At 41.5% G+C, this 144,179-nt stretch overlaps 3 protein-coding genes across 4 annotated transcripts; 1 reads left to right on the top strand and 2 right to left on the bottom strand.

The window, feature by feature from the left end:
• The first annotated feature begins 27,445 nt into the window (after nucleotides 1-27,445).
• On the top strand, nucleotides 27,446-90,322 carry PODXL (podocalyxin like). The gene is made up of 8 exons (XM_072147474.1): nucleotides 27,446-27,761; nucleotides 68,150-68,560; nucleotides 69,741-70,057; nucleotides 79,639-79,704; nucleotides 82,373-82,532; nucleotides 84,226-84,269; nucleotides 85,490-85,651; nucleotides 86,929-90,322. The coding sequence occupies exons 1-8, from the start codon at nucleotides 27,719-27,721 to the stop codon at nucleotides 87,118-87,120; spliced, it is 1,395 nt and encodes a 464-aa protein (XP_072003575.1). The 5' UTR covers nucleotides 27,446-27,718; the 3' UTR covers nucleotides 87,121-90,322.
• Nucleotides 90,323-99,566: 9,244 nt separating this feature from the next.
• On the bottom strand, nucleotides 99,567-142,510 carry MKLN1 (muskelin 1). The gene is made up of 18 exons (XM_072147471.1): nucleotides 142,381-142,510; nucleotides 124,302-124,371; nucleotides 123,590-123,732; nucleotides 122,131-122,219; nucleotides 121,707-121,816; nucleotides 119,465-119,657; nucleotides 118,715-118,792; nucleotides 117,692-117,757; nucleotides 115,724-115,836; nucleotides 108,725-108,937; nucleotides 108,416-108,637; nucleotides 108,207-108,336; nucleotides 106,981-107,128; nucleotides 105,303-105,417; nucleotides 103,933-104,072; nucleotides 103,322-103,424; nucleotides 100,843-100,897; nucleotides 99,567-100,176 (listed from the first exon to the last, which is right to left on the bottom strand). The coding sequence occupies exons 1-18, from the start codon at nucleotides 142,452-142,454 to the stop codon at nucleotides 100,055-100,057; spliced, it is 2,184 nt and encodes a 727-aa protein (XP_072003572.1). The 5' UTR covers nucleotides 142,455-142,510; the 3' UTR covers nucleotides 99,567-100,054.
• On the bottom strand, nucleotides 108,948-114,443 carry LOC140127139 (uncharacterized). 2 transcript variants are annotated; one of them, XM_072147472.1, is made up of 2 exons: nucleotides 113,910-114,443; nucleotides 108,948-113,810 (listed from the first exon to the last, which is right to left on the bottom strand). In XM_072147472.1, exon 2 carries the CDS (start codon nucleotides 111,631-111,633, stop codon nucleotides 109,765-109,767), a length of 1,869 nt encoding a protein of 622 aa, XP_072003573.1. In that variant the 5' UTR covers nucleotides 111,634-113,810; nucleotides 113,910-114,443; the 3' UTR covers nucleotides 108,948-109,764. The 2 variants fall into 2 exon arrangements, with proteins under 2 accessions (XP_072003573.1, XP_072003574.1); XM_072147473.1 differs by having other exon boundaries at nucleotides 111,633-113,810.
• Nucleotides 142,511-144,179: the final 1,669 nt, after the last annotated feature.

The following is a 144,179-nucleotide window of genomic DNA, read 5'->3' as shown; positions in this document are numbered from 1 at the left end:
TATACTGGGGGGCAGGTGTTGGCTATATACTATGGGGCAGGGTCAGGCAGGCTATATCCTGGGGAGGCTGTGACCATTGCATTTCCCACCCTCGGGTTATACTTGAGTCAATAGGTTTTCCCAGGTTTTTGTGGTAAAATTAGAGGCCTCGGCTTATACTTCGGTCGGTTTATACTCAAGTATATACAGTAATATTTCTGCTTTTTGTCGCATACAGTAGTTTTTTGAGCATTTTGTATTCAAAGTCATTAGTGCTAAATCAGAAGAGAGAGACATCCTGTGCTAGCCTTTAAGAATGCTAGGAATGACTCCCACAATCTTCACAAGGAGCAGGGACAAACCCATACGCAGATATCCGGGCATTGCTAAGCTGACAGAAAAAAAGAACTAAGAAGCATCAATTTACATGTTCGGAGAATACAATGGAAAATGAATAGCTTTCTGGATACTAACCAGATACAGATCTATGTAAAAGAAGTGGATTTTTTTCTTTAAAAAAGTTATTAAACATAAGTATATTGTCTTGTGTTTCTCTTGTGTTTTATTTCTTCTTACTTCTTACTGTGGGGAGCTCAGCTTTTAGTTTATCACAGCAGTTTATAAAATTAAAGATATAGTCTGATTGGTCGCCATCAGCAACTACAACAGTTTTGCTCTTACAAGCTGGGCCCACATTTAAAGATTTTAGCGTCATGAGATGGACATCCCAATAATTATGATCATCACATCAAGTGTTCATTATTTTACTAGGATAGATAAATGAGCTTCCACTGCAGCGGATTAAGTGTAATGATGATGCAATCGGTGCTAAGACTATGCCACAAACAGGGAACGGATGGACAATAGATCATGTAGCATGGTTTAACTTGCTTTGATAATGTGGATGATGCAGTAAACCCGTCACAATTGATTATGTTAGCAGCTTGTAATGTTGCAATGAAGTAATCACCTGGTAAAAGATGTGGAGAAAAATAAAAAATAAATGTTATATTAAATTTCTTAAACATGTTGTTTACCAGTCTTTACGTGCTGATACTGACATAAGTGTATATATAACCACAGAGATTAATATGGCAGGTGTATAGACTGGAGGAAATTGCATGTACTATTTTTCACAAGGAAAATTGTTTGTTTAATGTGATATATTATTCTTCTAGCTTCTCCATAACATATGTGTAACAATTAAAGGGAACCTTCTATCAGAAATGGTCTTAATAAAGCACTACCAGCATGTTGTCAAGCAGCTGAGCAGCTTCTAAATCACACAGATTCTGCTGCACTATACAATGCTTGTCAAATCAGTCCCTGTCCCAATCGGGGCTCACAACCTAATCAACCTACCAGTATGTTTTGGAGTGTGGGAGGAAACCGGTCAACACCCACTCAGACACGGAGAGAACATACAAACTCTCTGCAGATGTTGACCTGGTTGGGAATTGAACCCAGGACCCCAGTGTTGCAAGGCTGTAGTGTTAACCATTGAGCCACCATGAAGGTGTGTGAGGCAAAACAGGACTTGATATGCAGGGGAGGTGAAAGAGCAAGACTGATGTAATATATACGAGGCAACATTTTAGAAGGCTAGTGGAACAAAAGGAATATACTGATGAATGGAAAGTATTCAGACCCCTTTACATTTTTCACTCTTTGTTTCAATGCAGCCAATTGCTAAGAACAAAAAAGTTCCTTTTTTACTCATTAATGTACACTCTGCACCTCATCTTGACAGAAGAAATCAGAAATGTTTTGCAAAATTATTAAACAAGAAAAACTGAAATATCACATGGTCATAAGTATTCAGACCTTTAGCTGTGACACTCATATTTAACTCACATGCTGTCCATTTCCTTCCGATCCCCCTTTGAGATGCTTCCACTCCTTCATTGGAGTCCAGCTGTGTTTAATTTAAACTTATTGGACTTTATTAGGAAAGACACACATCTGTCTATATTAGACTCCACAGTCCACAGTGCATGTCAGAGCACTCATGAAGTCTAAGGAACTGCCCAAGGAGCTCAGAGACAGAAATGTTACAAAAGAATTTCTGCAGCACTCAAGGTTCCTAAGTGCACAGTGACCTCCATAATTCCCCAAAAGTTTGGAATGACCACAATCAGGGCAAATTCTAGCATATTTGCTGCCTGAGCCAAAAACTAAAATGCTGCCCCCCTCCCTCAGTAGCCACTCCTGCTCCATTATCCACACCAGGTATAGAAAATGATGAAAACTTTACTAACACTTGTTAACATCAACACAGACACTGTGACTGACTCAAGATTCTGAGAGTCATTAGTGGCATCTAGTACCTTATAGATAAGAAGCTTTTACATCAGGAGGAGTACTTTATTACGGGTTCTCCCTTTCATGACGTATCACAGCTGATTTTACAGCCAGATGACTTCAGCTCCATGCAGCACATCTCTACCCGGTGTCCCTAAAAATACCACAGTCACTTTCAGTATAAAGTCTCCTGGATAAGAAAACTGTGCTCCTAAACGATATATACCCCTCACAACACAACTGATGTTTAATGTGATATATTATTCTTCTAGCTTCTCCATAACATATGTGTAACAATTAAAGGGAACCTTCTATCAGAAATGGTCTTAATAAAGCACTACCAGCATGTTGTCAAGCAGCTGAGCAGCTTCTAAATCACACAGATTCTGCTGCACTATACAATGCTTGTCAAATCAGTCCCTGTCCCAATCGGGGCTCACAACCTAATCAACCTACCAGTATGTTTTGGAGTGTGGGAGGAAACCGGTCAACACCCACTCAGACACGGAGAGAACATACAAACTCTCTGCAGATGTTGACCTGGTTGGGAATTGAACCCAGGACCCCAGTGTTGCAAGGCTGTAGTGTTAACCATTGAGCCACCATGAAGGTGTGTGAGGCAAAACAGGACTTGATATGCAGGGGAGGTGAAAGAGCAAGACTGATGTAATATATACGAGGCAACATTTTAGAAGGCTAGTGGAACAAAAGGAATATACTGATGAATGGAAAGTATTCAGACCCCTTTACATTTTTCACTCTTTGTTTCAATGCAGCCAATTGCTAAGAACAAAAAAGTTCCTTTTTTACTCATTAATGTACACTCTGCACCTCATCTTGACAGAAGAAATCAGAAATGTTTTGCAAAATTATTAAACAAGAAAAACTGAAATATCACATGGTCATAAGTATTCAGACCTTTAGCTGTGACACTCATATTTAACTCACATGCTGTCCATTTCCTTCCGATCCCCCTTTGAGATGCTTCCACTCCTTCATTGGAGTCCAGCTGTGTTTAATTTAAACTTATTGGACTTTATTAGGAAAGACACACATCTGTCTATATTAGACTCCACAGTCCACAGTGCATGTCAGAGCACTCATGAAGTCTAAGGAACTGCCCAAGGAGCTCAGAGACAGAAATGTTACAAAAGAATTTCTGCAGCACTCAAGGTTCCTAAGTGCACAGTGACCTCCATAATTCCCCAAAAGTTTGGAATGACCACAATCAGGGCAAATTCTAGCATATTTGCTGCCTGAGCCAAAAACTAAAATGCTGCCCCCCTCCCTCAGTAGCCACTCCTGCTCCATTATCCACACCAGGTATAGAAAATGATGAAAACTTTACTAACACTTGTTAACATCAACACAGACACTGTGACTGACTCAAGATTCTGAGAGTCATTAGTGGCATCTAGTACCTTATAGATAAGAAGCTTTTACATCAGGAGGAGTACTTTATTACGGGTTCTCCCTTTCATGACGTATCACAGCTGATTTTACAGCCAGATGACTTCAGCTCCATGCAGCACATCTCTACCCGGTGTCCCTAAAAATACCACAGTCACTTTCAGTATAAAGTCTCCTGGATAAGAAAACTGTGCTCCTAAACGATATATACCCCTCACAACACAACTGACTATACTCTCCCTCACATATAAAACATCCTTTCACAATACATATCTACTGGAATTATACCATAAACAGCACCCCCTTTAATTTATTTAAAGGCCTTAAATATACCCCCCAATCTCCTCCTTAAATAAAATCTGGCTCCACATATAGAGCCCTACCAGCTTATTTATATTCTTTATCCTATTAACAGCCACCCCAGTTTAATTAAAATCCAGCCACATATACAGAACTGTTATAAATAGTTTCCCATATAGTCCACCACCCCAGGTGAATTAGCATTTGACCTTAATATATAGTGGCCCAACCCCTCTAGTTTAATTATATGCCACCTCCCATATAGTAACCCCCAGTTTAATTAATATGTTGCCATATTTGGATCTCCCTCAGTTTTACCATATACAGCCTGCTATCTAGTCCCCCGAGATTAATGATTAACTTGCGTCATATATAAATTTCCCCACCCCAGTTTTATTATATTCAGAAGCCCCCTCACAGTTAATATATATATATATACACACATCTTACATATAGCCACCCACGAGTTTATTTATATTATGTAGAACAATATATACCTATAAATACCCCATCAAGTCTAATTATATACAGAGTGTGATAAATGTGACCAGGGGGAGGGGGGCCTTTTCCTACCCCATTTTCACCCAGCCTCAGCTGTAATTGGCCTAATTGAGCTTGGTTGCTTACGATCACACTGCAGGTGTCCTGTTTTAAAAGACCTCTGCAGTCAAATCGTCTCCAGGAATCCCCCCTCCCCCCGCTCCCCACTCACAAAGAGACAAAGGGCCATAAAAACTCTTAAACCACTAGGTTGAATAGGGACAGTTATGCAGTTATGGTCCATCTCCCCAGAACAACAAATACATTTTTGGATTAGTTATTTTCAAAAGACCACGTTAGTCCAATTTCTGGGGCTCTAGCACACTTGGGTCCAGAGATATCAGTATCTCTTGATAGGTTTGGTAGCAAAGGGGTCAGGTGGGCAGGGGTGTGACTCCACCTGATAAATCAGGCACTTTAAGCTGCATTGTCTTTGTCTGGGAACCATTGTAACATCAAGAGCAGAGAAAGATCTTAAGGTGTGGACTATCTGGTTCCAATATGCCCACCACACACAAGGTAACAAACTTACTGAACTGCTGTTACTTGTAGTGCTACCTTGTATTTTGGTTCCTCACCCTACATAATTCCGTTATGGATCGGGCTTATATTAAAGAAGAACTGGTGGCAGCTTCTCAAGGTTGATACGATTCTGTCTCACTGAGGCTAGTGAGAGGGATCTTATAGCCATTCAGGGCTGTGATTTATTGTTGTGCCATATCCGAAAGTTGTGTGGACAATTTTAAACCACTTCCTGCGCCTCTCAGAACCTGTGCATTCTGTGAGTGTCTATAAAAAGATAACCAAGTAACCTTGCACACCCTTCAGGGGTCCAGAACATCGTGATTTTCTTCACACTGAGTATAAAGAGTATTTGACCCCATATAAATATATATAGATCCCCAGTCCCCCTTCCCCAGTTTAATACATACTTTGCCTATAAAAATAATAAACTTATACTTACCTGCAGGCAGTGTGTTTCCACACTGTACGTCTCCCTTCTTCTTGGCTCTTGTCAGCCATTGTCCCATGCAGAGACACAGACGGTGTGATCTCATCACACACCGCCAGTGTCCCTACCGGAAAGGCGCTGCATCTCTTAAAAAGACAGGTGCGATTGATTTGTTTGGTGGGCGATTAGGGTGCTAAAGGGTGACCACCATTGGATTGGATTGTTGCCGCTCCCCAAAGGGCTCTGCTTTCTTTTGTCTGAGGCAAGATTTTCATCTCATCTCATGACACATGCGGCTCTGGGTGCAAATAAAATGCACAATAAATAGTGCACAGTAAAAAATATACATTATGTATTGTGCCCAGCTCCTGCCACGGGAGACAAACATCCCAAAAACGCTGCCATCTTTTTTTCGATCGCCACGCCCCCGAACGTCATCGGGGGGCGGCGATCGGTTGCCATGATAGCCTCGTGTCTTCTTTTGACACGAGGCTATCTGGCAGCTGCAGATTCGTTACAATGAGCCAGTGGCTCATTGTAATGAATGTGCTGCAAAAATGCCATATATTGCAATACAGAAGTATTGCAGTATATGGTAGCAGCGATCTAACCATCTAGGGTTAATGTACCCTAGATGGGCTAAAAGATAGTGAAAAAAAAAAAGAAAAAAAAAAGTTTAAAAAATAAAAAAAATTAATAAAATATTAAAAGTTCAAATCACCCCCCTTTCCCTAGAACGGATATAAAACATAATAAACAGTAAAAATCACAAACATATTAGGTATCGCCGCGTCCCAAAATGCCCGATCTATCAAAATATAAAAACGGTTACAGGCGGCGGTGACCTCCGAGGCGGGAAATGGCGCCCAAATGTCCGAAATGCGACTTTTACACCTTTATACATAACATAAAAAATGAAATAAAAAATTATCAAAATGTCGCACAGACCTCAAAATGGTAGCAATGAAAACGTCGCCTCATTTCGCAAACAATGACCCCTCACACATCTCCGTGCGCCAAAGTATGAAAAAGATATTAGCGTCAAAAGATGGCAAAAATTTTTTTTTCGTTTTTGTACACATTCGTTTAATTTTTGAAAATGTATTAAAACACAATAAAACCTATATAAATTTGGTATCACCGCGATCGCACCGAACCAAAGAATAAAGTAAGCGTGTTATTTGAAGCAAAGAGTGAAAGTCGTAAAAACTGAGCCCACAAGAACGTGACGCACGTGCGGTTTTTTTTCAATTTTTCCACATTTGGAATTTTTTTTCAGCTTCGCAGTAAACGGCATGTTAAAATAAATAACATTATGGGAAAGTAAAATTTGTTACGCACAAAATAAGCCCTCACACAGGTCTGTACACGGAAAAATGAAAAAGTTATGGATTTTTGAAGTTGGAGTGCGAGAAATGAGCCGAAAAACCCTCCGTCCTTAAGGGGTTAACATCTTAGGCCACTTTCACTCTTGCACTTTCACTCTGATCATGTCAGAGTCTGATCAGGGTGTGGTCAGTGAAAAGTTTGTTTAGTGTCTCAGTTTTTCATGTGCGTTTTCAATGCATTTTCAATGCAATTTCAATGTGTTTTTCACATGTAGATAATGCGCGTAAAATAGGACTCAGGACTGAGCTCTATCTTTTCTGTGGCAATTGATGCGTGAAAAACGCATTGCATTTGCATTGGACTTGCATGTGTCCCAGAGTGTGATGTGTTTTTGATGCATCTCCATAGACTTGCATGGTGCGTTTTTCACACGCGTGACTTGCAAAAGTAGAGCATGCTGAGATTTAAACGCACGTTAAAAAAACATATGTGTGTGCGTGAAAAAAAAAGTCTGAAAAAGCCTGTTGATTACAGTGGGTAACAGTGCAATGAAAGTTCTGCACGCCAAAAGCATGCGTGTGAAAAATGCAAGTGTGAAAGGGGCCTTTAAAGGGGTATTCCCATGAAGACAAGTTTATTAAATATACACAGGATAACAAAATAACACATTGGGGCACATTTACTAAGGGTCCGAATCGCGTTTTTTCTGCTGGGTTTCACGAATTTTTCTGATTAGTGCCAAATTGCCCCAGGATTTTGGCGCACGCAATCGGTTTGTGGCGCATCGGCGCCGGCTTTCACGCGACATAAATCGGGGGCGTGGCCGTCGGTAAACCCGGGAGATTCGGAAAAACCTCTGAATTTTAATTTAAAATTTGCGTCGCAAAAATAGCACTCACATACACAGAGACGGAGGAGGTGAATTCAGCGCAGCAGCGACACCTTGTCGGGCGCACTGCCTTAGTGAATCCCGGCAGAACCCAAATCAGCGTCGGAGACCGCGCCGCTGGATCGCGACTGGACCTGGTAAGTAAATCTGCCCCGTTCTGTAATTCATCATTATTAACCCTTTATTGATGCAGCCTGAAAAGGGTCTAGTGACCGGGACATTTTGAAGGGCCATAAATTTTTTATATAATATGTATAGTCTAGGGCAAACGGGGCGACTATGGCAATGTTTTTTGTAGTGTAGTGATATTTTTTAAATTAAGACAAGCTAGTGTTCGTCCATGCGGGCTATAGAAACCTCCAAGGCCTTTTTCCTCCACTCTCCCTCCAATATGGGCCACATACCGCTTCACCTCCTCCACTACCTTTTTATACAAGTCCCCTAGACATCTTTTAAGGCCCTCTAGGTCCAGGTGGGTTGAAGTGGCCCACAGGGGTTCTTTCCAGTCCCAATTTTCATCCATCACTTTCATCAGCCACCAATGGCGCTGGGGAGGCCGGCAGAAGGACTGGGCTCTAACTGATGGGAGGAGAGGCTGGCGCAGTTGGCCTCACCATCTTAGTCCTAGGGACTGCAATGGAATCTGCTTGGGAGCTGCACAGAAACCTTTTAATGCTGGCAGAGTCCGGTGCCCATTGTCACTGCTTCCTAGAGCAGGGTCTCAGAGGCACGGAGAGATAAGCGGAGCAGTGTTAGCAGCGCTTTGTGTGCGTCCTACTCCTGTGTTTTTACTTTCTATGTCCCTCCCATTTTTTGTGTGTGTACTTTATATGTCCCTCACTTTGTGTGTGTGTTTTTACTTTCTATGTCCCCATGTTCCTGGCTAAAAAACTGCAGCAACGTCATATATATATATATATATATTTTTTTTTTTCCATATAGATTCCATTGCAGTCCCTAGGACCAAGATGGTGAGGCCACCTGCGCCAGCCTCTCCTCCCATCAGTTAGAGCCCAGTCCTTATGCCGGCCTCCCCAGCGCCATCGGTGGCCGATGAAAGTGACGGATGAAAACCCTGTACCCTGATCAAAGCACATTGTCAGCACACAGCATCTCACACAGCATCATGAAGTGTCTGCTTAGAGAGTCTACGCCCACACTCTGGAATCTTACACTGACCATAAGTGACTTATAGGAGCTAATACAGCAATAAATTGTCATTTTTGTGTAAACATGACTAGGGGATTCAAATTTGAGAACTTTTTTTCTTTTAACTAAGCTCCGCCCACTACGTCATGTCTGTGGGTCTTCCTCTTCCTCCCTGCTTGTCAGCTGTTTTCTTCTCACATACACTGCATTGTAGTGATGGGAAGTCTGCCTCTTTATAGTGAGATGGATCATTAGGCTCTGCTCTTTGCTAAGAGATGGCTTTTCTGGCTCCTGAACATCTCCCTATGTAATTACATAGAATGATGTTTCAGGCAGCCAACCACACAACCCTGCTCCACTTCTAACCCAAAAGCTGCAGCTTCTTTTGTCAGGCAGCATTTTCTGCAGTTTTGTCACTCTGAAACTTATAGTGGTGGAGGCCCCCGCTTCTCCCATAATCTGGCCCCGGACACCACTGTTGACATTTATGTACACCCTGCACGCAGACATGGCCTCTCTACAATAGACACACCACATATGCTAGGCCTTTCTACTACATTCAACCTGCACCTGCATGGCCTTTCTACTATATACAATCAGCACATCTATACATACACATACATGCAGACATACATGCATATATTCTGCACATACATGTCTCAACTCCTATACAATTTACACATGCTGTACAAGTACAAACGTGTTCGCATCTAACCTGCATACATGGCACATATACCACTCACTGACTACATAAAGTGGACACAACCTTGCATTGGGACTTAGATAACAAAACTGGTCACAGGTTATGAGGTGTATGAAACATATGTGTTGATAGTGCTCCCTCTTCCCCTGCTACTGAATGGTAATATTTGGTTTTCTCTCACTTTAAATTGTATGGGCTGTGGCATAAAAATCAGTGTGATGAGACATACTTTGGTCATCATAGTGGGACTGATGTAATGTACAGTTATATTAGGTGACATAAACATGTAGTTTATAAGTTGCAATGTGGTAACAGAGCTGGACAGTCTGTTAGATCATCACCTAAGTATGAGAAGGAGGAGCTGCAAATTAATTATAGATGATTCCCCCTTTTAAAACAAACAGAACAATGCCCATAATGTGCTACATACCCTTTTCTTTCCAAAGCTATGTCGTTTTCTGTTCTGAAAGTGTTTGACAAAAAGCGGTGGAAAGTGGGTGGAAACTAATGTCTGTCAGTCTAAGCCCTCAGGCTGAGGCCAGTTAGCTTGCCCAGAGATCTCATGATGCCTTGTGTTCTCTCTCAAAGTATTTAGCAATTAATCAATTTAGTTTCCCACAAGTAAGTCCACTGAACACTGCATAGTGGACATACAGGATGTATATGTTGACTAGCCTGGCAGCTTCCATCACATGGAGGAGCATGGAACATGTAATAAGTGGTAGACATCATAAGTAAACCAGTTACATAAAGTCTATAGCGTGTGCTGTGTGAGCACTAAGGGTTAATAGCTTATATGCACAATACACAAAGGTGGGGAATGGGAGCAGCATGAGGTGCAGAGAGAGAAATAGAGAAAGTTCTGTAGAATCCCAGACTGGGATGGAGGGACTGATAGGGAACAGGGGAGATCTTGTAACAATTCTGTGCAGGAGACATCTATATTGACAATCTTGGAACACGTCCAGCTGTGCTATATACACAGAGAGAGCTCTGTCACATGACCTCATACCTGTGAGCAGGGAGCCCTAGCACCTCCCCTTCCAGGAGTCTGTAGATTTGTTGACAATATTTGTTGAGGAAGCAGCCATTGCAGCACTCAGATAATTAGAGGGGGATAGGAAAGAAACTGCTGGATTAAGGTAGCAAATATAATAGGCAAAGTTGTTTTATATTCCAATATTCCATGGTCATGTCCTAATTCCTAAGACTGTTTAGTGAGTTCTTTACGTTTCAAAATCACATATTTCAATCGTTTTACAGGACACCTTTTTTCTAATTTCTATAAAACATCCATATTTTAGAGCCAGCCAGCTAAAAGACCTATAGAACAATATAATGTTAAAGGCACAAATATTTCTGTGTAGTGGGAATCCAGAGATATTATTAATTGTGGCTAGTAGAAGGTACAATTCCATTTTAGACCTGTGAGGATAATGTGAAAATGCTTACACGACTTTCTCATTTGTTTCTGCTTCATTAACAGCAGAGCCATGTCTGCAGCCTGGAATTAGGACAAAGTGATTTCCATATTAGTATTCCTGGTCACAGAAAATGAAGCAATGGGGAAAACACTCAAAGAATTCTTCAAATATCTTTGTTTACAGTGGAATTTACACCTCCCTAACCAGTGGGTTATTCTGCTACCTATAATATATTATATAGTAAATTGAGGGGTCAGTGTATTTATTATATAGGGTACATCTTGTCAGTGTGAAGTATATTTTGGTTACAAAGTTGCCATTCAGAGAACACTTAAGTGACTGTGGTATGAAGGTAGTTGGGAGAAGTTGACATGATGATCTGTACCCAGTGGGGAACACACCCCTCCTTTGTGTATTTTTATTTAAAAACTTCAGATTAGTGAAGCCCCATAATCTCTATACAGTTATAACGTACAAAAAAAGATGCCAGACGTCCAATAACACTTTGATCAAAACATATTTGATACATTTCTAATGGAGGGACACACAGAAAGCATCAGGGTGACACCATAGGAAAAAGACACATACAATACGACTACATAATTCATGTATACACAAAATCGCAAACCTGTCTTAAAAACTGGTTTAGGGGAAATTAACAAGGTTGATATTCCAAACTGTAACACATCTAATAACAACCTTCATAATCAACATATATAGTATATTATCTCTATATCTAAAGCCGCCAGCATCTACTCGGATGACTGACGCATATTTCAGCATGCTGCCTTAGTGTATGGGTGGTGTCATACAGGTAGATAGCCGAGTAAAAAAGAGAAACCAATGGTAAATGTTTGCACACATCTTTTATAGGTATAATGAGGTGATGACTTACTATAAAGTGCATGTGACTGGGGTAGGCATTACAGTATTGGGCCCATGGCAGCTTTAATCGGCCACTGTGTGCACCAGTTATAAAAGGGGTTTCCCCCTCCAATCAGTGTGCCCACTCTGTTCTGGTAGTTGCAGTATCCATTCAATTCAAGGGCCTGCTGCAGCCAATCCCTAGCCTCAAAGGAGGCCTCTATAAAATTAACATTTCACTAACTTACCTCATCAGTCACCTTTACTCAATTGCAGCAAATCTTACAAAATGGACCATTCTCTGAGAACACAAATGTGTGTGCAGCCTCTTTACTTTCTTTTTTAATTGCTGGAGACAACCATGTTTTCATAGTAATTTCCAACTAAACTAAATATGTGGAAATGTATGATGTAGTCTATGCAACGTAAAGCAAACTGAACAATGCATAAGGAATATAAAGAAAAAAGAAAGAAAAAACAGAGATAGATTTTTTTTTCTAATCAATGGAATATAGAGTGCTGTCACTGTTCATTTTTATCCAAAAGTTATTTCAAGTGACTGCTAGTAAAAGAAAACAGATGTATAAGTGTCAAAGACCTGACATGCATCTGCCATGTGCACACTTCAGGCCTTATTACAACAGTGCTATTTCACCAGTCACAAACAGGCTACGTCTGGCTACAAACATGTGCAATCTTGGGCCACAAACAATGGACCTATGGTGCCCATGTCATTGGTGTGTGAATCCCCTTCTGATGCAGATAACAGTAGTAAAGACTTCCCCAGAGCAAATTCGGGCAGGATTGAGACCTGCTCTATACTTTGTGAGTCTGAGGTGAATGCTTGGGCTGCAAACAGGGCCGTGAAAGCTATATAATTATTTGTCAGTGTACTATCTGGTGAATCAATACCCACAAGACAAATTTACGTTTGTGTGCATGTAACCACAGAAGATTGGCAAATGATTCATGGGTATAAATGGCATCTCAAAGAGTGGCATGCTTAGACCTTTACTAATATATATATATATATATATATATATATATATATACTCTTTCAAAAACAGGCAGCACTCCAAAGTAGTGGTAAAAACGATGGGGGTGTCTTTATTCCATGTGCAACGTTTCAGCTCTCACAGAGCCTTTATCAAGCATAGTATACATGGCCAGTGTGCAAACTTATAAGGGCCAGTCTTACATCTCATTGGTCCGTGTGCGGACTCTAGCAATCATTAACAAACTTTCACAAAATATGATAGTGCTTATTACAAGTGGTACATATGAAATATCAAAGTGCAGTAATATATTGTGTACATTGAAATTACATCGTTAAATAGGTGAACAATGCAAGTGTAGGTGTAAGTGAAGGGAGTAGTGCCCTCCCATCGGTTGTAGGACCGCCCCTAGTCTCGCCTTTCCATTCATCAAATCGTAAACAGGAGGGGCAGGACACCGGAAGTGTCGGTGATGTTCAAGTCGCGTCACCGGAAGTCGTCATAGTCTTGGCGCATGTGCACTTGCTCTTGCGATGTCGGGCGCCATTTTGGGTAAGGGAAAAGAGGAAAAAAGAGGGAAAAAAAAGGAAGAAGAAACACACAGACATAGTCGGGTCCCATATTAGGTTACGTGCAATGCTGTGACACTCCATAACCAGGGGCCTGGGAGTGACAGTAAGTAGTGAAACCACCACTCGTGTCACCAAGCTCAGATCGTTGGGGTTAAACACGGTATCCTGTATATGGACCACCGTTGTTCTGTCCCGACGTCTTACCTGGTATTGCTGGAGTGATAGTCACAATCTGAGGTGAAAACCTCTGGCGTTATCCCTGCTGGTTACGACTAATGCTTTTCTGTGTCTGTCGAGTAGAAAACTGAATAAATAAATTATCATAGCACACGGCATGAAGAGGTAGACAATGTGACTACTCCGGTGATACGGATGTGATTTGTTAGAAGTGGAAGGCACGAGACTTTCGGGGGTTTGTGATCCATCCGATGAGGGTTAAGTATTCCAAATGTGTCTAGGAAAATGGATAAATAAATGAATAAGTAACTAAAGTAGATTATCATATTGCAGTATTATCAATATTCAGACCACAAAGGTCTGATTCATTACTGGCGGGGATATTTTCCCCATACTATACATTAACCTACACAGAAGAACACCAGGAGGGCTACACAATGTGTCGAAGGACGACCCATCCCTCAGAGCACCATTATTGCTGTCAACAACAAGGGAATATGTAATTAAACAAGCCCACTCAAGTTGTACTCAACATTTAGACCATGGGGTTGTAAGGTCCCTAGTCTCTGTATCCATCTTAATTCACATCTCCTGAGTATAGCTTCTCGGTTGCCACCTCTTCTCAGTGTAGGAATGTGATCTATAATCATGCATTTCAAGTCACTCTCCTTGTGCCCTGCCTCGGTGAAGTGTCGGCTGACCGGTAAGTCTTTCTTCTTTTTGCGAATTGTATACCTGTGTTGCGTAAATCGCGTCTTGAAGTCAAGTGTGGTCTCTCCCACGTATTTCAAGTCACATGGGCAACTGAGTAAGTATATAACGAAGTCGCTATTGCAATCTAGATAATGGTGTATCTTAAACCGTGTTCCTTTGTGGGTAAACGTGTCACCTTTAATGACATGGGAACAATTAATACATGTGCGACATGGGTAGCACCCTTTTTGAATAGGGCCTAGTATGCCTCTTTGTACTGATGTCTTGGATGGACCTATATCAGTCTTAACTACTCGATCCCTGATGTTTCTAGCTCTTCTATATGAGAGTATTGGGGGATTCTGTAATGCTGGCACTCCTGTGGGGTCACTTTGTAGTAGCCTCCAGTGTTTCCTCACTATGGATGCTACTTGTGTACTTGTGTCACAATAGGTGGAGATGAAGGGAATCCTTTCACCTTTGTTTTCCGATTGTGTGGGTGATAGTAGTTCATTCCTACTTTTGCGTTCCAACCTGTGTTTGTTGTCGAGAAGTACCCTATTGGGGTATCCTCGTTGTTTGAATTTTGATAACATCAGTTTAGTGTTTCTCTGCAATTTCTCATCATCACTAGCTATTCGTTTAACTCTGTAGAGTTGGCTGAGGGGTAGAGAATTAACCATAGGTCGTGGGTGATTACTGTCAAAACGTAAAATAGTGTTTCTATCTGTAGGTTTATAGAAAACATCTGTTGTGAGACCTTGTTGCGTATTCTCAATGAGTACGTCTAAAAATTGTAGGCTCTCCTTTGATTGTACCATAGTGAATTTAATGTCACTGTCCACTGTATTAAGGTATTCATGAAAGTCCGTCAGTTGTTGTGTGTCACCAGTCCACAGGAGGAAGACATCGTCTATGTATCGCCACCACCCCATGACGTGTTGGAAGTGGTGGGACCCATAGACGAAGTCCTCCTCCAATGTGAGTCAATTGTCTGTATTAGAAAAAGGTTTAAGTTTCTGTCCATGTACTAACACTGATTGGTTTCAATTAGATGTTGACTTACATAGATTGTACCGCAGTATATGTCTTAAACACTGGTTTCACAATAATCCAGCTACCCCTAAGGTTCATACCAATCTTGACCCAAGACAATTTGGTTTATCGAGTAAAAGTAACTTTTTCCCTAATGTAGAGATCCCAGCCATTATAGCGTTTAAGGACGCAGTGCAGCATGATATAAATCTATTACAACAGACCAGAAGTGACAAGTTAACACACACCAACCTCAATTCTGAGGAAATCTTGGCATTGGGACAACTTGCTCGTGACAATGACATCACGATCCGCCCCGCCGACAAGGGTGGAGCGGTAGTGGTCATTGACACGTCAATGTACAACGCTGAGATCCGTTGACAATTGGATGACACAACAGTGTATAAACGGGTCTCAATTGACCCTAAATTTGAATTGGGACGACGTATCTCACAGATCTTGGACACAGCTGTGAACACAGGGATCATCAGTGAGAACATGCACAAATTTCTAACTGTCATGCATCCACGTACCCCCATTATATATACCCTCCCCAAGATACATAAAAATCTTGAACATCCCCCAGGGAGACCAATAGTGTCCGGGAGGGGGTCTATTACATCGAATATAGCCATCTTCTTAGATCAGGCACTGAGGGAACTATCTACCAGGGAACAATCACATATACGTGACACCACTGACTTTTTGTGCAAACTGAAACAGATACAACCATGTGACCCGAAAAGACTTACGCTTGTTTCCTTTGATGTAGTATCGTTGTATACTTCTATCAACCATGAAATGGGTCTTAACTGTGTGGAGAAACAACAACAGAGATCTAGCTTCAAGCAATCTGAAATTCTTTTCATTCTGGATCTTTTAAGATTGATATTATTTAACAATTATTTTCTATTTGGCAGTGACTTTTTTGTGCAACTTAAGGGTGTGGCTATGGGGGCCAATATGGCCCCCACATATGCTAATATCGTCATGACCACGCTGGAGGAGGACTTCGTCTATGGGTCCCACCACTTCCAACACGTCATGGGGTGGTGGCGATACATAGACGATGTCTTCCTCCTGTGGACTGGTGACACACAACAACTGACGGACTTTCATGAATACCTTAATACAGTGGACAGTGACATTAAATTCACTATGGTACAATCAAAGGAGAGCCTACAATTTTTAGACGTACTCATTGAGAATACGCAACAAGGTCTCACAACAGATGTTTTCTATAAACCTACAGATAGAAACACTATTTTACGTTTTGACAGTAATCACCCACGACCTATGGTTAATTCTCTACCCCTCAGCCAACTCTACAGAGTTAAACGAATAGCTAGTGATGATGAGAAATTGCAGAGAAACACTAAACTGATGTTATCAAAATTCAAACAACGAGGATACCCCAATAGGGTACTTCTCGACAACAAACACAGGTTGGAACGCAAAAGTAGGAATGAACTACTATCACCCACACAATCGGAAAACAAAGGTGAAAGGATTCCCTTCATCTCCACCTATTGTGACACAAGTACACAAGTAGCATCCATAGTGAGGAAACACTGGAGGCTACTACAAAGTGACCCCACAGGAGTGCCAGCATTACAGAATCCCCCAATACTCTCATATAGAAGAGCTAGAAACATCAGGGATCGAGTAGTTAAGACTGATATAGGTCCATCCAAGACATCAGTACAAAGAGGCATACTAGGCCCTATTCAAAAAGGGTGCTACCCATGTCGCACATGTATTAATTGTTCCCATGTCATTAAAGGTGACACGTTTACCCACAAAGGAACACGGTTTAAGATACACCATTATCTAGATTGCAATAGCGACTTCGTTATATACTTACTCAGTTGCCCATGTGACTTGAAATACGTGGGAGAGACCACACTTGACTTCAAGACGCGATTTACGCAACACAGGTATACAATTCGCAAAAAGAAGAAAGACTTACCGGTCAGCCGACACTTCACCGAGGCAGGGCACAAGGAGAGTGACTTGAAATGCATGATTATAGATCACATTCCTACACTGAGAAGAGGTGGCAACCGAGAAGCTATACTCAGGAGATGTGAATTAAGATGGATACAGAGACTAGGGACCTTACAACCCCATGGTCTAAATGTTGAGTACAACTTGAGTGGGCTTGTTTAATTACATATTCCCTTGTTGTTGACAGCAATAATGGTGCTCTGAGGGATGGGTCGTCCTTCGACACATTGTGTAGCCCTCCTGGTGTTCTTCTGTGTAGGTTAATGTATAGTATGGGGAAAATATCCCCGCCAGTAATGAATCAGACCTTTGTGGTCTGAATATTGATAATACTGCAATATGATAATCTACTTTAGTTACTTATTCATTTATTTATCCATTTTCCTAGACACATTTGGAATACTTAACCCTCATCGGATGGATCACAAACCCCCGAAAGTCTCGTGCCTTCCACTTCTAACAAATCACATCCGTATCACCGGAGTAGTCACATTGTCTACCTCTTCATGCCGTGTGCTATGATAATTTATTTATTCAGTTTTCTACTCGACAGACACAGAAAAGCATTAGTCGTAACCAGCAGGGATAACGCCAGAGGTTTTCACCTCAGATTGTGACTATCACTCCAGCAATACCAGGTAAGACGTCGGGACAGAACAACGGTGGTCCATATACAGGATACCGTGTTTAACCCCAACGATCTGAGCTTGGTGACACGAGTGGTGGTTTCACTACTTACTGTCACTCCCAGGCCCCTGGTTATGGAGTGTCACAGCATTGCACGTAACCTAATATGGGACCCGACTATGTCTGTGTGTTTCTTCTTCCTTTTTTTTCCCTCTTTTTTCCTCTTTTCCCTTACCCAAAATAGCGCCCGACATCGCAAGAGCAAGTGCACATGCGCCAAGATCACGTGGACGGAGCCCGCCCACGTGACTATGACGACTTCCGGTGACGCGACTTGAACATCACCGACACTTCCGGTGTCCTGCCCCTCCTGTTTACGATTTGATGAATGGAAAGGCGAGACTAGGGGCGGTCCTACAACCGATGGGAGGGCACTACTCCCTTCACTAACACCTACACTTGCATTGTTCACCTATTTAACGATGTAATTTCAATGTACACAATATATTACTGCAGTTTGATATTTCATATGTACCACTTGTAATAAGCACTATCATATTTTGTGAAAGTTTGTTAATGATTGCTAGAGTCCGCACACGGACCAATGAGATGTAAGACTGGCCCTTATAAGTTTGCACACTGGCCATGTATACTATGCTTGATAAAGGCTCTGTGAGAGCTGAAACGTTGCACATGGAATAAAGACACCCCCATCGTTTTTACCACTACTTTGGAGTGCTGCCTGTTTTTGAAAGAGTATATTTGAAGACGCTCTAGCCAGAGGGTCAAGGACTTTGCACCCACCAGGTTGCTGTGCTGCTCTGAACTTTCCATTGTTTATATATATATATATATATATATATATATATATATATATATATATATATATATTACACTCACCGGCCACTTTATTAGGTACACCTGTCCAACTGCTCGTTAACACTTAATTTCTAATCAGCCAATCACATGGCGGCAACTCAGTGCATTTAGGCATGTAGACATGTTCAAGACAATCTCCTGCAGTTCAAACCAAGCATCAGTATGGGGAAGAAAGGAGATTTGAGTGCCTTTGAACGTGGCATGGTTGTTGGTGCCAGAAGGGCTGGTCTGAGTATTTCAGAAACTGCTGATCTACCGGGATTTTCACGCACAACCATCTCTAGGGTTTACAGAGAATGGTCCGAAAAAGAAAAAACATCCAGTGAGCGGCAGTTCTGTGGGCGGAAATGCCTTGTTGATGCCAAAGGTCAGAGGAGAATGGGCAGACTGGTTCGAGCTGATAAAAAGGCAATCGCCACCCGTTACAACCAAGGTAGGCAGAAGAGCATCTCTGAACGCACAGTACGTCGAACTTTGAGGCAGATGGGCTACAGCAGCAGAAGACCACACCGGGTGCCACTCCTTTCAGCTAAGAGCAGGAAACTGAGGCTAAAATTTGCACAAGCTCATCGAAATTGGACAGTAGAAGATTGGAAAAGCGTTGCCTGGTCTGATGAGTCTCGATTTCTGCTGCGACATTCGGATGGTAGGGTCAGAATTTGGCAACATGAAAGCATGGATCCATCCTGCCTTGTATCAACGGTTCAGGCTGGTGGTGGTGGTGTCATGGTGTGGGGAATATTTTCTTGGCACTCTTTGGGCCCCTTGGTACCAATTGAGCATCGTTGCAACGCCACAGCCTACCTGAGTATTGTTGCTGACCATGTCCATCCCTTTATGACCACAATGTACCCAACATCTGATGGCTACTTTCAGCAGGATAATGCGCCATGTCATAAAGCTGGAATCATCTCAGACTGGTTTCTTGAACATGACAATGAGTTCACTGTACTCAAATGGCCTCCACAGTCACCAGATCTCAATCCAATAGAGCATCTTTGGGATGTGGTGGAACGGGAGATTCGCATCATGGATGTGCAGCCACCAAATCTGCGGCAACTGTGTGATGCCATCATGTCAATATGGACCAAAATCTCTGAGGAATGCTTCCAGCACCTTGTTGAATCTATGCCACGAAGAATTGATGCAGTTCTGAAGGCAAAAGGGGGTCCAACCCGTTACTAGCATGGTGTACCTAAAAAAGTGGCCGGTGAGTGTATATTCCTTCTGGTTGGTGCCAACCAGATAAGCAACTTTGATGTTCCATTCAAATTAGTTGAGAGTTCAGCCCTGAAGTCAAGCTCTCCCTGCCTTAGAAAAGCTCCTTCTGCTTTGTGTTTGACATCCCTGTGTTCAGCGATATCACTGGTGAAGGATGAAAGGACGTCAATAATAGCAGCAGGGTGATTTATGGCTTTATTCAGCTGATCTCCATATCACATCAAGGTAATTCTAGAAGATGCTACCATGCTTGGCCATAAAAGTATCCTGATCTGGAATAGATTGCTTTATGAAGTTTATAAGGTACTGCTAATGGTTTATTTTATTTTGTTCTGCTGCAAGGTTCCCTTTAAATTGTACTAAATTCCAATATCGTCATTTAGATTTCATATATGACAGCATTCCTTTAAATTCACAGCTGACCTGATTTTTGGCACTTTATGGGTAAAGTAAGAACATGGTATTAGTGACCCCTCCATTGTATATGATGGCTTCAATAAAAAAAAGCAATAAAATGTATACTTTCTTACTATTGAAGAGCAAAGCAGAGCAATGCATTCTGTCATGGAGCAGCATGGCAATTAATAGAGAGTGAAATTGGAGAAGAATGTCTGGACGTTTACAGCTTTTATCCTTAAAACAAATAGAGAATTCCTCAGGATTTCTGCAGGAATTATACAATTAAACAATGATCCACTTGGGGAGGATTTAAACTGTTGCCATGGCAATGGGAAAGACGTTCTAGACAAGTTCTGGATGGGCTGGAGGCTGGATTCAAGAGGGCAAGTGTCCTTTGTCTTCAATCATTTGCATTCGCTGGGATTATTTTCAAATCAAGCTCTTAGTATACCAACAAGATGGCAAAATACACCCTGAAAGGTATTAAAGAGGGCGTCCAAGAGCCTGAACAGAGGAGGAAAACAACAAAGCATTGATAGTGTTGTATGTTGACATTTACAGTTATGATTTGCATAGGCTTCGGGATTGCTATTTTTGTTTAACAGTTTTGTTAATTGGAGAAAAGCATTTTGTATGCTTTATGTACTGGCACAGAGCCAAACAATTTCTAGGTCATGTGGCATTTAAGTCAAGCTGCAGTCCATTTTTGTTGCAATAAAAAAAACGGATCAAAATGAAATTAAAGATATACAAATATAACATATAAATATAAGATAAATATATAAAAAATGTTTGATTTTGTTATTTTCACAAAAAATTAACAATGAATTAAATGACTTCAAGTAGCGATCTTTTAACCGGTTAAGGACCAGGCCCTTTCCTGTTTTTCATTTCCATTTTTCCCTCCCCACCTTCAAAAATCTATAACTTTTTTATTTTTACACGTAAAGAGCTGTGTGATGGCTTGTTTTCCACGTAACAAATTGCACTTTATAGTGATGGTAATGAATATTCAATGCCATGTACTGGGAAGCGGGAAAAAAATGCAGGGAAAAAACGCATTTGCGCCATTTTCTTGTGGGCTTGGATTTTACGGCTTTCACTGTGTGCCCCAAATGACATGTCTACTTTATTCTTTGGGTTAGTACGTTTACGGGGATACCAAATTTGTATAGGTTTTATAATGTTTTCATACATTTACAAAAATTAAAACCTCCTATACAAAAATGTTTTTTTTTATTTTGCCATATTCTGGCACTAATAATTTTTTTTATACTTTGTTGTATGGAGCTGTGGGTGGTGTAATTTTTTGCGACATTTGATAATATTTTCAATTACATCATTTTTAGGACAGGACGACCTTTTGATCACTTTTTATAGATTTTTTTTATATTTTTCAAAATGGCAAAAAAGTGCCATTTTTACTTTGGTGCCATTTTTACTTTGGGCGCTATTTTCCGTTACAGGATTAAACGCATTGAAAAACCGTTAATATATTTTGATAGAACGGGCATTTTCGGACGCGTCGATACCTAATGTGTTTATTATTTTTACTGCTTATTTATATTTATGTCAGTTCTAGGGAAAGGGGGTTGATTTGAATTTTTAGGTTTTTTTATTAGAATTATTTTTTTAACTTTTTTTTATTTTTATTTTTACTATTTTTCAGACTCCCTAGGGTACTTTAACCCTAGGTTGTCTGATCGATCCTATCATATACTGCCATACGGGGATGATGTCATGGGGAGCGAGGGTCCTAGGCAAGATGGCGGTGCCCATTTACCGCCATCTTTTTGAGGCTGCCGGCAGCGATCGATGTGATCGATGTGCAATATGCAGCAAAGACTTACCGGCTATGGAGAAGGCTCAGCCCGTGAGCCCTCTCCATGCAGCGGGACCCGACCGCCACCGTGAATACATGGCGGGCGTGAACCAGTTAAACTATAAGGAATTGATACAGAAACTATATTAATGCAAAATGACACACAACTTCTTAATACGGAAAGAATAACATTTATTTGCTGAAACCAGAACAATTCTAAGGCCTCATGGACCCGACTGTCTTTGGGTGGCGTGAGCTAGCCGATTAGTCTATGGGGCAGGGTCACGGTACTTTCAGGAACAGTGCATGCGCCGCATCTCACCACATAGTGAACATGCTGAACTGTCCCACCACAAAGTATTAAGCAGGTCTTACTCCTGCCCAGATTGCCACGTGACCGCTCAGTTACGATGGACATGGACTTTCCCACTTATACATACTCACAAATGCAAGTTACAATCACACATATATACACTTATGCGCACACATATAGTGTCATATACAAACATACAGCATACATACACACATACAGCATGGTACTGTAGTTAGCACTGAATCTACGCCCCTGCCTTTATTGCGCACACAGTCGGGTACACACTAAAATCACTGATGGCTAATCTACTAGACAAAATCTGCTAGCTCAAAAGCAAATCTGGACACACACTTAGTACACCATGTAAGTTTTTATAGATAGAAATTCTTTACTATAATACTGGTCATTATATTTCATGTAATCAAGTGACACTGACGCACTTTGGAGGACATTTATCAGGGCTTCTACGCAAGTTTTCTGGGATAGAAACACTGAAATAATCAACATGAGGAGAGAAAAAAAACTGGACCGCACATCCACACATCACACAATGATCTACTGCCGCTAGGCTACATTATATAACGAACTCGAGGTTCTTAGTTACATTTTGATCAAATTGTACAAGCCCACTAACCACTTCAAGGTGACCTCTTTTTGGTGGGTCCCTACGCTATTGTGTGCAGTATCACATGGCGTCCAACACCGCTGCAGCACAGCGCCGGCAGGGACCAAGACCTGGTTGCCCCCCAGCACCCCGTACTGGCAGGCATAGCCCCATGGCTTCAGGCCCGTGTCCCCACCAGCACCGCACAACAGAAGCAGCGAACACCATGCAACACCGCACCATGTGAACAGGAAAAAGGCTCACCATGTGTGAACAGGTGTTGAATATTCACTGTTCCATGTAGTCTCAGGCACTAGCTGAGAAGAAGCAGGCGGCCCCTATATGCAGTCTCCTGCTAATTTAAAAGCACCTGGGTCGAATGGGGTGGAGTGCTGGTACCAGGCAAAAAACACAATAAATGAAGGGATAGAATATACTAAACCAACATGAGGAGAGAAAAAGAACTGGACCGCACATCCACACATCACACAATGATCTACTGCCGCTAGGCTACATTATATAACGAACTTGAGGTTCTTAGTTACATTTTGATCAAATTGTAAAACCCACCAACCACTTCAAGGTGACCTCTTTTTGGTGGGTCCCTACGCTATTGTGTGCAGCATCACATGGCGTCCACCACCGCTGCAGCACAGCGCCGGCAGGGACCAAGACCTGGTTGCCCCCCAGCACCCGTACTGGCAGCCATAGCCCCCATGGCTCCAGGCCCGGGTCCCCACCAGCACTGCACAATTGTGAAATAATCACAATTTATTGAGCGCGGCAAGAAATTGTTGTGCAAGAAATTTATTCTGCACTGTGCGGTGATTATAATTGCGCCTACGCCACGCCATAAGGACGTGGAGGGGCACGGTCCTGGCAGAGTGGGCAGGCACAGAGCATCCCTGCCCCCTTGTTCACAGGTTTTTACCCAAAACTGGATCAGATATGGCGTATTTTGCCATATTTTGGCGTGGCCACCCAACGGATAGATCAAGAGGCCTAGGGCGCTTGATGTACCTGCTGCGAGAGGGGAGGGTGTGGCCTTTATCGTACGCCTGTGCACAAGCTCCAGCATGTGATAATATGATAAATTCCTCCCTTTGTCTACATGGTTCTTAGAAAATTTTGTTTGAAACTGTCCAAGTTAAAAAAAAAATCAAATGCCATCATTTCCACTGTTCACGCTGTATCAGGCAGCTTTCAGCACTGGACATAGAGCCACAAGCAGAATATATATACAATATATATACAATATAGCATCCTAGAAGGGTACTGCAATTCGACTCAACAGCATCCGCTAGTAGTCCATGCAACATATGGTGTGGCATAAATGATAGTAATCCATTTGGCTACAGAGGCTATGCCTTTGCTGCTAAATCCTACTCATGCCCTAACCATTTGTAATTATTTTTTAAGCCAGAAAAACAATGCCAGCAATAATCATAAATTCTTCAGACTTGAGCAATGACTACAATTGTATCCAGGCTATGCTATCAAGCTAAATACCGCAGTAGCAGCTGTTCAAATCTTTCAGATATGTTTGTTTCAATGTATCAGTCTGGTGTCCAGGCTTTTTAGCTTAGTGTCTTGGCTAGATTGGATGCAACGGTATCACCTCCTATCTGTGAGCAGGGCAGGGCTGTTTTCCCGCTTTGCATGTTAAAGGGGTTATTTAACTTCTAGAAAATATAAAAACAGCTACAAATATTAAACAGCAATAAAACACTATCTTGGTTTATGTCAGTCCTCCTGCTATTTTTTTCCACCAAGCCCTCATATAACTTCCCATGCCATTGGTCACATTCCATACTATCAGTGGCGTAACTACCGCCGTAGCAGCCGTAGCGGTTGCTACGGGGCCCGTGAGGTTCAGGGGCCCGGGGATGCACGTTCCCACTCCCTGCAGACTAGTGCTTTGCCACGGCAGGGGAGGCTGCACTGCCGGGTGCCTGCCGTATCGTGCCCCCGGGCCCCTCCCACTGTGTCCCGGCCACCACCCACATCTCTCCTGGTCAACCAACTCTTTCCTGGATCTCCTGCCTCTCATCTCCCTGACACGCCCGCTGATCTTACTAACCCGCCCGCTCATCTCAATGACCCGCCCGCTACCTCTCTGACCCGCCCGCTACCTCTCTCCTCGCGCTCAACCCCCTCCCCCCCCCCCCCGCTCGTTTTGGCCCCCCCACTCGCACTCGCCCCCCCCCCCGCCCCCCCCCTTCTCCCCGCTCGCGCCCCCCCCCCTTGCCGTCTGAATGACACCGGACACCCACCTGACGCCAATACAGCCCCCAAACTTCTTGAAAGGTCAGTATATAAAGATGTATTTATCTGTGTGTATATATGTACTTATATGCATAAACTGTGTGTGTATATATGTATCTACTGTATATATACTTTGTATATATGCATAAACAGTATATATGTTTATATATTCTGTGTGTATTTATGTATATACTGTATATATACTGTGTATATATATGTATATACTGTGTATATGTGTATATACTGTTTATATATGCATATTCTGTGTGTATATGTGTATATACTGTTTATATATGCATATTCTGTGTGTATTTATGTATATACTGTATATATATATACTGTGTATATCTGTATATACTGTTTATAAATGCATATTCTGTGTGTATTTATGTATATACTTTATATATACTGTGTATATGTGTATATTCTGTGTATATTTATGTATATACTGTGTATATGTTTTAATACTATATATATGTGTATATATGCATCTACGGTGTATTTATGTATATATATGTATATACTGTGTATAAATGCATAGAAGCAGATACTGTATTTATATAAGCATATATATGTGCACATTTAAATATATATATATGATGTATGTGTGTTTTTGTATATGCTGTGTATATGATAAGTATGTATGCTGTATATACTGAATGTGTGTTAATTTGCTGTATGTGTGTATATTCTGTATGTATATGCAGCATGTGTGTATATGATGTTTTTACTGTATGTGTGTATATATATATATATATATATATATATATATATATATATATATTATATATATATGTATATTGTATATGTATATAATGTGTATACTGTATGTGGGTATATACTGAATGAGTTTGTATATACTCTGTGTATAAACATGTCTGTATAAGGGTACATTCACAAGAAAATATGGGGGGCGTATATCTGGCTGCAAATTTGCTGCCGGATATACTTCCCCCATAGGCTTCTATACGCCGGGGCTCGGTACTGTGAGCACAACGAGTACTCACTGTTTCGAGCAAAAGAGATAGAGCGTGCTCTATCTATGGCCGTAAGAACGACCATGCGGCTCTATTCTCTATGGAGAGGGGAGTGGTGAACCGCGACCACCTCTTCTCCTCTCCAGTGCGCCAGATGTGTGCCTGTCATATTTATATATACATATATGGAAGGGGGGCCCCATGCAGAAATCTGCTATGGGGCCCAGCCTATCCTAGTTACGCCCCTGCATACTATAGTCAGCATGGCTCAGTAATGATGCCAGCGGAGGATGTTATGTGACCACTGTTCTCACTGAAATCCTTTAGCAGTTATATTGTGCCCAATTGTATACAAACACCAGGAGAGCTACTTAGCTGCTGTGGAAAGGAGACATGTGCTCTTGTGTTTTATCATATTTATAGTTCTCTTTAAATTTTTGTAGAAGTTGGAAGGTCCCTTTAATTACATTTTTCCATACAGTCAGCAAATTGCTAATTATAATGATAAATATTTATACAGCGCCATCATAATCCCTATGAGTCGTAGGGTATATCTACAAACAAAATAAGATACCGCAGAGTAATAAGATAAAACAATATGGGCTCTGCTCACAAGAGCTTACAATCTATGAGGAAGAAGGGATAGGGTGCTGGTATAGAGGTCCAGTCTTACTTATGACAATATAAATACAAAACATATAGGGGTACTGTATACCCCTTTATGTTATGTGTATATGACGGTACCAGACCATCAGTATAGTATAGTGCAGCCCATTTTCTGCTGTGTTTTTGTACTGCACTAGAGGAATTAGCAGACAAATGGGCTAATCCCTGCGCCTATGACTAGGAGGATCCAGCTGTCTGGTGCAGATTATGAGGGGTAGCCATCCCTCATAGAGGCCATGGTAACAGGGGCAGAGAAGGCTCCTTATTGTTCTCCACCCTGAACTCTTAGCAGGCAGATTGTTTTAGCACAGGACTTCCTCAGCCATTCCTTTCATAGAGTCACTTCCATTGAACTGGCATCCTGCATGTATATTTGGTGTACTCTGCTGAAGGAGGAGTTTCCTATGTTATTGTTTTTTGGGGCAGGTCCACCCAACTTTCCTATTGGAGAGAGCACAGAGGATTTGTACTTGTCAGCCCCCCTCATACCTCCTCAGTCAGTCAGTGGGGGGTTAGTGCAGGAGCAGCAAGTGCCTGAGCATCATCACTGGAGATAGAGGGAATCCCAGCCCGGGACACACAGCCAGCAGCTAGCAGGGTGACACAAGATAAGAAGGACAACAGACATGAGGGGCCTCGGCTATCTGCTGCTATTCCTCTGTGCTGCGGGTAAGTCACTTATGTCCCTTGAATTCCTGCAAACTTCCCGCTTGGATGGAGGCTTCCCCTCCCCTCATGATGAGGCAGATCAGTCACACGGTCCTGGGAGGCAGAGGCTGACTGACAATAAGCCCTGGGTGTGGGGAGGGGGCTGCACACACTTGTATGAGGACATAGTATACAATATATAGAATATATACACATATATAGGTATATATACACACCCTGAAGCTCTTGTATCAAGAATAGAGAGCCCTACACTCTTTTAATGTCACTTTAGCTTTGTTCACACTTGCGTTCAGAGTCTCAGTCACCGGTTTTGCACCTGTATTTTTGCTGTTATAGTGATACAAAATCTCTCCTGGATACATATTCAGTGACATTTCCACTTCCATAGAACATTGTCTCAGGTAACAGTCTTATAGCATAGATATTCATTATATCTAACACATTTACACCAGTAGTAAGTGGCTGTGTGTATCTGAAGGAAATTCATGAAGTAACTCCATTCATTCATCCAGTGTTTTTCTGTACTTTTACACACAGGAGGTAAATTGTCATATGCTGTCCATAGGTACACTGAGTAGTAGCATCTTCTGTGTACCACCGCTGTTTCATAAGTTTATACTTGTGATGCTGGAACTTGTGGTTCTGTACATGTTAAAAAGATGTATTGCTGCAGAGATATATGATAATATTACACCATGTTTGTGGAGTTGTTCCTTCTAATTTGGAAATGTTTGAGAATCGGTCATTGCTGTAAAGGAGATGAGTGTCCTAGAGGTTAAAATCCCAACGGATGGCATCTTCTAGCCCAATTCTTAGGCTATGTTGACATATATACTGGGGTTTCTGTTGTTTTGCTCCCTTTAAGAAGTTGAAAAAATAAACAGTTGAAAAAATAGAACCCCTCATGAATCTCATAAAAAACCCCAAAAAGATCAGTTAGTACAATGATGTTAGCTGGGCTCCTGTAACAGTGTTTATTGATTTACACAATAAAAAAGTACTATCATCTGATCTCCAGAGCAGATGTGAACTCACTTTACAGGGCTACAGAGAAGATGATGACAAGGTAACATCGCTGCTAAGAGCTGGCAAGGGGAGAAGCCACCCCAAAACAAAGTTCTGCTGTCCTGCAGCATAAGTATAAGAGAACTGGTGCAAGGACATGTTGAGGACATACTTTATCTGCTTACTTAAAGCTGCAGATTCTGTATAGGGTTTTTTTGGTTAACTCAGAATCCCCACATTCGATATTTGGAAAAGAGATTGTTTTACCAAACCACATTGAAATGATCTGCCCTATGCTACACACATAGATTCACTGGTCTTTGTCCTGAAGAAGGGCTCGGCTCAGACTTGCTCCCTATTTGGTACTTAAGGGGTTGTTTGGTATTGTCAATTTTTGTATTGTTAGCCCCAGTTAGTCTAACAAAAACAAAGATGTAACACCATGGTCGTTTTGTCTGGTCCAGGAGGGGGCCTGCCTTCACTGTCAGTCTCTGTGGGTACACAAAGGTTGACCAGTGACATTGCCTCAACAGTGCGGACCCTCTACAACCTAATGCAGGACGTAGCCTGTGGGTGTAGCGGGAGCTTGCCCTGATGCATGCCAATAGAGCCTCCGCTCAGGACCATGGACTGGATGAATATAGAGCTCTATGAAAATGCTGCTAGGATGCTGTGCGAAATTACTTGAATCAATAAAGGCAATGTAGGACTGAACTTTGGGATGAATAGGAAAAATTGTGATGTCAGATGAATATATTATGCAGAATTGTTTAGAATGGTCGATAACAGTGAAGGCTAACCTTTTGGAGCCTGAGTGCCCAAACTTCAACCAAAAGCCACCTATTTATTGCCAAGTGTCAGCACAGCAATATAAGCAGTAATTTATTTCTCCTTGTTCTTTGACAACTTTCAGGAAGATTTTACAGGAGGATTCTTTGAGTCCTGTCTGGTGAACTTCATGCTGGGGTGATGGCCTGGGCTCCAAGTGCCACCTCCACTGGTCTATAATAACAGGTCATCCCTGTGAACTGTGCTTGTAATAATAACTGAACCTTTATAAAGGTTTTTATAGCCTGATAACAGTTTACAGGATATTGTTTTAGTACCACGTATGTAAGAATTATTGTTATCTATCCTCATTTACCTTCATGGACACCTTAAGAGCTGATTACATGTATGGATTGTGTCACAATCTAAAGATTGCCGAAAACTTTAGCTCCTTTTAGCTACAGACTTCTGAATGTCACTTCAAAGAAATGTTTGAGGAGGGTGTGAGAGTTGGAGACGAGAGCCTCTGCTTGGAAAAGATGATGTGAAAGCTGTACTTGTTACACTGTTTCAATAATAATAATATTTATTTATATAGTGCTATCATATTCCGTAGCGCTTTACAAATCATGTATGCAAATAAAAGTAGCATTAGAATGACAGAGAAAACATATTTAGTTTCATAAGGTCTCCAGTTAAAATTTGTTGGGTCCTTTACCCAAAATTACGGAACAATAAAATAGGAATGGGGCGCTTAGAAGACCTTACAATTAATGATGAGCAGACCCAAACCACATTGCAATGTTCGGGTCTGTGTTGAGCATTTCGGGTTTGGGTCAAAAACTCAGACTTCAGCGAGAAGTTAAGATTCGGTGTTTGGCTCACCCTTCCTGCGGAAAACATCCACAAAGTGAAGTGGCATACGGCGCGGTCAGTGCCAGTATGCTGACACCGCAAGGGAAGAGGAGGAGGTCAGTGCACGTCGGGGGAATGAGGGGAGGTGAGTATAACGTAATTATTTTACCTAGGGCTGTATATATTTATTATAGGGGGTATATATATTTATCACAGTGGGCAGTATATAGTTATTATAGGGGGCTGGATATAGTTATCTCAGTGGGCAGTATAAAGTTATTGCTGGGGGGAGTATATAGTTACTATAGGGAAGCTGGATATATTTGTCGCAGTGGGCTGTATATATATTTATTACTGGGGGACATATATATATATATATACACTCACCGGCCACTTTATTAGGTACACCATGCTAGTAACGGGTTGGACCCCCTTTTGCCTTCAGAACTGCCTCAATTCTTCGTGGCATAGATTCAACAAGGTGCTGGAAGCATTCCTCAGAGATTTTGGTCCATATTGACATGATGGCATCACACAGTTGCCACAGATTTGTCGGCTGCACATCCATGATGCGAATCTCCCGTTCCACCACATCCCAAAGATGCTCTATTGGATTGAGATCTGGTGACTGTGGAGGCCATTTGAGTACAGTGAACTCATTGTCATGTTCAAGAAACCAGTCTGAGATGATTCCAGCTTTATGACATGGCGCATTATCCTGCTGAAAGTAGCCATCAGATGTTGGGTACATTGTGGTCATAAAGGGATGGACATGGTCAGCAACAATACTCAGGTAGGCTGTGGCGTTGCAACGATGCTTAATTGGTACCAAGGGGCCCAAAGAGTGCCAAGAAAATATTCCCCACACCATGACACCACCACCACCAGCCTGAACCGTTGATACAAGGCAGGATGGATCCATGCTTTCATGTTGTTGACGCCAAATTCTGACCCTACCATCCGAATGTCGCAGCAGAAATCGAGACTCATCAGACCAGGCAGCGTTTTTCCAATCTTCTACTGTCCAATTTCGATGAGCTTGAGCAAATTGTAGCCTCAGTTTCCTGTTCTTAGCTGAAAGGAGTGGCACCCGGTGTGGTCTTCTGCTACTGTAGCCCATCTGCCTCAAAGTTCGACGTACTGTGCATTCAGAGATGCTCTTCTGCCTACCTTGGTTGTAACGGGTGGCGATTTTGAGTCACTGTTGCCTTTCTATCAGCTCGAACCAGTCTGCCCATTCTCCTCTGACCTCTGGCATCAACAAGGCATTTCCGCCCACAGAACTGCCGCTCACTGGATGTTTTTTCTTTTTCGGACCATTCTCTGTAAACTCTAGAGATGGTTGTGCGTGAAAATCCCAGTAGATCAGCAGTTTCTGAAATACTCAGACCAGCCCTTCTGGCACCACCAACCATGCCACGTTCAAAGGCACTCAAATCACCTTTCTTCCCCATACTGATGCTCGGCTTGAACTGAAGGAGATTGTCTTGACCATGTCTACATGCCTAAATGCACTGAGTTGCCGCCATGTGATTGGCTGATTAGAAATAAAGTGTTAACGAGCAGTTGGACAGGTGTACCTAATAAAGTGGCCGGTGAGTGTATATATATATATATATATATATATATATATATATATTTATATATTACTAGTGCAGCTGTATATATTTATTACTAGCAACATTTACTTTAATTAAAACAATTGTGGGGAAGGCCCCCACCACTTTGCGCCCAGGGGCCTAAATCATCCTTAATCCGTGGGGGAGAGTCTGGACTGAACTTTCACAGAAAGCTCATCCCTCCTTATAATCTATGAACAGTATGTAGCCACTAACAACCATTTCAGGGCTGTTTCCAGCTCTGAAAACATGACAAGACATTTTGTTAATTCAACATGACCCCATGACTGAGTGATATCAGTAGGTGGCAGATTTTTGAATAGCTTTATATATGATTTCTATCATATTTTCTGCCTTGGAATCAGCATGAAAAAAATGACTGTTTTCTTTGTAGACAAATCTTCACTTGTTTCAGGGATTGTGTTTTGGTTATTATTGTTAAATTAACATGTAACATTAAAAACTAAATGATAAAACATCCTTCATAATATTGTTAACTTTAAAGAGGACCTTTACCACCTTTAGAGCCAATTCTATGCATCCTTTAATAACACTGCTTCACTGCTCTTACTGACAGTCACCAAGTAATCCATATTATTATCCATTATTTTGAGGGCCTATTTAGCACAGTTTCCATGTCCTGTATACTAGTTATGATTTATACTGTGATGGGTGATCCTGTGCTGGAGAAGACTGGGGGCCACCCATCTGACAGTACAGATCTTTAAAAAATGTAACCCTTTCACAACTGCCAAACAGCTATATACGTCCTAAGGACCTTTCACATGAACTTGTGATTTCTCCAGTCCTGTATTTCTATGCAATATGAATCCGTATATATGTCATGTTTTTAATACATATATGCACATGTATGAAACATGTATTTTAAAAGTTCCCATATACTTCTATTGAATGTACGGAATGTAAATACTGAAGAAAACAGGACATGCTCTATGTTTTTTAAGTCTCGATCGTGGACGGTACGTTACGATGGACAATAAGCCATTTAAATGGATGTCCACATTGCCCATTGAAATGAATGTGACCGTATGCTACCCGTATGAAAATGATACGGTACATACCCCTAGCACAGTGATGGCCAACCTATGACACGAGTGTCAGTGCTGACACGCATAGCCATTTTCAGTGACACGCGGCCGCCGGAGAGTTAAGTTTCATCCTCGGCTCCTACACAGCCAGGTGCAGTAGCCGGGAGGCTGAGAGATTGTCCAGCACATTGTAATAAATAGATGTAGTATGGCAGTACATGGTAGGATCAATCACACAACCTAGGATTAAAGTACCCTAGAAGTTAAATAATTATACATATTTGTTATTTAAACTATAAATATACAAAATTATGTTTTTTTTGTCAAGGTGACACACCACCCGAGTTATGCTCGGTTTTTGGGCGAATTTTGACACACCAAGCTCATAAGGTTGCCCATCACTGCCCTAGCAGATAGTACTTGTATAGATGTTATAAAAGTGGCACACTTCAAACAGCTATATCTTCTGAACAGTGGCTCCCACAGAGTAGTCTACATGACAACCTCTCATTGTGTTATATGTGATTCCTAAAAATGTCCTTTTATCTTTACTAATTTCTTTATCTTAACTAATATCTTGTACATCTTTTTTCTTGTCTTGTACCATGTAGTCTCTGCAGCAACAAACCTCATAATTTGTGAATGTTTTCAGGTCAATGTGTAAAAAAGACCAGTGATTCTTAGTATCTGTGAAAATAACTGCTTACACTGTGCATGTTCTTTTATTAATTGTACTTATATAATGGTTAGCATTTTAGATCTTGTCAATGTCTTATTGCTATTCTTGTTTAATGTCCTACCATGATGCCGTTACCTACAGTTTGAGCTCCAGTGTTTGACGGTGACGTGGACCTTGTGTGACAAGCCCCTTGTGCATTCCATATTTAGCTACATTTTACCGTCTATAATTGAGGATAGCGGTAGAGAATTAGTACAGTTTCAGCAATTATGTAAAGTTTTAGACAACATCAAAGAATGTATGAGTGAATGAGGTCTAAATGCTTTTCATTGTGAAGTGTCTGGTGTAGGAAGATTTTTTATGGTACTAGTGTTGCCATATTATGTCTGTGTGTGAGAAATATGAATGCACCCTTTTACATAAATGTCACATGCTTTCCCTTTTACAATTTAATATATTTCTGTGTGTACCCTACTTATTCTATACTGCTGTATCTATGAAGTGACAGCCCCACTAAAGGCATGAGAGATTGGTGACACATTTTACATCCATCTTTTGGAAGATGTTTGACTTGAGAGGCTAACTTTTACTTAAAGTGAGCATACACTTTGCCAATTGTTGTATTCTTTCACCTGCTCTGTGTACGTGTTCCTATTTCCCATGTGTGTTATAAAAAATGAAGGGCAGGGATTTCCTTTCCCATTGTCTTGTGCTATGTTTGTCATAATGACTGTGCCACAAAGGTTTTCTCTATATAATAGCCATTATTACACTATACATGTTGTTACTGGATTTGTCCAGCTGCAAGCATTTCATAAACAGATATGTTGAACATTAGAATTGTTTCTAGAAGAGGATACGGAAATATTTATTGAAAGCAAGAATGGAAGTAGAGTCATTTCACTGGAGAAAGCAATGAGTAGTCAAAGGAGTTGTCTTATAATGACAACCCCTGTTCATGTACCCTTTACAGAGGTTATCTGTAAGAGCATTCCCTGCTATAGATATCTATATGATAAGACCTATAAGACCTATAGTTGGCAATTTAGTTATTTTCATTGGAAGTGAAATATATGATATAGCACAACCTGTACCCCAGTGAACAATAAGCTTCTTTTTAAAAAGGGTTGCTATGAAACAAGCTTTAACCCATAAAGGAGTTGGCAATTTTTTAATTTGTTTTCTTCAACATAGTCACCGAAGTTCACAGAAAGTGCATTGTCCGACTATAATGCACCGCGTGGAGTTTCACTAAGATCATGCGCCCAATATCATGAATGTGTCACTTCCCCGACCATCAGTTCACCATCATTTTAGTGGTGCATCTAAGTTCTAGGGCTTGTGACACAATTTGAAAGTTAAATCCCGCACTCAGTCTGAATCAGTTGGACTGTCCGTCGGCGCTGCCCCTAATTGGTGTCTCACGGAAGCCAGCGCAGCTGCGCCACAAAAAGGGTCGCGTGTGCCACAATTCCAGCGCACAAACTTGTTATATGCCTATGCAAGCAGTTGTAGCCCCGAAAACGGTGCACAGTCTGACAAAAGTGCGTGCGTGACCCTTAGTAAATAAGCCCCAGTGTTCGGAAGTCCGTCACTTTACATTTTTTTTTTCCCACAATGTCACTGGTTGAGGGCATGCATTTTGAGATGATATTACTGATAATGGTTGCTGCTTTTTCATTTGTAGAGTCAGACAGTTTGTTCCTCCACAATGTCTGTGTGCTGCTGGCGACTGCAACAATTTGTTTATTGTCTCATTTATTTTTTACATAGTTGCTTCTTTACCTCTTCATGCCCTATGCAGAACCATGCTTCTGGTGTAATTTTAAAGATGTTCTTGGATGTGCTGAGTTGTTTAGGGATGAACAGTTTGTTAAGAGGCATAGACTCTTAAGTACAATGGTGGGGATTTCCCAAGATGAGCCCAGGCTTAGGAAATACCAACCACTGATCATACTATTTGGTGTTGCCCACTTAAGCTGTGTATAAGATATCATTGGAATTGTATTGGAATTGTACTGTATTGTAACTGTTTTTGGAGAAGGCAAATGAATGGATAGCCTTATTGTTATTATTATTGAAGTTGTAACTTTTTTTATTTTTTCTGTCATAAATAAGACATTCTAGCATTAGTGCTTTTAGTGATTTTTTTTTTTTGTTTTATGCTCCATGTAACAAATTTTATATAAAAAAACTACAGAATCCATTCACTTGTGTTTGAGTAGGGATCTCTGGTAAAGAAAATATTTTTATGGCACTTTCCTTTAAAACATGTTGCTATAAGGTTGTCAAAACCACTTTGCAACTTACTTTTTTATTGGTTCAACAAATCTAAAATAATTAGTTAATTTAAATTGATCAACACTATTTATATATCTACGGTTTCTATGGCGAAGTACCCAGTATACCCACATGTATTGTTCAGCATCAGCTCCTCCTGAATATTGCCTCAGTGCACTGATAAGTATCAGTTACTGTAGCCCCATATGTCTCACATACAGTTCTCATAAAGAGACTACTACTCTTGAAAGAGTGTTTTGTATTATGGTTTGATAATTTTAAAGGGGTTATCCGGGTTTTAAAAATTACTAGGGTCGGGCTGGGGAGGGCTAGTTAAACATAATAAACATGTACTTACCTCGTCCGGTCCGCGATGTGGCCGGCTCCTCCCATCCGTCCCTATCTCTCAGCGTTGTAAGCGCTGGGAGATGGTGTCGCATGGGAGCATCCGGCCGGCCGGAAGCTCCCTGTGAGCCCTTGTAATGAAACCGGCGCACAGAGAAGACCGGCCGCGGCGCGGGACATCGGCAGCACCGGAGGAGGTAAGTACATGTTTATTGTGTATAAATAGCCCTCCCCAGCCCGGCCATAAGACATTTTTTTACCCCGGATAACCCCTTTAATGCTTTTGTGAACTACATAAAAATGCCATCCAAAAACAATTGTCTGCAGCACTGCTTAGGTGCAGTATAGGAGCCATCCTAAGATCAAATGGAGCTTTTCATCTTGACAGGATGCCTGGGCTTAGAAATACGGATATCACCTCATCGCTTTGTAACACAATGGGGAAAAAAGGATATGGACCCGTTCAGCTAAATTTAGAGGAGTCTTGTTATGGCTACAGTGTGCAGCCACATGTATAACATCACAATTATAATCAATCACAATCAAACCTGATGACATTTAAATAATATTAAAGATTTTGAATAACTACTAAACCCAAATTAGAGACCCCGCAGGTCTTCTCTTCTTCCATCAGTAGTGTCAGCCGCCGCTGACATCATAGTGTGCGCCAGCTACCGGGGGCAGGTGCTGGCTATATAAGGGGGCAGGAGGAAGGCTATATACGGGGGACAGGTGCCGGCTATATAAGGGGGCTGGCTGGTTATATACAGGAGCTGGTGCTGGCTGGATGGCTATAAACTAGGGGGATGGCTAGCTATTTCCTGGGGGGTATGGGGCTGGCTATAAACTAGGGGCTTGTTTGTTGAGGGAATGGCCTGGCTATATACTGGGGGCACTGGCTGGCTATATACAAGGGGGCTGCTGGCTATATACTGGAGGTATGGTTAGGCAATATACTAGGGGGCATGGGCTGGCTGTATACTAGGAGCAGGAGGCAGGCTATATACTGGGGGGCTGGAAGCTGGCTAGCTATATAGTGGAGGCTTGGGCTGGCACCAATGCATTTCCCACTCTGGGCTTATACTCGAATCAATAGGTTTTCCCAGTTTTTGTGGTAAAATTAGTGGTAAAATACTTATACTCCAGTATATACAGTAGTTTTTTCCCCAGTGTCACGATAACATGGAATATGAAATGCTGTCAGTACTAAGTACAATTTGTCACACAAAAAACAAGCCCTCCTACAGAGCTCTGTAAATAGAAAAATAAAAAAGGATCTTGAAATATGTGGAGTGAGAAAATGAAAATGGCCTGGTCCTTAAGGGGTTAATATGCATTGCTTTTTTTGTGAGGAATGATAAGGGTCAATATGTAAACAAATGACACTGGCACATACTAAGCATTTTGCTCTGGATAATCCCCATAGCCTTTTGAACTAAAGCACTTTGGAAATAGAGACTGGAAAATGTAGCTCATTATCTTGGAATAATGGTGGGAAAAATAATAAAAAAACATGCCTGTGCTATCACAGATATGTCTGGTGCACTGTCAGGCACAGATATGTCCAGTTTGATAAATGAAATTATTCTGAAAATAAAGAAAAGATGAAATCAAATTTTATGAGAAACTTCACAGGTTGTTATGAGCATTAAGCCAATGTTCTCAAGTAATAAATAGCCATGTCTTTCCTGGTACGGACTGACACCAGGAAAATATGTTGGCTCAGATTTCTGTGTAAAATGTGTGCTACGAGGAATGTTTCTTGCGTTGTCTAGCAGCGAATAGAAAGCAAACAAGGACACAGCTACATACTAACTAAAACCGCCTATAGAATCCAATAGATCAATAAAAACTAGACATTAGTTTCAGGTAGTGAAAGTAAAAAAAAATTCTTCACCTATCAATATGTTTCTGAAAAAAAGGAGGAAAAAGGAGTACATACAAGATGAAACCCAGAAAGATAGTGGGGAATATACACTCACCGGCCACTTTATTAGGTACACCATGCTAGTAACGGGTTGGACCCCTTTTGCCTTCAGAACTGCCTCAATTCTTTGTGGCATAGAAGGTGCTGGAAGCATTCCTCAGAGATTTTGGTCCATATTGACATGATGGCATCACACAGTTGCCGCAGATTTGTCGGCTGCACATCCATGATGCGAATCTCCCCTTCCACCACATCCCAAAGATGCTCTATTGGATTGAGATCTGGTGACTGTGGAGGCCATTTGAGTACAGTGAACTCATTGTCATGTTCAAGAAACCAGTCTGAGATGATTCCAGCTTTATGACATGGCACATTATCCTGCAGAAAGTAGCCATCAGATGTTGGGTACATTGTGGTCATAAAGGGATGGACATGGTCAGCAACAATACTCAGGTAGGCTGTGGCGTTGCAACGATGCTCAATTGGTACCAAGGGGCCCAAAGAGTGCCAAGAAAATATTCCCCACACCATGACACCACCACCACCAGCCTGAACCGTTGATACAAGGCAGGATGGATCCATGCTTTCATGTTGTTGACGCCAAATTCTGACCCTACCATCCGAATGTCGCAGCAGAAATCGAGACTCATCAGACCAGGCAGCGTTTTTCCAATCTTCTACTGTCCAATTTCGATGAGCTTGTGCAAATTGTAGCCTCAGTTTCCTGTTCTTAGCTGAAAGGAGTGGCACCCGGTGTGGTCTTCTGCTGCTGTAGCCCATCTGCCTCAAAGTTCGACGTACTGTGCGTTCAGAGATGCTCTTCTGCCTACCTTGGTTGTAACGGGTGGCGATTTGAGTCACTGTTGCCTTTCTATCAGCTCGAACCAGTCTGCCCATTCTCCTCTGACCTCTGGCATCAACATGGCATTTTCGCCCACAGAACTGTCGCTCACTGGATGTTTTTTCTTTTTCGGACCATTCTCTGTAAGCCCTAGAGATGGTTGTGCGTGAAAATCCCAGTAGATCAGCAGTTTCTGAAATACTCAGACCAGCCCTTCTGGCACCAACAACCATGCCACGTTCAAAGGCACTCAAGTCACCTTTCTTCCCTATACTGATGCTCGGTTTGAACTGCAGGAGATTGTCTTGACCATGTCTACATGCCTAAATGCACTGAGTTGCCGCCATGTGATTGGCTGTTTAGAAATTAAGTGTTAACGAGCAGTTGGAAAGGTGTACCTAATAAAGTGGCCGGTGAGTGTACAATCTCCATGCAAAGCTACATTGTACAGTTAATATATTGATTAAATCTACATAAAAGGGTGAATAACATTGCATATACATTTTAATACGTATAGATCACATTTGCACTTTGGAGACCTTACCAAATTGACTCACAGCTTAGATGTGTCTGCATTCCATATAATACTGTGTTGAGAACAACCCAAGAAATTTAAAGGGGTTGTGTCACCATAGCTAATGGCTGTAATTGGGTCCAATGCATTGTGACAAGTACTTTCACCATTTACACTTATTACAAAATATGCAGCCTTACTGAGATAACTCCTTTTGTCCTGGTTGCTGGCGCCCCCTGCTGGTAGCTGTGTCCCGTCCTGAGCTACAGCTGATCTGGCCGAGTCTGCGCACATGGAGTCAGCAGCTGCTCTGCACTACAGATCACTCCAGGGGCTCACAGCTCCTCTCCACACTGAGAGATCACCTGACACACTGCAGCCAATAGGAAGTGAGAGAGGAGAAGGGGCAGGGATTGTTCTGTGATGGCCACTGCTTACCAGCGTCACAGGAGCCTACAGCAGCAGATACAAGGTAACTGCTGCCAGACATGACTATCTGCTGCACAGAGGAAACCTCCCCCAAGGCTACATTCACACTGCCGTGAGCCTGCCGCACCGTAGCACGGCGGGCACACGGCAGCACGGGGAGAGGAGGTGAGCGCCGCTCACCCCCGCCCCTCTCCATAGCAAGTTATGGCGCACGTTGCCGTAATACGGGAAAAGATAGGACATGTCCTATCTTTTCCCGGGCTACGGAGCGGTACGGTGCCGCACGTGTGCGGCACCGTAGCGCTCCCGTACAGGGCCGTGAGCCCATAGAAGTGTATGGGGGACGTATATCGGCCATATATACGTCGGCCGTATATACGTTCCCCATACATGTGTGTGAATGTAGCCTTACATGGATCATGGCAATGTAGCAGCCCTCTGCTCCCTCCACCATTAGGCATGTCACACAGGAGCCTACAGCAGCAGATACAAGGTAACTGCAGCCAGACATGACTATCTGCTGCACAGAGGAGTCCTCCCCTAACATGGATCATAGCAATATGGCAGCCCTCTCCTCCCTCCACCATTAGTCAGCTCACACAGGAGGCTGCAGAGATAACACAAGTAACAGGCTGAGCTCTGACCTCTCCTGATGCAGTCCTCCTCCTGTACTCTCTACCATTCACTCTCCCTCCATGCTGTCCTGCAAAGGGGCCCCTGTCCCTGACTAGCAGGGAAGTAGCTAAAGATCAGTAACATGTGAGAAGCTGTCACCTATTTATCTATCCAAGTCCTATTATCTATCATCTGTCATCTATCTATCTAGCTATCTCATATATATCTATCCATCCATCCATCTCATATCTATCTATCAATCACATATCTATCTATCTATCTATCTATCACCTGTCATCTATCTATCTATCTCCTATCTATCTATCTATCTATCTATCTATCCATCACCTGTCATCTATCTATCACCTGTCATCTATCTATCTATCTATCTATATATCTATCTATCTATCTATCTATCTATCTATCTCCTATCTATCTATCTATCTATCTATCTATCTATCACCTGTCACCTGTCATCTATCTATCACCTGTTATCTATCTATCTATCTCTCATATCTATCTATCTCACATCTATCCATCCATCCATCTATCTCTATCTATCTATCTATCTATCTATCTATCTATCTATCTATCTATCTAGTGAATTAGTTGCAATTCCTTACAAAATACACAGAGATGCAATTAACGGCCCCAAAGTAACATACAAAAATCAAAAGTTTATTAGTAAAAGTCATAAAAACAACTAAAAAGATCCATGTTAATGCACCTAATTTTGTACAATCAATGCATACAAGTAGAGCAAAACAATGTATTCTCACAGCATCATGGTCGTCAGGCGGACAGTAAAGTGTAAATATGTCGGAGGTCTAGAAAAATGCAGGGACGGCAAATTCCATGCGTATCCTCACTTCGAAGTCACTTTGGAGTGACGATACATGTGGGGTTTGCCTCCCCTGCACCCACCTAGACTTCTGCCATGCATGTCAGCCTGACCGACCATGATGCTGTGAGAATACATTGTTTTGCTCTACTTGTATGCATTGATTGTACAAAATTGTACAAATTAGTATGTGCAGTGTCCTGTGTAGGATTTTTGGCGCACGTTCTTCATGAATCTGGTGCCCACTGCACTGCCCCGACAGAGTGCACCAACTTTTTGTTGCACTTTTAACATGGGGCGTGTGACACATTTCTATTGGACTTTGCATGTTAAATCTGACGCACGGTCAGACTGAGCACCGGAACGCCCCCTAATTTGTCATGTATATATTGTCATGTATATATATTCAAGTATATATTGACAATGATTAAAAGGAGAGGAAGCAGTGTCAGGGCTTTGGTAGGTGACACACAGCACCAATAGCAGGTTCCTGCTGTGCTGGGGTTCAGTAAATGCAGGGACTATTTGAGCACAGCAGGTGGAAGGAGACTCTGAAGGCTGATTGCTAGGCCCCTCCCACATCTGCTTCTGTGTGGAGCAGAATAGAGGCTGAACAAGCATCATAATAACAAATAGAAAGGAATCTTTAATTCCAGGTAACCATTACAAATAGATTTTTGAAATATTTTAACCTCTTTGACAGCTTTTTGTAGTAAATAGTTTTGTGGCATAACCCCTTTAAGGCTGTAACCTGTAGCTGATGAAGCTAGTCACCAGGCATGCCCCCTCACCTACAATCTTTTTCACAGCTTTTTTTTTCTTAACAGCTGTATACAGGCGGTCCCCTACTTAAGAACACTCAACTTACATACGACCCCTAGTTACAAACGGACCTCTGGATATTGGTAATTTATTGTGCTTTAGTCCTAGGCTACAATGATCAGCTGTAACAGTTATCAAAGGTGTCTGTAATGAAGCTTTAGTGTTAATCCTTATGGCAACCCAACATTTTTAAAATCCAATTGTCACAGAGACCAAAGAAGTTCTGGCTGGGATTACAATGATAAAATATACAGTTCCGACTTATATACAAATTCAACTTAAGAACAAACCTCCAGACCCTATCTTGTATGTAACCCGGGGACTGCCTGTACTTTATTGCTAAGAAATCTTTGTCCACTTTTATAATTCAGCCAAAAACCAGAACATGTGGGGGATGGCCCGGTCATGCTGTTGTGTGGACGAATTGGAGTCAGAGCTCCGCTATTTCTGCTGCCCAAAGAGTGGATCCCTAGGCATACATGGAAAAGTCGGGCATTAGGAAGGTGACCAAGAGTGCGAAGAAGACCCTGCCAACTGAGACCCTATTTCTAATTACTCCATCCTATATTACAATATTTGCATTGTATAGGACTTTTTACTATTCTGCTTGCTGTGCTTCCAACCCCACCCCCCACCCCTCACAGTGTTTTGAGCAAATTGTTCTTTTCTTCTAGTATATTGTGTATAGTTTCTTTCCTGACACTTCTTGAGTTCCCTCCTTTCCTTTTTCTTTGTTTGTACCTCCCTCTTCCTTCCCCAGCCCACTAGTGCATTATCTCCGCCTGCTCGAGCAGACCAAAATGGCAATGTTGACAATTGTTACCAAGGGTCTTAACTTCCCCTTAAAGCACTCCCAAATACTGTGATCTTTACAGGCAGAGGGCACATGTGATTTGTATTTAGAAGATCCACTTCTATTCCTCTAGTTTTGCAGGTTTCAAGAATAGGTATTTTCCTCATCATTTTCACGCTCCTAATCCTGAAGATAAAACTAAAGGTGTATCGATTCTGGTGCACAAATTCATCCCGTTTAAGACTCTAGACATTATGGTAGATGCCCTTGCTATGTATATTTTTATTAACTGCAAAATGCAAGGTAAGATACTGTTTTCTGCTAACCTTTGTGCTCCCAGCTCTGAGCAAACTGACTTCCTCCTTAGAACGCTTGATTTGTTGAATTCTTAAACAAAAAAGATCAAAGGCCGGCAACTGTCCCTCACATATCAATGGACAGTAGGCATCAGGTGGTAAAACTTAGGAATCTATTCTGACGGATTTCCTCTATTGTGAAGTGATTCGGGGTGCACAACGTTATTGAGAAATAGCAGTTTATAAGTACATGCAAAGAAGAAAGAAAACGGGCACTCACTGATAAAATATCACTTCTTTATTCGGGTTGAAGCAGGCTTAACAAGAGGTGCCGGACACGCCAAGATATTGCCTCCTCCTTCATTGCTGGATTATCTTGTTTTCTCTGTTTTTACTTTGTTTCGTATTTTCCCTGACACCTGAGTGTCGGGGTGTCTCAATACGTGGCTGCTACACAATGCCCTATGTGCTGCCGAGCTCAGGAGTTTTGTGTCCACATTTTTTGTGGATCATGTTTTTGATGTCTTGTCCGCAATTGGTCACTGGGAACTCCTTACGGGGTGTCCTCATGAAACATGGTTCCTGGTTGAAAAGGAAAAAAGGAAACCGGATCAATATTCTCTTCTCTCGTATGCAGCAACTGGAGTCTCAGCATAAGCCTGGGACCCTCTGACCTCCATTCCACATGGATAATTTGGTGGTAAATTCCACTGGTAAATGTTATTTCACTGGTATAGATAGTGACTATTGTATTTGGATCCAAAATTGATGTTAGACTGTATTCAAAGAATAGTCATATTTTTTTCTTGTCTGTTTTATAACATCATACAATAATGGTTACTTATTGATCAGTAAACCTGAAATGCAGTGTGAATGGGAAGGGCAGCTCTTATGAGCTGAGCATGAAATCATTTAACGTGCATTGTCTGATTAATATGATTGCGGTGTCTGTGATAATATCATGTAGATTGTATCTCAATAGCAAATGTCTATATTTTCTTCATTGTTGTCTCACTACCCATCCACTCCCCTTCCTGGCTCTTTCCTGACTTACCCGGCTGTAAAGTATGTCTGCTCTGTGTTCTAGTGTGTAGATGTAGTTTACAACTCTGAAATCAAGGCTTTTGGAGAGAATTTGTGCTCTACACATAAGTTCCAGTGACTTTATTTGCTTCTTTTGTGTTTCTACATTCCACTAGTAATGGGATGGTGGAGTATGCTGTGCTCCATATTTTGCCTTTCACAGGTTATCTATTTCTTTAGTAAGGAGTAGGCGGATTGTCCCTGGAGATTGCTGGACTCTAGTGAATTCCACTGTACATTCCAGTTACTCCTGTGCCTTTATTCACCTTTTGCCCCTTCCCTTTTTAAAAGATTATTTTTACAACACATTCAGGAAATGAATTCAGTGAGTTACCTCCCTTTGGCAAACTCTCTTCAATTGTACAAAGATTCATGATAGCACCTACCTACCATAAAGAAATATATCCCTCTGTCCTGGAGAGCACCTTTTAACATCATTTGTCTACAAAAAGAAGTGCAATTTCAACATCATTTACAATTTATGGAAAAATGAACAGTTTTTTATTAAAAAATAGGACATGCTAACTCTTTTAAAGGGACAGACTTTTCTTGTTATATAATGTTATTGCTCATAGTATTGGTTATGTTTAAATGTGCATAAATCATGTGAACTATTTCCAACTTTTTAATGTTATTTTGACATTACCTTTTAACTTTTCATTTATCAGATATATTTGTCTAAAATGCTCAATTGATAAGCCCAAAATGTTTGGAGTAGAGAAATAGCTTTTGTGCTGCTAATGCCCAGTGGAATTCCCTTCCTCTCTGCCCTCTGAGTCAGGAAGCAGTTTGTGACTTCAGGGAGTTCACTTCTATGGGACATGTTACCTTTTTTAGTTAAACAATATCCTTTCAGATAATACACACCCAGCTGAGTTATAGATGTTTCTGTCCTGACATCACTAACCATCCAGCATGGAAATCTAACCTTTCCTGTGAACAATGGGGCACTGATAAAATGCTCTATATTTATAGTACAGAACATCTATACAGATGGTTTTAGTACATGTTCAGGAAAGACTAAAATGTGCTGATGTTCAAAGCTCTATAAAGCCCTGTATATGCGATGCCCCACACATTGCATTCATATTTTTAGATAATTTTTTTTGCAGATCTATTGTTCTTGAAAGAAACAGCATAATTATACAAATCGAGGTAGTAACAGCAGATTTGATCAGAAGCTCCTACATAGCAGTATACATCACAGTCAGCATGTGTCTAAAAACTTAAATTGTAGAACAAACTCATTGCTACGTTACAACTTAGGTGCCATCCACACTCACGTTGCAGATCACGTCAGAGTCTGATCAGGGTGCGATCAGGGTTTGGTCAGTGAAAAACTGACATTTTCCATTAGAGTGCAATCAGTTTTCAGTCAGAGTTTGTTCAGTGTCTCAGTTTTTCACACGCATTTTCAATGCAATTTCAAAGCAACTTCAATGCTGAGGTCTATCTTTTCTATGGCAATTCATGCGTGAAAAACACATTGCACTTGCATTGGACTTGTATATGTTTCAGAGTGCAATGTGTTTTTGATGCATCTCCATAGACTTGTATGGTGACTTGCAAAAGTAGAGCATGCTGAGATTTAAACGTGCGTTAAAAAAAATGCGTGTGTGTGCGTGACAAAAAAATGCAAGTCTGAAAAGACCCATTGATCACAATGGGTCAGAGTGCAATGCAAGCGCAGAACACGCGCGCGAAAAGCGCAAGTGTGGAAGGGGCCCCTTACATTTGGACTTTGCTTTGCTTAGGATTGCACGATTTGTAGTGTTGTTATTGTTATTGAAGTCAACACACCAGCCCTGACATATACTACTCTGAACCGTTTCCCCCACTTATTTCCTATAAATTCCTCAGCTAAGACACTATAGCATGTCATCCTCATCTGTAAACTAAGAACAGGACATTGGGCTGGATGATCCCTACAAAGTTTTGTGATAACAAGGTAGCTGCGTAGTAGTAGTTGTGTTTTTAACCCCTTAAGGACGCAGCCATTTTGTAGCTTAAGGCTCAGCCCGATTTTTTGGATTCGGACTTGCTTCGCTTTATATGGTTATAACTTTTGAACACTGTTACTTATCAAAACGATTCTGAGATTGTTTTTTCCCCACAAGTTGTACTTCATTTTAGTGGTAAATTTTGGCAGATAATTTTTGCGTTTATTTACAAAAAAAAAGAAAATATTATAAATTTTTTGAAAAATTTGCCATTTTCGAAATTCTAAATCATTGCGTTTTCAGGCAGATCGATTTACCACCTAAATAAGTTGCTGAATAACATTTCCCATTTGTCTACTTTACATTTTCATAATTTCTGAAATGTCTGGATAATTTATTTTGATGTCACGCGGCTAACAAATAGAATATCGCTTTTCCGGATTTTCAGAATTGACTATTTTGGGGATAAATACAGTTTTGAATGAAATTTTACATATTTAGCATCAAAACCCCCTATATAACCAACCCATTTTCAAATCTGCACCCCTCAAGCTATCAGAAACAGCTTTTACGAAGATTGTTAACCCCTTGAGATCTTCATAGTAATTGAATCAAAATGGAGGTGAAATTTAGAATGGTCATATTGTTCCCTTATACGTTCATTTAGCCCTAAAATTTACACATTTCCAAAATATAAAAAGAGAAAACCCACCATACAATTTGTTCTGCAATTTCTCCTGAGTACAAAGACCCCCCACATGTGGCCGTTACTTGTTTTATGGGCGCACAGCGAGGTGCAGAAGGGAAGGAGGGCGCTGCAGCTGCCAGGATTTTAGTTTCCTCATTGGCCCCTTTTGAAGGCTATAAAATTTTCGCTTTTTCGTTATTGGGGCCATGTGATGGCATTTTTTTGCGGGATGAGATGCTTTTTCCATTGTTACCATTTTGGGGTTGGTATCACCTATTGTTGAAAATTTAGGAACTTTTTTTGAGGGCAGAAGTAGAAAAGCATCAATTCTGTACTGGATTTTTTACTTTTTTTTTTTTTGGTGTTCACTGTATAGACTAATAATCATGTTATCTTTATTCTATGGGTTGATACGATTACGGGGATACCAGACATGAATATATTTTCTTACGTTTTACTAAATTTGTCAAACAAAACCCTAATGTGGGGAAAAATCTATCATTTATGTATTGCCGTCTTCCAAGTGGCATAACATTGTTACTTTTTTGGCTACGGAGCTGGTTGATGGCTTGTTTTTTGCGGGACATGTTGTACTTTGCACCAGTATCATGTCTGAGTACACATGGTTTTTTGATCGCATTTTATAGCATTTTTTGTGGGATTGAAAAGGTAAAAATCATAATTTTTGGAGGGTTTATAACAGTTTTTTTTTACGGCGTTTATCGTGGGGGTTCAATAATGATTTACTTTTATTCTACGGGTTGTTACGGACGCGGTGATACTATATATGTGGGGTTTGTGTTATGATTTAGACTTTTTTTGAGTTATATGTCTCTTTATATGTTTTGGGAGTTTGGGGCATTTTTAGTGATTTATGACTTTATTTTTTTTATTGAATAACTTTTTTTTTTTTACTTTTTCACTTTTATACCATGGGACATGAAGAAGCAATCTTCTGATTGCTTCTTCATGATAATATTCTGCAATACTGATGTATTGCAGAGTATTATCAGTGTCAGCCTATACACTTGCATAGGCTGGCACTGTGCCAGTAAGATGACGTCACAGACGCCATCTTACCGGCAATTCTTGCAAGTAACTCTGGGGTCCAGATCAGAGTTGCTATAGCAACGATCGGCGCCCCCCGAAAACGGTTCGGGGGGGGGGCGATCGTGGGGGAAAGACCCCCCAGATGCAGGTTAGATGCCGCGGTCGCGCTGACCGCGGCATTTAACGGGTTAAGCACCCGCGATCGGAGACAACTCCGATCGCGGGTGTTACACTGGGGTGCCGGCTATTAGTTACAGCCGGAACCCCGTGTTTCCCGATGCCGGTTCGGCTCTGATCCAGAGCCGAGCCGGCATAGGCGCCGTGGCGGATATATCCGCCACTGAGCGCTAAGTCACTGCGCTCCGTGGCGGATATATCCACCACAGAGCGTGAAGGGGTTAAATGAATACAAAATCCCTATTTATGTTTATTGAGGCGCTTTTAGTTTTCTGTTCATTGTACCAGTGCAGAAGTCACAATGGCTTTGTGAGAGATTAATTCTGAGTCAAATGGAGAATGAAAGGATTTAGCGTCTAGTACCATTTCTGGGTAAGGGGATTTTTTTCTTCTTTAGGATTTAGGAAGCTCTGTGTATATACTGCCTAAAGGGGACAAGACTGAATCATCACAAAGCTTATTAGGCACCATGGAAATATAACAATAAATGCTTTACTTTTTAAGAGTGTTAAGCAGCAAGCTAGGTAGATGGATAGCAAAATACAACAATAAAACCAAAGTATCAAAAGAACGGTAATTCTATAGATATAAAATTGCCATATACATTAGATGGATGTAGCAGCCAATTTCAGAAGAAGCAGACAATTGTCTAATGTGTGTATGGGGTTGTAATGACTATTTTCCCATACAACAAGAAAATGTCAAAAGACAATGCCAAAGCATGCTAGAATTCAACCTACTTACTGTGGTCTAATAGGAAATTAGCGACAATCAGACACCACTGGCCAGATTTCATGGACCAACTTCAATGCTGGGTCGGGACTCCTTGCATCAAAGTGAAATCATGAGTACGGACTCCACACTATGATGTATGAAGGTCTACCCTTGGCACAGGTTGGTCCATGAAATCCAACTTGTGCATGATCCACTTTTCATGGACCAAGCATGGTCATGTGCCACCAGGCTTACTCTCCGGACCTTATTAATAATCACCTACCACAAACTCCAATCTTCACTGTTAACTCTAAAACTGCTGACCATCAATCAATTTATTGTACAAATGATTAATAATGTTCAGGACTGATTTATTATTAAAAGACAATGGCACATCTATCTATTACAAGGGTGCCCAACTTTTGGAAAAGCTAAATTCATTTTTTTTCATATTTTTTGCATTGACATTTCAATCACCCGTCATCACTAAGCAAATGTTTAAAGTCACCAAACATTGCTACGTACTTGTTCACATTTTTCCTACACAAATATTTAATATGTCTCAGGAAAATAAAAATGTTTTACATATTCATCATAATTTTCCATGTTGCTAGACTACAGCAGGAAATGATATACTTTTATTCACATGGACCTCCATTGTCTTTTCTGGCAGAAACAAAATGTATCAATCATTAGCTTAGTCACAAAGAAGTAACTGACTGTATCACCACATTTATCTCTATTTCAAGGGGGAAAAAAATCTGCACAAAAGAAATCAGATATAAAATTTGTATACATTAGATGGATGTAGCAGATACCAGAATTGGTATACAAATGTCCCCTAAAGGGTACAGGTATGGGGAAATCACACAAATGGTACTCTACAATCCCTGGCACATCTTGATCTTAGCCTATCTTTTATAATGTGTTGTGATTTTTTAAGTTGTGTGTATTATTTTCTAAAGGGGTTGTCCAGTTTCAGCAAATAATTGATATTGTTTGTGCAAGGAAAAAGTAAACATTTTTCCAATATACTTTCTATATCAATTCCTCATTGTTTTCTAGATCTCTGCTTGCTGTCCATCTATGGAAATCTGCATTGTTTACTCCGAGTGGATAGAAATCTGTTCATGGTCATGTGATGGACACAAAGGTGCATGAGCCGTTAGTATCAAATGGTTCTGATTTCTCTCAGTGATAGTAACAGATTTCTATCCACTGGGTGTGAACGTAGAAGCTTCTTATAGAATGACAGCAAGCAGAGATCTAGAAAACCATGAAAAATTAATACAGAAAGCATATTTAAAAATTGTATAACTGTTCCTTACTTTAACCATACCAATTATTTGCTAAACGTGAACAACCCCTTTAACCCCTTACCAACTCACGCCGTACTAGTGCATGTAGAGGGCTTACGGAACGAGCCCTCTCCATAGCTGGTAAGTCTTTGCTGCATATTGTTTTCACGTCGATCTTCAAAAAGATGGCAGCGCCCATGCGGATCGTCGCTCCCTGATGACGTCACGGGGAGCGGTGATCCATTGCCATGACAGCTTCGGGTCTCACGAAGGCCCGAAGCTGTCTTGTTTTAACCCATTCATTACAATTCATTACAGTAAAATCCCCATTTACTGCCACTGCCGAGATCAAGATGAAGAGGATGACAGGTGAGTATATGTAGTTTTTTTTACAACTTTTATCGAGTGGTAGATTTCCTTTAAAGGAAACCTACCACTGCTCATATGATGAAATTATACAAGCACACCACCCTGTAGGCTATTTAATACTGATGCCGGCTGATACTTTGGTTAGGCACAGCGATCTTTAGTTTTGCTAAAAAAAACAATTAACTCACATATGTAAATTAGCCCTCCGGTGCTACCCCTACGTCATCAGCCCTCTGTCTACGCCTTCCAATTGTTAATTATTCACGCCTCCGTCTTTCTACCTGCCCTCCTTCAAGTGCCGAGAGCCGTGAAAGACGGAGGCATGAATAAATAACAATAGGAAGGCGTAGACAGACGGCTGATGATGTAGGGGTAGCACCGGAGGGCTAATTTACATATGTGAGTTAATTGTTTTTTTAGCTAAACTAAAAATCGCTGTGCCTAACCAAAGTATCTGCCGGCATCAGTATTAAATAGGTTACAGGGTGGTGTGCTTGTATGATTTCATCATGTGAGCGGTGGTAGGTTTCCTTTAAGAAAGAAAAAGCATTTACAGCAATTTCTTCATTCAAAATAGATTAAGGCTGACAGAAAGGCTAATTTTTTTGTCAAGAAAACTAAACGGATGACAGCTGTTCAAACTGAACATTGAGTGTTATAAGTGATCCATTTTTATTTGGTTTTCTTGTCCTCTGACGGAAGAGAAAAACTGAAAGTACACCAGAGTTGTGAACGCCTTAGTTCTACTTCCTTTATTTCTACATCAAGATTAAACTTCTGCACAAGTGAACAATGACAAGTCAACTTTTTTCTTGTTGACCCGGAGGAGTTGAAGGTAGCGAAACCATCAACATGGAACCTGTGAATGTCTTGTATAAATATTTGGAGTCGCGGTCACAATACATTTTTCTTGAGACCTGGACTTTGTCCAGTTTCTCTAGAGGGATGCGGATATCCTCACTTAGAGAAACATCTGGAACAGTAATGAAATATGTTTTTAAAGCGATCCCTACCATGCATTACCACAGTAAGGCTGCATTCACACTACTGTATGGGGGACGTATATACGGCCGCAAGCTTGCGACTGTACAAACATCCCCCGTAGACGACAATGGCCGTACTGAGTGGAAAAGATAGGACATGTCCTATCTTTCCCTGTGTTACCACTGGTAATCAATGCATTTCTTCTGGAGATGGGAGAGGGTCATCCCTCCTTCTCTCGATGGCACCTGATGTATGCCCATGCCGACATACATTCTTGTAAATGCAGCCTTATGAACATATGAAAACGGCTGTATGCTACCTGCACCGTACCTTTCCATACAGATAGCATGCAGCCACATTCATTTTAATGGGCAATACGGTCATCCATTTGCAATAATATGTGTTGCATGCGTGCTGCATATTGTTGTGCACCGTATGCTGCTGTCTATATGTGCAGTATCCAGGAAGACCAGAACCAGTGGAAAGGTGCATTCTGTCAGCCAGTCAATAGTCAGCCATCCATCAGACAGCTTTCTAAACATTATTTCAAAAGTTTGTGGTCACAAAAGTATATTTCTTTTGCTATTACTTAAGTGGGAAGTTCTATTAGAATACCTTTCACCACAAGGGCACAAGTTTAATACAGTGCAAATATATACAATTATACTTATATATATTTAATATTAACCATGCAATCCCCTACTATTAAAGTAAGAAATCTAAATAAAAAATAGATAACAATTAAAAAAATATGTATTTTTTTTTTTAAATATGGATATTCTTTTCCCCCCATAACAGCATGCTTTTTTTAAATTATATTTATTCCTTAGGGACAATCTAGATCCAGTTATTTATTTGTAAGACATCTTGAGCCTGACAAATTTCATTTAAGAAGTATAAAGCTGGCCAAACAAATTAGATGTTTCTGGATATGTCCTGTAAAGGTGGATTTGATGAATATATAGAACTATACAAGGGGAGCACATGTCTGGTCTATCACATGGCACCAATATGCCTCACTAGCCCTAGTTTTTACAGAGAGAGAGAGCTTCTGAGTCCTAGTTAACACCTCAGCGGCACATTCATACATTTCCCTCCAGAAAGATAAAGTGGCATATGGTAAATTACTTCATATGCCAGTTATAGATTTATGGGCCACCCCAGCCAGATACGTTTCTGGGATCAGGTAGGGGGTGAAGAGATAATATGACCCTATTGAGAGTTCTATGTAAGAGGGTCATGTTAGATGGGTCTGATGGCACCGAAACCATAATCCTATGACCTTCCATTGAGAAGTTAGAACTTATCCTTGGTTTCAGGAGCTGATACAGGCAGGGGGTGTTACCACATCCTACTAGTAGAAGGGGGGTGTATACATAACCCTTAAAAAGCACATGGATGCCTTTTGCCCATTGTTCTTTTCCTGGGAATTATTACAACACCAAATCACAACATCAAAAGGCAGGAAGAATCTTCAGGTTCTAGTCATCCATCCCCATTGGTTAAAAACAAGGTAATTAACTTTCATTGGATTGCTTAAAATTTTTGTACATATATCCCCTTGTATGCATTGTGTTCTCTAGTTTACCCTTAAAGGGGTATTCCCATCTGGGCATTTACATTTAATTTATTTCATTTGCCACATGAAAACATTTCTTCAATTGGATGTTATTAAAAAATGTTCCTGTGGGAAGATATGTATATATATATATATATATATATATACAGTGCCTACAAGTAGTATTCAACCCCCTGCAGATTTAGCAGGTTTGATAAGAAGCAAATAAGTTAGAGACTTCAAACAAGAGCAGGATTTATTAACAGATGCATAAATCTTACAAACCAAAACGTTATGTTGCTTAGTTATATTTTAATAAATTTTAAACATAAAAGTGTGGGTCAATTATTATTCAACCCCTAGGTTTAATATTTTGTGGAATAACCCTTATTTGCAATTACAGCTAATAATCGTCTTTTATAAGAGCTGATCAGGTCGGCACAGGTCTCTGGAGTTATCTTGGCCCACTCCTCCAGGCCCCTTGGCTGAGAAGCAGCCCCACAGCATGATGCTGCCACCACCATGCTTGACTGTAGGGATGGTATTCTTGGGGTCGTATGCAGTGCCATCCAGTCTCCAAACGTCATATGTGTGGTTGGCACCAAAGATCTTGATCTTGGTTTCATCAGACCAGAGAACCTTGAACCAGTCTGTCTCAGAGTCCTCCAAGTGATCATGAGCAAACTGTAAACAAGCCTTGACATGACGCTTTGAAAGTAAAGGTACCTTACGTGCTCGTCTGGAACGGAGACCATTGCGGTGGAGTACGTAACTTATGGTATTGACTGGAACCAATGTCCCCACTGCAATGAGATCTTCCCGGAGCTCCTTCCTTGTTGTCCTTGGGTTAGCCTTGACTCTTCGGACAAGCCTGGCCTCGGCACGGGAGGAAACTTTCAAAGGCTGTCCAGGCCCGTGGAAGGCTAACAGTAGTTCCATAAGACTTCCACTTCCGGATGATGCTCCCAACAGTGGAGACAGGTAGTCCCAACTCTTTGGAAAGGGTTTTGTACCCCTTGCCAGCCTTGTGACCCTCCACGATCTTGTCTCTAATGGCCTTGGAATGCTCCTTTGTCTTTCCCATGTTGACCATGTATTAGTGCTGTTCACAAGTTTGTGGAGGGTCTTAAATAGTCAGAAAAGGCTGGAAAAACAGATAATTAATCCAAACATGTGAAGCTCATTGTTCTTTGTGCCTGAACTATTTCTTAATACTTTAGGGGAACCAAACTGAATTCTGGTGGTTTGAGGGGTTGACCCACACTTTTATGTTTAAAATTTATTAAAATATAACTAAGCAATATAACTTTTTGGTTTGTAAGACTTATGCATCTGTTAATAAATCCTGCTGTTGTTTGAAGTTTGAAGGCTCTAACTTATTTGCTTCTTATCAAACCTGCTAAATCTGCAGGGGGGTGAATACTACTTGTAGGCACTGTATATATATATATATATATATATATATATATGTCAGATTAATCAAACTGAATGTTAATGCCCAGACGAAAATACCCCTTTAAGCAAACTTAATAAATATAACATATATAAAATAACCTTCGTTGCTCTTTTATCTCAATCCACGAATCCCCAGGTCCGTGTCTCAATTATATATACACTACTTAGGTTGGCTTGTGGCTTGATATAATCCTGTTACAGGCTGGTCTTATATCTAAGGATAGCTTGTGGCAGACACCCATGAGGCTATTGAAAGGGGACAGTCAGCCATTCAGGATTGTGGGTGAGATTTGTGTCATACAGGAGGTTGTGTGGGCAACTCTGTCTCACTTCTTCTGCCTCCCGCAACCTGTATCTTCAGATAGTGTTTATGAAAAACAATAACTAATTGGCCTTATGTACCCATAAGAGGTCTGGAACGTCACAGTGGACATCACCTTTAACATCAAACCTGGTACACAAGTACATGAATCTAGTCAGACCAAAAATAGATATCTACATGGTAATCTGATTACAATATACATATAGAGTTAAGATCTTATTGGACAAGGACCTATCACCAGGAGAAGGGGACATCCTTTATGCCTAGTGGAGAGATGGTTTCACCATTGTCACAGACCGAGCAGGGAGACTATGGAACTCGATGTCACAGGATGTTGTGATGATACACTGTACAAGTGCAAGAGTGCCCTGGGTTCTTTACAGTAAAAATATTGCATTTATTTCATGACCAATAAAAGGAAATCTACTACCCGGATGTAGGATGGTAAACCAAGCACATCAACATACTGATGTGTGCCCCCTCTGTCAGGATCCACTTTTCTTTAAGCTTCTTATGCCCTGGTTTTTAAGAATAAAAGGCTTTAAAAACTATGCAAATGAGCCTGAGGGGCTCCAGTCTACATTTAAACATATGGAGCATGGAGCCCCTCTGGCTTATTTGCATAATTATAAAAACCTTAACCCCTTCCCAACGTGCGTTGTCATAGTCGTAATGGAGAAGGCACAAGGGCTGAGCCCTCTCCATAGCCATAGGTAACACCCGCAATCGGTGCTAGAAAAGCTGTCGGTGGCTTCATAAAGATGGCGGCGCATGGGCTCGTTGCGATTTGCACATTGTAATGAATGAGGTGGAAAATCCCCATATACTGCCATATTGTAGTATGGCAGTATATAGTAGGATTAATCAGACAACCTAGGGTTAATGTACCCTAGGGTGTCTGAAAAATAGTAAAAATAAAAAAAGTTAAAAAAAATTATAATAAAAAAACCTATAAATTCAAATCACCCCCCTTTCCCTAGAACTGATATAAATATAAATAAACAGTAAAAATCATGAACACATTTGGTATCCCCGCGTTTGAAAATGCCCGGTCTGTCAAAATATAATAAAGGTTTTTCACTGCGTTTATCCCCGTAATGGAAAATAGCACCCAAAGTCGAAAATGGCACTTTTTTTTGCCATTTTGAAAAATATAAAAAACTCTATGAAAAGTGATCAAAAGGTTGTACAGTCCTAAAGATGGTAGCATTGAAAACATCATCAAAAGTCGCACAAAATTACACCACCCACCGTACACCGAAGTTATTGGTGAAGATGGCAAAATAAAAATAAAATTGTACAGGAGGTTTTAATTTTTGTAAATGTATGAAAACATTATAAAACCTATACAAATTTGGTATCCCTGTGATCCCACCAACCCAAAGAATAAAGTAGACATGTCATTTGATCACTTTTTATTAATTTTTTTAATGTCATGTAAAAAAAGGTGTAAAAGTCGCATTTCGGATATTTGGGCTCCATTTCCCATTTTGGAGGTCACCATCGGCAATAACCGTTTTTATATTTTGATAGAGTGGCCATTTTGGGTCGCGGCGATACCTAATGTGTCTGTGATTTTTACTGTTTATTATGTTTTATATCAGTTCTGGGGGAAAACTTTTTTTTCTTTTTTTTTCTTAGACCCTCTAGGGTACATTAACCCTAGATGGTCAGATCGCTTCTACCATATACTGCAATACTACTGTAGAGTATATGGCATTTTTCTGACGATGACCCTAAGCTGTCATGGCAACCAATAGCCACCCCCGATGATGTTCGGGGGAGCGAGTATCTGAAGAAACATAGCGGCACGTTTTAAGAAAAGTCCCTGAGTCCTCTTCGTATACCCTCCATAGCTCTGCGGTGGATATATCCATCACAGAGCATGAAGGGGTTAAGCACTCTAGTCACACCCCAGGGAGATGAGGCTGCGGTCACACGTTGCATTTTTATTGCGTTTTGAAACAGCGTTTATAACAGCTGAGGAGAAGTATTTTGTCTAATTACATTACTGTTAACATTTTCATTTCCAAATCTATAGTTTTGTAAACACAAATGTTAACAGTAATGTAATTAGGCAAACATTTAAAGCATGTGAAATAATTTCAATTTACATGTTAAAATAGAGTCCATGAAAAAAATCCTTCCTTTGCACCTGCCTGAAAAATCGCAAAAATAAGCAAAAAAAAGTGATACATAAGTGAAAAGTCGCACGGAACATCTGGAAAACAATAATGCATAAGGCACACTGCACTGCAGATTAAAAATGTTGGATTGTCATCAGAACCATGGTTAACAATAACCCTAACCTCTGACACAAAAACCCTTGATGATATAAATAAATGAAAACAACAATACTCAATGTCATTAGTCACAAAACGGAGCTTAAATAGTTTGATTTTATGATTCACAAAATGTATGGCCTCTCTAAAGTAGGTGTAGTTATCACCAAGATGGCCGCCACTGGAAAATACAAGTCACATGATCCTTTAGTTCTCAGTAACTCCTCCTCCTCCCTCTTATGCTCTGCTCCCAGTGATGATCTAACAGGTTTTCTTGCACTGTTACCATAGTAATGATGTGTAACTGCCCTCACCACAACACTGGCCATACTGGATGCACTGCAACCAACCGACTACAGCCAAACATAGTGGTGATCACATGACCCTGCCCAGGCAGGTACAGGACATGTGATGTGGACATGTGACCAGCGGCCATCTTCTGTTCTGCGACGGACCGCGCGGAGGAAATTAACGGACTGTTTAAAGGGCCAGTAGCATTTTAATTCTTCATTACAGTCTATGTCACCAGCATTTTTCTGCTAAGGGGAGCAAAATTTTAAATAACAACTAATTACACATTAGCTTATATTTTAAGGACCCATTTGCATATGAATTATGCTTATACCTGGAATACCCCTTTAAGGATAAAGTACAGAAAATTACCGACATCAAGAGGTCCGTTTGTAACTAGGGGTCGTCTGTAAGGCTACATTCACATTAACGTATGGAGGACGTATATACGGCCGACGTATATACGGCCGATAGACGTCAATGGGCGCACGGCGCCCTACGGGAGCGGTACGGTGCAGCACACGTGCGGCACCGTACCGCTCCATACCTGGAAAAAGATAGGACCTGTCCTATCTTCTGCCGTAATACGGCGCCGTGCGCCATTACTTCCTATGGAGAGGGGCGGGGGTGAGCTGCGCTCACCTCCTCCTCCTCCTCTCCCCGTGCACTGCCGTTGCCCGCTACGGTACGGTACGGGCGGGCAACGGCAGTGTGAATTTAGCCTAAGTCGGGTGTATAGCCTAAGTAGGAAACCGCCTGTACCTTTAAAAAATGCTCTAAAAAGTGATTTAAAAAATGTTATGCACTCTAAAATAAGACCATTGAAAAGAACAACTCTTCTCACAAAAATAAGCCCTTAACCAGATTCGTCATCCAAACATTTAAAAAATGTATGCATCTGAAAAGATGGTGGTGCTAAATTGAACAAGACTTTCTCCAAATTAGTTTTTATTCAGTAAAATTGTGAAAAAAATCTATATAAATGAGTTTTTTTTCATAATCACGGCGATCCATAGAATAAAAATAGTACATTATTTTATGCTATGGTGAACGCCAACAAAGAGTTAATAAAATGGTATCAATTAACTATAGATGCTTAAAAATTATATACCAGAAAAGTGCTCAAGTGGCAAAAATATAAGCCCCTATATGTCCACATTAAAAAAGAAAATTATAGCATGTATAATATGACAATGCAAATCCGCTCTGGATGGAGCTCCTTCCATTCTATGCCCAGCCGTGCGCCCGTACAGCAGGTTACCAACCATATGGGGTATCGGTACACTCGAGAGAAATTGGGTATCAAACTTTGTGGAGCCTTTTTTCATTTAATCCATCGCAAATGTTTAATTTTCCTCCCAAAATGAGTGTATTGTGAAAAAATATTACAATTTGTAGATCGCACCTCCACGTTGTTTTAACCCCTGTAAAACAAACCTCTTAAAAATTAATTTTCATGCATTGAGGGGTGTAGTTTCCATAATGAGGTAATTTACAAGTCTTGATATTATTTAGGCCTCTCACAGTCAATTGAAAGCTGAAAACGTCCCCCTAAATACAGGTTTTGACGATTTTCCAAAAAATTGTGAAAGAATGGCCCTCAAAATCTAAGCCTCATAACATTGTAAGAAAATACTGGAATCTTAAAAAGCCATGGCAACATAAAGCAGACATTTGGGAAATGTAAGTTATGAAATAATTGGGGTGCTCTGACTATCTGCTTCAAAAGCAGAGAATTTAGAAATTTCCATTTTTTTAATAACTAAACAAAAAAGATGTCATCCAAATTTTTAAACTAATTGAAGTGCAATGTGTCAAGAAAACATTCTCAAAATCCCCTGGACATGTTAAAGCGTTCCAAAGCTTTAACCATTTATAGTGACACGGGGCAGATTTGAAAAATGGGGCCGCATCCTAGAGGCCAAAAGAGGCCGAGTGCTGAGGGGTTTAACCCCTACGGGACTCAGCCTCTTTTGGCCTTAAGGACGCGGCCCCATTTTGCAAATCTGGCGTGTGTGTCTCTATAAGTGGTTATAGCGTGGGAACGCTATGAGATATCCAGGGGATTTTGAGATTGTTTTCTCGTGACACATTGTACTTCAAATTAGTTTAAAAATTTGGATGAAATCTTTTGCGTTTAGTTATGAAAAAAAACAAAATTTGGAAAAATTCTTTATTTTCAACGTTCTAAATTCTCTACTTTTGATGCAGATAGTCAAAGCACCCAAATAAATTCATAACTTACATTTCCCAAATGTCTGCTTTATGTTGGATGGTTTTTTAAGATTCCACATATTTTACTAGAATGTTATGAGGCTCAGAATTTGGGTGCCATTTTTCACATTTTTTGTAAAATCACCAAAACCCGTATTTAGATGCTCAACTTCTAATTGACACTGAGAGGCCTAAATAATAGCGAGACTCATAAATTACCCCATTGTGGAAACTACACCCCTCAATGTATGGAAAAACACTTTTAATAAGTTTGTTAACCCTTTAGGTGTTTTATAGAGGTTAAAACAAAATGGAGGTGCAGTCTGCAAATTGTAATATTTTTTCACAATACACTCATTTTGGGTGGCAAATTAAACATTTACAATGGATTAAATGAAAAAAGGCTCCACAAAGTTTGATACCCAATTTCTCCCGAGTACACGGATACTCTATATGTGGTGGTAACCTGCTGTATGGGCGCACGGCCGGGCATAGAAGGGAAGATCAGAAGATCAGATTTGCTATGTCACATTGTACAGGCTATAATTTTTTTGTTTTTTAATGTGGACCTATAGGGGCTTATTTCTTTTGCCACATGAGATGCACTTTTCTGGTACGTAATTTTGGAGCATCTATAGCTAATTGGTGAGATTTAATTAACTCTTTGTTGGTGGAGGAAATGAAAATCATCAATTTTTAGGAAAATTTTTATGTGTTTTTTTTGGCCGTTAACCATACCATAAAAATAGTATATTATTTTTATTCTGTGGGTCGCCACGATTATGAAAAGACCTCATTTATATATATTTTTTATTTTTTCCCATTTTTACTGAATAAAAAGTAATTTGGCAAAATTGTTGTTAATTTTAGCATCACTGTCTTTCATATGCATAACTTTTTTATTTTTCACCTCACAAATCTGTTTAAGGGCTTATTTTTTGTGAGAATGATTGTTCTTTTTAGTGGTCTTATGTTAGATTGCATTAAGGGCATTAATAAAAAATCATCTTTTTTTCAGAGAGTTTTTTGAGGTTGTTTTTTACGGGATTCACTTTGCGGATCTAGTAATGATTCTGTTTTATTATGCAGATTGTTACGGACACAGGGATACCAAATATGTGGGGGTTTTGTGTATTTTATTCAATTGTACTGAATAAAAACTAATTTGGAGAAAATCTTATTCATTTTAGCATCACCATCTTTTCATATGCATAACTTTTTTATTTTTCGGCTGACAGATCTGGTTAAGGGCTTATTTTTTGCGAGAACAGTGGTTCTTTTCAGTGGGCTTATTTTATAGTGCATAAAATTTTTTAAATCACTTTTTAGAGCATTTTTTATAGGGTATTAATTAAAAATGATCTTTTTCGGAACGTTTTTTGCGTTTTTTTCCTCCGGCGTTTACCATGCGGGTCCAGTAACAATTCTGTTTTATTATGCAGATTGTTACGGACGCGGCAATACCAAATATGTGGGGGGTTTTTTGTGTTTTTATGTTTTTTATACTTTATTAAGTGTTTTTATGGGAAAGTGACATTTTAGGGGCTTTTTATTTTTATGTATTTATTTTTTATTTATTATAATGTGTAGTGTTAAGTATTTTTGCATATTTTTACTTATACATACTTGAACTTAAACCAGCGATACTCTTATCACTGGTTCAAGTTCAATACACTGCTCTACAATACTATTTTAATGTAGAGCAGTGTAAAGTGTCTGAGCATGCTTGCGCATGCTCAGACAGTTTACAGTCAGACCCGGAAGGGGTCTGACTGGCAGGGAGATCGGGCAGCTCCGGGGCACATGCCAGTCCTTGGAGCTGCCCAGAAGAGGATCGGATCCCCCGGTAAGCGGCACGGGGGATCCGAGCCATAGGGGGAAGACCCTTACATGCCGCGGTCATGCTTGACCGCAGCGTGTAAGGGGTTAACACCCACGATCGCGGGTGTTACAGCGTGGTGTCAGCTGTACTAGACCGTTCGTGAGCCGGTGCCAGAAGCAGGACGTTATAGTGCGTCCTGGTGCGCTAAGTATCTAGCCACCGGGACGTACTATAACGTCCTGGTGTGCCTAGGGGTTAAGCACTGAAATGCACTTATCTGGCTCATCCACTACAAAGTGAATGGAGCCATATGCTTCTGGGGATAGACCTTCAGGCAAAATATTATATATTTTAAAGGTTAGTTCAAAGGGAATCTGTCACCAGGGACCTCATTTTCACTAATGACAGGTTGCAAAAGCCCATCACACCTGGATTGCATATATGCCTTTCTGCCTTCTCTAAGCATTTGCAGTACAATATAATTGTGTGTTTTACCTTGCACCCTGACAAAATCCTCTGTTTAGTCCCAGGGGTTGTGCTTTGGTTTAAATCCATGGAAAAACTAAATTAACTAAATTAAAAATGATCTTTTTCGGAATGTTTTTTGCGTTTTTTTCCTCCGGCGTTTACCATGCGGGTCCAGTAACAATTCTGTTTTATTATGCAGATTGTTACGGACGCGGCAATACCAAATATGTGGGGTTTTTTTTGTGTTTTTATGTTTTTTATACTTTATTAAGTGTTTTTATGGGAAAGTGACATTTTAGGGGCTTTTTATTTTTATGTATTTATTTTTTATTTATTATAATGTGTAGTGTTAAGTGTTTTTGCATGTTTTTACTTATACATACTTGAACTTAAACCAGCGATACTCTTATCACTGGTTCAAGTTCAGTACACTGCTCTACAATACTATTTTAATGTAGAGCAGTGTAAACTGTCTGAGCATGCTTGCGCATGCTCAGACAGTTTACAGTCAGACCCGGAAGGGGTCTGACTGGCAGGGAGATCGGGCAGCTCCGGGGCACATGCCAGTCCTTGGAGCTGCCCAGAAGAGGATCGGATCCCCCGGTAAGCGGCACGGGGGATCCGAGCCATAGGGGGAAGACCCTTACATGCCGCGGTCATGCTTGACCGCAGCGTGTAAGGGGTTAACACCCACGATCGCGGGTGTTACAGCGTGGTGTCAGCTGTACTAGACCGTTCGTGAGCCGGTGCCAGAAGCAGGACGTTATAGTGCGTCCTGGTGCGCTAAGTATCTAGCCACCGGGACGTACTATAACGTCCTGGTGTGCCTAGGGGTTAAGCACTGAAATGCACTTATCTGGCTCATCCACTACAAAGTGAATGGAGCCATATGCTTCTGGGGATAGACCTTCAGGCAAAATATTATATATTTTAAAGGTTAGTTCAAAGGGAATCTGTCACCAGGGACCTCATTTTCACTAATGACAGGTTGCAAAAGCCCATCACACCTGGATTGCATATATGCCTTTCTGCCTTCTCTAAGCATTTGCAGTACAATATAATTGTGTGTTTTACCTTGCACCCTGACAAAATCCTCTGTTTAGTCCCAGGGGTTGTGCTTTGGTTTAAATCCATGGAAAAACTAAATTAACTAAATTAAAAATGATCTTTTTCGGAATGTTTTTTGCGTTTTTTTCCTCCGGCGTTTACCATGCGGGTCCAGTAACAATTCTGTTTTATTATGCAGATTGTTACGGACGCGGCAATACCAAATATGTGGGGTTTTTTTTGTGTTTTTATGTTTTTTATACTTTATTAAGTGTTTTTATGGGAAAGTGACATTTTAGGGGCTTTTTATTTTTATGTATTTATTTTTTATTTATTATAATGTGTAGTGTTAAGTGTTTTTGCATGTTTTTACTTATACATACTTGAACTTAAACCAGCGATACTCTTATCACTGGTTCAAGTTCAGTACACTGCTCTACAATACTATTTTAATGTAGAGCAGTGTAAACTGTCTGAGCATGCTTGCGCATGCTCAGACAGTTTACAGTCAGACCCGGAAGGGGTCTGACTGGCAGGGAGATCGGGCAGCTCCGGGGCACATGCCAGTCCTTGGAGCTGCCCAGAAGAGGATCGGATCCCCCGGTAAGCGGCACGGGGGATCCGAGCCATAGGGGGAAGACCCTTACATGCCGCGGTCATGCTTGACCGCAGCGTGTAAGGGGTTAACACCCACGATCGCGGGTGTTACAGCGTGGTGTCAGCTGTACTAGACCGTTCGTGAGCCGGTGCCAGAAGCAGGACGTTATAGTGCGTCCTGGTGCGCTAAGTATCTAGCCACCGGGACGTACTATAACGTCCTGGTGTGCCTAGGGGTTAAGCACTGAAATGCACTTATCTGGCTCATCCACTACAAAGTGAATGGAGCCATATGCTTCTGGGGATAGACCTTCAGGCAAAATATTATATATTTTAAAGGTTAGTTCAAAGGGAATCTGTCACCAGGGACCTCATTTTCACTAATGACAGGTTGCAAAAGCCCATCACACCTGGACTGCATATATGCCTTTCTGCCTTCTCTAAGCATTTGCAGTACAATATAATTGTGTGTTTTACCTTGCACCCTGACAAAATCCTCTGTTTAGTCCCAGGGGTTGTGCTTTGGTTTAAATCCATGGAAAAACCAACATGTGACTTGTCTGTGCTACAGACTGCTCAGCTTTCAGCCCCCACCTTTGTGCTCCTGTACAGCTCTTCCCCCCTGCTCCTTTACAACCTGGTGATCTGACATCAGTGGGAGAGGGAGGAGCTATACAAAAAGGTGGGGGCAGAGAGCTGAGCAGTCTGCAGCACAGACAAGTCACGTGTTGTTTTTTGAAATGCATCCAAACCAAAGACCAACCCCTGGGACTACACAGAGAATTACAATTATATTGTAATGAAAATGCTTAGAGAAAGCAGAAAGGGATATGTGCAATGCAGCTGTAAAGGGCTTCTGCAAACTGTCTATAGTGAAAATTAGGTCCCTGGTGACAGGTTTTCTTTAAAGGAAAGCTACCATCACCATAAACACTTACTTATACAGCCAGGCACCGGGATTGTGGTTAGTCTTTTTATATTTGTTATACATGGCCTCGTACTTTCTAATATCAACTTTCACGTTGATGGAATGAGGCCATGGATAACAAATATAAGAATATTTATTACAGTCACACTACTTATGGATCTATGGGTAAGTGTCCTTGGTTTATAATGTGTGATTTTGATGTCAGATTTACTTTTTACTCCTACAGTGCAGTGGTCTTTGCTGTTGTGCATATTGGGTACATTGCTTCTCGTGTGCTAAATAATGTGCAGATTTCCAAAAATGCAAGTCACTAGAGCAGAAAAGAACACTTTTAGACTTCAACTCTGAAGGCTGTGTTATTGTAAATTGATCTCTGAACTTTAACACATGTAAAGAGAAATAATATAATTACAAAGATACAGATGTCTGTATATAGATGGTAAAGTGATATATAAAGGCAGGTGTATGGTCTAATAGTTACAAATTTGGTAAATATTATTTTTGTTATTTTCCTTAATTTTTCTAGTTGGATGTAACAGAGATGACCTTCAATTCCTCACTTAAAAATTTTTTGCAGCTATAAACCAGGCAAGAACAATTGTATTTCAGGAAACATTCATCATATTTGATGGTCACAACGAAAACTGAACACGCAAACACATCCTTAAGGTGTAAAATGTTCCTGCTAGATTAAAACAATACACAAATAGATCCTGTTCATCTTGTAAATTTCCTTTTAATCTTAACAGGTATTTTCCTGAAGAGACCAATGGTATTTGGTAGTAAACTGGACTTTTCTTTATGTGGTTTACGCAATGTGGAATGGAGCTGTATATTTTCTAGGACATGCTAAAGATAAATTTGAAATCTAAATATGAAATCTTAAATAATCTCAAGGAATAAGATCATCTTTCTATTGCCTCCTTGATAAGTGTACAAGTCAACAATAGATTCTTAACCAGCCTTGCTTTGCAACTAAGGAAATTGCCCTAAGCTGAGTGTTTTTCCATAGGAAGAGAGGCCCATCTAGACACTTGGGGTTTTAGCTGCTCACAAGTACACATCAGGATGCTGGTTGGCTAGGTTAGAGGTCTTTGTTTAGATCTCAAGGGTGCAGAGACTGCCAACTGGCATAAGGATTTGCAGATGAGCTCTGCTTCAGATGAACAAAAGTCTCCTTAAGGAGTCTTCTTACTTTCCTGATCAGGAGAATAAAAGAAGTTTCCATACTGCCACCTATTGGTGATACTTACACCATAAATGAATGTCCCGCTGTTTAACAGGTAGGTCTTGCAGTGTAACGAGAGATATTAGCCAAGCCAAAATCTCTAGACTATAGACCCATCTACTGACAGCTGTTTTGGTGTTCTTACCCCTCATTAGTAGAGGTGAAGGTGCTAGGTGAGAGACCTTACATATAGATCTAGGGGATACTCTAATTGTTTAATTATTTTGCTGCACACTGCAAGTATAGCTTATTTTGTATAAGGACTTTCATCTCAATGAATTCTCACAAAGCAATTGGTCTTTTTTTTCAATGATTGTTACAAAGGGTAGAATTTCTTGGTCAATGTGTTCTAGGATGATAAGGACACATCCACTCAACAGCTGAGGAACCAGTGTCAGCTATCTTTATAGAGAAGAACAGCTTGTTGATTTATATCTATAATGTGTATGCTGAGATGTAAAATAACGTCACTACATGTCTTTGTTTTACATACTCAGACTTGTTAACAAATGCAAGTTTGCAAGGGGTGAACTAACACGCGGCCACAATTTTGCAATGGCTGCCCGGCGGTGGTACAGTGCTACACATGTGAGGCACCATTCCTCGTCGTACACTGGGAAAAGCATGCTCTATATTTTCCCGGCTGTGCGGCCGTACACAGCGGTATGCCCGCATATACCACAGATTACTCACCACAGACAGGTACCAACCGTCTTAAAAAGAATCTTTTGAAGCTTCAGAATTTTTGATCTTGCAGGCAGCTGTAGTTTTCCAGCAGCTATAAAACAATAAAAATAAATATTGCTGCGAGTACTGTAATATTTGGTGAAGATGAAGAGGCCATACTACCCCAGTGATATGTATGAGACCATTAGTGTTAATCTTAGTATTGAGCCGTGACTGCACCTTGTATGTGGCTAAAGAAAGGTCATCAACATACGATATATATTAGTGCATATAAAAAATATGCTGAAAAATCTCACCTTGGCTTAAACACAAGTCTATAAAAAAATAAACTTACATACTCACCTTCCGGTGGTCCCGATGCTCCCTGGAGCTCCTCTCCTTTTTTCTATCCTCCCCTTTCTTCTCATCCATGCGCTATTCAGGCGTACACTATGACGTCGTCCGGCCCACAGAGTGCAAGGTAGTGGCTCTACCCACTGTTACACATACTGAGAAGAAAGAGGAGCTGCAGTGAGCATCGCGGAGCCGCTTGGGGCATCGGGACCGCTGGAAGGTGAGTATTTAAGTATATTTCTTAATACACCAAGAGGCTGCAGGGGGAATTTCATCAGAAGAGGGAGGGCCTGGCTACATGGAGCATTTGATAACTGGGGTGACTGGCTGCATGGGGCATTTCATCATTGGGGGGGCTGGCTGCATGGAGCATTTCATAACTGGGGGGCTGGCTGCATAGGGCATTTCATCAGTAGAGGGGTGGCTGGCTGCATGGGGCATTTCATAACTGGGAGGGGGGCTGGTTGTATGGGGCATATCATCATTAGGGGGGTGGGTGGCTGCAAGGGGCATTTCATTACTGGAGGAGGCTGTGACCAAAGCATTTCCTACCTAGGCTCATACGAGTCAATACGTTTTCCCAGTTATTTGTGGCAAAATTAGGGACTTAGGCTTATAGTTGGGTTGACTAATACTCGAGTATATACTGTAACTGATCAGTAACTATTTATATTTGTTGATAAGTAGTTCTTAAATGTTTTCATGTAATTCATGGTAAACACATATGGGTAACTTCTTTACTGCTGTATGTATTATAGGTAGTGCAGCCTTTCTGAGTTTCCCATGTTTCAAACCCTAGGAGAAAGTAAAATGTTTGCCAGCATTGTGCATGAATATGTGTCTGCCTGTCTGTCTGCATGGGGTGTGTTCACATAATTTCCTACTATATTATTCTCATTTCCCTCTTTACTATTTATAGACATATAAAAATGACTTAAAATGGTCAAGAAATGCCAAGAAACGCTAAAAAGAACCCTACAAAGCGATATCAGTCATAGTATCTGACCATTATATGTGCTATGCTAATCTTGTGCTAATTTGCATTTTCTAAAGAAATGTATCCGCTCCGATGTAATTAGTTTCAGTCACATTCTGAATTTAAGGTCTTCAAATCATTAAAATTGTAAGAGAAAATGCATATTGAGATGAAACTTAATTTTGATTCTTTTTTCCAGTATGCTGTACAAATGCAGATCCCACAACAGTTACACCTGCAAATACTGTACCAACAACTAAGCCAGAAGCTACAACTCTGGATAAAACCAAAACTACCGAGGCTCAAGCAAATCCAGTAGTCCCCACTGCTAGTGCTCATGCAACAAGCCCTATCCCAACGACTATCTTACCAGTATCTGCAGGAGCGACTAAGCCAGATACCACTGTACTTAGTGGTACTACACTAGATGCCAAGCTGTCAACCACCCTCAAGACTGACTCCAAGCCATCCATGGTAACAAGAACTGAACCCAATCTTGGCACCATAACAAGCAAAACTCCAAATCTAACAAGTCCTAATAATGAATCTCCGCAAACAACAAACCCTCCAAATGCTCCCCCTTTAACGTCAAGTGAGGGTACTGTAGTAGGTAAGCAATATTTATGTTTTTTATTAAAATATTCAAGTTATATGGAATGCAAAAAGCTCTAAGCTTAAATTGTAGTCCATTGCAATAAACATAAATGAAGGAAATTCAGCTTACAAATCCCTATTGCTTTGTGTGCACCCTTCACAGTCCACCACTGCTCTGTACTTTCTGGTGCATGGAAGATCTTTATCTAATTATTGGCTGTTATGGGTCACTGTTATAGCCAGCAAATGGTCACATTGGTAACATGTTTTTGTATCAGGACATCATCTGTGGACCAGAAAACATTAGGGGATTGGGCAGTGGAGGATTTATGAGGGGAGAAGGACAGGACATTTTATATGGACACCAAGGAGATATTGTTCAAAGTACATCTGTAGTAAGAATGTCTCACAATTCTGCTTAAAGAGATGGTATTATAATTTTTTTTTTGTTTCCCTAGAAAGACATAGAAGTCACTGAAGTGTTTTTTTTCAACAAACATGATAGTAGCATACTGTATAATATGCAATGGTTAACTAGCCTTAATACATCTATTAAAAGTTCTGCACCGCTTTATTGATCTGTGAAGTGAAGCCTCCAATCTTTTACCTCATCAGCCAGACAATTCTGACCATAAAATGGCCACAGATGGAGGATCATGTGATCTCTATCTGTCCATGAACAAACACCCGCCAGGATACCTTATGAAAGTATTCATGATTATAAGATTAAGGTTGATTGTTCATGGACAGGTAGAGATCACCATCTGTGGCCATTTTATGGCAGTGCAGAACTTTTAATAGATTTATATTGGTAAAATACCCAATATCCTGCCCCACTTACACAGACATTTCACAAAACATGAGCTATAGTGACCAACCCCTTTAAGACAGATGATTACTATAGGATTGATGGGGAGGGGAATCTTGGCACGACTATTAATCACCTGTCGCCTCTTCCGTGTTTACATCAGGTTGCAGGCTGGCATGTTCTTGCCATAAGCCATAGATTTTGTAGTGTGGGTATTTACAACATTGGCCCACAAAACTGAACAAGACAAAGCTGATTAACAGGGGTGCTAAAGTAAGAGCCCGTTTTAATGTGTATTGATGGTCTATGGCAAGTTTAACCTTATCAATGCCGAGATACATGCTAAATAACCTTAACAGAGCTTCAAAACATGTTTGTTTTATTTTAGTTCCTTTAGCGACATCACAGCCAAGCACCAATAAACTTGAAACAAATCCTCCAATAAATCTGGTTGCAACATCACCTTCCCTCTCAAAAACCACCGAGCAAAACAATGGAACAGAACAAACCATTAAAACGGAGAAAAACATTGGAATAGGTGTTACATTTGACAGTATTACAACAGCATCTCAAAGGGTCTCTACAGCGTCACCACCTCCAATCTTCAAAACCCCAGCAGGCAGCAGTTCAGATTCGACTACAGAAAAAACGGGTCCAAACATTCTACCCCCTATAACAAAAAAATATAACGAAGAGAAAATTGAGGTAAATATATTTTGAAACTTATTACGGAACATTCAATTTAAGACAGAATATCTATAAAGGTATCTACATAGTGCTTATATGTTCTCCTTGTGTGTGTGTGTGTGGGGGGGCTTTCCTCCAAATGATGCCCCCCCCTACCACCACCACCACTAAGATATATAGCAAAGGATATAGATTGTGTCATACAAGGGACAGTGAGCGATATGCATGCAGAATATAATAGCATTATGCAAATATATCAGGTTTATATTTTCAGTGCACATTTTCTAAATGATTTTACATAACACATCTCCCACAGTGCGTAATTGTCCCAAAGCAGCATTCAGGCATTTGTACTCACAACGTTGATGTTTTAGGGAAACTCCCATCAAAATCCAGCATGATAAACCAGGGGCACTGTGACTGTGGTAATCTTCTTTTATTTGTTATCCATGGCCTCCTTCCTTCTAAAATCTAAAATGATTATGCTAATGTACTAGTGGGGCTCTGGGTGGGGTTTGCAGAGCCCCTGTGCTGCGGCTTCCCTCATTATTACACTGTTTTGCCACACCCCTCTGCTCCCTCAGCACTTTTCCCCTCCCTCTGCCTGAAGTAATCTCAATGCAGTAGAGGAAGTGTCAGCACACATTGGGAGGTGGAAGTGCTCTTTTACAGTGTAACAGCCTGTGTAGCTACAGCAGGCGGGGCTCCTGTAACAACCCCATAGGAATACCATTCTTATAATTGGAGTAGTGTAGTCCCGTCCAGACACTGCCCACTCTACTGCTTTACTTGGACCGCCACTCCCACAGTCACCAGTTCTCTTGGTGGTGACTGTAGCGCTCGGCAGGGTTAATGCTGTAGTCATTGTCCCCTCAAACAACCCTCTCATGAATATGCTCGACCATGAAAGATAGGTCCATCGATCGGACCACTAAGTGGCACAGATATTCATTATGTTCCGCTAAAGCTACGATTTTGAGATAATTGGAAGACGGCTAGGGAGAGTCTTTCATTAGTATATGCAGATAGTGCTTGTTTTGAGCTGACAGGTGTCCTTTAGGGTGCAGCTACATGTTCTGTTTTTCAGATGCAGTTTTTGAAGCCAAAAGCAGGTGTGGATCATAATGGGTGATCACTTATCATTAAGAAGTGGTACTCCTTATCTATTTTCACTTCACTCCTGGTTTGGGCATCAAAAACTGCATCTGAAAAACTGAACGTGTGGACCCACCCTTGATCCCACAATTTGCATCACAAGAACTTTGTTTACCACTTTGCAACTTAATTTAGATCGTAACTTCTAAAATCTGTAGTACTGTTTCATCAAGTAATTGTTATGTTTTTGGATAAGGAAATGTCTTTATAAGTTGTACCTGTATCCAGGGCCGGCGCTATGGGTAGGCAAAGGGGGCAATTGCCCAGGGCCCCATGAAAGGGGAAAGGGGAGAATCTCTTCTTTCAAATGAATCTTGAATTGTGTTTCTAGGTGCTATGGATCCAGAGATATTCAGGTTTAAAGTGAGAATATCAGGTGCCATTTTTATATATAAAAATCACTCCCAATGGCAGTTTAACAGTTAATATCTCCGTTTTCCTGACACTTAGAAACACAAATTTAGATTCATATAAAAGAGGAGACTCTCTTCTTTCATAGCAATAAAGAAGTGAGGCTCTATGTTTCACAGAGCCAGAGATACAGCCCCCCGAAATGTAGCCCCCTCCAGATTCTTAGCCATCAGGCTGCGGGAGAAATCACTGCACACAGGAGCTGCTGCACCTCACAGATAATGGAAATATTCACTTTATATGTTACTACATTCTGAGAAGGGATAATATCAACTAATATTCAAGTTTTTAACCCTTCTCTATGCAGAACTATCTAAGAACACACTTTCTCTCTTATTGCCTTTTATTTTGTGATAGTAGTTTTTCTGTTGGGAAAATTGACTGATACGATGAACATTCAATCCTCTTCGCCTAATGTGACTACACCACGACCAGAACATGTCCATAAAGTTATATGTAACACCAAAAACACTCACATGTTCTGGAATAAAGTTTTTATTTCACATCATCCTCCATTACTTACACCCATGTTATGACGTTCTCACTCTCATTCTTATGCATCACGGAGGGTTGTGTTATTGTGCGGGTAATACAATGGCGACATCTAATAGTGACTTTTATTATCTCATTAGCTTGGTTTATGGATATCTAGTTATTTATTTGTGTTACCATTATGTAGGGCAGTGATGGCGAACCTTTTGGAGACAGAGTGCCCAAACGACAACCGAAATCCACTTGTTTACCATGACGTGCCAACATGGCATTCTGGCAGTAACTTATTGTTACCTGTTCTTCCACATCTATAAATCGTATCGGCCCCAGGAGGCCACCAATACAGTTGAAATAAAGAGGGCAAATTCAGCCCTCATTGTAGCTTCTGCAACATCCCCCACCGGGGCCTAGCCTTAAAGGTGAGGCCTGGAGACAGCCGGGGCCCGCGGTACCGGAGTGGCTGGCGGTTGCGGCCTAAGCACGCTATTGTCACGGTGCTTGGTACGGGGGAACCGGAGGGCTGTCCTACAGCCTGGCAGGTCTCCAGCAGGGTGGTGTTGGCAAGAAAAGATGAGGGAGCGGCTGCTATAGCGGATCTCCCTGGGGCAACCCCTTAATGTCCCGAGTGTGAGTCTCTGGGTGATGGACAGGGTGCCGGTGATGAGGGTAGTTGTAGTAGCAGGGACCAGACGGAGACAGAGGTTGAAGAAAACAACTTACAGTTCGTTTATTGCAACCGGCAGGAACTGCAGAAAACGTGTCTTTAACAGGTGGAGTACTGGAGAGGTATTTGGAGGGAGCCACAGGATGTAGTTCACCAGCCTGGATGTGGAGGGCAGGCTGGAAGGCAGCTGTGTCCTAGAGGATGCTTCAGCTCGGTCCTGGATCTCTTCAGGTATCACCCTTGAAGGTAGGATGATACCCCTTTCCTCACTACACTAACTCTAGTCTTATCTTCCACTTCAGGCAGGGGCTAGGCTCTTCCTGCACTGGTCTGGTATGCTAGAGTCTCTGAGCTGCTGCTCAGCTAACTACTCTCTGCTTGCGTCCTACAGACCCAGAGGGCCTGACTAGGACCGGTCTCTTCTCCCTTCTGGGAGAGACTGCTCTCTTCTCTCTCTGGGGAGAGACTCCTCTAGAACATTCTGGGCCAGAGGTTTTATTACCTTCCCTTGGTCAGGTGGTGGCTGCTCCTCCAATTACCTCTCAGTGCACAGAGACAGGATGTAACACAGACATTGGTCAATAGCATCTTGCATTATACAAAATACTTAACCTCTGCCTTGCCAGGCAGGATTAACCACTGCAATTTCCCCTTGATCCTATAAGGACCATGTAGTGTAATGTGGTGTTACCTACAGATGGGACGTATTCGCAAGCACTACCTCGCCATTGCATCGGCGAGGGTGTTGCATACCCCGGGGGCAATTGAAAGAGCCGCCCTCGGCTCGACTACAGATGGTTTGGGGCACAGAGGGGGCTAAGGGCACTTCTAGGAAGTGCAGGCTATGTGAGGTGTAGGGACAAACCGCCCATGGTCCTGGAGACAGGCACCTGGGTTGGTGTCGGACTAAGACAAAAACATGTAGCTGTATGACAGTTGGTCGCTGACGCCATTAAACCGAACTGTACAGTAGGAAAGGTGTGGTGTCATGTCCTGTAATCCACTCCTTGCACCAAGGCCTGTATATTTGTTTTATCAACACTTCTTCCCTGGCGGCAATTATATGGTGTCTATCTGCATTGCATGAGCATATGCGACACGAGTACCTCCTGACTGACAACCTTACCCATGTATGAGTGGCATCCAGGTGCTAGCTCTGTAACACCCCCGGTCCCCTAAAGACCCGCAGTTTACGGACTACCCCCATGTGCAAACCTCGGTTTGAGGGATCAGGTAGCGGTCAGTGTTTTACATAAAAGACGGTCCGACACAGCCACACTACAACCTGAAAAGCCTATGAAAGGGTTAATGCAGACTACTGGCAGATATGACAGTGTGCAACAGGTTAGCAAAATCACATTGGCTTAGGAGCCTAATGGGTACACATCTTATAACATAACGTTACAGATAGATAGGCTACTCAGAGTAGCACGGTAGCAAATGTCTCTTTCCTGCAAAGAAAAGGCATAAGAAGTGCAAGCAGAATGTCCATACCTAAAAAGGAAGGCATTAAGTGCAAAATGATAATAAATTACATTGCAACTTTTCCTGGAGGTTGGCAAAAGTCTCTCAGAAGGTCTCTACTGACAAAGTCCATCTTCTGGGTACAGCCCTTGAGGTGGGGAAAAGTGCAATGAGAAGCAAAGGGTCTCCTCTATTTGGAGAGGGACAGAGTCCTTTGATGACATCTCTGCTGCGGCAGAGGAAGGGTGCTATCATAGCACATAATCTCTTGACTGAGATAAATAAGGGTAAGAGTATCAGGACTGTCTCTGGCTCTTTAGGGAAAGTGGAGATATATACACACAATATGTACAAAGGACATAGTACCTGGAGAGGGCTACAGCCCTTCAGGGATTAGTCAGTATCGCTGGGTTCAGCAAAGACAGGATCCAGCTCCTGCAGGGAATCCTGTGCGTCCTCAGCGGGAATAGGTGCCGGCTGGGGACACCCGGTGGCAGCAGTGGGTACTGCAGGTGCAGCAACATCCTCCGGACCTTCAGGGGGAGGAGCGCTGTCGCCCGGGGTGTCGGCTGTTCCAGCCGGGGGCTCAACTGAGCCAGGGACCACGGAGGGGTCCAGGAAAAATAAACGGAGTCCAGCGGCCGCGCCGCGGCTCCTTCCAGCTCCGGTTCTTCCGGGGCCGGGTCATCACCCCATTGGTAACCGGCAAGGGGAGATGCGGGCCTAAATGGAACCTCCGGACAAGGTTCGCTAGCCGGGATGTCTTCTCCCACAGAAGAGCCGCGAGACCTGACAATGCTCCCAGCAGGGGAGCCGGTGGGGGTGGCGCCCTGTATCATGCCCGGCCCATGGATGGCAATGGGACCCGTACTCACGATTACCGTGGATGGGGCATTCACATGGGTCACCGCCCGGGGACTCGCAGCCGAGGAAGAGGAGGTGTTCGGGGACTCCGGCCACTCGTCGTCCTCATACCAGTCATCCTGCGGGTAGTAGCGGTCCTCATCGGAGTCGGGGATCCGGATCACACCAGCCGCCCAGGGTCCTCGGGGTCCTTCCTGCAGGGAGAACTCGATACACTCGCCTGGCTTGAGGTTGTGCAGGCTCTCCGGCAGATCAGGCCTCTTGACGGACCGGCGGGGTATAAATACTTCCCGTCCGGTATAGTCCTGGGTAGCGAAGCCATAGCCCTTCCGCTTGTCGAAGAACCGGACCATGCCGGTGGTGCGATTCTTCTCGACCCAAGCTCCAGCTGTAGATCGACCGGCCATGTACCGCTGGGCCTCCTTTTCTCGGCCTTGAGGCTGCGGAGGTTTCGTGCTGGGGCTCGTGGCTCCGGTTCGGGTTCGGATCTCCTCGGACGACAGGTAGGTGCCGGAACAGGAGCAGGAACCACCGGAGGGTCAGGAACCACTACAGCGGGGCTAGCAGGCCGCGCAGCAGGAGGAGCAGGCCTCGGAGCAGGTGGAGCGGCAACACTAGGCCCAGGCGTTGGCTCCGCAGGAGTCGGGGCCTCCCCACGTGGCGCCTCCACGTGGACCCGCGGTACCGGGATGGTAGCCGGGATAGGGACGAGGAACCGCCCGGGTGGAATTTGATACTGCGTCACCGTTTGGTAGCATGTCCTGGTGACGAAGGCCCGAGTCAATCCTCGGTGCAGCCGATGTCCAGCGGAGGGTCTTCGGACAGGCTGCGCAGAGACCACCACCATAGTCTCCAATACCTCATAAAACTCTGGACGCTCCACAGGAGGGAAAGGCGGAGGACCCCACATGGCGTTGTCCTCGCTGCTCAACATCCACTTGAGATCTGGCGCTTCTCTGAGGCAGGGCAGGAAGTCCGCCTCGAGCCAGTGGGAGGAGTCCGAGTCCTTCCCGCCGAGAGCTGTGGCGGGCTCTAATTTTTCCTGCGCCACAGGAGGCGGGGTTCGCGCGCTTCGCGCGTGGGTGGAGCTTGATGCGTCATCTGGGTTTCCCGCCTGTGAAGGTTTTGGCGGGCTGGAATTATTTGCTGCGCCACAGTTTCCGAGGTAAAAATCTTCGGGCGCAGCAGCGCCGGATGTAGCAGAGCTGGTACAGTTCTTGCCAGGATTAACCTCTGGAGTGCGGGAGCGGCGCTCGACCGCACGTGGCAGCAGTATAACACAGTTCATTCCAGAAACACACAAGTCCTTGGGCCTAAACCCGGATGGCAGCAGGGTTAGGCAGCACAGTCTTTTAATAAAGGAAAGTCTTTAATGCCGTAATAAGGCACAGAAGTCTATATCCTGTTCGTGACGCCACTTGCAACATCCCCCACCGGGGCCTAGCCCTTGAGGTGAGGCCTGGAGACAGCCGGGGCCCGCGGTACCGGAGTGGCTGGCGGTTGCGGCCTAAGCACGCTATTGTCACGGTGCTTGGTACGGGGGAACCGGAGGGCTGTCCTACAGCCTGGCAGGTCTCCAGCAGGGTGGTGTTGGCAAGAAATGATGAGGGAGAGGCTGTTATAGTGGATCTCCCTGGGGCAACCCCTTAATGTCCCGAGTGTGAGTCTCTGGGTGATGGACAGGGTGCCGGTGATGAGGGTAGTTGTAGTAGCAGGGACCAGACGGAGACAGAGGTTGAAGAAAACAACTTACAGTTCGTTTATTGCAACCGGCAGGAACTGCAGAAAACGTGTCTTTAACAGGTGGAGTACTGGAGAGGTATTTGGAGGGAGCCACAGGATGTAGTTCACCAGCCTGGATGTGGAGGGCAGGCTGGGAGGCAGCTGTGTCCTAGAGGATGCTTCAGCTCGGTCCTGGATCTCTTCAGGTATCACCCTTGAAGGTAGGATGATACCCCTTTCCTCACTACACTAACTCTAGTCTAATCTTCCACTTCAGGCAGGGGCTAGGCTCTTCCTGCACTGGTCTGGTATGCTAGAGTCTCTGAGCTGCTGCTCAGCTAACTACTCTCTGCTTGCGTCCTGCAGACCCAGAGGGCCTGACTAGGACCGGTCTCTTCTCCCTTCTGGGAGAGACTGCTCTCTTCTCTCTCTGGGGAGAGACTCCTCTAGAACATTCTGGGCCAGAGGTTTTATTACCTTCCCTTGGTCAGGTGGTGGCTGCTCCTCCAATTACCTCTCAGTGCACAGAGACAGGATGTAACACAGACATTGGTCAATAGCATCTTGCATTATACAAAATACTTAACCTCTGCCTTGCCAGGCAGGATTAACCACTGCAATTTCCCCTTGATCCTATAAGGACCATGTAGTGTAATGTGGTGTTACCTACAGATGGGACGTATTCGCAAGCACTACCTCGCCATTGCATCGGCGAGGGTGTTGCACTTCTTTCCAGGGTCTCTCTGTACAGGAAGAATTGTGGGTCCAGCAGGATGACCTTCAAGGTTTTTCTGTCAAAATCTTCTAATTTTTCCTGCAGTTCCACACAGTCAATGAAGTGTTGCTTTAAAATAGCTCTGAGGGGAGCATTTCTTAATTTGCCTGGGAGGAACGAAGAATCTGTGGATTTTGTCCTGTTTGGTGAACTCTGTCCTTGGGTGATTGCCTGAGTGCCCACAGAAAGGGCTCTGAGTGCCACCTCTGGCACCCGTGCCATAGGTTCGCCACCACTGATGTAGGGGAACAGACAATGATACATCTGTGTGACGCTCAGTGCAATTTTCTGCAGTTCCCTTTGCTGCATATTTTGGTGAATATACACATGTGGGGCCTATATGATTTCCTCAAGGCTACATTCACACTGACGTATGGGGGACGTATATACGGACGATATATGTCCCCCATAGACGGCAATTGGCGCACGGCGCCCTAAGGGAGTGGTACGGTGCCGCACGTGTCCTATCTTTGTCCGTAGTACGGCGCCGTGCACCATAACTTCCTATGGAGATGGGTGGGGGTGAGCTGCGCTCACCTCCTCCTCCTCCTCTCCCCATGCACTGCCGTTGCCCGCTACGGTACGGTACGGACGGGCAACAGCAGTGTGAATGTAGGAAATTATATTTTCTTTATATAACTATTCTGGATTTTACATATTTGAGAGGAAATTTTGAATGTTAATTGCCAAATGCATCGTCTGGTTGTCTGCTTTATAGGTTTATATAATTCTATAGGTTTATAATTCTATAGGTTTTATGGCGCTTTTACTTTTTATTCTGTTTTATTGCTATATTTTGCAGGTTGTGACTGTCTTAAAATTTGTAGCTGAAAAGCAGATATTTAGTTATTACAGTTTTAATGATATTATGTGGATTTATTTATGTGAACATATCAATAGGGCACATTTGTGAACTCTACACATGTCCATCTATTACATTTAGGAGATGCAAAGGTAAATATTTTCTGTTTGGAACAAATTTCTTGCCATCAAAGTCAATTTTTAAATATTTTTTATTAAATGTTTCAGTTTGATTCAAAATTGCATGAAGGCGCCTCTGTCTATAAACTCTTTCATGCAATTTTGGAAATGGGGCAAGTGTCTGCTCTCAGAAAATATCGGTCCCTGGCCTCACATTCTAATCAACCTACCAGTAATTTTTTGGAGTGTGGGAGAAAACCTGGAGGACCCAGAGGAAACCCACGCAGACACAGAGAGAACATACAAACTCTTTGCAGATGTTGACCAGCGCTGCAAGGCTGTAGTGCTAACCACTGCCCATCAATCTCAATATGATCTATCTCCTATAAAATTCTTCAAAATTACAGTTTGTTTTACCATACTAAAGGGAGCCTCTTGCTGACTGTGACTGGTCATAAAATAGTTATATTTTGGGGCCCCACTTTTAGTTTTGCCCAGGGCCCCACTTTGTCTAGAACCGGCCCTGCCTGTATCATGTGATGGATATTTGACAAGCGTATTACATGACGTAGCTCTAAGTGCTGCACTGTAACCAAGGAGCTGTACATCTGTATTTCCATCACAAACAGGACATCCACTGAGGCTCAACAACTAAGGTTACAACTGAGTTACAGCAAGCAGAGATCTTAACAAACATCAGTCATTTATACAAAATGTATATTAAAACTATGACACCCCTTATACAGTTAAAGGTGTGCACCTATCTTGGATATATGTGGCCTGTACCAGAATAGGTATCTGATAGATAAGAGTGTCACCAAAGAGATCTGTAGCTCAAAAACAAGGCTGGTGGTGAGGTGGCCCCACAGTTATGGTTCTGGGAATAGCAGAGCCTCCCTCTCTCTTGAGAATGCCTGAGAAAGGACCAGCATTTTTCAGACATTTATTTTGTATCCTTTGGATACATCATAAATATTCAAGATAGACATACCACTAATTTCAAAATTGGTGTCCATAGGAGTTGGTAGCCAAGCTTCAGTCTATGGGGCATGTCAGTTGTGTATACTAACTAAAAAATTACCTGTATGCAATGGTCATAACTCTTATATTTTTCTGTTTTTACTTTGATAGGTCAATTGCAATGCAAATCCTAATGGATCTCTTGTAAAGATTAATATAAAACCTTCAAAAATTTGTGTAAGTCAATAAATAGTTTTGTTCCGTTTATTTTTCCCAGGTACTGTAGATATGACAATATTATACATCTTTTCATTTGGAGTGATACAATTGGCAAAATACAGTGACATAATAACAATATTTCTATAAATCATTTCTCATTTTATTACAGTAGTTTTTTTTGTCAGAATAAAAATAATTCTTTATGAATTTTTGAGAAGTATGTTTTGCTGAGGTAATTTCTTATCTGCGGGTAAATCATGTTAATCTAACTTTTTCTGCCATGCAGACAAAATGCTGCACCAAAACTCTACCTGAGTGTAGCAGCCGCGACTGCACTGTTATGCAGGTTATATTGACTTTTGTGTCTGAAGGGGTTTTCTGGAGGATGAAAAACTTGGCCTCTTTCTCCCTTAAACAGCGACACACTTCAAAATGGTCGATGCTGGTATTGCAGCTCGGCTGTATAAAGTTGAATAATGCTTCGTCTTAATAGGCAGAAGAGGAGCTGGTTTTAGAAGAAAGCAGCCACGTATTTCTACCTGTTGACAACCCCTATAAGGCTAGCTGCATGTGAAAAGGAATGGCTACAGAATTTATATAATGGCAGTTTTACAGCTGCAAAAAGACCAGCTGCATTTTTACGAAGGCAAGGGAAGGTAATCCTAGTATCATTTAATATTTGCTACAATAAAAGATATGGCAATTCAAATTCTGTTCCTTAAAAATCAAATTCCAAATTCTAATTTCATATTTTATGCAAATAAATGGTTTTATCCCTGACTATACCAACACTGACATCTGCTGGACCTTTTAAGAATTCAATTACAAGGTGGCCTTAATTGACAAAGCCTCTGTAAGGAGAGCTCTTACTTCACGACCCTAATCTTTCACCATCACACAGCTTCCCTACAGTCTACTTACGAGATGCAAAGATGCTGTCTAGAGTTGAGAATCAGTTTTTCGGAAGTTTAATCCCACATCATGTCATTAGGCTTCTTAAAAGTCATGCTTGATGTTATGGGGCAACCTTAGCATTCAAAATCAATTTTCTATCATTTCATATAATCTGCTTGGGAAGGGCATTAAAGGGAACCTACCACCACGAATCTACCTATAAAGGTAGATCGGGTGGTAGGTGGATGTATGGGACGTGAGGATAGCCCTTTTTAGAGCTAATCCTCACGTCCCCGCTAGCGTAGCATAAACTTTATTGCCTTGATATGTAAATTTTATTAAGCGGCTACTGGGGCGTGGAGTAGCCGGACACGAGGCTACACAGCGTGGCTACTCCACGCCCCAGTAGCCGCTTTCCCCGCCTACACTGTGATCTTCGGCGCGCAGCTCGGAGCCCGAGGATGCGCAATCTCGGGAACGAGGCCGGAGTTACTGCGCATGCGCAGAAGATCACAGGGTAGGCGGGGAAAGCGGCTACTGGGGCGTGGAGTAGCCGCGCCGTGTAGCCTCGTGTCTGGCTACTCCACGCCCCAGTAGCCGCTTAATAAAATTTACATATCAAGGCAATAAAGTTTATGCTACGCTAGCGGGGACGTGAGGATTAGCTCTAAAAAGGGCTATCCTCATGTCCCATACATCCACCTACCACCCGATCTACCTTTATAGGTAGATTCGTGGTGGTAAGTGCCCTTTAAGCTTTCCCTAAATGTATTTGTGATCTCCTATCCACAAGACACTTATCTGTGGGACCCCTAAGGATCACGAGAATGGATCTCGTTCCCACCATACGTGGCAACCGGTTTTCACCAGAGCCTGCTGCAAAGTGGGTTGAACTTGCTGCAGCTTGATAGCACCAGGTCGCTCCACAGGCACGACTTTGTCCGCATTGGCGGCCAAGGTGTAGTGCAGAGTTGTAAGGCAGAATCGTGGTCAGGGACAGGCGGCACAGGGTCAGAGTCAGGGATGTAGCAGTAGGTCAGGAAAGGCAGCACAGGATTGGAGTGAATAACAGAACCGGGTCACAACAGGAAATTGCAGAGTAAACAGAAACAAGCTTTCTCAATGGCTGTAAGGCACAAAGATCCGTGTGCAGGGAGAGGCTGGCTTATGAAGGATTCTGGGAATAGACAGGCTAGTGTGACAGGAGGGAGGGCTGTGCATGTTAACTCTGAGCTTGGGAACCCACTTCTGAAGATAGAAGTGGGTTCCCCAAATTTTTTTTTTTTATAATCAGGTACAAGGTGTGGGGATTTCATTTTATGTGAATGGATCTATTCAGTGTTTATTTTTGTTGGTTCCACTATACAATAATACTGTGTTTTATATGTGTACACAAATATACATATATATATATATATATATATATATATATATATATATATATATATATATGAGCAGGAGCATAGATACTGATGAAGACACCCTTCTTGGTGTCAAAACACGTGACTATTACATTTTGATTAATAAAAGTTGATTTGATGGCACATGTTAATTTCAGACTACTTTTTTAGAGCCATTGCACCTACATATGCTCCCCATAATTTTTCTTTTACGCAAGGATAACATTGTGGCCAACAATCCACCTGCAACGTATATAATGCACACACATACACACACACATACTGTACATACACATGTTTGGAATAGTTAGGTCATTGTTAGTTGCAATAGTTCTATCCCCAACTCCAACTGTAAGCTTGCTTAAAATGATGGTAGCTTTATGTTTTTCTAGGGAATGCATGACAATAAGTATGAAGATGTTGCAAAGAAAATATTAAAACAAATCTGCACAGCCATAAAACCTGGATACAACCCGGACAAGGAGAAATGCCATATTGAACTGGGGACTGAAGATTTTGAACAGCTGGTGATAGTAGATGCCTATGTGAAAAGTGAGTAATACAAATGTAATAAAGTTCTTTGCGGTATACACTTGTGTATAGCGTCTTTTGATGCAGATGCACATTCAGATTCTTTTTCACCTGTGATAATTTCTTGAAGAAATCCTGAAGAAATCTAAATTAATACATTTAATGCAATGCATTTAAGGAAAATTTTCATTTGCCCATAGATTTTCTTAGAAAAAAGAAACATTTTAAAAAAATTAATGACATGATCAGTAATTCATTTTACACGGGGGAGGTCCAGGGGAGGTTATAAGTGCTCTGGGAGGCGTGTAACCAGAGCCCAGAGGTGGCAGTTTAGAGATGTTAAATGATGAGGTTGTTTTCCTTCAAATTTCCCAATGCTCTGTTCCCCCTGGATCCCCTTCTATCTGCTGTAGCCGACAGAGCCACGGCCATGCACTCTGCTGGATGCCGCACACTATGATGCGGTGTTATCGGCGCTGATAACATTATAGTGTGCGACCGCATGTGCATGGCCGCGGCTCTGCCAGCTATTACAGCAGATAGAAGATAGAAGAGGAACCGCTGGACTGGAGCATGTACGTTTATTTTTTTATGTGCTGGGCAAACAGGGGGCTGGCAGGATATGTACCACAGGGGGCTTGCTGGCTATATAGTGGGAAGCTGTGACCAATGCATTTCCCACCATAAGCTTATACTCAAGTCAATAGGTTTTCCCAGTTTTTGGTGGTAAAATGATGGGCCTCGGCTTATACTCGAATATATACAGTGATTTTGCCGTCTTCTGGTGCTAATAACATTTTCATACTTTAGTTTACAGTGTCATGGCCGGTGTCATGTTTTACAACTTTTGATTATATTTTTAATACTACCATTTTAAGGACTGTATGGCCTTTTGATCACTTTTTATTGAATTTCTTATATTTTGCAAAATGGCAAAAAAGTGGCATTTTTAACTTTGGGGGCGCTATTTTCCGTTAGAGAGTTAAACATCAAGAAAAAATGTTATTATAGGCTGAGAAAACCAGGTGTTATGTTTTCAAAGCAATGTTAAAACTTAATTATTTTTTGCGGATACTGAGAAAAAACACAGCAGACACAACAGAGACAAAGCGCAACAGAAGCGCAGCACCAAAACCAGTGTGAATCCATCCTTACATGGTGGCTACACACAGATATCTTATTGCAAAAAGCTGCTTGGTACGTGGCAAAAAATTCTTTTTTAAATGCCTTAAAATGGTTATGCAGAGGTGGGTCTAACAAAAACAGCACCTAACCTGAACATGGTTTGTGGCACTCAGATAAATGTACTTTGGTTGCAATACAATGTACTACCATTGCAGCTTCTTTTTAGAAGAAAGCCACCATGTTTTTCAACTTCCAGACAACCCCATTAACAATTATAGCAAGTTTTCATCAAGAGCAATCATTAAGCCCCACGAAAATAATTGTCCTTCGCTTACATTAAATAAAAGGCACATCTACACAAAGTTGAAATTTCCTGTTCAGGATGTGGTTTATTATGTCAAAAACACAATTCTGTGTCACATTTCATAAAAGAGTCTACATCTTAGTCTTCATTCCCCTCAAATTCCATTAATCTATAGCATAAATGGTAAAATAATCACAGCCTGCAGGATAAAAGACAATATTATGGTGCCAAATCAAAATGTAAAAAACAGAAAACCAATGTGTAACCAACATGTTTTTTTTTAAGGTTCCCTAAGTGCAGATGAGTTGTATGAATCATTAAAACAAAAGGTAAATAATTTCCCAAACTTTTTTTTAATTTGCAGATGTATAAATGCTTGTAGAGGAGGTGAATGGGGGGAGGGGGGGGAGGGCTGTTGCAAGATGCACACGAACAAGCCAACTGCAGCTGTGAAAAACTGAAGTTTTCCTCAGTTTTTCACATGTGATTTCCATCTATTTTTTAATGGATTGGTCACATCATCAAATAAAGGCCATGGATACTGAATCATTAAAAAGTATTTCTTTGAACTCATTGCAGTTGCGATATTTTGGCAGACAGTGGTGATGTAATCAGTAGGGGGAGTCATGAAAGAGCAGGCAGGCTTGGTATAAGTGCAGCAAGGGGTGTGATTTAACAAGTGAAACCTGGAGGTACACACAAAGCACTTATGCTTCATTTAGTTACATATGAAACTGATTTTACAGATGTCTGAAAACGGTACGGTGCGTGTAGCACATGGCCTCAGACACACAAATTATATTTCTGACTGTGTACTACCCATACCGTACCATTTTCATATGGGTATCACACGTCCACATTGGCCAATAAGGTCATCCATATGAATGGCCGTATTTCCCACCATACAGTACAGTACAGCGAATGAGACCTAAAACATTTTTGGAGCATTTCCTATTTTCTCCTGTATTTCCGTTCCGTACACCCCTATGGGAACAGAAAAATAAAGTGTAAAATACTACATTCGTCCTGTATATACAAAAGGTTGCCATGGAGTGCGGGACTTGTGGGAGGACCTTTTTTTTTACAGCTATAGATCGATACAGTGCTGCATTTACAGGTGGTCCCCTACTAAAGTACACCTGACTTACAGACGACCCATAGTTACAGACGGACCCCTCTGCCCATTGTGACCTCTGGTGAAGCTCTCTAGATGCTTTACTTTAGTCCCAGACTGCAATGATCATCTGTAAGGTTTCTATAATGAAGATTTATTGATAATCTCTGGTCACATTTCAGCTACAATTTTGAAAATTCAATTGTCACCGGGGCAAATCCAATTGTTTGGAAATACAATTATAAAATATACAGTTTTTCAACTTAAGAACAAACCGACGGACGCCATTTTGTACGTAATCCGGGGACTCCCTGTATTGGGCAAAATACAGCTATATATATATATATATATATATATATATATATATATATATACAGAACAGAAAAACACATACAATTATCTACAACAATTGATACATATTTTCTTTCTGAACAGGACAGTTCCAGTTTATTCCAATATGAGAACGCAAAAAATGAAGAGGTAGATTCGTTGAGCATTCCCCTTATCGGCGCTATTGTCTCCCTGGCAGTGGCTCTACTGATCATTGCAGCTATTTATGGCTGTTGGCATCAAAGACAATCCCGAAAGAGAGAGCAAGTAAGTCTGGGTTTTTTATTAGTGTATACATATGTAAAAACTGGACATATTATTCAAACTTATTAATGTACAAGTTTGGTCTGATAATCCTATACTGTGGGGGAAATGTATGAAGACTGGATGAATAGTGTGCCAATCCTGCTGTCCCCCATGCCGGTGAACGATGTGCAAGATATACTAAAAGGCTCTGGCCTGCTTGGCATACAATTCTGCTGTAACCTGCACCAGGATCCTGGATGCCCTGCTTTTCGCTCCATCCACTTGTTGTGGAGTTGGCATAAGAGAACACTGATGTACAGGGCATGGTCAGTCCAGTAGACTAATGGAGCGAGGTTGTCAGAACAACTCGAACCATATTTGCCATTGGGCACTTGTGTCTAGGGTGTTCCGATAAAGAGCGATGTCCTCAGCAGCGTGATTTTTTTCTTATTTATTTAAATTTTACATTTGGCCAGATTACTACCACATACTGAAAGTATCAAAGAAAAGGAGTGGTGGAACAAAAAAGTCTTTAGGATCGTGGCCAGTGGGGTGTTGTAATGTATAGTAACATAGGGGAGTGGTGGTCTATAGAAGTGTGGATTGAGTGGTTAAAGGGGTTATCAGCCTCTCCGGGCCAGGTCCCGGTTAATATGGGAACAGAAGCTGCGCTGTGAACAGCTTACGGCCAGCCACGTCCACCCGACACCATTCTCAGTGCTGCATCTGGTGCTGGGACATGGGGGTGTGGTCCAGCTGGAAGCAGTTCACAGGGCAGCTTCCATGCCCCTGTAAACAAACAGGGACACAGCCCGTAGAGACGGCGGTGCTGGACACCGGGAGGGATTGCTGAGGTAAGTACATGTTTTTTTTTTTTAAGCAGCTCTACAAACCCTCCCACCCTCTCCCCTTAAGCCACATATCTATTTTTCATAGGGTCTCTGACAACCCTTTTAATAGTGCCTTAGAGGGCACATGGGTGCCCAAAGGTTTGGTAATGGAGGCTTAGAGGGAGCATAGTACAGAGAACTGGGATCACATGTGGTAATTCTACTGTTGGAAAAAGTTGGTCAGAAATTTAAAGGTATCTGTTGGCTGCCCACCATTTACATATACTAGTGATTTAACTACATGTATTTCGTATTTGCAAATTGGGCGCTTCATTTAACAGATATAAGATTATAACATTATCAGACTTTTGCTCATAGACTGCATTATAATTACAGAATTATTAATCAGCAAGGAGTGCTGTGTACAGTCAAGGAAAGGAGAGTCAGTTTTGTGTTTTGCATTTCTAGAGACTCACTGAAGAACTGCAGACCATGGAAAATGGTTATCATGACAATCCAACCCTTGAAGTCATGGAGACCTCCCCTGAGATGCAGGAGAAAAAGGGTGGCCCTAATGGAGAAATTGGGGACAGCTGGATTGTTCCACTTGACAACCTGACAAGAGAAGATTTTGATGAAGAGGAGGATACCCATTTATAAACCCAATACAACGACATGAAAGAGCAACCACTACCAAGTGCATTTAACACATTTGCTGGAGGTGCAACAGAGAACAGGAACTTTCTGCCTCCTCCTTTGCCCCATGTTTAACCAAAGGCCTGGTAAATGGCATTCATTGAAATGTCTATAAACTTCCAACCTTTTATGCCCTGCCACAGACCATCAAATGACTGCTACCATCACAAGTGTAAAAGCGGGTTGGAAATATAAGATTTTTTACCTTTACCACAGTATTGTCTGAGCAATATGGTGACGTGTATCTGATGCATTTAGAGACAGGAGTCAATGAGTTACTGGATTTTAGATGACTTTTACATGAACTAGTCTACATTTCAAAATGTATTAGGGTATACTGTACTCAAGTGTTCTTTTTAAGGGATATGCCAGTGGAATGTGAATATGGGTGTATATATAATTTTATAAAAACATTTTCATACTTTTTTTTATACACATGTATTATCCACAGAAACAAGTACTATGCATAATATGTTGCTAGTCATTCATCACACACATTACTAACTGCACTTCTAGGGTAAACCGGTCATACAATACTTATAAATAACAAAAGTGCATTAATAGAGTAAAATATTTCTCCTAGGATGATTACACATCTCTTTTTGCCTTATTTCTTCATATTTAAAAGGATGAAATCTTGATAAAACAAAATTTTTTTTTCAACTTAGCCTTTAACTAGAGGATTTATAACTACATAACATGATTAAAAGTAAGGTAGGAATGGAACGGGTGATCAAACAAGACCTCACACAAGTGAGGGCAAACTGTGTGTCCTGACACATGTATTACACCATCCATAACATGAGAATTTCATTTGTGGCAGTTCCTTTCTCCAACTGCAGGGGACAGTATTGTGTCAGATACGGTATCACACAGTGCTTACACCTATCCTAGGGAAAAAAACATGTCAGGAAAAAGGTCAGAAACGCCCCTGATAACGGGATACATACAGCAGCAGATCAGTGCCACCATTACCGTAAGGTTCTTGGGAAGTGATCCCTAACTTTATCTCTATTTATTCTAAATCTATTCAATGATTCTAACCTGAATCAGGTCAAAACAATTCTAGACATGACTCACAGGCCCACAATGATTTTATTACTTTGTGAACAAATAATGAAATATACAATTACTGTACTTTATACACCCCATAGCTAAAGCAGAACAATAAATGAGATTTTTTTAGGTAATATTCCTATTACTGCCATCTATGGAGCATTAGCTGTGCTTTCTAGTAAGCATGATATAAAATATTGCTGTGTTCCCCAGGATCACTACTGTGGACCTCACATCTCGATTTGAGAAACTTGGAACAGTTTACAGTAACAATCACATTTTTTACGACAAAGTGGTTTTGCCAAAGTTCTATTTTTGCTGCAAATGTACCTTTCCCCTTTTATAGTGTAAGTGCACTTGATATGCATCACACCCCAGCAGATTAGTTTTACATTCATTTCTTGGAAGGAAGAACTGGTGGTGTAACAGCTTGGACTACATCCTAGATACATGCTCACCCTATGCACATAGACCGTCTTACTCTCTGTCTAGAACGGAAGAGAGGGGAAGAATTGTGTGTACCCTGAAATGAAAATAACTAATACTGTGATCTTATGAGATCTTTCAACAAAGAAAATGTTAGTAAGGGATGGCGTCTGCAAATACTAATGATTTTATATTAGGATGGAGGGGGATGGGTTATTAATGTGAACTTGACATATTAAAAGAAAGCTTTAAATTAAATAAGTTTTTACATAAAAGAAAAAAAATTATAATGATTCTATATAGCTGCGCCGCAGCAGCCAGATTGCCTTTTATACTTTCATATAACTCCAACTTCATCTTTGAAACTTGACTACAAGCTGACAATGATATCTGCAGAATATATCAGCTAATACAGAGAAAGCTGGAGGTCATCAATGAGACCTGACTGGACGACATCTGTAAATAATGACTTTTTATATAAAAGACAAAAGTATAAAACACTCACTTCAGGAGAATGTAAAAACCTTTAAAAGCGGCAGCCTGCTATTTCTAGAATGACACAGCCAAAGAGAGAGGATGCCAGTGCCAAGGACAACCATGATCGCTCACATTTTGTGGCATCACAATACTTACTCAAGGGCTGGTTCTACTAGGGAAAACATAGTTTTTTCCCTAATTGACCTCTCTTTTGTACAAGCAAATGGTCACACAAACCCACATTATAAAAAAAGATTGTGTCACAAAAGGTTATTCTACATTAAAGACATGGATTTACTATCTACAGGACCTATCCAAGTTCATCCTGATCTTAATAGGACCACCAGGACAGTTTACTGGACATTCAGACCCCAACAATCAGAAATTCATTTCCTTACCTGTGGATAGGAGATAAGTGTCTTTAAAGGAAACTACTTCCAGGATAAGGGATTGTAAACCAAGCACACTGAAATACTGGTGTAAGCCCCCTCTGGCAGAATCTACTCTTCTTTTAGCTTCTTATGCTCTTGGTTTTAACAAAAAGGACTTTAGAAATTATACAAATGAGCCATAGATGTTAGTGGAGCCTGGAGCCCCTCAGGCTGATTTGCATAATTTTATTTTATTTTTTTTGTAAAAACCATAACATAAGAATCTAAAAGAAGAGGGGGCGCACACCAGTATGTCAATGTGCTTGGTTTACAATCCTTTATCCTGGTGGTAGTTGTCCTTTAATGAAAAAAACCCTTTAACGGGCTTAAAGACGCTTTTTCTCTTAGAATGGACTGCAAGTGTTTGGAGGATATGCTTAGACAATAGCAAACTGCTAACCAGGGGAAGAACGAGTTGTATATATAAAAGATGTGAAAGGATTCTCCTCACAGTGTGTCACTTTTTGTAAGAAAATGATTGCCATGTATTTAAGACTGAATGTCCTATTTGTAAAGAGGCACATTAATATCTATGTGATGGAAATTTGCTTTGCACTCTCAGGATTATCATCAAAATATGTTGTCAAAGGGAAGAATAGCCCCATGATCATGATATTAAGGGTATTTTTGTTAGTTATGTTTTATGTGTTTGTTTTTTTAATAGGAACAGGGGTCTGTTACACACTGGAGATGTCTGAACTGGATTGTTACACTAGTTTTCTCTAAATTTATATATTAAAAGCTATGGATATGTATAATAAACTTCTCATCCATGACATCGTGTTGTGCTTTTTTTTTGTAATTCACAGTATAACATGTACAGTACCATTTAACCTGTAAGTGGGTATCTGACCTATGCAAATGTAGCTGGGAGCAAGGCACAAGGTATTTTTTGTTTGGTATATGTTGGTAATTTTAATAGAAGGTTTCTTCAGTAGTTTTTGTTTGAGAAACAAAATATATCATACAGAAATATTACGACATAAAAGAGCACATCAAAGTTTTCTCACACCGTGAAGCTATTCCCCAAGACAACAGTCCAGGCACTCACCATAAAGAATTCTTCACCCTGTTTCATTGTAGATTAGGTAGACTTTACATTAAATGATTCTTGTTATTGTTCAATCTGTGTAAATCTCTCTTTTTATACCTTTTTTTTCAGCAATTTTGAAAAATATTAAAAGTGAAAGTACTTTTACTCCTGCAAGTGTTCTGGGGGTTAGAAGATTGAAAGACCATGCCCTCTATGAGTAAGAGCTGTAGTTGGATTCTGGTTGGGAGGGGGGGGGGGGCATTGAGCGGAATGATTAATCCGCTAACTAGGTCTGCTGCCTAACACTAGCTGTAACTTTGTATTGTCAAAACCTGCTCTCCAATAGATTATAAGCAGGGCCATCACGCCTATTGTTTATATGATTATGCTATTGCTCTATGAAATCTTATTTTGTTTGTATATGTACCCTAAAGCACAGCGAAATATGATGGTGCTATAAAAATAATGATTTAAAAAAACAAACCTGTATAGGGCTCAGTTTTCCTCTTTTTACTAGAGGCTGGAGGGTTCTCTACGGGGTAACAAACTTCTTGGAATGGTAAAAACAAAATGTCAGTCTTTGGTGATCGCTTTGCACCCATTAGACGTCTAATGCTTGGCGATAACAGCAGTTATAGTCTGTGCAGATCACTCCTTTATCGTTACCACAGGAAGTAAGGAACAATGACAAGAAGATGCTTCTAAATAGCAAAACCACTTAGCCATGTGAATACAACCAGTATTTTCTGTGGTTTCCAAATGAACCGTGGGCCATTATTCTTGTGCTGATACGGTCTCTTTCCCATACATTTCAGTTTGGCTGATTTTTATGTCATGTATTCTACATAGAAGTTAACATGTCAATGCAGTTTTACAGAAAACGATTTTGTGACATAGTATTGGTATAGTATGGTATATTTTGGGGTGCTAATACTGACAAATGTAGGTAATCTCCTTTCCATCTTCCAGGATGTACAGTAAATTCTGGGTTTGGGGTCACTACATTTGAAGTATGAATACAAGCAGATTTGAAGATCTGCTATGCCACAATGCTCAGGCAATATAGTAACAAATATTTATTAAAAATGTAATCAACTCCTATAGGCGTGATTATGTATAGGCGTGTCATGTATTGAACCAGGGGTGTAACTACAGTTATAATAATATAATTCTTTATATAGCACACACAGGTTACGCAGCGCAGCGCTGCACAGAGCTTGCCAAATCAGTCCCTGTCCCAAATGGGACTCACAATCTATTCAACCTACCAGTATGTTTTGGAGTGTGGGAGGAAACCCACGCAAACACGGAGAGAACATTCAAACTCTTTGCACTTGTTAACCGTGGGACTTGAACCCAGGTCTCCAGCACTGCAAGGCTGTAATGCTAACTACTAAGCCACCGAGCCGCCCTTAGTTGGAACCGGCAGTGTCAGGGAGCATGGTCATCTTTAACGATTCTAAAACAATGTTCAGACCATACGTGTAACCAAAACTCCTTTCATATATAGCAAGATCAAACGACATAATAGCATAAATACACCACCAAACTTTGGCTTGATATACCATAGTCCATGGCTTCCACTGAGACGCTGAACGCCCAGTGTGTCCTGTGACATTTCGGAGGAGGTTCCTCCTTCCTCAGACAACGCCCACCGGGTAAGACTTTAAATACTTTTACTACCATATTGTACACACATTTTTACTCTATGCAAAACCTATCTACGTATCTATATTCTTTACCCCAATTGATACGGTAATACAATAAGCAAGAGCAAAAGACAAAAATACATTGAGCCCTCGAGGGAACAAGGTGTCTAATCTAGTAATCCAATAAACCTTGAGTTGGGGTAGCGTATTTTTCGAACTATAAGGCGCACAAAAAATCCTTTGATTTTCTCAGACAACAGCTGCCTTGAACAGTGCACAGGTCTGCCACCTGCTGGTCAGTTATCCTTATAATCAGGTGCGCCATATATATGAACCTAGACATTTTAGCAGGCATTTATTGATGGTGCGCCTTATACTCCAGTGCGCCTTATAGTCCAAAAAATACGGTAACTTCTTTTTCAGAATTACTTCATTTTCTTGTGTAAAACTTTCTAATATTAACCATAGCAGATCGCTTACATTATATGCTTACTCCCGAAAATGTCTAGCTACGCCTGTTTCATGTTTAACCCTCTCACTACCAATCTTCAGTTCCTCCTCATGTTTAGTATGGTATTGCCTAATCACTGATTTATGTTCATTTAATCTAGTTTTTATAGCTTTCAAGGTCTGCCCCACGTATGCCAACCCGCAAGGGCATTTTAACATATAAATAACAGATTGAGTGTTGCACGTGAAAAACCCTTTTATCTGAATTTTAGTCCCTTTTCTTGGATGATTAAAGGAATCCCCTTTAATGATTCCAGTAGAATTTTGGCAAGATAGACATGCAAAAGTACCATTCCTCTATGCTGCCAAGAAGGTTTGACGTGACTTTTTCTTTTTCACTATATCAAATCTAGTTAGGTCCTTCAATTGCAAGCAAACTATCTTTAAACAATACAATGGTTAATAATAGTTTTTTTGATAAGATGGGCATGTCTATCGTAATGAGAGACATAGGAAACCTGGTCCCTTGATTTTTTCGGTTTGGATTATCTAAGCATCTCTCTTGGTAACGTGGACACCCCAGATCAACACATTTTTTAACCAATTTTTTTAATTTGAACAAAATATTCCTCATCACTACTACAAATCCTCCGAGCCCGTACAAATTGACCTTTTGGGATCCCTCTAAATGTTTGGAGAGCATGGTAACTGTCATTATTTAACAAATTATTCCGATCCGTTTCTTTACTGTATAATGTACTGATAAACTGATCCTTGAACTTCTTTATTTCAATCTCTAGATAATGTAAAATATGTGTATCCTTTTCTGCTTAGAACGTGATAAGAGTATGACACTCAGATATAGGATAAACTCATCTAGGCTCTGTCCAGAGCCTTTCCATAATAAGCAGACCTTGTCAACATATCTAGTCCACAATGCAATGGATTCAGACCACCGACTATTGTACACAGACGTAGCTAGACATTTTCGGGAGTAAGCATAAATGTAAGGATCTGCGTTGGTTAATATTAGAAAGTTTTACACAAGACAATGAGGAGATTCTGAAAAAAGTTACTCCAACACAAGGTTTATTGGATTAGTAGATTAGACACCTCGTTTCCCTGAGGGCTCAATGAGCAGTGCAACTTTAACGTGTTTTTGTATTTTTGTCTTTTGCTCTTGCTTATTGTATTACCGTATGGATTAGGTTAAAGAATATAAATACAGTACGTAGATAGGTTTTGCATAAAATAAAAATGTGTATAGAATATGGTAGTAAAAGTATTTAAAGTCTTACCTGGCCGTCGCCACGCATGTCTGAGGAAGGAGGAACCTCCTCCGAAATGTCACAGGACACTTGTTCAGAGACGGTGGAAGCCATGGCTGTTTAGTGTGGACTTTTACATGGACTATGGCATATCAAGCCAAAGTTTGGTGATGCATTTATATTATTATGTCGTTTGATCATATATATGAGTTTCGTACGCGAGTTACACCTATGGTCTGAACATTGTTTTTGAATCGTAATGGATTAACGGGCTTGAGTGCAACTAGACCAGTGTACACAGTAAGCTGAAAAGACAGAGCTTGTTTATTATATTTGTCTGGCTTGCTCATCTTAACTGACACTAAAGATTCGAAGATGTGCACCATTTTATACACATTGTACAGCATATTTATATAACATGCTGTATATGTGTGTATGGTTTGTGTATATACTGTATGTAATGTCTATGTATAAATGTGTATGCATGACTGAAGAACTGTATGTTTATGTATATAGGTACAGGGAGTCCCCTGCTTAACACCCGACATACAGACGATCTGTACTTACAATCGGACCTCTGTTAATTGATAATTTACTGTACTTTAGCCCTAGGCTACATTAAACAGCTATAACAGTTATTAAAAGGTATCTGTAATGAAGCTTTGTTAATCCTGGTTCTTATGACAATCTAACATTTTTAAAATCCAAATTTTCAGGAGGCGAAAAAATTTGTCTAGAGCTACAATTATAAAATATACAGTTCCGACTTGCATACAAATTCAAACTTCAGAACAAACCTTAAGAATCTCTCTTGTACGTAACCCGGAGACTGCCTGTATATAAATGTGTGTAAATAGGAGTCTATTATGTATATTTTTAAGGGGGCCCCTTTCAGAATTCTGGGGCCCTGCCTCTCCTGTATTGAACAAGTTAATAGTTGTTTATACATAAACAAATATTTCGTAACGTTAAAATCATAGATTCTATTATAAAAATAAAATTTATAAACAAGGGATACTCACTATTCTTATATAGATCACAAAATTACAAAGATAAAAAAAGTTGCTAAAACTATAAATATCCAGGATTATAAAACCGCTGTTTTATGGGTTTGTCTAGTTACATTGCCGAGTTGTTAACTGGCATGGTGGTTAATGGATCTTCTCTAATATAGTGGTATAATTATTCATGTCCACTAGAACAACAAATATTTCAGTGTTCTTGCTCTTTCTGGGTTGTAATATTGGGTTGGTAATCTCACCACATGCAGTCATTTGTTTGAACCGAGCTTACAGTTAAAAGATGTTTTTCCACAAGTTTTTACAAATTTGTACAAGCCTTCTATGATATGTAAATCCTTACTAGATGTAGTGTAGTCAAACTATACCAGCGTAGAAGTCCATTCGATATGGATAAAGTCGCATGCACACATGCTATATCTAAAACTAGATGCTTTTACAGAAATTAACTTACTCCTTCCTCGTGGTCTATACCGAAAGCCTGGGGTTTATAGGAAATTAGTGATACACGATTTGAAAAACCTGTATATGATGGGAAGTTCCATTCCATTTCCATACGTCTCCTGCAAATATTGGTCTTGGAGAGATCTTTCAGATGTCAATTTTGTTTTTCTATGTCTTGCATTGTGATTATTACAGTACATTGTACAATATGGATTAGAGATTTGAACATTACATTAACTTTGACTTGTTAAAGCCATTTTTGTCATTAGTTTGCTCAAAGGGGTATTCCTGGAATTTGTTTTATTCAATTTTTCGTAGCATTATGGATTTTTGTAGCAGACATTCAAAGTGTCATTAATCATAGAATGGAGCTGAAATAGTTTGCTTTTAGGATACACAAAATTTTATGGATGTTCGCAACATTTTCCTGCAGAGGAGAGTGAAATTTATACATATTGGCTTTACATATTAGCTTATATTTTCATGACCCATTTAAAAATGGAATACCCATTTAAGTTAATCCCTTCGATATTCTAAATTAAATTTAAAGATCCCAGTTCAATTATATGTGCAAGATCTTATACCACTATGTAATATGGAATCTTCTATACAATCTGAACATGTAAACTATGTATGTAAATGCTAGGTAATAACCCCCTTTCTATCAATCTTCCAGGGCCCCATCATTAATTAAATGTAAATGGAGAGTAGGTAGAGTATGCTGGGTGTGCTGCTGTGTCATATGGGATTACTGGACATGAAAGGGGGGGGTCAATATGTCAGAAGGTGTCGCCTACTTTGTATTGCTCTGCTCCATCAACAGAATGTTTTCGCATGAAACAAATAAGACAATTTCTTTATAAATAGGACGACACTGGAGAAATTCTGAAAATTATGTACATCATTTATTTTGCACACAGGTTTGGTACAAGCTGGAAGGAAATTATATTGTGATTTATGAATTTGTTCAAGGTACCAAGCATTTGATAAAAAGCAATGAAACACACAAGATGCAAATGACTTAAGCATGAAAAATGGAACATTATGATATATAATTGGGATTCAGCACCAGTCCAACCTACAGCAAAATCAGAAAAAGGCATGAATGCTTCTCCACAACTATCATTTAAAGTAAGGTATACTTTAGTAAGCAAATACCATTCCAAGCCGGTCAGTAATAATGAGCATGATTTATTTCATTTGCAGAAACTAACTGGCACTAAGTGATGTTGACCTCAATCTCATTACAATTTCTGGAAGGTACCAATGTACAGAATTTTTACCACCAGAGCATAGAGAAGACCTACTGAATGCATATGTAAAGGTTTTCATGTTACGGTACCTAAAGGGTTATGTTTACTTTAAGCACATAGTTACTGTATGACGAAATCCAGATCCCCAACAGTGTAAGCGTTTATTATATGTGCCCAATGTTCAGCTGCCATGTAGAGTTCATCTTAAAGTAGAACAGTGCATTGTCACAGGTCAACAACATGCTGCCTGTTATGTACACAGCAGCTGAGGACAGTCCACAAATCAGGATTCTCACTTCATCACAAGTGCAGCAGATTATAAAGTTTACATTTCTTTAAAGAGAATCTGTCATCAGGTTTTCACTAATAAACCTAATGACTGGTTCCCATTGCATATTTCCTATTTCAAGAAAAATCAACGATGCCAGAGCCATGGGCCGAAACACAGTGACTGAATGACTAATGCACAGGTAAGGCTTTCTTTGGACAGTACCTATGCATTTCTTAGCCCTGCTAACTTGTGCCCACGCTGTTTTAGCTAAGGGAGCCTTACAATGAGTTTACTAGTGAAAACCTGAGGTCAGGTTCCCCTTAACTCTACACAAAAGGAACACATGCCACAGAACGCAGAAATCAGGATTTCTAAATAAAATACAAAGTGTAACTCAGGATCTTGTCTTGTGACAACTAATGCAATGTACACGGATTCTATACGAAATGGAAAGGATTATGTAGGAACTTTGGTTGAGTTTTAGTGCACAGCATTCCATTTTATATTAATAGATTTCAATTATAGTCACTAAACTGCACTGCCAAAATAAGGGGCAAATGAAATAAGTCCCCAAATTGCTCTTCTGCCATAATCTTCTTTGTGGCTTTATTTTTTATTATGTCATGCTAAACATTTAGCAACTGATACAGGACTATTTGTGCAAACAAGTGTCCGTACACAGTGTTCCCCCGGATAGGGATGAGTGTGCAGCCTCATTGGCGATAAACATTGCCAAATCCAGACGGTAGTTTGAGAGGAATGCAAAATATGCCTGGATGGAAGCCCACTTTAATGCAGGCTTAAATGTGTGTACTGTAGTGCTGTATTATATCCTTTCCTCATCACAAAGGATGGTATATATGCAACTGCATTGAGTGCTGGAATTGTTTTTACAAGCATGTTTGATAAGATCATGTTTACTTCCATTTCAAATATGATAGTTTTGAACCTGAAAACCACTGAGAATATGGAGCCGCCTTTACACCTGTAGGTGTGTCTATATAGGTTATCTATATAGTCTTCTAGACTCCCATTTATCAGCAGAAAGTTATCCAAAATGACAAGAACAGGCCTCCAATTTATGTGGGTTAAGTAACCTGTCCACCCAATTACACAAAGTCCAATCTACTAATACATGTGTGGTAGTCTAGATATAATTTACATCAGTTTTTGATACCATTTCATTTGGCTTTTAAGATAAATTTAAAACTTTGTGAATGTATGGAAATATTTACATATTGTATTTCATGAGATTTTTTTTTTCTTGCACATATACTTTTTCACTTTGTAGGCTAATTATTATTAAAAAAAAAAAAAAAAGCCACGACCCCGAAAAATGTATCGTAGGACATATTTGGCCAACTACAGCTGTACTTACACAATGGTTGAAAACTGATCATCTAAGCTCTGTAGTTTTAATAAGGCTGCATATCAGTCTACTGGGTCCCATTACTTCTGTACTCGGGACCTTCCAAACAGTTTAGATGGAGGGGGAAGGTATGAATAAGGTCTACAACAAGATTGTGTTTCCTCTGACATGCATTTATGCTTATTCCAGTAAATGCAAAGCATATTGACATTTCAAGCTGCAAAAGAAGGAAAACCAATGTGAAACCGTAAACATTTGCTTCAATGTTAAATTTGATATTAAACTGCTCTCTATACATTACTAGAACAGTGTCCATTATCAAGGTTAAAATTTTAAACCCTTTGTGAGGGGAGACTGAAAGACACTTTCATTACAAAAGAGGTCAACATCAGCAACTGTATTTAAAGGGGTTATACTATTAATATGTGCCTTATCATAAGGGGTCCATGCACAACCATAGCTCCATACATAAAAAATCCCTATGGATATGGATTTATGGATGGTAGAACCCCTTTAAGAGTGGCATAAATGATATCCCTCAATATATCAAAACATGTGGTCTTTAGTTTTCATTTCTCTTGTTGGAGTAAAGCGGAAATAGTCTAGCCTTAACTATACAGATACATTAGGCCTTGTATTTAAAGGAAATCTACAAATCGGGACCGTCACTTAGGGCTGGTGCAAAGTGAACATGTGTACTCCGGTCCCGCCAATAGTTAAAGTTCAGGCTCTTTGGGTGGTAGATCCTTGCATTAAATTTCTATATGTGCAGCCCATGGGAAAAAGGTATAACACTTTTTTGTACAATCAACTAAATCCCACAAGCATACGGAACCGTTTGGTCAGACCAAACTGAATTGTGGGCAACCCGCTTAAAACTTGCCTGTGAACAGCTAAGGCAGGCCAGAGGTGTCAAGCATCCTGAAGATAGCCAGTGATGGAGAACCTGTCAGCGTTATGGTACCATGTCACTGCAGCATTCCCCTATAATACTTTTCATGCAATTAGAGTTTAGTGAATTCTGAGTAAATGATGCAGATTACAGGTCTTGTACCAGCAACCACCACAGCTTGCCCTTCCATTTCTTACTCCCAAGTCAAGTACCGACAGGTTATGTGCTCAATATACATAGATTATGAATAAATAAGCACTATGTTCTGCAACTCAAATTATAACACAATGACTATTGTTAAATTTGGCTTAGAACTCAGTTTCTTACAACCTACATTTTTATATTCAAAATTAAAGGCTGTGAAAACTCAAATTAAAAAAGAAAAAGTATATTTATATTCACATTCTTTATACAGAAAATACAGTAGCTGTACAGGAGGTCTTCCTTCTCATAATCTTATGCGCTTATGCTTCATTTTCATATGTTACTGTAACATACACCAAAGCCCCCTTTATTTACCTTCGTAAACGCAAGAAAATTATAACACAGGAGGCTATCCTCATATTGTTAAAAATAACAAAGCCTAACACTTCACCCCTAAATAGAGGAAATCTTTCCGGTAGAGGAAAACTTCATACTTAAATAAGGGGAGGAAATAAGCATCTACCTTATATTTAGGCATCTCAACAGTGGAAGGGGAAATCAAACAGAAGCCACTGCTGCAAATTAAACCTTCAGCAGCAAGAAGACCCTAACCCTAGTTATGGGCATTTTCATTACTTAACAATGTCGCGTTTCAACTTCAGTTATACATAGAACAATTAACAGTGTTGTGTCCATCTCCTTCATCCAAGAGTTTGTCACAGTGTAATAAGATCAACCAGATTGCCCTTAGGTGGCGTCATACTGTCTGGGAAGAAGTTGACAAGTGTATCGAAGAGCTGTGTCCTCTGGGCATATGTGTGATCAATATCGGAGAATCCTGTGCAAGAGAAAAATAAATTATATGTTAAAGCGTTGACCCTCTCCTTTTTAATAAATATTAGATGGAAAACTTGGGGCGCTCACACACAAGCAAGTTTGGTGCATCCAACTGTTATCAAACTCCCAGCATGTGATGGCTGCAATGTTCGGCCCAAACTCTGAACTGAAGGTTCCAGAAGGAACACACTAAGTCTGAGGAGAGTCGAATGCATCAAACTCTCCTGTGCGTGAGCGCCATAAAAAGAGAAATTTTATAAACAAAGCTCTGCTTTATATTATAAAGGGGTTGGTCCTTTTCAGCAAATTATTGATCTTGTTTGTGTAATGTAAAAAGTTACAGAATATATTGGAAAATTGTGTATCAATTATTCAAAATTTTCTTGCCGTTTACTTCCAGTGGATAAATATTGGTTTATGGTCACGTGATAATGGTCCATGCACCTGTGTGACATCACACGACAAGGCACAGATTGTTATCCGGAGGAAGTAAACAATAAAGCTTCTCACAAAATGACAGAAAACTTATTTTTCCACGCAGTAGAAGATGTAATGTTAAGGATTTTTTGAATTATTAATTTGAATTAAGTGTATTATAATTATTTTATGTGCAGTAATACAGTTAAAATTTTAGCTTATTTTCAAATTTCATTCATTTTTAACTTACCTAAAGGGGTGAAATCTTTGCCAGATTTAAAAAGTGCAGATGGAAGAAGCTGAAACTGTAGAATAAAAATGATAAGTAACCATACTAATTTAGATTAATAGCTTAAAACTAATACACAATGCTGTTTAAAGGAAATTGACTATCAAAATAAAGCATGATGAACCAGGGACACATACTGTTATCTATGCCGCATTCCTTCTAAAACCAACTTAAAACTGATACCTAAACCCCTAGGTGATCTGCTTTACACGCTGTTAAAGGGAACCAGTCACCACATTTTTCACAAATACAGGTAGTGACAGGTTCCCAAAGAGGCCTAGTAACTATCTGACACCTTTCTTTTAGCTAAAAATAATTCCCCTGAGATTCCCATATATTAAACTTTATAGTTTTACCTGGTATCCAAGCATGGCTACTGCGAGTCGAGGAGGGCGTGGCCTCTTCAGGCAGAATCCAGCAGCTCTTCCCCATCCTATATCTGTATGCAGCTATAATGTCATGTCACGAGGGTGACATCACAGGTCCTATAGCTTTTGTAGCATTAGAAGCTGTACACCAAGCATATTTCTCATGAAATCACAGCATATTGTATCACATGAACTCACAGCAGCCTGCATGGAGAGGAGTAGTCCATGGAAGCTACTGTGATTGTTTTATGTGGTCAGATATGTACATGGGCTATAGTTTGGTAATATTAAGTAGCTTAAATACCTTCAATGAGGTCTCCCTGGTCACATGACATTAGGCCAAACCCCCTTGACTCGCTCCAAAGATGCATAGGTACCAGGCAAGCTTATAACTCTGATTTTATGGGGATCTGAGGGAAACTACTTTTAGCTAGAAGCAGGGTGTCCGATAGTTACTTTTGGTGACAGGTTCCTTTTAAACTCCCCCTCCCCTTTGCTCCCTCAGCACTTGTGCAGTAAGCACTTCCAGCCAGAGGGGGAGGGAGAGACCGTAAAGCCAGATCACAAATTGCTAAAGTTGATTCGAGAAGAAGGAGGCCATGGATAAATATAAAACTACTGCAGTCCGGATGCCGCAATCTATAAGTGTCCCGGTTTATGTAACAATGAAGAGTGGAAGCGGCACTCACCCTACAATTCTTTTATATTGTGTATTCTCCAGAGAATAGGGAGGTAAACCCGTGTTGCACACACCTGCGCTTAAAAGGACATCTACCACCATGATGAAGGGTTGTAAACCAAGTATGATGACATACTGGTGCGTGCCCCTTCTGCCAGGAACATCTGTTCTTATAGCTTCTTATGCCCTTTGTTTTAAAGGCTTCTAAAATTAACCAAATGAGCTTGAGGAGCTCCATAGGCGTTAATGGAGCCTGGATATCTTCAGGCTCATTTGCATAATTTAAATACTTTTTTTCCTTAAAAACAAGAGCATAGGAAGCTTTAAGAAGAGCAGATCCTCCCAGAGAGGGCTTACACCAGTATGTCAGTGTGCTTGGTTTATAATCCTTCATCCTGGTGGTAGATGTCCTAGCCATGTCCCTGGTTTATAATATTTAAATTTAATGGTAGATTTCCTTGGAAGCCACCTAAAAATTGTTTTGTTAAAAAAACTGCTCTCTCAATGACAATGGCGCAAACAATATAACCAATATCTTAAAGGAGACCTGCCATCCGATTTCATGCATTATGAAGCAAACATACCTTTAGAATTCTGTAGCTACACTGATCATATCTTGATTAATCCCTGAGCCTAGTAGTTTTGCTGGAAAAACAATTATAAGATTCAAGACCTTGGGAAAGCTGGATCAGCATGGCTGTCTCGATCAACACTGATTACAAATTGAGGTTAGTCAAGCATGACTAATCAACCTGAGCTGGATCACTCATACACAGCAGCTGCTGAATGGTAAAGCGATTGATTATTATGTCTGGCAGGGAGAAAAGTGATTGCATCATCTTCTCCTGCAGAGAAAAACTCTTCTGCTAGGAGAAGCGCTGAAGGAGGGACAGAGGTTCATTATCATAATGTTATCTGTTTTATCAGCAAATCCACTCAGCAAAGGGATTAACCAAGATATGCATCAGTGTAGATACAGCATTCTCAAGGTATGCTTGGTTAATACCGCAAATTAAATCAATTGGTAGGTTTCCTTTAAGGCATGGCACTTAGAGCAGTTAGCCAGGAATAATTTACAGATTGCTTATAAGCAGACTAGCCATGGCTCCCATTGAGACATTAAAATTAAAACACAAAACATTTGATTGGTGCAGTGGCAGACAATTGATGACAAATTTGCGTGTGTGAAAGAAAATATTATAATAAAGTCAAATCATTGCTCAGAAGCAAGTTTTGCTCCTGTTAGGGGCTGCACTACAGGTTTTTGTAAAGGGTTTGCCAGTTGCAAGTTTTGACAAATGCATATAACCAATCTATTGCCTGAAAATGTACGTCCATTGACTTATACCCTTACATAAGGAATAAATACAAGTAGGGAGAGACATTTCCCCACCTCTTTTGTCTCTTCAGGGTCCGAATGATCCACAGTGACAAATAAATCATTCTGCAAGTACTTTAATGCACCAAGAGGTTCCGTCTGAGCACGTTCTTCAAATCTGTAACAATTGTATGATTTGATTACAACATACATTTAAAATTACTTAGACTAAATTTACACTTTACTCTCCATTGAAAGTATACATCAGGAGGAGGGTTAAACCACCATAATATTAAAAAGTGTATCCTATCAGCTTAGATCCATGTTTTTCCGGCGTACATACGGAATGTGTCAAAAACATTGCTTGTGATAGTGGCCTGTGATGTACAAAGGTGGTTTATGTAATTATGTACAACAGAAAAGTTGCAATAAAGATGTCCTATTCATCTAGCTGAGAACACACTTCCAACACTAGAAGTTGGCCAACTACTTGGGAGGTGCTTGATAAAGGGTGGGGATAATCTGTTAGTTCAATGCAGACAGAACACAGCACAGAGGCTTCCCGTATTGTGACAACCTCTCAGTATGGTCAGAACTGAGGCAGTACAGAATTCCTCTACATTTCTCATAAGAAAAGTACCCCAAAAATGTTCTGCCTTAGTTCTATTTGGTACAACTTTCATTACCTGTGTTTTCTTATGAGGTATTTGCAGTGTCTTAACAGGTACTCTTTGGAAGGCCGACATAACTTCAGAGACCAGAAGTCATCTAATCGCATTTTTGGAGAGCAGGATTTTCCAGGATTTCCTCCAAAAAGATAATGAACCTGCGAGATCAAACAAAGAATATCAAAGAATATACTGCCACATCACATAACACCAACATAACAGGGCAGTTTAGTAATTATACCATTATTACTTTGTAGCATGACTTGTATCAGGATTTTTTGTGGTATTTATTAGGTAATTGGGTAATAGTGATTACATAAAACATGTTAAATACATACATGTCAGCACAACGGCATTCCATTGCTGCTGTGCAGACAACTGGCAAACATATATCCTAAGGAGGTTTCAGAAGGGAAGGAAGGCTTCTTTGAGTTAAAGTAGAAATTACTACAAACTACATTTACATACATGGTGGTGTCAAATATAAAAGGAGAACGGACCGTTCTCTGGTACTCTGTCATCTACACTGCTAATTTTAGATTTTTTTTTTTAATTTTCTGCTTAATGTAGAAGTACTCAAATGACATTATCATCGCGTATCAGGGATCAGGGATGGCAACCAAACAAATGTATTTGGAAACTGTTGTATCCTTTCTAATTAGTGTGGAGAAAATGGGCTCAAATTTAATCTCACAAGACAAATGAAGTTGGGAAAGGGGTAGAATTTCGAGTAACCAATTGTAAATATTTGGGGGGTTGTCAGATGAAAAACTAAACTAGCAACATCATGTGGATTAAGTGGACAGAACAGAAGCTAGCAAGCAGTCCTTATGCTCCTTTAATGTGAATAGGAACCTTCTGTTGACTTGTAAATGATTAGTAAAGCGTTAAAGTATATGATGGCGCTATAAGAATAAATAATAATATATCAATATTATTAATCTGTCATCATGTGTTCCTTGTTCTTTACAGTAGCTGCATGGGGATCTTGTATTTCATCGAACGATGCAAATAAATCTGGTAAGGGTTTAGGTGTACTGCTTTGATGGTTGGCCTGCAGTCCTAAATGCTTCAAAGACAAAACTTCCAAGTATTTGGTATCAAAAATCATATGTTCCTTGAATAATACACCAGGTTAACATGGGAGGGAGGGGTAGACTGAGCATATAAGTGCATACAGACCTAAGATTTCAGAGCTATAGATAAGGCAGTGTGCCTTTATGTGTTTTTTCCTATAATTAAATGACATTGCAAATTTTTTGCGTTTTTTTAAGTCTGTTTTTAACCGAGTTTGTGTACTTTATGTAATTTGTATGTGCTCAGTGGTAGAGACAAACTATTCTTCCATCAGGGACAATAAACATTATCTCTATATTGGCCATATATACCTTGTGCAACTCATCATATACCAATTGGTGTGCAAATCTTGGACAGGGCTCCTCCTCTTGAAGATTTTTGTTTGGATTTTCTTTTGATGCTTGATCATTCTTATATACACAAGACCTATGAAAAGCAGAATAGTAAGTAAAATATCACTAAAGCCAAAGAAATTTATTGGCACGAATTCAAGTTCAACTTGTGAACGTGGCAAGCTTGTAGTTTTGTAAAATGCACAGCAGAGGACCACCAGGTTTATACACTTCGGTTGCATTCACACACATGAATGAGGGACGTATATACGGCCGATATAAGTCCCCCATACACCTCTATGGGATCACGGTATCGTACGGGAATGGTACAGTGCTGCACACGTGCAGCACCATACCGCTCCATATACCGGGAAAAGATAGGACATGTCCTATCTTTTCCTGTATTACAGCACTGTGGCCCATATGTTCCTATGGAGAGGGGCGGGGGTGAGCTGCGCTCACCTCCTCCTCTCCCCGCGCTCTGTCGTGTACCCGCCGTGCCACAGGGCGGCGGGCAACGGCAGTGTGCATTTAGCCTTAGCTATGGTTATTACAATTCAGCACTGTTATTTAATGACCGAGTTAAGCTTATTTATGCACATGCGATTCTAGAGACTCTCAAAAGTATCCTATATCCATCAGATATGGCTGCTCTAACATGCCTACAAACTGCAGTCTAGATCATGGTACGTCAACTAACCTACCCAGCGGGCATATGGCTGGAAGAACACGAAGTACAATGTGTTTGCTAGTACCCCCTGGTGATCAAAGCAGAGAAGTGTCACTAGGTTTGTTTTTTAACCAGTTCATCCTAAACACAGTTTGACACCAGTTTTGGTTCGGTTAACATATATAATCAAACCAATAACTTCTCCCATTCATGGATATTGATGGGCAAACATTACAGCAACATATTCACTACTGTATGAATGACTTATACTAAATTTTCTTTGATGGTCCTGTATAAACTTATGACACACCAGTGTGACTTAAAATGCAGAAGACATACTGTGGACTAAATATAATTTTATAATTATTTGCTTGACTCATCACTTGTTGAATTTATCAAAAACAGTCTACTGTTGCAAGGGCCTTGCAAGTGGCAGACGAGACCCCTTGTTCCTGATATACATACCTATATTTATATTGAAGAAATTATTATACATTTGTGTTTTTAAAGTCTTAGTTTTTTTAATACGATATTGAATACCGTTTACTAAACAAGATTGTTTCTGACAATAAGCAATAAATTATTATAAAGAAACAGTTTATTTTTGAATGATGAAAAAAAGCGCAATTGTTCCTTTTATTCAATACTTTCTCCTTCATAACTCCCTGTTATACCAAGGGACTTCCTGTACACAGCACTGACCTCATTTAACAGTCTAAAAGGAACTTGGGTGTTACCATTCCAGCGAGGCTGTTTTCGGCTGCCAGACAGGGGATCCTTGCCTCATATTGCTAAATGATGTAAGAACTCCCATCCTATGCAACATGTTTAGCTCTAGGGAGCGGCCAACATACAGGGCCATTTCCACAGACTGCGAATGTGCACAAACACTCTCAATAAAAACTTAAAGCTAATTGATTCCTGGTATAATTTTTTATAGAGACAACTACTAATAGTATTAACACTTGATAAATACACAATACCCACCAGCTATTTCGAACAATATCGTATATCCAGAAGGAATTTCTGACATTCTCTTCGCGCTTTTCTTTATCTTTACTGAGGCCAGACAAAACATGAATTTCATTCAACTCTGGGTCAATGGTAGCTCTCTGCGTGAAACCTGTCATTGGCACTGTAAAAGTGGTAAAATGAACAACCAAAAAAAAAAACAACACACACAATATTGAGCAAGGCAAATTTCATAAGATTCCTGAAGCCCATTCTATATACCAGTGGTGGCAAACCTTTTAGCGAGCAAGTGCCCAAACTGCAACCCAAAGCCCCCCTTATTTATTCCCAGGTGCAAACCAAAAATTAAGATAATTCAGCCCTGGCCACACATTCTCCCCTCTTCCTACAGTCCCAAGCAGCCAAATAAATATCACTTTAAAATATCACTGAAAGCAGCATATTTTAAGTTGCTTGGAACTGCAGGAAGATTCTTTAAGTACTGTCTGATGTGATGGGGTGGCGGCCCGGGCCCACAGAAAGGGCACCGAGTGCCGCCTCTGGCACCAGTGCCATAGGTTCGCCATCACTGCTATATACAGTACCTCAGCAATTCATCAAAGCCCACATAGGAGTCCACATTTTCCGTAACAATTTGGTATCAGGACAGTCTTGGCCATCAAAAACCACTGGCTGTATAAGGATAACAGATAATTCCAATGATACTGACATTTGTAAGAGCAAATTAACTTTCTAAAGGACTTCCAAAGTGAGCTACATGCATAAAAGGGACATGTAAGGGCGATCTGGGACACTAAACCACGGACATTGCCTTTTAAGCTGGCCCCACATACACCTTTCTACTTACCTAGAAATGGGTGGGATCAGGCGCAATGGGCCCATCTCTAGCGCTCCCCGCACCTGAGCAGTGATTTAATGACGCCAGAGTGGTATGGCCGGCTTCACAGCACAGCATCGCAAGCAGGGCTTTTTTTTTTCTCTTACATTTTTAAACAGCGGGCACAGAGGGACTAGCTGAAAGGTAATTTTGGAACACTGGTCTATAAGGTCCCAAATTATCCTGACAGGTGTATAGACTGAACAGATCCAATTGATCATACACTGGATACATTTGTGAAATTTGGATAAGAAAAACTTTATACAAGACAGTATTCTTCATTGAAAAATAAAATGTAGGTGACAGAACACATTTGTGACAATGCCTGCAGCATTCTTGTGTGAAAATGCATAGATTTACTTACCCATACCAGAATCTTTTTTGGTGCCATCTGATATAATTTCCACATGATCACTGTCCACATCATAACTAAAGAAGTCATTCAAATAAGTCTTTGACCTTTGCCCACCAAACACATATAAGCATCGGTTTTTCTAGAAAACATTTAAAAATAAGGTAACTTGTAAACATATAAACACACTAGCACCGCAAAAAAAAAGAAAAGCATCATACCGAGTGAAAAAGCATACAGTGCCCAATCCTGGACTGTATATCTTCAGGTCCAGCATTACAAGAGTCTTCACGGAGCAGTTTCCAGGTTTGCGTATGACAGTCAAAAGCAAAAAGTCCACTAAACTGGGGTTCACTGGCCCTGCTGTCATCCACATTGCCATTGCAAGTAAGTATTCGGCCTCCAAAGGTATAGATCATATGCTTTTCAGAATCCATACACATCTACAAAACAGATTTAGCAAAAACAGAAATCAGCTACCAAGAGTATGCATCATTCAATACAATTCCACAACTGTATCCTGTACGCACCTGGTGATCAAATACCAGCTTGGGCCCACCGTCCGCAGCAGTATCCTCACTTAGTAAGGACCAGGTGTTGGTGTCAATGTCATATCGATAGAAGTCACTTTTCAGAGACTTGCTGTTCCGTACCGATGAGTCCAAGTATCTGCCTAAAGTATAGATCTGCCTCCGCTGAGTATCTATGCACATCTTGTGACAAGATCTGGCACTAGGACCATTCTGAGGGGGGAAATTACAATTAGAGGATTTACAAAATTAACATATTTCTCATTTCCTTTCCATATAATTCAACAGCCATATTGTGCTTTCTTAGATTTATTGAAATGGTTAGACTGCTAGGACCTGAACTGATTCAGCTCCAGTCTAGGGAATGAGGCCAGCAGCAGTGCTTTTAGATAGGGTGAAATAAGTGATACAAAATAAGCAACCTAAAACGTTGGAGCCACCCTCTATGAGAGCCAGACAGCATTTTCTGGTGAAAATTATTGCTTGACATTGCTTTATTGTTTGGTAAAAATCTAAAAAAAATATATAACTTAAAACCACCACAAGTGGGGGACTCATTTGTGATTTATTTAAGGGAGCCAAGTATAAACTCTAAGGGTGGTTTCACACTGCCATTTGTTTCCGATCTGAAAACTAAAAACAGCCTAAAACCGGTAATTACTCACCGGTAATTGTGTTTCCTTGAACCACGACAGCACCCAACCAGAGAGAGGGATCCGCCTCCAGGGACAGGAAACCCAGACTTCAAATTGTGCGGTACGCCCCACCTCCTTCAGTGGATTACAGAGACTGTATGGGACTTAATGTTCTCGATTAATTCTGACCACCGTATCATTCAGTATCACTTTCAATGAGAGAATCTCACACCTCTGTGACACACACATAACACTGAACACCCAAGTGTGAAAAGAATTTACAAGGGAGGGAATACCCAGGGTGCTGTCGTGGTTCAAGGAAACACAATTACCGGTGAGTAATTACCGGTTTCCCCCTCTCACCACGACAGCACCCAACCAGAGAGAATAACATAGATGAAATCTTTAGGGAGGGATAACTGAAGAAAGAACCCTTCGCCCAAAGGAAAGTTCCTGTGCACCTGCTACATCTAGCCTATAGTGCCTATAGAAAGTGTGTGGAGAAGACCAGGTGGCAGCCTGACAAATCTGATTAACCGACACCTCTCTAAATTCTGCCCATGAGGAAGAAACTGCTCTAGTGGAATGGGCTTTTAGACCTTCTGGTATCGGCTGACCGGCTGCTACATAAGCGGAGCTAATGGCTTGCCTAATCCATCTAGCTATAACTACCGCTGAGGCCTTCTGCCCTCTATTCTTGCCACCAAAAAGAACAAAAAGACTATCAGATTTTCTCCAATCTTTAGTCCTATCCAAATATAGCTCAATGGCCCTCTTAACATCTAATTTGTTAAACTCCCTTTCCCTATCCGTAGAAGGGTTACTGCAGAAGGATGGGAGCCTGATCTCTTGGGATCTATGGAATCTAGAGACTACCTTTGGTAAAAAGGCCGGGTCTGTCATCAGAACTACTCTGTCATCCAAGATCTTGAGAAAAGGCGCTCTACAGGATAGAGACGATATCTCTCCAACCCTACGGGCTGAAGTGATTGCTACCAAAAATACAACTTTAATGGTCAACCACTTTAGTGAACAAGACTCCAGGGGCTCAAAGGGATCTCTTATCAGATAATTTAACACCAGAGTGAGGTCCCAGGGGGGCACCGTACATCTCCTAAAGGGGGTCATACGAGATGCCGCCTTTATGAACCGAGATATCCAGGGATGAGAGGCTAAAGGGGACTCAAACAGGGAGCTAAGGGCAGAGATCTGAACTTTAAGGGTGGCAGGTTTTAGGCCCTTATCTAATCCTGCTTGCAGGAAATCTAATATCTTAGCTATATTTGGATGAGCTAAGTCTATCCTATCTGGAGAACAAAAATCTGAGAATACTCTCCAGACCCTAAAATAGATCCTAGAGGTAACTACCTTTCTGCTTCTCTGCAGGGTTGTAATTACCTTGTCCGAGAGGCCTTTTTCCCTCAAGATGCGCCTCTCAAATTCCAGGCCGTCAGATGGAGGTTCGCAATCTGCGGGTGGAATACTGGGCCCTGGGAGAGGAGATCGTGACTCTCTGGGAGGATCCAAGGGTCTGATATCGATAGCTCTCTTAGTACTGAGAACCATGCCCTCCTGGGCCAGAAGGGGGCTATAAGAATAACTCTGGCCTGGTCTTGTCGTATCTTCTTCAGAACCCTCGGGAGAATAGACAGGGGTGGAAATGCATAGGCTAGGCTGAAGTTCCACTTGATTGAGAAGGCATCCAAACTTAAGGATTGGTCTCTCGGGTCTAGGGAGCAGAAGAGCTTGACCTGTCTGTTCTTTCTTGTGGCGAATAAGTCTACCTCTGGTTGACCCCAGAGTCTGGTTATCTTGGAGAACACTCTCCGATTCAGGGACCACTCCCCCTGACGTAAGAGATGACGGCTCAGGAAGTCTGCCTGCAGATTGTCCTTGCCCCTTATATGTACCGCCGATATTGATCTTAGATTGGCTTCCGCCAGGTCTAGAATCTGATGCGAGAGGTTCATTAAGGACCCGCTTCGGGTACCCCCCTGGCGATTCACGAACGCCACCGCTGTGACATTGTCCGAGGCAATCTTCAGGTCTGTCCCCCGAATCATCGGCAGAGCTTGTCCGATTGCCTGCAGGATGGCTTCTAGTTCTCTGTAATTTGAGGACTTCTTCCTGGATTCCTCGTTCCATGTCCCCTGGAACAAGAGTCCCCTGACTTGAGCTCCCCAACCCGTAGAGCTCGCATCCGTAATCATGGATAGGGGGTTCTCCTCTCTCCAAGGCCTGCCCGCCTGGAGGTTCTCTTCTCTTAGCCACCATCTCAGGGAATCCAGGATCTGTTGGGGAAGTGTAATCCTCTGGTCCAAGGAGGACTGGTCCCCCCTCCAGTTTTCCAACATGAAGAGCTGTAAGGGTCTTGCGTGATACATCGCCCAGAGCACCGCTGGAATTGCCGCTGTAAAGAGACCCAGAGTCCTCATAATGTCCCTTATGGTAGGGGATGGCTGTCTGTACAGCTTTTCCACTGAGGCTACAATCTTCACCACCTTGTCCTGAGGAAGGAAAGATTTCTGCTGAGTGGAATCTAATGTGATGCCGAGAAATATCTTTGATCTGGCCGGAGTAAGGGAGGACTTCTTCAAATTTATCATCCAGCCCAGGCGATGTAGGATCTTCATCACCACCCTTATGAAGGTCTGCATCTTCTCTGCCGAACTATCGCCACTCCAAAGGGTAGAGCTCTGAATTGGAGGTGCTCTATCTTGCCCTTCATCATCACCGCCACTCTCAGGAATCTCTGACTGTCCGGATGAATAGGGACGTGGTAATATGCATCCGCTAAGTCTATGGAAGCCATAAAACAATCCTGAAAGAGCAGGTTTACGGTTGACTTTATCGATTCCATCTTGAATTTTTCCACCTGTAGGTAGCAGTTTAGTGGTCTTAAATTTATAATGGTCCGGTATGTGCCATCCGGTTTCTTTATAAGGAACAGGGTTGAATAAAATCCTGTCCCTTGATCCTGCAGTGGCACCCGCCGTAGCACCTCCTTTCCCAGTAAGGATCTTACTTCGGTCTCCAGAGCCTGTCTTTCTGCTCTTCCGGCCACTGAGGTTAACTTGAAACGCTGTGGGGGAGGGGATAGAAAAGGTAATTTTAGGCCATCCTGTATAATCCCCAAAATCCACTTGCTCCCTGAAATCTTGCTCCACTCCTCCTTGAACAGGGAGAGCCTTCCCCCCACAGGACCCCTGGCGTCATTGCTGACCGGGACGTTTACTGGAATCCTGAGGCCGGGAAAACATGAATCCCTTAGACCTCCTAGAGGGTCGCCACCCCTCTTTCTTGTCTCCGGATCTCTGAGGAGATCTAAATCGCCTTGAGGGGCGAAAAAACTTCCTCTCTTGAGGCCTTGTACTAGGAAAACCTCTCTTCCTGTCAGCTGCCTTTTCCAAGATGTTGTCTAGAGCAGACCCAAACAAGAATTCCCCCTCACAGGGAATACTACACAGATGACTTTTAGATGGAAGGTCACCTGTCCAGTTTTTCAGCCATAAGGCCCTTCTGGCAGAATTAGATAAGGCTACCGATCTTGCTGATAACCTCAAGGCATCCACCGAGGCATCGGCTAAGAAGGCAGAAGCCTTCTGTGCAGTGGTAACCTCCGAGATAAGATGTGACCTGGATGCACCAGCCTTAATCTTCTCCTCCAGCTGGGAAAGCCAAACCAAAAGAGACCTAGAGACGCATGTAGCTGCGACGTTGGGTTTGAATGCGCCCGCTGCTGCCTCCCAGGAACGCCTTAAGAAGCCATCTGCCTTCTTATCCATAGGATCTTTAAGCACACCTGAATCCTCAACTGGAAGCGCACTCTTTCTAGACACTTTAGAAACGGCAACATCCACCTTCGGCGCCTTGTCCCAAATCTCTGTCTCCTTCTCAGGAAAGGGATACTTCCGCTTCATAGCTCTAGGGATAAAAACCTTCTTGTCCGCCTTGCGCCATTCTGCCTGGATAAGGGAGGAAATATTCTCATGGATAGGAAAAACCTTTCTCTTCTTTTCTCCTAGACCCTGAAACATAACGTCTGTTACAGAGCGTTCTTCCTTTTCATCTTCTAACTCCATAGTTGATCTTACTAACTTCACCAGATGATCAATATCTTCTATCGGAACCAGGGGTCTGCCTGACCTGTCCTCCTCCTCTGACTCAGATGATTCTCCCGAACTAGGGCCAGAATCTTCAAGCTGCCTGGAAGTGCCTGGGGAATTCTCTGACCTGAGGGATCTCCTTATTTCTTGCACAGAACTACGCACTTCCTGCTGGATTAGCATACGCATGGATTCAAACAAGGTCGACTGCTCTTGTGCTAACAGGCGCTGAACACACTGGTCACAGTTAGGTTTTAAATAAGAGTCAGGCAGATTATCTCCACAGATTCTACATGCATGATGCTTAGACTTTACAGTGGCTTTCCCCTTACGAGATTCTTCCCTCTAAAATAAGAATCACATAAGACATCATCAGAACCTGTTTAAAGGCATGGTAAGGCCACACTCACCAATCAGCGGACTATCCCCCTACTCCAACTTTACCGTAGCGGTGTCCACCGACTCTCTACCACCTTCATTAGAACTCATCTTATTCAGTGGTGAGGATACAGCTCCGTTTCATCCACGACTGGAGCAACTCCTGTGGCTGGCTGTGGGTGCTAGAAACAACACACAGGACTCCTGTGTGGGATCTCCTTTTGAAATTCCCGCCTCTGACGTCATCTCCCATGTGGACGCTGGGCGGCGCGTCACTTCCGGTCCTCACCGGAAGTGGAGTCGGCGCCATTTTGGAGAAGACCACCGCGGGGAGGAAGAAGCCAGCGCTCAGCCGCCCTTCCACACACACGCCTCCACTCCGGATCGGAGGCGTGCCGGAGTCCGCCCGCACCCACAGACTGCGCTGCACCTCGCAGCATTCACCTCTCCACCGCCGCCGAGTGACCACCCTCCGGTAAGCCTCGGCGGGGGACCTGTGCAGCCACCTGGGGGTACCTGGGACTCCCATTCCCCCCTTTCACCGCGACTCCTGAGCCTCACCGAGACTCACTGGATCCCCCGTCAGGGACAGGAAACCACTGAAGGAGGTGGGGCGTACCGCACAATTTGAAGTCTGGGTTTCCTGTCCCTGGAGGCGGATCCCTCTCTCTGGTTGGGTGCTGTCGTGGTGAGAGGGGGAAATCGCCATGTGTGTCACCACCCTTACTGAACCATTCTTTTCAGTGGGCTTTTTTGTTTATTTTTTAACACTTCAAAGTTGTCAGTTGTCATTCAATTTCGCTTTGGTTACATTAAGAAACTGAATCAATGTTCTATGGAAATGCATTCCATTGGTAACCAGCACCCTCTGGTGTTGCATTTAAACAATACAAGACACCATGTGCTGGTTACTGATTACATGTGTTACCATAGAAACATACATGCAATAGGGCCTGTGCACTTTAATTCCCTTTTATAAATTAAGTCAAAGTGGTACGCGTGACCGCACTCTAAACCAGCACTTTGGTCCAATAATTTTCAGCTTCAGCAGGTATCCGCTTCAGCTGAGGTTCGGACCACAACAATAATGGGATAGCCATTAAATTCTCATTTAACTATGCTCTACAGTACCACAGGCTTTTGAAGTCTGAACTTTCCCCTGTTGGGATTGTGGGCGTATTACATCATTGGTTTGCATTCATTACCCTTACAAATTCACAGCTAGAAAACAAATGTCCTTGTTTACCATTTACTCAAAAACATAAAATATAAGCCAGATATAAGCCAATCACGTTGCTGAAAACTACAGACCAAATATGATGCCTACACCACCTAAGCTGGGTGTATATGTTTGAACCCACCCTACCCTGTTTGCAGTCATGTTTGACAAGACCACAAACCGTGCCATCTTCTGTAATGTGTACGTCCCCTGGAAGTCTTCAGCATATTTCTAGGTTGCTGCATGAATGAAAAATCATCTTTTATATGATGCAATCACGTAACCCAGCATCATGCAGTCAGTTTGCTTGCCCACTCAATGCATCTGGTGTGCCAGCCCTGCCTCCCAACTGAGATGTCATTCTCCGGCTATCTGGAGATCTTGCACATGCGCAGTGCGCCTGTGATCTTGGGGTCAGCACTGCACGTACTGTACCAGCTTCCCAGGGACACCACACTAGCCCTGCTTTGCATAAAATGCTAGTAGTTGAGCAAGAACGCCAGAGAATGGCAGTGCAGTAAGGAGGCATGGCAGGTTTTCTTTAAGCATCTTGGTCCCCCATGATCCTGAATATGAGGGTCCAGCTCAGAATGGAATAGACATATGCAGTCTTGTTGGGGGATAGGAGTCAGCATTTGAACAGTTAAAATAGGTCACTTGCCTCTTTTTCTGTGTCTCTAGATATACAAATCCACTGGTTTTCTCTCACACTATATGCCCAGAAGTCTGCTAGATCCTGTGTACCATCCCAGCCTCCGAATAAATATACCGTCTCTGTATAACGAAAAATTACTTTGTTAAAAATGGGTAATTAAATCCTTTAAGTAAAAAAAAACAAACAAACTTAAGAGTATTCACAGAATATTCCTGCACAAATGTACACATTTTACTGCATCTTCTATATAAGAGAAAGCAATTTAAATCGATAATATTGCTCAGAGGTTTTTACTTCCACTTAATTCAAAAATAAATATGGGCTACATTTTACATTGTATACAATTAGAGAAACTTCATTTCATACTGAGTGGCCCGTGCCAAGATATTTCTGCTCAGCTTCAACGGATTTCAATAGGTGGTGAGCTGCAGTACCCTAGCATGGCCTCCACACGCTGTATAGAGCGGTCCACTGCAATGTGCAGGACCAGCAGCTGATGAGCTGTGGATAGTAATGTGAACGCTACCCAGTAGATTGGGGCAATAAACTAGTTAACCAATAAAGTACATACCATGTACACTAGAGTATAAGCAGAGTTTTTCAGCACAAACTCCGCTTATACTAAAAAATCCTCTGTACTCACTTTTTTTTAATAGGCTGGGCATTCCAGGGGTCTGGGGGCTGCTAGCTTGCTTAGCCTGTATACTAAGGGGCTGGCTATATACTGGGTGAAGAGGACTGGCTGGCTATATACTGGGTATAGTCTATGACCGATGCATTTCCCACCCTAGCCTTATACTCAATTCAATAGGTTTACAAAGTTTTTGTTAAAATTAAGTAGCTTATACAAGTATATAGGATATGTTAATGGGAGGAAGTAAAGCCCACCAATGAACGACAGACCAAGCAGCTGTGCAATATGCACAACAAGTAATCCCTCTATATTTGTAGGTAACTGGTGGAAGAATTGTTCATGTTGAAACCCATCCAAATACAGACGTGTTTGAGCCCTCTAAATGAAGCAGGTTACTAGCAGGTGAAAGGACACAGCTTGATCGTGTAATCCAATAGCGACAGAAAAGGATGGACTTGTCCTGCACTTATATGCTTTCTCATTTAAGAATGACACATTCTGAAGGGCTCAGCTCCAGCAGTTTTCTTCAGTCAAAAAAGCCCCATTGTGTACATAATTCTCACAGCCCAAACCCTCTGACCATCACAACAGCCTCATTCAATTGAGAGAAAGCTGGAACAGAAAGCAGTTCCGATGGGATGATGGCCAAAACACTTGCAACAGTCATGCCAAGGGTTCAGACTACAATACATAAGGCATAAATGGCATTTTCTTCTGGTAAACAGTTTGAGGGATAAGGTGGCAATCGCTCCATAGGAAGTAAATACACTTATAATACACTTCATTGTTATTACCGGTATGAAAGAAGAAAAAAAAAAAAGAATGACAGAAGACTCAGGTCTGAAATGCACGTCACAAATAAACACAACAACTATCTGCAGTATCTTGGTTACAGTTTTAAGTTCCACAGTCCTCCAGAAACTTAGAGGCTTAATTCTCCATAAGGAGTCTTCTTCTCTGACCTGGTCTCCAGCCTCTCATTTTGCCAAACTAGTTCCTTACACTGTACTGATGAGTTGCAATCTCAAAAAAAAAAAGTTCATGGTATTTTTTTTTCTAGCCAAAAGTTACAATTCTAACCTATCCTTCCCCCAAAAAAAGTAAACAAAAAACAATGATTTAATAAAAATCTCGAGATGGCTCTGAAAAACTAAAATTTCTAATAGCTGTAAAACATTCGTAGTGCAGACCACAGCAGTTCCTTTAGCAATATATGTGCACACACACAATTTGGTAAGATACAAGACACCCTGATTTTCACATGAAGCGTTTCATAACTCGCAATAAGTTGGATTTAAATATTTCCTTTTAAAAAGCAGGTCAAAATCTTCTCTACTTACCTGACTGAACATCAATTACCATCTGGTGTCCTCCTCTCATTCCTGGACGACTGTCATCGCTGTCACCTAAAATAAAATTTTGACATTCATTTAATTCAGTGTATAATAAATATATTTGTTACTGAAGGCCATTTTAAGAGGACTTTGGATATTTAATTCAGTACCAGAAAGTTTCCCATACCATTAGATGAATAGTAACATTCTAACCTACAGTTAAAGGGGTTATCCGGGTGTAAAAATTTACTTAGGGCCAGGCTGGGGAGATCTATTTAAAAATAACAAACGTGTACTTACCCCGTCCGGCGCTGCCGATGTCCTGCGCCTGGGCCGTCTCATCTGTGCGCCGGTTTGATTACAAGGGCGCACAGGGAGCTTCCTGCCGGCCGGAAGCTCCCACCTGACGCAATCTCCCAGCACTTACAACGCTGAGAGATAGGGACAGATGGGAGGAGCCGGCCACATTGCCAGCTGGAAACTCCCTGTGTGCGGCTTCTATGCCCCTGTAAAGAAGCAGGGGCACGGATCAAACTGACCATGGCGCGGGCAAGTGCAAGATTATTTTTAAATAGCCTGCCCCAGCTTTTTTTTTTTTATAACTGGATAACCCCTTTAAAGGACATCTACCATCAGTTTTACTGATGATAGAGGAGTCTTAGAAGTTCCTGAGGAACTACGCTGGTCAGGACTTCACCGGAGCACCACATCCTATAATTTATTCACTCCCCTGTTCCGCTAACAGTCCTGCCCATCAGCTGCTGTATACACTAAGGACAGGCGGGACTGCTAGTGGAACAGGGGAGTGAATACATTATAGGACAAGGCACTCAGGGGCTCCAATGATATACGATGATGCTCCCGGGCCAATTATCATTTTAAAGACCCTATATTTCCGCAATTCAGTTATAAGTTCCAGAGGAGCATAGTTCTTACGGAACTCCTTAGTAGGATATGTCTACTGTCAGTAAAACTGATGTTAGGTGTCATTTAACAAAAGAAAATAAGAAGAATAGGGTTTTTTTTTACCTTTAATGCTTTTAGGAATTATTTGGTTCCACTGTGGTTTGTATTCCTGCTGACTGATGTACTGGCTGAATAGCCCATCTGAGGGGAAAGAAACAACAGCTTGGTACAGTTATTGATATAACCCAAAAGTGTGAGACAGATATATGGCAGCTTGTGGTCCTTGGAGGGAAAGGGAAGCCACAGCCAAACACCTATTCACGTAAAGGCTTCATGTGTAAAAAAAAAAAATATATATATTTTTATTTTACAAGTTAAAAAAGCGGACTAAGCTTCCTGATGTTTTCTTCCCTTAAGGCTGCATTCACACTACCGCAAGGGGGACGTATATACGGCCAACGTATATACGGCCGATATACGTCCCCCATAGACAGCAATGGGCGCGCGGCTCCCTACAGGAGCGGTACGGTGCCGCACACCGTGTCCTATTTTTTCAGGGCATACGGCTCCGTGCGCCATGTATCCCTAGGTACATTATAGGTCTATTATAACTTCTATTTGCCAGTGTACTTACAGTCCCATGTACAAGAAGGGAGTAGAACCTTACATTTTCTAGGATAACGTATTCAATCATATTGTGCAGGTATGACAATTCTCATCAGGGCACTGCCACAAAGCAATGAAGGCACATGGTTTAGCCAAAATTGAGGGACCCGTTTGTGCTGTAGGTGCACAGAGAATGGTGAAACATTTACTTTTCACAATATACCTATCAAAGGGGGACATAAAATTACAACAAAAACATGGCATTACCGTTTACAGCTTTTTCAATCAGTTCCTCGCTGCCATCAAAGTCTCCTTTCAGTACTAGCTTATCATGCAACTCTGTTAACATTGGGTGCTCTAAGGCGATTCTTGTTTTCTTCTGCAAGGACTCAAAAGCTTCTGTGTAGTTGTGCTGTCGAAAGTGCTTCAAACAAAGGCGAATGGCTTCCTGTTCACGGTACTACTGGAACAAGGTGAAGAATGATCACATTTACTATAAAAAACACAAGAACTGCTTTATTTATTCATATAGTTAAGCTTCATATATCAAATACACTGTTAAAAACTAACTTTTCCTTATTGGCTCTGAGTGCAGTTGGGAGCTTATCAAAAACTGGTGCACAAGGCATGAGGAATGTCCCCTCTAATGCAGAGACAAGAATAGCCATCAGGGCAGGGAGCAGACTTTTGAATATAACATCTGACTCTTACATGAGGCACCTAGAAAAAAGCTCTGTTTTTAACCTGGACGACCAGACCACAGTGAAACAGTTAACCTATTAGGTGCTGCTGTTCAACCCGCCTAACAGTCACGCTAATGGTCGCCGCCATCTTTTGATCGGTTGCCATGACAGATGCTCCCATAGCAGGAAATCGGTATCCTCTGCACAAGAGAACCAGTATATTCTGATTCTTAAATCAATGAACAGGTCCCCTAGGGTTCAAGTACCCTGGGCAATCCGAATAGTTAAAAATCAAAATCAACACCCTTTCTTTAGACAAACAAAAATAATGTGTTGCATACTGTCTTTCAGGAGTGTAACACATTATTTGGATGCATTTTCTTTGTGACCTTTCAAACCATATTGCTGTCTTTCGATACGACCACCACCGCCTCTGGCAGGAGTGACCACACATGCTCTTTTGAGCCCTGCTCGACCACCTGGATTCATCGTTAATTACCACAGGACTGCTGTGCACCATGCAGCAACCGGGCCATTTCATATGCACATTATTTGTTTCTTTGTACAGTCACTCTTTGTGCGATGGTTGCATCCAAGGACAGCTGTCCTCAGTTTCTAAGGGACCATATGACTACATTTATGAAAAATTATATTAAAAGAGGTACATTTTTTACATCCAATTAAAGAAATGTATATATGAAAAATGTTAGTTGCAATACCCTTTTAAGATCAAGTGTCAGCTGCTGCTCAGTAAACACCTGCCTTATACGGAGAAGGCTCAGCCTGTGAGCCATATCGATACAACAAAAATATAAGTTTGCTAAAGGGTTTAATCACCAAAGAAAAATTAATGTATCACTTCTTTTCAATAACTACTAGGAGAAATATGCATGAGATAGATTATGAAAGGGGAAAATCGCAAGAGAAGAATAAGTGCTTCCCTATAACATCTTTAAAGTATCAGCTGTCTTAGGAGTATGAACGATACAAGGCAGATTTTTCTCAGTTTTCGGCTCCTTTCACACAAACTTATGAAAAGGCCATATGCTACCCATAACTATCATTTTAATATGGATAGCAAACGGTCACATTCATATCAATGGGCAATACAACCATCCATTTACATGAGATAGATTGATAGATAGATATATTCTCCTGTTTTTTCCAGTATTTCCATTCTGTATGCCCCAAGTCTATAGGAATGTATAAAATATGGCTTGCATACGTGCTGCACCGTATGCTGCGGTATATATGTGCAGTATCCAGGTGGACCAGAACCAGTGGGAGTTGGATTCCGTCAGCCAACCATATTTTATACGGTATGGATATAGTGACATACATGCACAAACTGTTAAAAAACGCCACGTTTATACGGTTCAGAAATACAGACTGTAGAAATCAAACATCTGTGTGAAAGTAGCCTTTTGTGTACAGTGTATCAGATGCAGCAGCGAGGCTCCAGCTAAGGGAGAACTAAGAATTAGAAATAGACATTCTAAATTAATTCAGATACAGGTTACACAATGGGCAGACTGATTGTTGTTCCACGCGAGTGCAGTTTGTTATACAGTTAGCCCTTCCTAGAATACCATAATGTGTCAGAATTTTAATCAAGATAATAGGTCAGAACATCATTTAGAGGTCGAAGTTTTTTTCCAAATCTATATAGTTAAACTGGGCAGTGCAAAAGGTACTGTCCCACACAACAGTGAGCATCTCTTATGTGCTGGCTGCAGCATTGTCGGATCACTTTATGAATTGTATAATAAAGGAGCAGTAAAGCTTTTTTATGTTACACATAATCTAATGTTCTGCTGCATACCCACCTTGCTGTACCAATGAAGACAGGGCTGTACAATATCAGGATCATCAATGCCATTGATTTCAACAAACCATATACTAAAGTTAAAACTTGGACCCCACGACAACAGAGGCACTAGAACAATACAAATATAAGATTAAATAAGTAATTACCCACAGCCTGAAAACTACCATTTAAAAGCCAGGCAACTTTGTATGAGAAATGTGATTAAAGTTACTAAAAGACATGTTCTACACAGAATCCATTCATTAGAATCTTTTAACCAGTTTTCAGCCATGCTTTTTTTTCTAGTTGCCATGGTACCTGGTGTTCATGATTTGTTCAGCTCGGATGATGGGCAAGACACACATTCATATAAACATACAAAACACATGTGTTTACAAATCCACATCATTGCCAGTGTACAAAATAAATACAATGAATAGTACCTATTTTAATGAAACGACATGGAAACATCTGTTCATCAATTTTATGCTTCAATGTGAAGGTCTCCTTGTTGTAATCATTCTTCAGGCCACTGAAATAGAACACACTGGGTAAGTGGGAGACGTCTACAGACTGTTCAGAGTCTTCCTTTTAAAGGAAAGCTACCATCAAAATCCATCAAGATAAACCAGGGAAGCTTACTCCTAGATCCAGGCAGCTCCTCAGTGCTGTTTCACAGGCTATTAGAATGTGCAAGGAGCAATTCCCCCACCCACTGTGTGATATTACAATCGGAAGAAGGAGGGGGAAGGGCTGAAAGAACAGGATGATGGGGAGACAGGCTTCTGCACAGTGTAACAGCCTGAGAAGCTACAGCATCCAGGGGCTCTGATAACCTGCCCACAAAGCCCTATTGGCTCATTTGCATGATTTTAATGTTGATTTTAGAAGGAAGGACCTTATGGATAAAAAGAAGTGTCCCTGTTTTAACATGCTTGATTTTGGTAGATGGTAGATTTCCTTTAAAAAGGTTTTCCAGGTTTATTTCCTATCCTTAAGATAAGTCATCAATATCAGGTTGGCAGGGGTGAATTGGTATACCCCCGTTTAGGGTTTACGAGAAACGACCATAATGAAATGCACCCTAACATTGCGTTAAAACTTGGAAATATTGCATAACAACTAGAAAGTTGACTTATTATAGTGGCAGAAAGTATCAGTTTAGTTTGGAAAACTAACTCTGCTGCATATTCCTGAAAACTGCTGTCTAAAGATCATTTTTAAGATACATAGCGACATGAACCACATTTATTCTTAAAGAGGACCTGTCACCAATAATTTTCGGCACTAGGGGCTGCTTACTAAAGTAAGCAGTTCCTAGTGCTTGAACAGACGCTGCAGTGTTAGAAGGTTAATGTTACGGGAAACCTCCGGTACGCCCACTAACACTGCGGCGGGGTACAGTGTAATCGTCAAACCGCTTGCAAAGTGGTCCGATGTAATTGTGAGGGGGCGGGGTTAGGGGGTGGTGACTGCCGTATGTGGCGCGTCAGTCACCGCCGGCCTATGGAGAGGTAGCACCTTGGACCACCCCTCATGAATACATCAGACTGCTTTGAGAGCAGTCCGACGATTACACTGAACTCCGCCACAGTGTTAGATGGCGTTACCGGAGGTTTCCGGTAACACTATCACTCCAACACTGTGGCGTTTGTTCAAGCTCTAGGAGCTGCTTACTGCATAATATTATAGCCTGTCAATCAGGAACAAGGAGGCAGGTTAATGCAAGTAACTCGTGAATATGCAGGGCTTCAATAGACATTTAGGGATAAGGGCAATGTTTTTTAACCATAGTTTTTAATGAAGTATTTATTTTGGGTGGGTAAATTTTCATGACAGGATCTCTTTAAGAGGTCTACTCCTCACAATGAAAATAAACTTCTATGCGAGACAATTATTTACCTAGACAGAAGCTCTGTCATGTTTTCTTCATTCATCCCACCAAAGACTTTAAACTTCTTCAAATTACAGACGTGGGTCTTCTCATATTTCCCAAAGGTGATGCTCTGCACAATGGCTGGCCTTTCCACTTTTAATATCAGAAACTGAGAGGAAAAAAATATATTTATGAGTACGTACAAATTCATGCAGATGTTAGTGTATATGTAGAAATGACCTTGCACAGTGGTGGCAAACCAATGGAATAGGTGCTATTGGTGGCACTTAGAGCCATTGATGTGGACACCAAGGCCGTCACCTCAGCACAAAGTTTTCCAGACAGGTTGAGTGACTTATTGCATCCTCCTGCAGTGCTGGGTAGCCCAGGATGTGGAAAGACTGCAGGAACAAGGAGGTGTGGAAAGGGTGTATTATCATTGAAGTTGCTGCCCCGCAATTCTTTCTGTTTAAGGGGACCCTGGAGAGAAACTACTACGAAAATCTGAAGTTCCCCCCTTCCTTCAATGATATTGGTGTTCTTAAGAGGCCAATATGATTGAAAGATGTGGCAGACCAGGATGCAATAAGTTGCTGAATAAATTGAACTGTCGGCACATTGTGATAAATAAGTGGGGTTTTGGCTGTAGTTTGGGAGCTTGGCCTCTAAGAAGGTTCATCATTGCCGGCCCAAGGTGTGTATGTTGAATTTACTGTTTAGTGTGTTTTTACTACTTACCTGAGGTGGGTAGTTGCTCTCTGAAGACCATCGTGAAGATTGATCATTAGGTTTGTCAACTAGAATGTTCCTGTTAAAATAAAAATTAAAAAAAGAATGAAAAAATAAATTAAAAAGACAATAACATGTCAAAACTACAAACAGCACTATGCTCATTACATAATGTGAAGTATGAAATAATGAATTTTACTTTGGCCAACAACACCATGTGTCACTTCTAAAATGGTAATTTTATTGGAAATGATCCTGGATTTCGTTCACCTAATAGATCACAAGCTTATATATAAAAAAAAAAACTAAACATAATTTGCATCCAATGGATTTCCCCCCCCCCCCCCAAAATGTGACTACATACGGATGTCTAACAACTCTATTAACTTCCCAATCTAGGCAAGGCTCAAGATGAGTGGAAAACCATATAGTAGGCTGCACAACATGGAAGCTGCAAGCTACTGCTTCCTGCAGCTCCGTCAATGCCCTCTAGCTGTATTGCTTTCTGGGGTGTCTGGCACCATTGCAAGCTCCCAATTGCAAATTCCACATTGTTTTGTTTGCAAAATTTGTTTTGCAAAATTGCCTGTGCAATTAACAAGAAAGGACAGAAGTCCTCCTGCAAGAAAAGTTCATGTACCTAAATGCCTGAATATATCCGAATGGTGAACCCCAGCTTCAAAGTCTGCAGGTAAATCTACGGTTTGACTATAGCTAGGCATTTTATATTGTGTTTTCTACTGCTACACATGTCTCCATATTAGGCAACATGCATTATCACATCAGAGGTGTCACAACACAGTGGGGTTAGAGCCAATGTCAACCTGTCCACTACATCAGTGATTTTCAACCTGTGTGCCGCGACACAAGGTTGAGTGTGCCGCGGGGGAAAGTTGCCCGAACTAGGCTGCCCCGGTGTCGAGCTGCCGCCGCGCCCCCGTATTTCTGCCCCATACTTACCTCCAAGTCCCGCGTCGGCGATCCGCCCGTCTTCTGTAGCTCCTGTACCGCGCGGCCCATGTCTCGTGACTGACGCGACCTGACGTCAGGTCGAGTAAGTCACGTGACCAGAGGCGCGCGGTGCAGGAGCTACAGAAGGTGAGCGGATCGCCATTAGGAGTGAAGGTACGCGGAAGAAGACATCAAGGGTAAGTATATAAGGTTATTATTTGTATAAGGAAGGTAGCTAGGTTTTTTTTTTTATTAGTAAAGGTAGGCTGGGGCTTTTTATTTGTTAAGGGGGGGCTCTAGGGCCTATTAATTAGTAAAGGGGGGGCTCTAGGGCCTATTAATTAGTAAAGGGGGGGCTCTAGGGCCTATTAATTAGTAAAGGGGGGGCTCTAGGGCCTATTAATTAGTAAAGGGGGGGCTCTAGGGCCTATTAATTAGTAAAGGGGGGGGGCTCTAGGGCCTATTAATTAGTAAAGGGGGGGGGCTCTAGGGCCTATTAATTAGTAAAGGGGGGGGGCTCTAGGGCCTATTAATTAGTAAAGGGGGGGGCTCTAGGGCCTATTAATTAGTAAAGGGGGGGCTCTAGGGCCTATTAATTAGTAAAGAGGGGGGGGCTCTAGGGCCTATTAATTAGTAAAGGGGGGGGGCTCTAGGGCCTATTAATTAGTAAAGGGGGGGGCTCTAGGGCCTATTAATTAGTAAAGGGGGGGGCTCTAGGGCCTATTAATTAGTAAAGGGGGGGGGGGCTCTAGGGCCTATTAATTAGTAAAGAGAGGCCGCTACAGGCTCTTAATTTGTAAAGGGAGGCCGCTAGGGCCTTTTTATTAGTAAAGGGAGGCAGCTAGGGGCTTTTTTATTAGTAAAGGGAGGCATCTAGGGGCTTTTTATTAGTAAAAGGAGGCAGCTAGGGGCTTTTTATTAGTAAAGGGAGGCCACCAGGGGCTTTTTATTAGTAAAGTGAGGCAGCTAGGGCCTTTTTATTAGTAAAGGGAGGCATCTAGGGGCTTTTTATTAGTAAAGGGAGGCCGCCAGGGGCTTTTTATTAGTAAAGTGAGGCCGCCAGGGCCTTTTTATTAGTAAAGGGAGACCGCTAGGGCCTTTTTATTAGTAAAGGGAGACCGCTAGGGCCTTTTTATTAGTAAAGGGAGGCCGCCAGGGGCTTTTTATTAGTAAAGGGAGGCCGCCAGGGGCTTTTTATTAGTAAAGGGAGGCCGCCAGGGGCTTTTTATTAGTAAAGGGAGGCAGCTAGGGGCTTTTTATTAGTAAAGGGAGGCAGCTAGGGGCTTTTTATTAGTAAAGGGAGGCAGCTAGGGCCTTTTTATTAGTAAAGGGAGGCAGCTAGGGGCTTTTTATTAGTAAAGGGAGGCAGCTAGGGGCTTTTTATTAGTAAAGTGAAGCCGCCAGGGCCTTTTTATTAGTAAAGGGAGGCAGCTAGGGCCTTTTTATTAGTAAAGGGAGGCTGCTAGGGCCTTTTTATTAGTAAAGGGAGGCTGCTAGGGCCTTTTTATTAGTAAAGGGAGGCATCTAGGGGCTTTTTATAAGTAAAGGGAGGCAGCTAGGGCCTTTTTATTAGTAAAGGGAGGCATCTAGGGGCTTTTTATTAGTAAAGGGAGGCAGCTAGGGGCTTTTAATTAGTAAAGGGAGGCCACCAGGGGCTTTTTATTAGTAAAGGGAGGCAGCCAGGGGCTTTTTATTAGTAAAGGGAGGCAGCCAGGGGCTTTTTATTAGTAAAGGGAGGCCGCCAGGGGCTTTTTATTAGTAAAGGGAGGCAGCTAGGGCCTTTTTATTAGTAATGGGAGGCCGCCAGGGGCTTTTTATTAGTAAAGGGAGGCCACCAGGGGCTTTTTATTAGTAAAGGGAGGCAGCTAGGGCCTTTTTATTAGTAATGGGAGGCTGTTTTAGTGTCATTTTGTGCTATTTTGGTTGGTGGTGTGCCCCAGGATTTTCTAAGTATAAAAAGTGTGCCGCGGCTCAAAAAAGGTTGAAAATCACTGCACTACATGATGTCATAGGATCTTTTTCCAGAGCCTTTATCAGCGATCTGTGCTGTTATTTGCATGTAAATGAATTTCTCCATACTACCACTTGCCCCTTCGGTTTATTTCCAGACTGGGAGAGATTGGAAAGATACACTTCATTGGCGCCACTGCATATGTTAGTACAGGCAGTCCCCAGGTTACATACAAGATAGGGTCTGTAGGTTTGTTCTTAAGTTGAATTTGTATGTAAGTTGGAACTGTATATTTTATCATTGTAATCCCAGCCAGAACTTTTTTTGGTCTCTGTGACAATTGGATTTTAAAAATGTTGGGTTGTCATAAGAATCAATATTAACATTAAAGCTTCATTACAGACACCTTTGATAACTGTTATAGCTGTTTATTGTAGCCTAGGACTAAAGTGCAATAAATTACCAATATCCAGTGGTCCGTTTGTAACTAGGGGTCGTATGTAAGTCGAGTGTTCTTAAGTAGAGGACCGCCTGTATATTTATTGTTTAAAGAGGCTATACATAAAATGGCCTATATAAACATAGAACCACCAGCAAAAGAACTGTAAAAGCAAGAAGACGCATTTTGAGCTTGTCGCTTCTCCTTGCTTTTATAATTATTTTACTGGTGCTTCCAAGTTTATATAGGCCACTTTCAATTATACAAATTTCTAATAAACTTTCTATATTAATTCCTAACAGTTTTTTAGATCTCTGCTTGCTGTCATCCTATTGAAAACTTCATTATTTCCAGAGGACAGAAATCTAAAAATGGTGCACGACTCGTTATAACCCACAGCTCCGATTATTCTCCAATACTAATGGGCTGCACACCTGAGCAACCATGTTGAGATTTCTGTCCACTAGAAATAAACAAAGAAACTTTCCATAGGATGACAGCAAGCAGAGTTAACCCTTAAAGGACCTGGCTTTTTTTTTTTTTTTTTTTTTTTTTTTTTTTTTTTTACACGTAAAGAGCTGTGTGGCGGCCTGTTTTCTGCATAACATATTGCACTTCATAGTGATGGCATTGAATATTCCATGCCGTGTACTGGGAAGCGGGAAAAAAAATTCAAATGCAGTGAAAACTGTAAAAAAAAAAAAAAAACACATTTGCGCCGTTTTCTTGTGGGCTTGGATTTTACCACTTTCACTGTGTCTACTTTATTCTTTGGGTCTGTGCGATCACGGGGATAACAAATTTGTATAAGTTTTATAATGTTTTCATACATTTACAAAAAATAAAACCTGTATAAATTTTTTTTTTATATTTTGCCATCTTCTGGTGCTAATAACTTTTTCATACTTTGGTGCATGGAGCTGTGGGTGGTGTAATTTTTTATGACTTGATCAAGTTTTCGATGCTGCCATTTTTATGACTGTACGACCTTCTGATCACTTTTTATTAAATTTTTTTATATTTTTTCAAAATGGCAAAAAAGTGCCATTTTCAAATCCGGGTGCTATTTTCCATTACAAGGTTAAACACAGTGAAACCCCGTTATTATATTTTGATAAATCGGGCATTTTCTGAGGCGCTGATACCTAATGTGTTTATGATTTTTACTGTTCATTTATATTTATATCAAGGAAAGGGAGGGTATTTGAATTTTTTAGGTTTTTTTATTTTTACGAACCCCTAGGGCAGAGGTCCCCAACCGCCGGTCCGCGGACCAGGACCGGGCCGTTTGAGTTTATCAACCGGTCCGCGCAGGGGCGCCTCCTGCTTAATGAGGGCATAGATAATTATCTGAATCAGAAGATCTGAGTTCATCGCACAACATAATATTTCACATATTTCCAAGCACTGGAGGGGGTTCATGTCAATATCAGCGCCAGGACTCAGGACTCAGATGCCAGATGTTCAGTCGTCTGTGTACGATTTTCACCTTATTTCCCCCGTTGTGCTGTAATTCCCACCGTTATAGTTATTACTGCTCCACGTTTGCTTCTTAGCACCTTCTACTGCCAGTTCCCCACCTTCTCCAAGCAATTCTCTGTGTATTAAGTTGTTTTCCGCAGAGCTTCCCTTCCGTCTGCATCATAATTCCCTTCTATTGTAGCGCGGGAGTTACCAGCTCCACTCCTGTCTCAACCTGTCTCCGCTAACGCCCCCCCGGCACTCTGGGCTCCCTGCCCCTGCTCAAGCTCCACGCTCCCCTACAGCTCCCTACACCTCCAGCTCTCCGCTCCCGGCTTCCCTTCCACTCCCGTCTCAACCCGGCTCCCCTAACGTCCCCCCCCCCCCCCCTCCAGGCTCTCGGCTCCCCCTGCCCCCGCTTAAGCTCCAGGCTCCCTAGCCTCCCGGCTCTCACAACCTACCCACTCCCGGCTACCTCACCGCGCCTCCACCGCTGCAGGACAAGGCACCGAAATTTCCAAGAACACAATAGAGAGGTAAGGTTACTTCATCTTTGCATATATATGTGTATGCACGCTGCATGCATATGCATTTTATACTACATGGCTGCACGCTGCATGCATATGCATTTTATACTACATGGCTGCACGCTGCATGCATTTTATACTACATGGCTGCACGCTGCATGCATTTTATACTACATGGCGTCACGCTGCATGCATTTTATACTACATGGCGTCACGCTGCATGCATTTTATACTACATGGCGTCACGCTGCATGCATTTTATACTACATGGCGTCACGCTGCATGCATTTTATACTACATGGCGTCACGCTGCATGCATTTTATACTACATGGCGTCACGCTGCATGCATTTTATACTACATGGCGTCACGCTGCATGCATTTTATACTACATGGCGTCACGCTGCATGCATTTTATACTACATGGCGTCACGCTGCATGCATTTTATACTACATGGCGTCACGCTGCATGCATTTTATACTACATGGCGTCACGCTGTATGCATTTTGCATTGCCTTATTTTTACACCAAACCAATATGATGGATCTGGTCCGGGCACTCCCTGATATCTTATATAAATGGGCGGGGGGTGTCTCTCTATGGCTCACCTCAGGCAGCAGACAGGCTTGGTACAGCCCTGCGCCTGGTCAGAGCTCGCTCTGTGTGGATTTTTAATGTTTTAGCCGTGACAGCTCACAGCTCCCGGCAGAGAACATTATGCAGGAAGGGGTGGGGCGTTGGGCGGATCTTAGTGACGCAGCCCTCCACAGCACAGCATGGTACCTGTTGTACGTCACGGGGCAGGTCTTAGTGACGTGGTCCTCCTACACAGCATGGTGTGTTCCTGATGGGGTGGGGTGGCAGGCTCTCCTTACTGACACGCCCCCGGCAAAACATGTTATGTGGGGCGTGCTGGGGCAGCAGACTGCTTCAGTGATGCGGCTCCCGGTACCGGTGTGCAGTGTGTAGCGCTGCTAAGCAGCAGCGCTGTATTCACTGACGCTCAATGTACAATGCTGCTACTTAGCAGCGCTGTACACAGAGGTCCTGCCAGTATCCTCCCCATACAGTACTGTCTGGTGCATATAGCAGTGCTAGTAGCAGTGCTGTACACTGAAACTGGGTTTTCTGCCATGACAACAGCAAAAACGAGATTACGTAGTAGACTGGACATAAGGAACACAGTTCGGGTTCACTGTCTCCCATCACCCCTAGATGGGACCGTCTTGTTGCACGAAAACAAGCCCAGTGCTCCCACTCATTCTGAACCTATGGTAAGTTGAATCACATTCTCATTATAAATGTCATAATTATATGATAAGTATGCACTAAGCTCCACCCCTCCATAACCCCACCCCATATGACCAAAGCCCCGCCCCACCGGGCCATGGAAAACTGGTCTAGCTTAAAGGGACCTCTGCCCTAGGGTACTTTAACCCTTGGTTGTCTGAATGATCCTAGTACTTTATATGGGATTTTCATCCTCATACATTACAACAAGCAATTCGCACATAGTAATGAATGGGTTAAATCCAGATAGCCTCGGGTCTTCGGAAGACCCAAAGCTGTCATGGCAACTGATTGCCGCTCCCCGATGATGTCACGGGGAGCAAGGACCTCCGACAAGATGGTGGTGCCCATGCACTGCCATCTTCTTGAAACCGCCGGCAACCGATCGCGGTTGTTAACGGTATGTCTTTGGTGCAAAATGCAGCAAAGACTTACTGGCTATGGAGAGGGCTCAGCCCGTGAGTCCTCTCCATGCACCCGCAGCCAATCAGTGATGAGCCATTACATCACGGGTCATTAAAGGGTTAAAAAAACATGAGGAAAGCATACAGAAAGTATACTGGAAAAATCTATACATTTTCATCATGCAAACAATAACAATTTGCCAAATGAGAATACTCCTTCAGATATATCACTTAAATAATAAATAATATTTTATCCCCCTTTATCACACAGCCAGTTTGAATGTTAAAGCGCAGCTTTTTTTTCTTTCTTTAAATCCTACCAGTGTTTTTTCCTGTGGAAAATTAAAGTGTTGAAAAGTTATTATCCAAGTGATTTTCAGATTGTTTTCTCGTGACACAAGGAAGTTTATGTAAGTAGCATAATTTTACTGATCAGGTTTTCAGGGGGTGAGATTTCAACAGTTTATAAGAAGCTATATTTTTCGTGATCAATTTAGTTTGGAAGTGCCTTTAGAAGCTTATATACTATTAACCCCCACCATTTTCTGAACTTCACATCTCAAACTATTCAAATCAACATTTGGGATGTCTGTTAACCCGTTAATTCTCAGGAATAAAACAAAAGTTTACTGGAAGTTTTTACATTTCATTTTTTTAATTTTATTCTCATTTAGCCCTAAAATGTACACATTCAAAGGGTATTACAGGCAGTCCCCTACTTAAGGACACCCAACTAACAGACTACCCCTAGTTAAAGACTGACCCCTCTGCCCACTGTGACCTCTGGATGCTGCACTATAGTCCCAGGCTGCAATGATCAGCTGTAAGGTGTATATATATATATATATATATATATACATACATACACATACACAGTTTCGACTTGCATACAAATTCAACTTAAGAACAAACCTAATTAACCTATTCTGTACGTAACACGGGGACTTCCTGTATAGGTAAATTTACATACCAAAAATATGTCAGCTGTTATTTCAGTGCACAGTGATGTGCAGAATGGAATTACTGCTATTGGGTTTTTGGAGGGCTGATTTGGCTACAAATATTTTCAGGTACCACAACGAACTTCAAGAGCCTCTAAAGTACCAGTACAATAGGAAAACCCCCAAAGATGACACCATTTTGTAAACTACATCCCTCAAAGAATATCTAGGGTTGCAGTGGGCATTTTAACCCCCAAGGCATTCGCCTAGATTTAATACAAATTGAATGGCGAGTAAAAATTGCAATATTTTTTTTTTTAAATGGCAATTTAGTGTCAAATATATTTTGCCCAACTAATACCACCCGGGACAAACACGGCAAAAATCATCATGCAGTTTGTCCTGGATATGGCAATACCCCATATGTTTCAATAATCTACAGGCTGGGCATACAACAGGGCTCAGAAGGGTAGGAGTGAAATTTGGGCACTTTGTTTTGACTAGATTGGATTTGGAGTGCATGTCGTGCCAGCAGAGCCCCAAAGGAGCCAGTACAACAGAAACTCCTGAGAAGTGACAGCATTTTTGAAACTACATCCCTCAAAGAAATTATCTTGCAGCATTTTAAACCCTGAGATGCTGCCCCAAATGTAATACAAAGTGAATGGCGCAGAGTAAAAATTGTGTTTTCCCATTATGCCATTTTAATGCCAAATGTATTTGCCCAACTCACGCCACTGGAGACAAACACCCCAAAATCTTTCTTCCTGTTCTGGGTATGGCAATCACCCATATGTGGCAATCTACAGGCAGGGCACAGAAGGGAAGGGTGCAGGATGCGGCATTATGTATAAGCTGTTCAGAGCACATCACGCTAAACAACTAAATATACAGGTGTGATATCAGAAAACTCTCTCTTATGATGTGCACAGATAGCTTCTTGGACGTCAAACTCAATTTCGGCATGGCGATATAGGGCTGAAGCACCTAGTCCGACAAGTCAACCCCTTCCATGTACTTGTTATAATTCGATAGGCAGTTAGGTTTGGGGTTATCTGTACTGGGAAAGGGGTCCTGGTGTGCCTATGTTTTCTTATTAATACAAGGACATCTCTATTGTCCTTGTACTTAAAGGGGTATTCCCACAAAGATAAGATTACTAAATATACTCAGGCAAGTCAGATTCTTCTCATGAACAGCTTCTCTTGTCTGCACACTGTAGTGTCTCTCTGCCTCCAGCTTCCTCCCCCACGTATTCCAAGACCAGCTCAGACACAGGCACTTCCTGGCGTTAAGCAGCATTATGAGGAGACTTACTTCACAAGCTAGAGATGAGATAAAAGCTTCATAGCAGGGGAAGGAGTTACAGCAGAGCTGTGTGTCATAGCCAAGATGTAGCAGAGCTAGAATGTGTCATTTTGTTTTATATCTATCTCCTGGATCTCATCATGTCTGATCATCTCTCTTTTGCTGTGTCAGATACTAGTAGAATATTCAGAAGCTAAATTAAAGTGTAGATAAACCTTTACCCCTATTATTTAAGCACACTGCCAGCACACAGAATCCCATAGCGCAGAGGCATCATGAAGGGTCTGTTTATAGAATCCTCACTCACACGAATTTTACAGTGACCATCACTGAGTGATGGAGCTACAACAGCAATAATAGTGAGGATAATTGTAAAGTAAGGGTTTAAAAATAATCTTTATTGTGTTAACATCACTAAGAGATTATAACATGAACTTTCTTTCATGGGAAAACCCCTTTACCACACAATAAAGACTCACTGCATAGTGTCGGGCTCTTATGTTTTTCTGTTCACAAACAAATATTTCAATTCCTGGTCAACAAGTCAATGATCAGCATCCTCTGATAATCCTGGGGTGTTGAACACCGAGGATTCAGAATTGGGAGCCAAGAAAATAGCTACTAGACAATTGGGCCAACATTTCATAATGGGGTTTGATGTTGTTGGATTTGTTATTTAATGCTGGGATAACCATATTACCTTTGCCAATATGGTTTATGTGTTGTGAAGGTTTGGGGGTAACTTCAAAGATCGCAGCTTTTGGGCTGCAGACGTCCTTCGTAAGGCTGCGTGCCAAAGCAAAAACGTAGGAGCTTGTAGCTATCCAAAAGAAACTGCTTTATTCAGCTTTACAACTTTTACGGGCATTCACTGTGGATACAGGTGCGTTGTGTGCCAATTCACAGGTGTCCAGATGCCAACCCGCCCCCTATCATGTTGTCCTCATTCACTTTGTCCAAGGCAAGAGTGGTGAAACTAGTTAATTTATGGTTATAAAAGCTTCCTAGTCATACAACTTATTTTTTTAAGTGGTCAATAATGTACAGAATTAGAATAAAAGGGTAGATTCTTTCCAATACAAGCCCCTTCATTTAGGCCAATAAGAAGGAGACGGAGCCCATCTGATACAAGATGTGTGGTGTGCACTGCATGATGTTAGCCTGATGAAGCGCCAATAGCGTGAAACATGTTTGTTTTCCACTCCTACCTTACCCTGCATAGCAGCATATTGATGGAAAAAAATAAATAAAAATATGAGAAAACAATGACATTTTCCACTGACATGTGGATCTTTCCAAACTATCCAGTCTGGAGATAAACCGATGCTACAAAACCCAACCTGATGCACAAAGCCAGGTTCTACTTTTGCTTGAAATGCATCACCTAGGACAGTGATGGTGAACCTTTTAGAGACAGAGTGCCCAGAATACAACAAAGACCCACTTATTTATTGCAAAGTGCCAAAACAGAAATGTGACTTGTGATTTTATACTCCCTGCTCTATCACAGCTTTCATTCATATCAACACCCTAAGGACCCCATTAAGGCTGAAAATAGAAGAAATTTGGATGATCATTGTAGCTTCCCATAAACAGGAAGAATTATCAGGGCCGGAGCAGGAGCTACAATGATAATCCAGATCTGTCCACACCTTCCCACTCCTCCAGTAGCCCCAGGTAGTCCTGTCACTTTAAAATAGCTCTGTGCACAGCAAGTCCTGGGCTGTCTGGGACTGCAGGAAGATACCTGGAGTCCTCTCTGGTGATGGCCTGGGTGCCCACAGAAAAGGCTCCGAGTGCCACCTCTGGCACCCGTGCCATAGGTTCACCACCATTGATCTAGGATTTCATTCAAATCCTAAATCCTGAAAGCAACGAGTCAGTGTTTTTACTATGAAGAACTCCACCAAAATGATTAACTATTCTACATACACATATTACGCGTTTCAGGACTCCCAAACGTGAAGTATTGTTATATATTTGATGAAAATGCTTTTATTTTCATATACGTGCTGGGTGCTGAGAAAGAGGATGCTCAACTGTGGATGAAGGTTGATAACAGTTCACTCCTCTGCACCTAAAAAATGTAAGACTCCCTTGGCTGATTTACGATACTACTTATTTCAGGGAAAGCGACTTCTTTTGTTTCTGCGATGCCCATGTAATAATTTACTAACCAATGACGGACATTATTTATCCCTAACTAAGCAAGCCCAGGGCCTGCCCCACTGAGAGTGTCTGTATAATACTTTGTGACGCAAATAAAGCATCTCACATCTGCCTAGCCTTGTATAGCATCACTTCTCCACAGAGATTGAGATATTATATCATACTTTGTCTTTGTGTGATTTCTTTGAGCTCACTTTGTGGATTTTTATTAACAATTAGAGAACCTGAGGTTGTGTGAACAGGGGAAGAACTTAAAAACATACCAACAAGCTTATATCATGGTCCATCTTAATGTAAATTTGAAAGTGCAAGGTTAAAGTCTTTGTAGCTTGGTTATCCAAGTACAATTGAAGCTGTATCAATGAACCTTGGCTTGAAAACTTCTACATTGCTATATCACCACTTTGCAAAGCATTGGTTTGGGTGCATCAGGAATATGTAGTTCAGTTCTGGGCATACGTTCATAAAAAGATTCTGTGGAGTTAGATATGGTATAAATGGTTCACGACGTAATATCCAAGCCCACAAGAAAACGGCGCACATTTGTTATTTTACCATTTTCACTGCATTTGGAATTTTTTTTCCTGCTTCCCAGTACACGGCATGGAATAATAAATACCATCTCTATGAAGTGCATTTTGTTACGCAGAAAACAAGCTGTCACACAGTTCTTTACGTGTAAAAATAACAAAGTTATAGATTTTTGAAGGTGGGGAGTGAAAATTGGAAATGAAAAAACAGGAAAGGGCCCGGTCCTGAACAGGTTAAAGGAGACCTAAAAAAATGGTAATAGGCATGGAGGTCTTCTGTTGGTAGAAAAAAATTCTGTCTGGAGAAAAAAGAATAAATCCTTTTCTTCTATACTGTGCAACAGCCTGCCTCAGGAGCTGGCCACAGTAGAAACTCCAAAGCATTGATGGCTATGTAATTGTAAAGAAGTCTGTACCCCACACCCCTTCCCTCAGCGCTGTCCCCTGCATTTACTGCTTGCGCACCATGCAAGGATGAGACCCCCAAAGATCACAAAAACGAGGGGTCCGGTGGAGTCCCACGTACCACCGTCAGACCCCTCGTCACTCCGTTAGACCAATGTAGAAAACGGCCGTGCATTACCGTTCTGCTCCATTATTCTCTATGTAGCTGACTGAGATCATCTTATCAAAAGTACCATGTAAACTAAATTTATTTCCATATCCTACAAGTTGACTTACAGACAATCTGCTGGATAAAGAGTATTGCTAAGAAAACCGTTAACTAGTAAAGAGGAAGATGTTCTGCTGATAAAAGTTTAAAGGGCTGAAGAAAAAAAAAAAAGTAATAACATTTAAAAAGTAACAAACAGAACTATAGAAAACCACTCCTATGACAATCCCACTGGAAAAACAGCCACACATTTGTTACTGGGGAAAAAAAAAAAAAAAAAAAACACTGCAGTAGTGTATTGTTTTGTGATCAGCGTACAGTACATGATGGAAACAGTCACACAACACTCCACTACAGTGTAAAGCAGGGGTAGGGAACCTATGTACTGGGGGACATGTGCTGTGGCTACCTATGTACTGGGGGACATGTGCTGTGGCTACCTATGTACTGGGGGACATGTGCTGTGGCTACCTATGTACTGGGGGACATGTGCTGTGGCTACCTATGTACTGGGGGACATGTGCTGTGGCTACCTATGTACTGGGGGACATGTGCTGTGGCTACCTATGTACTGGGGGACATGTGCTGTGGCTACCTATGTACTGGGGGACATGTGCTGTGGCTACCTATCTGGTAGCCGCCGGTCTTTATAGGAACCCGGAAAGTGAGCAGCGGCGCACTGTCCCTATTAATCCGCAAATGCCGACGTGCACGTGCGCGCTGGCCAGCCGGTACGGGAGCCGGAGTGTGGTGGGTTGAATGAGCTCGGAAAGGGGCACCGCGACAGAGAGAGACACTGGGACTACCTATCTACTGGGGAGCATGTACATATGCTACGGCTCTTACGGAAAAACATTTTAAAATATGTGGCTTTCATGGCTCTCTCAGCCAAAAACGTCCCTGACCCGTGGTGTAAAGGAAACACACTCCAGTTACTTCTAGTGAGAACATTTTATGACCACACTAATACGGAGTTAAGAACAAGCAGCATTTGCAAATGAACTTTGGAATCTTTCCTGTTTGCAAATCCTATTTACCTGTACAGCCGGAGAAGTTCATCTAACCACTTGCTCGTTCAGACAAGGTCATGTCTGGGTTACTGCCAATTTTGTTGGAGTGTCTGTCAAAGGGCTCGTACAAATATAGATCTGTACAAATCGTTTCAGGAGGATAAATATATACTCTCCTTTGTGTGAGGAGCTTCAGCAAATGCTTTTTCACAAATGTAGGCTTAGAAAATGAAGCTAATTTAGGACTTTTCAGGTCAGCGATGAATTTTAAGTTCTGCATTCTAAGAGGTCATACAAAGCCCCGGTATAAAAGGATCGGACCGCTGAGGCCCTCATCACATGACCTCACCTACCCCAAGTTCTGGCACCAGATCCAGCATGATCTAAAAGAGCAATATACGGGCTCTGCTATTAAGCAATAAAAATAGAAGGCAGATCTATCTATTGGAAATGGAAGGCAACCTTCAATAGTTTTTTTTATTACACTCTGGTAAGCCCTGACAGCAGGGTGGACCAAGCCTTGGATGTGCTCTGTACAGCACACAGGTTTTTAGTTCACCACTCCATGTGTCCAGTGGAGAGGTCATCATACGGCTTTATATTTTCCTTTACTTTAGCTCTAAGCTCATGTTTGTAGCTCAGTTTTCTCCCACATATTCTAACATCTCAAGTTCATAAATACAGAAGCACATGTGAAAAGTATTATAGGTATAGAAACCAAGCCTTCATGTTATCTAGCATGTCTAGGCTGTATTATGAAAACAATCCTGATATTGAAAGTTCATAAGGCAATTCCTCTATACAGGCGGTCCCCTACTTAAGGACACCCGACTTACAGACTACCACTAGTTAAAAGCAGACCCCTCTGACCTCTGGTGAAGCTCTCTGGATGCTTTACTTTAGTCCCAGGCTGCAATCAGCTTTAATGTGTCCAATTAAGTTTTATTGATACAGTAATCCTTGTTCCCATTACAGCAAAAACATTTGGAACTCCAATAGTCACTGGGGCAAAAAAATTTGTCTAACTACAATTACAGTTAAATATACAGTTTCTACTTGCATACAAATTCAACTTAAAAACAAACCTATGGAACCTATCTTCTACACAACCCAGTGACTGCCTGTATTTAGAAATTCTTAGGGATGTTGCCTGTGTGGCTACTGCATTGCCACCAAACCAAGTCAGTGTAGAGAAGCTGTTCTTTAGCCCTAGAATAATTAGGTCAGACTTGAGGTCTTCTATGAGGGAGGGTCTGATGGAGGCAATATTGTCTAACAAATTCATAGACAATTATCCAGTAAATCTTTGTTGAAAACTGTTTTTCACCCATAGTGTTTTGCATAATTACAATTTATTTAAGTTAAAGTACCAAGGTTGTATTCCAATAAATATTTTTATGTCCTAACTAAATAACTTGGTTATTGTATCATAAGGGTGATAAAAAGGCTTACTACTGTAAATATACAAATTAAACATGCCCCATGTATGCGGGAGTCAGAGGATTGGCTTACCAACTCCAAAGGTCCGACTAGACAACCGTATAGACCACAGCAAAAGATCAGAAACGGTAAACAGAGTTCTAAAACCATCACACTAAGGCTACATTCACACTGACAGCGCACGGGGAGAGGAGGAGGTGAGCGCAGCACACCCTGCCCCTCTCCATAGGAACATATGGCACCGTACTACGGAGAAAGATAGGACATGTCATATCTTTTTCCGGGGTACGGAGCTGTACGGTGCCGCACGTGTTCTGCGCCGTCCACCCATTGCCGTCTATGGGGGACGTATATCGGCCGCAAATACGCCCCCTATACGGCAGTGTGAATGTAGCCTTAGCGCAAAAAATGCTAGTATTCAAATCACATTCAATTTGTTAAGGTCAAATCCACAGTTACCCCCAAAGATGAAGAACAGAGGCTCAGAATAAATCAGAGCAACCCTACTTGAAGTTGAATAAAACACCATGTCCTTAAATTTAATATACAGGCAGTTTCTTAAAGTTTGTTCTTAAGTTGAATTTGTATACAAGTCGGCGCTGTATATTTTAGAATTGTAGTTCCAGACAAAAACATTTTTGTCCCAGTGACAATTGGATTTTCAATTTTTTTTTGCTGTAATGGGAACAAGGATTACCTTATATAGTCGAGTATAAGCCTAGTTTTTTAGCACAAAAAAATGTGCTGAAAAACCAAACTCGGCTTATACTCAAGTAAAAAATATATAGGTTTTACAAGGTTTTTGTGGTAAAATTAGGGGCCTCGGCTTATACTTGGGTCGGCTTATACTCGAGTATATACGGTATTAAGAAAGCTTCATTACAGACACCTTACAGCCGATCATTGCAGTCTGGGACTATAGTAAAACATTCAGAGAACTTCACCAGAGGTCACAGTGGGCAGAGGGGTAGTCTGCAAGTCGGGTGTCCTTAAGTAGGGGAGCAACTGTAACTAGTTTTTTTTGGGGGGGGGGAGGGGAGATCTGAAGTTTCACTATGAAATAGGTTTTGTAAAAAGGCTGTACAAAGTGAAAAAAATTCTTTTTTTTTTTTACCTGGCCAAAAACCCGGGTAGGTAAACTTACTATTTGTTGTTATAAAGCTGCTAAGAGGCCAACTCTTGATAACAAAACTAACCTTTAGTGCTGGAAAAGTGTAAAGAAAAAAGGCCCTTTATCCAAAGGCTGCTTTCTTTCCCGGTCAATGATGTCCTGTTCATGTCACAAGAATCATTAGGTCTAAAGGTGACCTGCGCACAATTGGCACAGGACCATCAAGTGTCAGCAGTCAAGTGGCAGTTATGCCAGGGAAATGACTCCAAGCATCATAGTTTTATGTGATACAAGGCATCCCTTCAGCAGCGGCAAACTAATGATCGTCCTTAGGTCAGATTTCGCTAGGCGAGATTCAGGATTCACAGAGAGCACTAGCCCAAGTTTCCTGAAAGTTTTGACCTTCCAAAGCTGCAGTCATTGTCAGGTAATAGCGTTGTGTAACTAGACCTTTCTGTGTGTTATAAGTAGCAGCAGGGAAGTAGATTGAAGTAAGAGTAGGTAAACCGGTTTGCTTCTTTGGCCCATCCAACACTATCCAATGGGGAAACACTGCACAAGAAAAGTTTCACCTGTTGATGTTCAGTTCCCAAGCATCAGGTGAGCTGTACTTTATAAGCTACCTATTCCATTTAGTGGATTACTACCCTGTTTCCCCGAAAATAAGACAGTGTCTTATATTAATTTTTGCTCCTAAAGAGGCACTAGGTCTTATTTTCAGGGGAAGTCTTATTTTTCCATGAACAAGAATTCACATTTATCATTGAACAAAAAATCTACTTCTCTAACATTCTTATAACTCTCCAAACTCTGAATTTCATGCTGTATTTCTTGTGACTCCATTTCTATTAGAATCATTGGCCCCGATCTCTCATGGTTAGTAAAATCACTTTCCATAAATGGCCCTTCTTATTCTGGTAGTTGCTGGTATCACATTTGCAGCACAACAGTCAGTGATTTACTTCCATGATTTCTTCCCCATGTCACAACCTTCTGCAGCATCTAAAAGATTTCCTAATACTTATGTATGGCGCGGGGGGAGCTGCTGCAATGACTGACACTAGGTCTTATTTTCAGGGGAGGCCTTATATTTCTAAGCCTGAACAAAATTGTACCAGGTCTTATTTTTGGGGGATGTCTTATTTTAGGGGAAACAGGGTAGGAACCACATCTGCAAGCATTTAGTAAGACAAGCTTAAATAATACAAAAAAAATGTAACTTGACATACAAAGCAACGATTCAGAATACAAGCCTTATGTGAGCCCTCCACAGTCTCAAATTTATAGAACACAATATTGAAGTAGGACAATTTAAGGGGCTAGTTGTTATACTACACATAACCAAATATTTTGGTGGAGTGGATCAAAATGTGCGCATTTCAATGATATCCCATGTTTATATTTCTGAGTATTTGTCATGGTGGAACCACTCATTGGGTTTCAATGACTCCATGGGAAAACTTTTTGATATACAAGCAATTGGATTACAAGCAGGTCCCCTAAATAAATTCAGCGTGTAAGGTTCCACTGTACAACACTACAGGTGCTATGCATGTGCCTACTTTTAGTAGCAGCTAGACTGAAAAATGCATTCATATTACAGGATTGCAGCTGGACATGTGGGATCTGTTCACTGAGCACAGCACAACCCCTACACATCACCACTCGCAGAGGGACCACAGCTCCTCCATGTATACTGATCACAGGACACTACAGGAGCCTCTCCTCAGGCGCCATCTGCCTCCACCCGATACAGGGGCCACACTGCGCCCAAAGGAGACATGGAGGAGGCCGGTGTCACAAGTGTCAGCAAATCCTATACATTACACGGCGGCCAGGAGGCCTGCACTGCCCCAGCCCGCCGTGCAATAGCAGCCCCTCCGGGAAAAGGCGGACACCCGGCCGCCCAGCACAGCGCTGCGCCCCGGGCCCTGTGTACTCACTCCGGAAGATAACTAGATGAGAAGGAGCTCCACTTGTGCACCGTATAAGACAGCACTCTGCACTCCGCCGCCATCTTGTCAGCAGGAAGACAAGGGGCGGGGCTCGGCTCTTAAAGACACAGGCACACAGACAGCGGGAGGGCGGGGCGAGTGACGCAGGTGAACACGGGGAGATCCCGCGGCTGTGTCCCCGGTATATACACTAATAAATACGTGAGATCCCAGACGGATCCGTGCGGACTGGAGAGAGATTATATGCCGTGTACGGGAGGGAGAGGGGAGAGGAGAGAGGATACTCCAAATGACCTACAATGCTCTAAAACAATGTGCATACAGCTGGTAAATTGGGGTCGGTGGCCCGACAGGTACATTGCCAGGGTCAGGAGCTTTCCATCCCGATGGAATATCAGATTCTAACTAAAAACTCATTTTGAGGCAAATGGTGTCAGTTCCTTACCCTCTATATCTATATAGCATTTGAAATCCACCTGAAGGCCAGGTTTAGGCTCCATAAACATGTCCACAAATGGCAGCGGTCCTATTCATACCATGATTTGCACTGCAGCCATTCAGTTTCCTTATGGACAGTGTAGAGGTGAGCTTTGCTCACCCGCTCCTTCTCCAGCCGGTAGTCATGCGTCCTTCGTGAACAACCTGGCTCTCATAAGATAGATAAGATAGTACTTTATCGATCCCCTACGGAAAAAATTATTTTGTACACAGTGCCTCGGTAATTGATACAAATAGAGATAAAATTTAACGTTACAGTTGCATACAAACACTACAAGAGGTGTATCTTTCTTACGCGTAGCTATCTTACGTGGTTACTATTTCTTAGTTGCGTACAAACATCATTATAGTGTTGCACAGTTACAGGATAAATACAGTTGACATAAGCACGTTACATTACATACAGCGGAAAGATTACGTACGAAATACAATACAGTGACAATAACAATATGCTACATGCATGGGGGTTACTACATTTGGGGTATACAGTTAGGGCCAGAAATATTTGGACAGTGACACAAGTTTTGTTATTTTAGCTGTTTACAAAAACATGTTCAGAAATACAATTATATATATAATGTGGGCTGAAAGTGCACACTCCCAGCTGCAATATGAGAGTTTCCACATCCAAATCGGAGAAAGGGTTAAGGCCGGCGCCACACAGGGCGCTTTTGTCTGCGTTTGCAAACGCAAACGCAGACAAAGTCGCGCCCACCGGGGCGGGCCTCGGCCCGATCGCATCGGCGTTTCTATGGAAACGCCTGCGATCGGGAACGAGCCGCCGGTGTTTCGTGTTAATTTAACGTGTTTTTTTTTTTTTTTTTTTTTGGCCTACAGGCCTGCTGTTAACTACTTTGGATTCAAAGGATTACGTTGTTGACCAGCATTTTATTAACAAAATGGTCAACGAAGGTGTGTCCTCAATTTTGTTTCAATAAAATTTTATCTATAGACGGCCATGTTGCAGCAATTGAAGGCAATTCAGCCATAGCGTCACGCTCCTGCGGCTCCTCCTGTTGCTGCGGTTAGCCTGCCTGCAGCTGAACCTAGGATACGATTATCTATGCCCGATAAGTATGATAGGGACCCCAAGCTGTGCAGAAGCTTTATTACCCAGTGCTCCCTGCACATTGAACTCATGGTGTCTCAATTTGTCACGGAGCGATCCAAGGTGGCATTTATCATCAGTCTCCTCTCTGGGAAGGCTCTGGCCTGGGCTACCCCTCTTTGGGACAGAGACGATCCGGTCACGGCAACTCACACGGCATTCCTGGCGGAATTTCGGTCCG

The sequence above is a fragment of the Engystomops pustulosus genome, chromosome 4 (genome assembly GCF_040894005.1).
Source record: "Engystomops pustulosus chromosome 4, aEngPut4.maternal, whole genome shotgun sequence".
NCBI classification, from domain to species: Eukaryota; Metazoa; Chordata; class Amphibia; order Anura; family Leptodactylidae; genus Engystomops; species Engystomops pustulosus.
This window is presented reverse-complemented; position numbering and strand designations above follow the sequence as displayed.

Coding starts and splice junctions, on each gene's coding strand:
- PODXL (XM_072147474.1), top strand. CDS start 27,719: ATGAGGGGCCTCGGCTATCTGCTGCTATTCCTCTGTGCTGCGG. Junction 82,533..84,225: donor AGTAGATGCCTATGTGAAAA/GTGAGTAATACA, acceptor TTTTTTTTTAAG/GTTCCCTAAGTGCAGATGAG. Junction 85,652..86,928: donor AATCCCGAAAGAGAGAGCAA/GTAAGTCTGGGT, acceptor TTGCATTTCTAG/AGACTCACTGAAGAACTGCA.
- MKLN1 (XM_072147471.1), bottom strand. CDS start 142,454: ATGGCGGCGGAGTGCAGAGTGCTGTCTTATACGGTGCACAAGTGGAGC. Junction 108,337..108,415: donor ACTGTATGCTTTTTCACTCG/GTATGATGCTTT, acceptor AATGTTTTCTAG/AAAAACCGATGCTTATATGT. Junction 105,418..106,980: donor GATATTGTTCGAAATAGCTG/GTGGGTATTGTG, acceptor TGCTTTTCATAG/GTCTTGTGTATATAAGAATG.
- LOC140127139 (XM_072147472.1), bottom strand. CDS start 111,633: ATGGTGGCTAAGAGAAGAGAACCTCCAGGCGGGCAGGCCTTGGAGAGA.